Source organism: Zosterops lateralis (genome assembly GCF_965231275.1).
Source record: "Zosterops lateralis genome assembly, chromosome: 9".
Lineage (NCBI taxonomy): Eukaryota > Metazoa > Chordata > Aves > Passeriformes > Zosteropidae > Zosterops > Zosterops lateralis.
In genome coordinates this window covers 24997003-25141181 of record NC_139769.1, presented here as the reverse complement: position 1 = coordinate 25141181, position 144179 = coordinate 24997003, and the positions used below count along the sequence as shown (strand labels likewise).

The 144179-nt window shown below is 44.9% G+C and overlaps 2 protein-coding genes across 5 annotated transcripts; one reads left to right on the top strand and one right to left on the bottom strand.

Moving 5' to 3' along the window:
* Nucleotides 1-23958: 23958 nt before the first annotated feature.
* PLA2G4A (phospholipase A2 group IVA) lies at nt 23959-94039 on the bottom strand. 4 transcript variants are annotated; one of them, XM_083868125.1, is made up of 19 exons: nt 93982-94039; nt 78191-78293; nt 77895-78033; nt 71558-71639; nt 57794-57942; nt 55215-55328; nt 52755-52792; nt 50880-51018; nt 45695-45831; nt 42053-42275; nt 41205-41319; nt 38770-38907; nt 38348-38440; nt 36903-36974; nt 34920-35162; nt 29624-29808; nt 26570-26765; nt 26210-26367; nt 23959-25410 (listed from the first exon to the last, which is right to left on the bottom strand). In XM_083868125.1, exons 3-19 carry the CDS (start codon nt 77925-77927, stop codon nt 25279-25281), a joined length of 2247 nt encoding a protein of 748 aa, XP_083724251.1. In that variant the 5' UTR covers nt 77928-78033; nt 78191-78293; nt 93982-94039; the 3' UTR covers nt 23959-25278. The 4 variants fall into 4 exon arrangements, with proteins under 4 accessions (XP_083724251.1, XP_083724254.1, XP_083724252.1 ...); XM_083868128.1 differs by having other exon boundaries at nt 78195-78293; XM_083868126.1 differs by lacking the exon at nt 93982-94039 and adding an exon at nt 93760-93779.
* A 23528-nt stretch (nt 94040-117567) lies between these two features.
* On the top strand, nt 117568-125069 carry PTGS2 (prostaglandin-endoperoxide synthase 2). The gene is made up of 10 exons (XM_083867745.1): nt 117568-117634; nt 117964-118080; nt 118191-118334; nt 118753-118896; nt 119276-119457; nt 120260-120343; nt 120516-120762; nt 121668-121954; nt 122114-122261; nt 122394-125069. Exons 1-10 carry the CDS (start codon nt 117580-117582, stop codon nt 122798-122800), a joined length of 1815 nt encoding a protein of 604 aa, XP_083723871.1. The 5' UTR covers nt 117568-117579; the 3' UTR covers nt 122801-125069.
* Nucleotides 125070-144179: the final 19110 nt, after the last annotated feature.

Genomic DNA, 144179 nt, shown 5'->3' with positions numbered 1-144179 from the left:
CTGCCACCCCTCTGTTACCTGTCCAACACTTGTGATTTATCAAAGCCCTGGAACAAAACTACTGGGACACCTAAAGCTACAGCAGATTTTGGTTGAGGCGGGTCCTTACCAGGTCTTTCCCTTTGCCATCTGCAACAGCCAGAGTGGGATGGCCCAAAGACTGGATATGGACGAGTCCTTGTCCACAGAGGAAGCCCCTGGCACAGAGCAGGAGGCAGAGTCCCTGTATGGGCAGGCACAGACCCCACACAGTGTTATGGTCTGTGCTGAAAGGCTCCTAAGACACAGACCAAGGAGTGAACACAGAGCAGAGCAAATGGGGAGGGGTTTGGCAAAACATCTTCCTTCCCTGCAGATCATTTGAGGTCAGAGCTTTTCACTGGAGGGGGGATGAGTCTCAAGGAATGGTTTGTCCAGAAGTCTTTTTTCAGGGTGAAATGACTGGCTGGAATGGAGGGCTGATGGAGAAAATGAGGGAGTAAGAAGGGGAGAGCCTCAAGAAGCAGGAGTTGAACTTCCCAACATTATGGGTGGAATATCTGGTTCAACCATGACCCAAAACTGGAAGAAATGTGTAATCTGAAAAGCAGGAGGTGCAGCAAAGGTGCCTTAGAGGCAGCACACAGCCATTCCTCAGGGCCCATGGCAGGGGGACACTGATGGGATGGAGACAAGCCCCAGGAACACTCAGCCTCCCCCCAGGAGTGCAACACCCCCATGCCATTTCCATTGCTCCCCTCCCAGCAAACCCCTCTGCTGCAGCCTGGCGCTGTCCAGGATGGGAGTGGTGCCTGAATCCCAGAAAGGTTTGGGTTGGAAGGGATCTTAAATCTCTTGTTACACCCCTTGCTATGGGCAGGGACACCTTCCACTGTCCCAGGTTGCTCCAAGCCCCATCCAACCTGGCCTTGGACACTTCCAGGGATCCAGGAGCAGCCACAGCTGCTCTGGGCACCCTGTGCCAGTGACCTGCTGGGTGTCCAGGTGGAACCAAATCCTCCAAATTCCTCTGAGAGTCAGTAAAATAGACTCTGACAACTGGAGAGGAAGTGATGAGCAGCCTCAAGCCAAAAGCAAGTTTCTAAAGTTAACACGTTTTCCCTTTTACTGAAGGCTTCATGTTCAGCCAGTGTGTAAACTCCACCAGAAAACAGCACTAATCTTTCTGTGAAAATCCAAGCCCAAATTTGCAAACCAAAGTGAAGACCTGAAAGAGTCTTCTTGTTGTTTGTACAGCACTGTCCTCCAGCTCTTTAGTACCACAATGTAGAGCACTAGTAACTCAACATAAATACATAACTGTACATAAGGAGCGTACACGGAGTCACTCACAAACAGCATCCCCAAAACCCACAGACAAGGAGCTGGGAACCTTTGCTGTTGATCATGACTACTTTCTTTGTGTTAACTTTAAAATAGTAATGATTTTCTTTTATCTTAAATGCACGAACAATGAAGTAAAACAATGTCAAGTCAGATGAGAGAACCCTGAGTCACTTCAAACAATCGAGATCTGACGCTCACTGTAAGTACAGTTCTGCTTTCAACAGATTAAAGTGCTCTCAGATCTATTTTTTGTTCTAGTCAAAGGCAGATGCGCTGCATAAAACATCAGGGGGCTTCCTTTGATCAGATGCATAACTTTACATTTCTTGTTAAACAGTTATAAAAATAAAAAGGCCTTATAAGAGGTAAACTCAGAGGATATTTATACTTTCCCGATGACAGCTCAATCGGGGTCTTGAGTTTAGCACCACTTTCAAGATGTAAAAATAATTATTTGTAGAGTAAGTTTTCAAGTTACATCTCTAGAGGAGATAAAGGAATGATCCACAGCTCTGTGCAAAACAAGTCCCACTTGGAGAGGGTTGTTACCTTCATTGAAATAAACCTCTGCCTAATATCACTGGATTAGAATAGAGAGACTTCCTGAGCATTAATGGGGCCTTTTTGTGCCACTCTGCAAGTTCACAGGAATGATAAAACTGTCTTAATTAAGTCTAAAGATTTTCTCAGCATAAGAGATTATCCCTGGGAGAGGCTGCCAGAGCAGTTCTTTGTCTTCAACAATTAGATCAGATCTGAGGCACAAATGGCAAAGCCCAGAACAGGAGCTTCTAAAAATAAAGCATGGCAAGGACAAGGCTGGTGCTCAGCCTCAACCTGCAGCCTCAGTTACTGAGGGGTTTAAGGCTTTTCCAAAAATAAAAATGAATTGGAGCTATCAAGTTTTTATATTGATTTTCCTCTCTCTCATGGAAAAAAAAAAAAAAAAAAAAAAAAAAAAAAAAAAAAAAAAAAAAAAAAAAAAGTTAATCAACTACTGTGTACTTGGAAGGAGATTAACCATAGGAAAGAACTGTAATACAAAGGAAAATGGGGCTGTTAAGACCCTCATACTTAGGGTGAGATAAAAGCCATGCTGGACTGAAGGTTGATTTCTCCAAGTTTGTTTTTTTTATCTTGCAGCTCTGCAGATTTTAACACCCAGCACAATAAATCCAACCACACAGCAAAGGGCTCTTTTCCTGGGAGCACATTTTTCTGTTGGATCACCAAGTGAGCACCAGGGATGCATGGAACAGTTTTGGTTTCTGTGTTTCCCAGGCAACTTAGTTTTAGCAGTCAAAGCAAAGAGAGAGAAGGGATTCTTCTTAAAACATCAAAAAATCAAATAACCTGCCGGCAGATTAGAGTTATCCTCGTTTATCTAAACTTCTCGTCAACATCCTTAAACTCAAAGGGATGTAGGTCAGCTCTGCTGTCCTTTCTGCAGTCACATCTGAAACAGTGACAGGGTTCAACCACTTTGAACAGCATCAGCTCTGTGTGTGCTGCCAATCCCACCCCTTCCCTCAAGAATGTTAACTTTCATCCTCTGAGACTCTGTGTTTTAAAAGTGCATTTGTTTTCTTGCCATAGTGATACAGTAGAATTTCTAAAGTCTGGGTCTCTCCACAAGAAATGCTTACTGGTTATGTAAATAAAGGCCAGCTCAATGCTTTGGGTTGAGTTAATTGACACAGAGTTAGGAATTCATAGACACAACTTTTCCAGACTGTAGAAAGCAATTTCCCTCTGATTTGCAATACAGCAGCTCAGAATCATCAAAGCTGGAAAAGACCTCCAAGATCACATAACTGCATTCCTTTAGTGGCCCACTCTCTGCACAATTCCCCACCTGTTTCACAGTATGTGCAGAGGTGTGATGGAAAAACAGCACTTAAATTCCAGCTCCACACTCATTAAAATTACATACAGGTACCTGCGTTGTGTATCTGCCAATGTATTATTTATTCTCCTTCCCAAAACTGGGGTAGATTGTGCAGTTTTCCTTGAGGAGTGCACAGGGAGCCAGAGGCACAGCCCAGACAGCTGATCCACCACTCCCCAGGGGGATATTCCATACTATGGAATGCTATTCCCAGTGCATGGACTGGGGGAGCTGACTGGGAGGAAACAATCATTGCTGGGGGATTTAAATATTGACCATCACTCATCTTTCCTGTTGTTTTCCTCTGTCTCCCTTTCACAATTATTATTATTATATTTTATTTTGTTTCAATTATGAAACTGCTTTCTTCCCAGTCCTCCTCCCCACCTTGGGAGGAGAGGTTAAACCTCAACAGACAGAAGGATATTTTTGTCTGCAGCTTTGTAATTCTCAGACAAGTCCCTTGGCCAGTCCCTGTCACCCCTGGCAGGATTTTTCCATGTCAACCAGGAGAGGAACCAAGAAATCCACTGAGGCTTTCAATTCATCTTCCAGCTGTGTATAAAGCATTTAAGGATAAGTATCCACCTGGTGAACAAGGAGCTTTGGTAACACAGCTTGGGAAAAACAGCTCCATTCCAACTTCCAGTATCAGACACTGTCTCCTGTCCACCTTTGTGCAAAATAATTTGGAAAGAGCAGATACCACAAGATGGGGCAAGCGGTGAGGATAACACCTTCCTGCCTTCAAAAGTTTGAGGGTGTTCTTTTCCAGCAGTTCAGCTGGATCTGAGCTAAAATGCTAGTGAATCCATTTGCATAATCCTATCTGAATAATAAATAGCAATAATAATAAAAAACTAGCAAGAATCACAGAGTGAATTCTGTGTCTACACCAACAGGAGCTGGTGTTAACCTTACACTCTCCTTTGCTGTTCTTAGGGCATTCTTGTTTCACTTTCCTGTGAGACCTAAAGCAATATTCTGCTTTTATTTCAAGGTTTACCTTCCTATGATTGATCCTTCTTTGTACTGAGCTCCCCTGTGGGTGCTGCTCCCCTCAGAGCTCAGAAAACATCTCTCCACCCGCCATGATTTGGTTTTCACAGTGGTTTAGACAGTTCCAGCCCAGCCTGGATGGGGCTTGGAGCAACCTGGGGCAGTGGAAGGTTCCCTACTGAGAGGGACCTCTCACCTGCCCATGGCAAGGGTGGAACAAGATAGTTTTGAATGTCCTTCCAACCACAACCAGTCACAGTGATTCTGTGATATCTGCAATAAAATCCCAGCTTCTGAGTCGCAGTTATTATCCAAAGAAAAAATCCATCTGTGTGGCAAGTGATGGCTGGAAAGCAGAGGGAAGAAATTCCCTTTGTCTCACAGGACTGCACCCATGCCCAGGTGACAAATGGGGGGACAGGCAGCTTGGCAAGACAGAGAACAACCAAAATTCATGAGCATATTCCAGGTAAATGTTAGAGGATTATCCCTCAAAGAGACAAGGGTTGGGGTCTGGCCAGGAAGGACCTCCCAGCTGCAGCCAGGCAGCACGAGCCAAAATCAATTAAACTGAACTAATTTCAGCTAAAGAAGCAGTTCAGATGGAAACCCCTCAGACAACTGTGACACACAAACACCCCCCTCCAGGGAAGCTTTGGGACAAGGCTGAAACCTGGCCCTGAAGCCAAAGCACACACATCACACATGAGCCTCCCAGGACCTTGTCCCGAATCCTGGAGTTCTGTATCAAAAGCACCAATATGAGGAATGTGGCACTGGACTATTCAATTTTAGCCAATAAACCTATAGGAAGGTTCCAAGATACAACAGTCATCAAACAAACCAAGGTAGAAGATGAGATTCGTGTATTTTAACAGTTTTGGAGATGGCCTTTTCAAATGATCCTTTGTTTTATACCTATATATGTTTATAAGAATGTTTTGTACCTAAATAGCTTCTAAACCCTTCTAAACCCCCTTTCCCCTTTTTTCTTTTAACATATATGTTCTACTCCTTTTTTTAAGTTAAACTAAATGGTAAGAATATTTCCTCACACACTTTTTATTTTTAAATGGAACGTGTTATGTTATACATCAGGTTAGGAAGAATTGTTGGCATAGAGAGACTTTTTTAAAAAACACAAATTCAGAAACTTTCCATTATTAGCCCATTATGGTCAACTCTGAGTAAATATTTTCTGCCACGGGGTCAAAATTGCTTTAAGAAATTCCATTCTTCCATACCAAAAATGTGGCACAGCTAAAACCTGATGTTGGCAAATGTACAACCAGCACCATCTAAAATAAATTCCAGCAAGGTGCCAAGATTGAGGTTTCCTTTGCTTTGCAATTTTTACCATTGTAAATTGTGCAACACTAGAAAAACACAAGACTAATCATTAGCCTCAAACTTCCCCTTTAATTCTCGAGGAGGAAACACCAAGCTGACCAAGACCATCAAAATACTCCATATTTCTAAATACCAGAGCCAAGGGCTGCTGAAGTTTCCAGGCAAGGCTTTTAAATCAGGGTTATCCTAGGCAGAGGCACCAGGAAAGCTCAGCAGGCTCATTTCAGGTGCAAATTGAGCTGTTCCCAAAGGATGGGCAAAAAAGAAGTTAACAAAGCCTTGGCTGGCACTCAGCTTGAACCCTGGTTGTGTCACATGTACAGACATTGTGTTTCAGGGAAAATAAAAGGTACTGCTGACATCAATGCATCAGAGCCAAAGCTGCACAAGTCCCAGAACTGAAGGGCTGCTTGATATCACCCAAATGGGGAAGCAGGAATTACAAATGGCCAACACCTGCTGCATTACTGATCTGGATTCTCTTCTTTTGAGCCTGTGGGCATAATTTGAAATTTCTGTTCCATTTGTACTAGACCAAAGATTTCTGTCAAGGCACCATCTGTAGCAATGAAATCCCCATCCAATTCCAGTTCCTGACACAAACCAAACCGAACCAAATGGAAATTAAACCTGCAAAACACCTACATGAAAGCACACCCCTCCAAACTATCAAAGCCCTCACCCATCAGATTGTATTTACACCCTGTGTAAAATCCCTTCTGGGACCATTTGGAGCAGCCACTGCCAGGAAAAGCCTCAGTAAAAGCAAAAAGCACAACAATCTGAAAAAGGCTGACAGCCTACATCCCCAAGGCACTCTCCAAAATTGTTCATTTTATTCCTCTGGGAACAATTGGGGTGTTTGGGGCAGCCCAGCAGCTGCAGGTGCTGGTCCCAGGGTATGCAGGGACCACATGCACAGTGCAATCAGCACTTTGGAGCAGAAAAGAGAATTGTTACTGATATAAAGACCATCTCTGAACTGCTCTGTTTTCTTTCATTCATGATCTGCTGAAGGAAGCAAATGACTGGGGATGGGATGAGATCCAGCACTTTTGCACAGTTGGTTTTGTTTTTTTTTTTTTCCCCAGGAGCACTCAGAAGAGCATTGGATTCTCAGCCAGGTAGCAAAAATAGAAACTTCTATCTTACAAGGAGAGAAAAAGGAATGGTTTTCAACACTTTGCACATTTTAAGCTGGGACAGGGCACACAACCAAGTGTTGTGCAAACACAACATGTAAGAAGAGAAATTTGCCACATTCCTGTTTTGCTGAGATGTGAGAGAGGACAGGACTTGGAACACTTCAGGGTGGGACCAGGAGCAGCTCTGTGCAGCAGGGTCATGCTCAGCACCTCCCTCACCTCAGCAAGCATTAATTATCTGGGCAGGTGACCCAGCAGAATTGTTTGGCATGAGAATTTCTCTGTGCTTTTGAAAGGAATTTAAGAAATGGAATGCCTTTGACACCCCTGGGGTGGGGATCATCAGTTGATATCCATCCTGAGGTCACCTCCAAGGGAAGCAAGCTGAGTTTCCAGGCAGAGAGAAGGAACCAACCTGCTGGGGAACCTCCTGTCCTTGGAGAGGTGAGTTAAAACCTTCCAGGGAGAAGACAGCTGTAACGTGGGTCACCACACAAAGCCAGAGTGGTTTGGGTTGGAAGGGACCTTAAAGCTCATCCAGTTCCACCATGGGCAGGGACACCTTCCACTAGACCAGGAAGGTCCAACCCTTGATGTCCATGAGCCCTGGATGACTTTCCTAGGAAAGAGATCCCACATTTTAACATCAGTTCATCATGACCCTGCTGTCCCCTTCTCTGCCAGCCACAGGAACCTCAGGCAGATCCAGCACAACCTGGGCTGGGGCAGGACAAGCACTCCCAGGCTGCTCCCTTTGCTTGTCCTCAGCCAACCACGAATCTGCCAAATCCCACCTGCCTGGGGCTCCCTACAGACATTAAACACTTTCTACAAGAGACACAGTTGGCTGGGTCAAGAAAATTTATTGAGCTGTTTCCACAGACAGTTAAAATTTATGAAGGGCTTCATATTAACTAGATTGTATATAAACATTTTAAAACGCTTCATGCAGAAGTAACTGGAATAACTTGAAGCTGAAGCCAGGGGGATTTGCTTTGGAAAAGTTGTATTTTTCCTCTGAAAACATTTACATGTAGCCAGAGGTTTCACACCACACCTATGTAGCTGTGGCTACCAAGGGAGAATTCTGTGGCTTTTATCCAAACAGCATCTCCTTGGAGAGGATGGATGGAGGGTTTGCTGCTCATGCCTTTTCTGACCTTGGAGAAGAACACCCCAAACCCCACACAAGCAGCTTTTCCACAGCATAAGTGGTCTACTATTAATTAACAGTGGTTCCCACACTCAGCTGAGCCCACGAGCCCTTCTCCCTGCTCCCTGCAGGCACAGACAAGGAAGGGAAGTCAAAGTCAGACTGGAAAGGCAACGAGAGGCTGAGGCCACCCAGCAGAGCCCTGGCACAGGAATGCGACCTGGGATTTAAACATCAGAACCCTGTGAAGGCCAGGATCTCTCTGTAAAGCCCCAGAAGCTGCTGCTGCTCCCTCAGGCCTCAGTTCCAGTTTGTGATTTATGGGTAACCCGTGCAGCACCACCTTGCTGAACCTGCAGGCAGCCTGAGGAGATGCTGGGGCCATTCAGCAGGACACAGGAATGGTTTTACCCTCCCTACACCCCTCAGTGTGATAGTGGATTGCAAATCTCCTCCTGACTTTCTGCACTGGGATGTTTTGCTGGAGGTCTCCCAGTGAAGTGGAAGGAAAAAGAGTAGAAGTCAACCCTGTGAGATAAAACTCCGAATTAATCTGAGTACGAGAACAGCTGGGGCTGTGTCAGAGGAGGGTTAGGCTGGATATCAGAAAAAAGTTCTTCCCCCAGGGAGTGGCCGGGCAAAAACACAACAAGAAGAGACACAAAGACACATAAATTCTCTTTAAAAAGACATTCTCCTAAGTGCCAATACACCAAAACAACAACAGGTGAAAACATGAGAACCTAAAATTTAAATTAACGGCAAACTCCACAATGCATTCCTTTAATCCCTGCACTAATAACAGGGAGCGCAAAGTTCATTAGAAATTCCTCCCAGGACCGAACCCAGACCGGGGGAAGAGTTAAAATGGGCAGCCCATTTGCTGCTTTGCTCTCCAAAGTGCTGCCTCGCACTGGGTGCATTTAATGTGCTGAGGAAAAGGGCGAGAGAGGTCCCTGCAACCAGAAGACTTCGAGGGAAATTGTCGCTTTCTCCTCTTAAGTGGCAATTTTGGAAATCCTCGATGTGACAGGAACAATGGAGAAGGCGAATGCGGGGAGGGGAGGGGAGGGGAGGGGAGGGGAGGGGAGGGGAGGGGAGGGGAGGGGAGGGGAGGGGAGGGGAGGGGAGGGGAGGGGAGGGAGGCTGCTGGCGCTGGGTCTGGCACAGGGGGAGCTCCGCACGCCCAGACCGGGCTGGGCTCAGGAATTCGGCTCCTGCAGAGCACGAGGAGCATCTAGAGGATGTGGGGAGAACTTCCAGAGCAGGGAAAGCTCATCCTCGGCAATGGGAACGGATTAAGGGAGAAAATAAAGGTGTCCCCCTACCCCCTCCCCGTTGTTTCTTAGAGCTGCTTAAACAGCCCCAGTCAAAACCCCCTTTGCCAAATTTAAATGGGATATTATGGCATCTCTGCCGACAAAAGAGGTAAATTAATAACACACACAAATATCCCAGAAATCCCACAGCAGGTGGGGAAAGGTGACAGGCTGCAGGAAGGAAGAGATCCTCCAGTGGAAGGTGTCCCCACAATGGCAGGGGTGGAACAAGGTGAGTTTTAAGATCCATCCCAACCCAAGCCAGTCTGGAACTCTGTGATTAGAGGGTGAATTTTATTTCTCCATGCTGTTGGAATTAACAGCCAGCAGTGGCAGAGATCACCTGGCTCAGCCACCTCATCGCTGCCTCATCGCTGATGAGAAGGGATGCAAAAACATCAGCTCTTGTAACAAAACATCTGAAAACCACAATCCAAACCAGGAGACTAAATTAAGAGCTAGATACTAGGAAATCTTTTTGAAAAAAAAATCTTTTTAAATTTTTTTTTCCCTTCAGAAGTACCTTTTATAACACAGGCAGTTTTCACTAAAACTCACCAATGAGCTTGGCTGTACAGTCCAACCTGTGCTTTTCTGAGCAGGAAAGATAATTTCCTGCTGCCTCAAAGCAAACTGCCTTGGCTGGGTTTGCAGCCTTGTCTGAGTGTCCCTGTGCCAGAAGACATCCAGCACAGGCTTTGGAAGGGCACAGTCTCCTCCTTTCAGGTTTCATTACACATTTACTAAAGTCAGAGCTCATTTCACACACTCACACGCCCCCACAGCTGCAAAAAAAAGCAGCAGCAAAAATCCAGGCAGATTTCACCGATCTCTCTCTCCTGCTTTGCTGGAAGTCCACCTCAAGCTGCAGCTGTCAGCACAACTTCTGCCCAAGGATTCTTCTGTTCATTCTGAAGGGCACCAAAAAAGCCCCTTAGCCATCCTACATTATTGTTGCACCCGTATTTTAGAGGGCAGATGACTTCACCCTACCAACCCACCTGAGCCAAAGGAACAAAAGTTACATGCAAGGCCAAGAATTTATTGACAGGTTAATTAATGAAAGCCTTGACACTCCAGTCCTGGAATTATTATTAGTCCCAATGCAAGGATACAAACATTTGGGGTGAAAAGCATCCAATTGTCTGAGCCCTTTTACAGTGATGGGATGGTTACAACCTGGACATGCAGAACTTTCTCATATCTCCCCCTTTTTCTAGGAGCTCTCCCTTTCTGCTTCTTGACCCACCTGTCCCTGGGTGTCCCTTCATTGTCCTCAATGTCCCACCTTCCTCACCAGAAGGATTCTGGCTTTTTTAATGGAATTTCTTCTTCTCCAGTCTGTGGCTCTCTGAACAGTTTGCTGACTTGCTTTTTCCTCATTAGTGCATAAATCACATGCTGTATCCAGTTTTCCTTCTTTATGGGCAGTCACTGTATGCTGGATTCCTGGTTTTTGTTCCGTTTTGTTATTTCCCAAATCAGCTTTACCAGTGTCTTTGTCACAGCCCTGAAGGCTCCTTAGTGCCCACTCCTTGTAGGTGTTTACAAGCCCCACACCCTCTGGAGCTCCCCGCGGCAGCATTTTGGGGTCCCTCTTCTGTGTTCTCCTATTTTTGAGGGCCAATAAGTCACCAGCACAAGTTATTTCCACAAAGATCCCTTCTCCAGAGTGCTGCTGAATGATCCACTCCAGCAGAGCAGGGATCAGGAGGCAGAGTAATTCACATGGATTCATGTGCAAATAAGACAAAATTACCAGCAGCTCTTGATTTTCCTTCAGGGTTTTTTTAAGAAATTCTTTGTCCTCACTCTCAGTCGCCCTCTGAAACTCCCAACCAACTGGAAATAATGGTTATTTGAAATATTGTTTACAGAGCTGAAGAACTAAATAACTCATCTTGCACTCTCTGGGGTAAATTCTGCAGGGCTGTCAGATTTGGACTCATTTATTCTTCTTCCCAAATGTTTGTTATTGCCCCCTCAGGGTTTGCCCCAGCTCCTGTTGGGAAGTTTCCAGCTGTGACAAAGGAATATCAAGTCCAGGAGGGCTGGAATCTTCTCCACATGTGTTTTTGTAAGATTTACAGCTTCCAGCAGCTTCTCCTGAAAACTGGATCCTACCTGTGGGGTCTTAGCCTAACTCTTAAATACATCAGGAATTGGGAGCTGATTTTGCCACCATCAAACTGATGGTGGGATTTGTTGCTTTTTGATGGTTTCTCATTTTTGGAGAGGCTAAACCAGCATGGTTTAGTTTTCCCACCAGCTCAAAGCACATTGGGTGCCTTTCCCTTGCCTCTACTCTCCTCCTGCCACCCCTGAAAACACATTGGAGTGGCTGTGAATAAGTGATTGCTTTAAAAAATATATAAAATTTTCAGAGGTAAAAAATACCAAAAATCCTCATTAACTTTCCCACTAAAATTTTACTGCAGGGAATGAGCTTGAAGTGGAATTCAGGAATAGCAATCAGGGATAGCAGGGACACTGTGGGGCAGAGAGCTGTCACCTACCTGGGTGTGATGTACAAACGTGGTGGGCCTGGGGAGCTCCTGGGGAGCCCCCCAAAAGGGGTCAGTAACAGCACAGAGGTTAAAAACTACCTGGAGAGAAAGAGGCCCTGGGAAATGGCTGCTCCTGGTTCCCTGGGAAAATATAAATCGTGTGTTACAGTGTGCTAAGCAAGCAAATTGCAAGTAAATCTATTCCTGTGGAGCTCCTCCACCACCCCATCCCCTGGGAAAGCAAGAAACCTTTAAATCATCACCTGGGGAAGCTCATGCAGACTGGGATAATGCAGCCTCGAGAGCAAAGTTCCCCAGCACTTCATTTCAGGCCCTCTGACTTCATTTCCAGGGCTCTCCAGATGAGATGTTTGCAGCCCTGAGGGACAGCAGAGTCACATTTTACTGCTCTACCTTTAGAGACAGATCTGATCTCGAGAAGGGGCTAAATTCTCTTCAGCTACAAGACCAATTCTGCACCATAAATGTGCAATGAGGATTTATCTGACAGCCTCTGTCCCAGATCCAGGGAAGGCTTGCTGGACTCTAAGCGATACATCAGCATCGTTCCCACCTCCATCTCCCTGACTCCCTCCCCTCAAAGGAACAAAACCCTGAACAAGGTATTAGGAGCCAACACTAGGCACAAAAGACAGATTTAAGTCTAATTCTTAATTTGGTTCGTAAGGTTTACTGCTCTCTTGGGCTACTCAGTCTGTTTCAATGCTAATCCATCTTCTCTCATTTCCTGTTTGTATTAAACAATAACCCGAGGTCAAAGCTGGGATTACAAAGGGGAATTCATTGCATTTTCAGAGCGTTTTGGATGTACAAACACACACTGACCTCTTGGGGAACTCCTTCAAACTCCAGCTTTGCAAGGTCCCATGAAAGCACCAGTCACTCCAACTGTCCCTTGAGCCATTTGCAGATTTCCTGACCCCTCACAGGAATAAGAGTAGAAGATTTCAGTCTCTTTTCAGCCCTGAACATGCACCCACCCTTCCCAAAACCCCAACTTTCCAAAATTATTTCTTTAGTCTGTGCCTTGACTCCCATTTACTCAACAGACATCACACAGAATCCCAGAATATTTTGGGTGGAAGGGACCTCAGAGTTCATCCAGTGCCACCCCTGCCATGGGCAGGGACACCTTCCACTAGCCCAGGTTGCTCCAAGCCCCATCCAGCCTGGCCTGGGACACTTCTATATCCCATATTTGTCAAATTGACCTGAAATTTCTATTTCAAATGAAATATTTTTAATTCATTCATTTATCTCCAGATAAAACTGTTATAATTAGAGATTTTACTCCAGCCTGTTTCCAGGGTCCTACTAAACACGAGAGAAAATAGCAACCACTTCTTTTATTTTAAGCAAACTCGGTTTCTACCTGTTTTCCTTTTCTTTCCCTTGCCTTTTGCTCCAGACACAGAAAAACCTAGGCAAAGAAAAATAACAAGGAGATCTGATGGTATAATTCCAATTTTACTGCTTAGCACACAGGAGCCAGAGGGGGATAAACTCAAATACTCAGAAATACAGTGCAGTGTTGGAGCCTTACGAGTATCTGGGTGGCCTGATGGATGTCCCTGAGCCTGCAGCTTTGCCTGGGGCAGCCAGCCAAGGAGAGCCCAGTCCCTGGGATGCCAGAGGGAAAATGGGCAATGACACACACCCCAAGGGTGACCTGTGGGGTAAACAAGGTGAGGAACGATCCCTGTGAGCTCCTTCCTGCTGCTGGAAATGAGTCTGCAATTCCCACCTCACTATTCAACTCCAAGCAAACCCATTCACAACGATTTCAGATCCATGGAACAAAGCTGGGCCCTTGAATTATAGCTGGGACAGCAAAAAGTAATTTAAAAAAATTTTATAGAGCTGATAGTCATCATTATGTACTCAATCATAGAATCATTAAGGTTGGAAAGGACCTGTAAAAGCATTGAGTCCAAATCCTGTGTTTGGCTGGGAAAGAAAGGGGATGGAGGGGGACACAGATCACAACATTTGCATTTAAGAAAAATAAAAAAAATAATAATAAAAAAATAAAATAAAATAATAAAATATTTTTTAAAAAAGCCTCAGCTCGCACCTGTGTCGTTCACAAGGGCAGGTCTGGAATTGGTTTCAGAGATGCAGGCACTGCTCATTCCCTCGGGTGGTGGTGCTAAACCTCCAGCCGCTGCTGCAGGGAGGTTTGAGATGAGCTGCTGCCCTCACATCCCTGGTTTTCCCGGCTGAAGGACAATCCCATCCCTCGGAGGAGCCGTCACAGCACCAAGAGGTGGCGCCCAGAACCAGGAGATGCTGCCCGTGGGATGGTTTGTGCTGGGGCAGTTCCCATCACCAGGATGAGGAGGGAAAACACATCAGGACAGACACAGAAACAGAAAAAGTGTAAAATGAGGATCAGCCCTTCCCAGACTCCAATTCCAGCTCTCAGGGCTCCTCAAGCTCCAAGCACCACACTCAGGATGCTGCAGTTGTGCACACACCACATCAGCAATTGGTTCTTTCTCCACATCTTTGCCATCAATTTATTCCAGGTGGACACTTGGCTCCTTCTCCCAGCCTCAGCTTCAGTTTTAGACACCCTTTACAGGAACTCTGTAACAGAGTAAATTGCAATATTCCATAGTAAAAATCCCTATTGTGTTTCCAGTTTCCTTAAGTTATAATGTCTTGTGTTTGAAGTGAGGAGTGAATATTCAATATCCATATATTCATATATGGATATATTCAATATCCATATATCCGTATATGCAATACACATTTTGAGGACAAACTACCGAATGAAGAAAACCAAACCTTTTACTGTAGAAATTAAACCAACTAGGAAAAAAAACCTCAAAGTGCACATCTATCATATCTTGATCTTTCATGTTACAAACACAAGCTGATGATCAGCAGCACATTGGAAGAGAAAAAAAAGAAAGAGAGGGGGGGAAATCTGGTTAAAGTTTGTCACTTAAATTCACTGCAAAGAGATTTCACTGAGGCAAGACATTACGAGTGTTTAAAAACATTTTTTTTTACCAAGAAAAAAAAAAAAAAGGAAAATAGAAAATATTTACACTTTGAGAAATGGATAAGGCAGTACCTCAGAGTACCCAGTCACTGACTGAGTGCTGTAACTTATGGGCTCAGTTTTCTGTGGCTAATGTATTCAAGCCTTTCTGAACACTGATGAAGGACATAACAATCAGCAACAAGGGAAACATCCTGTAAACCCACCCCCTGTTTTTATCAAGGCAAAGAAACCAAAGTTAAGCAACCATCTAACTACCTTAGTAAAATGTATTTGTCTGGATTTGTCCCCTGAGCAACCTGGTCCAGTGGCAGGTTTCCATTAGGGTCAGGGTTAGCATTAGAGTTATGGTTAGTTTTAGGGTTAGAGGTTTGCGTTGTGGTTAAATTTAGGGTTTGGGTTAGATTTTGGATTAGGTTTAGGGTTAGGATTTGAGTTAGGGTTAGGATTAGGCTTTCCCTGTAGGAAATGGGTTAGGATTAGGTTTAGGGTTATGTTTAGGGATTGTGTTAGGGTTAGATGTTTGGGTGAGGTTTAGGGTTTCCCAGTAGGAAATGCTCCTTTTTGTGTCTTCCACATTTTAAGCCATATCAAAATTTCCTGCCTAAGACCATTCCCTTTCTCCTCCATCAGGTTCTATGGAAAATGAACCTCTTACCCAGCCCAGTGCATGCTCTCTATTTATTTACACCATTTCTTGCTAGTCCCAAGCAGAGCAACAGCAAATTATTTCAAATTACTCCTTTAAAAATGACATGAATTTAACACTTCACCTGCTTGAACAAAAAGTTTGCACAGTGTTTGGAATGACCCATTTCACCCACTGTGCTGCTGGATCTGCCTAATTCATATTGTCATTCTGATTTAGAGACATGGGACAGCTGAACCCTTTTGGGAGAGTGATTCAGATGGAGCTTCAAGTAAATATTTTGTTTAGGAGACAAGGGACAAAATAGGAGCATTGCTGCAAACACAGGATCTAACTGAACCTTTAAGGTGGAAACAGAAAAAATGTTGGACTTCTGGGACGTTCCATTGATTTTTTTTTTTTTTTTTTTGCCTACTGAATCCACCCCATTTCCACAGTGCCACTAACCAGGGTCGGCTTAGTGCTGTCATTGAAAAATTTACATTCATTTCCGTTTCAGAGTAGCAACGAAATATTCTCCAGGATCTTTTTTTTTTTTCTTCTTCTTCTCACATCAAAAAAACATATCCTGTACTAATTTTAACTAAGTGTCAAATTAATTGTTAACATTACTCACTGTTACAAATTAATGACCTTTGGAGCTATTTCTTGTCGTTTTTACACAATTCTGAAATGTCCTTCATTTCCAAAGAGATATTTATAGTAGCTTTTGCACAATTCTGAAAGATTTCTTGAGTTCCTAAAAGCAATTCTCATTGTGGAGTTATTCCAAAACAAATTTAGCCACTAACTCAAGAGAGGTCAAAAAAAAAAAAAAAAAAAAAAAACAGGTCCTGCACAACTTCCTTAATCAGAATCAGATGGATCTGAGCCACAGTTTGATCCAATATTTGAGTGTCTTCCAGCCTCAGGATTCTGTGGTTGGTTGTCAGGAAGACAAAATAAAGCAGGTAACGATTACAAACGAACCTGTGAAATAATCCAGCCTCATTTGTGCAGGTAAATATTAACTGAGAAGGGATGAAAAGTTTGTTTAGTTCAGGGCTGGAGACTTTAAACAATGCTCTGCACGCCTGGGAAAAACCTGATGGCTCATTAGTGCTGCTGTTTGGCTGAAGGGTCGGGGAGCTTGGAAGTGTAGCCAGAGGCTACAGAAAAAAGCTGAATGACTTCCACTGGTGTTTTGATGGATGTCAGCCTGTTAGGGATGGCCATGGCAATGTGGGGAAGAGAGGCTGAAATTTTGGGGGGTTTTTTGGTGTTCCATTCCTCCTGTTCTTCAGAGAAATCCCAGACTGCTTTGGGTTGGAGGGTTAGAAGGGATCCTAGAACTCACCCCATCCCACCCCCTACCATGGGCAGGGACACCTTCCATTAGCCCAGGGTGCTCCAAACCCCATCCAAGCTGGCCTTGGACACTTCCAGGGATCCAGGGGCAGCCACAGCTTCTCTGGGCACCCTGTGCCAGGGCTTTTCCCCCAGCCCTGCCTCTGTGGGAATCCCCTCACTGTGGAATTCTGACACGGAAAATGTTTAATCTGAGATTTCCCCTTGCTGCCTACGAAACACAGAAAGTGCCAGAGGCCAATCTGTGGTAGGATGTGTGACCCTCAGGACCTTCACAGGACCCAAAGCAGGGGAAATAAAGATGGGAGAGAAGAGTAAACAAGTTTAGGAAATAGTGGCAGGAATTTTTGCTCCTGTTTAAAAAAAAAAAAAAAATAAATAAATAAATAAAAATAAAACAAAAAAAAAAAAAGGGTTGAGATCAAACCTCCCATCACACTATCAGCACAGGTAAATGATCTACACCACATCTGAGTCCTCCTCTTCAAACAGCAAACCAGCAGATCTTATCCACTGGAAGGTATCCCTGCCCTTGGCAGAGGGTTGGAACAAGATAAGCCTAAATGTCCGTCCCACCCAAACCAGTCTGAGATTTTTATGGATGGAAATATGGAATGTCAACCACAGCAGCTGAATTACTGCAGCACAGTCAGAAAACATTACCCAAGAAACAACCCAAAACTCACAAAAAGCCAGAGATTCCTCTAAAATTTGCAGTTAAATCTGACACATCTTGAATGTTATGTTGGCTCTGTCGTTTCTAAAGAACTGCTATAAATAAATGTATGTGTTTATTTGCATCTAAAAGTCTCACAGTTTAAAATTAATCCCAAGTAAAGAGTCTCATTTGTCTTTCTTGCCTTCTCAGAGTGATACATAATAATTTATGAGCTACTTATCTGTTAGGTCTTCACAACTAAAAATACCTAAAGGCAAGAAAACCAATAAGGCACAGAGGAAAATATGGGAGACACCTGAGGATCCCACCCTGCAATTCCCAGCCACAGAGCCAGGGTCTCTCCCAGGCTCTCCCTGACTCCTGCAAGTCCTGCTGGATAAGAGAAAGGGCCAGCAGCTCTCCCTTGGTTTGTCAGCACCTCAAAATCATTGGAAATCTCATTTTTCCTGCTTTTAGATGTAGACATTGGTTTTCTTTTTATTTTTACACACATTTGTCCTTGTTCATAATGTGAGTTATGGGCTGGCAAAGGTTTAAATAGCCCCTCCGAAGTGGATGGACTGATATGTAAATCATTTGGTAATTAACAGTGCATTAACTGACTACACTGAGAGTCTTGAACAGCCCTCACAGACAGAGAGGGCTGGGTTAAACTCGGGGGCTCAGTTTACAGACACTGAGAGAGCCTTCTCTGTATTTTCCTTACCTAGAGAATCCCAAAAACATAAAGCTGCTCAGCTATTCAGTCATGAATGTCTTGTGTCCACGTACAGAATTCTGAGGCAAAGAGAGAAGACTTCCAATTATTTTTCCTGCATTACCACTGAGAAGTAGAGAAAGAGAAAATCAAGTTTTGGGGTAAAATCTCTGAGGAAAATCTGATGACAAATGGGCAGCCAAGCCTTCCTGTAAGGGACGACTGAAACCTGTCCTGTTTTCCACTGAAATGATTTCTGTCCCAAGGTTAATCACCTTTTTTGCAGCTTGAAGTACTGACTGTGATGTCCCTGAGCCACTCACTCAGTTGCAGAGGTTCCCTAAAGGACAGCTCAGAGCTGCTCAGAGACACCCGGCGTTAATGTCCTGCAAAAAGCTGTTTGTGCATCCAGGAGGAATGTCAGGAATCATTAAATCCCCATTTACCGGCCTCGTACATGACAGCATTCAGCACCTGCTGCCGGCCTGGCAAAGGGATCTCTCACCTTTCTCATCTCTGAGGGAGGCTGGAAGTGCCTGGGATTTGCAGGGAGCAGCTCCTGGGACTGCCCTGGGACTGTCCTGCCCTCTCTGGGTCACATCCCTCTGCCAAAGACCTCCAGCCCACAGCACCCAGGGAGGCTGGGGACATGGGGACACCAAACCACCTGGGAGCCACCACAGCACTGTGTTCTCCTCCTGCTGGGAAGCAAAGGCTGGCTCTCCCCGTGGATTTTATTTTTCCTAAACAGTCTGTGTTTGTTTTGATGGCCAAGTACCGTTGCTTGGCTGTTACCTGTGGACTCATAATAGTGAGTTCTCTGTTTTGTAAGAGCTTCCCTCACCACACAGGGAACTGGGAAAGTATGAGCAAGGGCTGTTTTCCACTGCAGGAGTTTGCCATCAGAGAACAGTGATTCAGTGACATCCTTCAAGCCAACAAATATTTGTTAAGTGCATCTTACAACACCACAGGCAATTATAAAAAACCATTTCAATGGAGTTGAATTTGTCAAGCTGACATTTATTACATTACACAACAGAGCAGAAGAGTTGGCTCTGGTCACACTGCAGAACACAAATGTTGGGATTTTACATTGGAGTGAAATGTTCAAACTTCACCAAACTGAGCTGTTCAGACATGGGGCAGCTGCAGGGCTCCAGCTCCTCACTCTGCTTTGAAAGGAACCCAAATTTCAAACAGCAAATTCCCTTCAGATCCCTATGCCAGGCTCAAGGGAGCAACTTTCCTGTGCACAGCTCCCAGGGCACGTTTGTCCAGCTTGGCCCCTGCTGTATTTTTACAGGAGGAGCTCTGGCCTCAGCCTTCCAGCCACACACACAGAGAAGGGGCTGCTGAGTTTAGACCTTGCCCTTTTGGGCATCCTGTTAACATCTGTTAAGGAATCAAACAGAGTCTGGTGGGTTTATTTCATTTCAATCAGCTCCACCAACACTAGATTAAATATTGGGAAGGAATTGTTCCCTGTGAGGGTGGGCAGGCCCTGGCACAGGGTGCCCAGAGAAGCTGTGGATGCCCCTGGATCCCTGGAAGTGGATGGGGCTTGGAGCAGCCTGGAATAGTGGAAGGTGTCTATGGAACTGGATGAAATTTAAGGTCCTTTCCGACCCAAACCCATCTGTGATTCTGTAACACTTACTGATCTGTTTTCTATTCTGTGTATCAGCCATGCCATTGGTCCAGTCCAGATATCTCCTGCTAAATTCTTTTAAATCAGTGCACCAAAAACAAGTGCAAAGCAAAACATTAAATGAAAAGGGAAAATTATAAGACACTGATTAAAAACCACTCATGTCCTGGGTTACAAGTGGTCAGAACTGCCTTGGTTGGGCAGAGGAAGAACTCACAGCAGAAGGATGGTTGGGTTTAGTGCAAAACTCAGTGTTAGACTAAACTCTGTGCCTTCATGGGGAATTTGGCTGATATTGTGGGCAGTTATCACTGCCTGGAAGAAAAACATCCACATTAAAGTGTGTGCTGTACAAAACACCAGAGGCTGCAGCCTCCAAGACAGAGAGAGGGTTTCTGACTCTGGGAGTGTGTAAAGCCCACAGCAGGTAGCTCATTGTCCCTCAGTGTTCACCTGCTTTTCACATCCTCATCCTTTTCAGCCATTTTAATAAATCTAGGTCACTCTCATCATATTTTATTGCTTGCACAACTCACCCTGCTCACCACTGGTACTAAATCATTTTACAGGCACAAAGACCAACCCCAACCCTGATGCCCTTTCCTGACACAGGGACCAAACAGCAGGACAACGATCTTTGAGACTTTAAAAGTTTCCTTTAGCTGGAAACATGCACTGGCTGCTAGGGGTGAGAAGAAAAGTGGAGTGGGTTTGGTCTTCAGCAATGACAGTTCGTAAGTGGAACATAAATGTTAAATACATATATTTAACTATATAAATACCCGTGTTCTTCATCTAGAAGACTGTATTTCCAGTATTTCAAATAATTTACACTGAAACTCTGCTCCCTCACACCAGCCCACACCTGCTGCTGGATCTTCCAGTCATCCCAGCTCACAGCCACATCATGGAGCGTGGTGGATTCCCCAGCCCTGGAGGTGTCCAAAAACCATATGGATGTGGCACCTGGGGACAAGGTTTAGTACTCAACCTGATGGTGGTGCTGGACTGATGGTTGGACTTGATGATCTGTTAGGTCTTTCCCAACCTTAATGATTCCATGATCCCATGATTCCAAAATAAAAGAAAAGGAAGTGAGCAATAAAGACACAGTGGATTTCAGATGTCGTGTTATTCTCTAATTTATTTCGTGGCAGCCCTTGGAAAAAGAGACAGAGGCAACACCAGAAGAAGGCCTGTGGTCTGGGGGTGTATTGAAATCTGCTCTGTGTCACTTTAGAATAAATTTCTTTATCTAAAAAATGGGTTTAAAACATGGTTGTAAACAACGTGTTAAAAGAGGCTTGAAACTGAGGGAGGAACAGCAAATGAGAGTTAAAGAGCATCAGTAACTTCTGGACTTCCGCAAGGTCAAAAAAGCAGCAGTTCAGAACAGCTTCCTCCCAGCCTTATAAAGGGAAATCCTAAACAAACCCTGGGGCCGCCCACAGCACACGTTTGGATGCAAATCTCCCTCCTTCCAGCCTCTGCTCCCATCCCTCTTCCCAGCCCACAATCCACAGCCAACAGCCAGAGCCCCACGGAGGAGCAGAGGGACCTTCCCATCACTCCAGCCCTCCAGGCTGGCTCTCCCTGTGCTGGTAGCATCCAGGGATTCATTAGTGCCCGCAGCAGGGGCTGACCGGGACACAAAAATGCCCCCAGATAAACCCCTGGGGTTTGGTAAAGCCGGACGGGAAGGATTTGCAGTGAATCCACAGCTGCAAAGCTTTAGTCTCTGCTTCCCAAACACGCTGGTGAAACACTTCCCTCAATCTCTTTTAAAGCCATGGCGTTAATTCTGGTTTGTGTTTTCCAGCACACGCCCGGAACGAGCTGTGAGAAAACGTCTGGAAGGAGTTAAGCAGCAGCGGGAGGTGGAGGGTGTCTCTTGAGTTCTCCTCCTCATCCCAGAATTTACAGCCTGCCTGGCACAAGTCCCTGTCCCCTGCTGTCACTGCTGGCCCAGCCATCCATCCCTCAATCCATCCAAAATTTGTGTGAGGGGCAGAAATGCAACTAAAATACAAAATGGTTCCAAACAAATGATATAACTTTAGAATCATAAAATCATGGAACAGTTTGGATTGGGAGAAACCTTAAAGCCCATCCAGAGCCACCTCCTGCCATGGGCAGGGACACCTCCTACTAGCCCAGGTTGCTCCAAGCCCCATCCAGCCTGGCCTTGGACATTTCCAGGGATGGGAGGTGTAGCTTTACCAGTGTAGTTTATTCTTCAATGGCAGAAATTACAGTTTCACACCCAAATAAGCCCAGAGCTGCCTGTTTTATCCTGCTCAGTTTTGACTTACCTAAAACAATGTACCTGGGTGAGAATTTGAGAGAGACACAAAGGCCAAAACTACCTCAAGGTTCACAGGTTTTTCTGGCCAGTTTGGTCACAGTCTTTGAGGAGGACACACTGGCAGAGCACTGTACTGATTAAAGACAAAATATTTCAGTATAAAGTTGCTTTGATGTTAAATTCCCTGGTGTTTTTCTGACAGGTCTCGGGACAGCCTCACGAGTGGGCTGCTGGCTGCAGGTGAAGCTGGAGTGGCAGGGAAGCCCCAGGTGCTGCAGAACAGTTCCCTCTGCAGACATCAGACCCAGCTCCCAGCCCAGCACCAGGGACCCCATCACAGCTGGGGTTCCCCTTTCTGTGCCCCATTTCCCCATCTTCCTCAGACCTGGCTGTGTTCCTGGCAGCCCTGAGATCCAGATGGGTCTCTCCAAGCTCATGGCTGCCTGCTTTAGGAGTTCTGTTCCCAAACATCTCCTGACAAAACCTAACGAAACCATGAGTCTCTTGGCTTGGCTTTTGTTCTCTAATTTCAGGTCTGTGGGGCTTGGCACTCAAGGGTTACATCAGAATTCCTGTTCCTGTTGGACCCAGTCCCATGAGGTTTGGTTTGTCTAAAGGTTAGGGAGTTGTGGTGTCCTGGCTTAGCCCCAGCCCCTGCATGCACAGCAGTGCTGTGTTTGTGTTGCCATGGGAATTCCTGGGAACCCTCACAGCCCCTGCCTTCCACCCCTGGAGAGAAGGGCCCTACGTAACCTCCTGGGTGAGTCACCCTACACAAACCTGTCCATCCCAGGTGCCAGCAGCCAGTGAAGGGTGAATTTACAGCTCCAGGAAACGTCTGCTCAGTCAGCTTTGCTCCCAGTGCACACCAGAGCAAAACCTGTTATGTCAATATGAGTAGTTGCACAACAGGCTCACACATCCACTCCTGTGCACAAGCAGCTCTCCTGGAAAGCCAGCTCTTTGTGCTCTGTAGAAACAGCTCTGCAGGTGATCACTCACTCTCAGTGCTCAGGTTTCACGCTACAGACAAAACATGCCCAGGGGGATGGGAAAAGGGCATTGGCTGCAGCCTCATTCCTTCCAAAATGGATTTTCTTCTCACCAACACAAACATGCCGAGGAGCTTCAATGCTCCCCAGGTCAGTGGGATTTATTCTGAGCATTCTCTTCTGCTGGCAAAGCGAAAGGCAGGCAGAGATTTCCAATGCCCATCCCAGCACTGCAGCTTGCCCCAAGGTCCCAAGGAAGAGAAGCTTGAGGCCACACTCAAGGTGTCCCAGAGCACACCAGAGCTGTTCTCCAGGGCCCACCAGAACTGTTTTCGAGTCCACATTTTCCAGGGCCCACCAGAGCTGGTTTCCAGACCACACCAGAGCTGTTTTCCAGGAATTGAAATCACCCCTAAGGTTTCACCACCTTCACCAGTGCAGGGTGGCACTTCCATGTCCTTCGGGCATGAAGGATCTTCCATGTGCTGCCCCTACAGTAATGTTTGGAGCCCCGAATAATTCATTCTCTAAATCCAACTTTTTCTGCCTCCTAGGGATCACATGCTGGGTTGGAAAAAAAAAAAATACTGTACAAAAAAAACTGGATTAAAGGGAGGGAGAATGAGAAACAAAGGATCACATTTCTAGGTATGGGAAAACTCTGTGGTTGGTGTCACATTATGTGTCAAAAGAGGGCTTTTTCTGCATTATTATTATCCTTTATCCTTCCACAGTATTTTTAATAATATCTAAGGAACATCCCTGCTTTATAACAAATCCAAGATTAAGACTCATCTCATGCACTGTCAGTCTTGTGAGCTGCCCCACACCATTGAGCTGCTCCACATCTCTTCACAGAAAAATTGAAAATAGCCCACAAATTATCAAAATAAAACTGTCTGAAAACAGTAGGTGACAAATATAGTTTTATTTTTTATCATCTGATAACACTGTGATAATATAAACTTTATAAAGACTCATCCATGAAACAGAGTAGGTACATGTTATAAAATAAAAAATACAAATATGACATTACCAAAAGGAAAGACAACATTTAGAAGAAAATATTACAATAATATAATGGTACCAGTTCCTTTCCATATTCCAGAATTTATGGAAAATGTTTAAATTATGCAGCACTAAGATAAGTTACTTTTATTTTCCCTCTTGATTTTAAGCATGCACTAACTCAAACAGAAATAAAACCTATTGATCAATACAGGAAATGTTATTTAACCACAGATCTTTGCATGTACACTTGGACCAGCCTAGGCTAGTGGGAGGCATCCCTGCCCACGGCAGGGGGTGGAATGAAATCAACTTTAAGGTCCCTTCCACCTCCAAGCATTCCATGATTCTTTGGTGCAGTGGCTGTTAAAAGAAATGCATTGTAATTATTTCCCTTCCCAGGGATTTACTGATTTTAGCAATTAAAGTTTTCAGAGATGCAGCTGCATTTTCTATGTATATTGCAGAGTTACAGCAATACTGGTTGAGATGGTACTAAAATAATCTCTGTCTATGCACAGTCTTTTGTTATTCAAAGCACTAAGAATTTAATTTTAAAATAGCCAGTAAGGCTTCACATTCTTACCTGGGCACATTTTACTAATCCCCCAGTAAACATTGCCACTGTCCTTTTGCAGAAATGTGTTGCTTTAATCAAATCCAAAATCACTGTCAATTTATGAAGAAACATTCAGGTCAGAAGTACACAAACTGACAATAATTTAACACACGGTCGCCAGTAGCTCAACAGTTCAAGCAATGTAATTTTGAGGATTAAATAAGAAAATATCAGAGGTTTAGTTTTCTGCTGAGTGGTACAGACATTCTCATATAGCAGTAAAGTGGATGTCAAATTTATATTTTTTTTTCCAATTCCATCTTACTCTTCAAGCTATGCCCAGTTTACATCAATTAAGAATCAATTACCACCCCCCAAAAGAAACCAGTGTTTACAATTTTATAAGAAAACAAAAAAGACACTGAAAACAAGAGACACCAATGATCTCCAGCTAAGTCCACAGTTTTAAAAACGAGGACCTCAGCCTACTGAAATGTTTTTATCCTTAAAAAAGCAGTACAAAATGCTATTGGAACATGAACATTCACAAGAAGACGTGCTCAGGAGTGTTGCACAGCCCTGTGAGGAGCAGGGACGCTCCACTCAAGTCCTTTTGACTCCAGTTCCAAAGGCAAGAGCAGCTTCTGGGGCGGGGCAAGGCCAGGCAGAGACTCTACGTGTGGTTGTTGTTGAGGCTGCTCTTGTTGAAGAACCTCCTGGCCTCCACACTACTGAGGGACACAGAGCAGCGAGAGGGGTTCTGCTTCCTGTACTCGATGCTCTCCATCATTGCCTCCTTGATCACCTGCAGAGAACAGGAAAACTCACATGTGAACCACTCTGGGATGGACAGAAACAGCCCCTGCTCCTGTTAGCAGCTGCTGCTCCCTCTTTTAGCTCTGCTCCATCACTGACCAAAGGGATCAATGAGTTTGAGTACAAATAGTATTTCCTGAGTGTACAGAACACTGATATTTTAATGTGGTTACTAAAAATATGAGGGAGGCCACTAGCACAAAAGAAGTCACACAAAAATGCACAGAATTTAAAAAGCCCCAGTGAAACTCAGAAGGGTAAATTCAAACATTGAGAAAATCCGTATTTTAAGGATGTAGAAAGTAATTACTATGTTGAGAAAGATTAGATCTTCACTCTTTTTTGTGTGCGTGCTGATGTAACAAGTTTTCTTCACTATACTGATTAAAACCCCCATATCTTTATCTGGGATGACCATTACACTTCTCACTCCACAGACATTGGGATCATGTTTTGCCAACTATCAATTACAAATAATTATTACTGAGTTAGCTAAAAAAGAAATTTCCTTCAGAGAAAACTTCCAGTGTCCTCTTTGTCCAATTAGACAAAAAAACCTGAGAATAAAATCCTGCATATCATGTTTACATCTTTAAGAGTCTCCTTTGCTCAGTTATGCTGAATGGCTTAGGATGGTAAAATGGCAAAAACAAGGCAAGAACCAAATGAGAAAATCATGCAAACACTGAGGCAAAACACTGTACCTTCTGTAGGCCAGATTTAGGGCTTTATTCACATCACCCACCTCCCCCTGTAACAATCCAGCCCCTTTAACCCCCCATACTTACATTCATGTTATTGAGGGTGTTGAACTCCATGAGGTCATGGAGCCTCTTGAAAGCCTCGTTGGGATACTGGAAGTTGAAGGTAGAGAAAGGTGTATCTGGATCATCAAAAATATCGAAGTCTGCAAAATCCTTCTCTTCCTGTGTTTCTCTGGGAACTCCTGCACAGGACAAATACAAAAATTCCATCCAAATCTTAGGGCTGAGGATTTATTACCTTATTTTTAATGACACCTTTGAATTAATTCCCTAAGGACTGCAGACAAAGCTTGAGTTGTTTCAGAGGCAAAACATTCCTACTACATAACCCTGAAGTGATTCCAGAAAAACAGGTGGATTCATCATCAGGAATTGTGAGCTCACCTGGAGCTTTGTACTTCCTAAAGTCAATGTTGGCCAGCACAAAGTGGATGATGGTTGGACAGTCCTTCTCCGAGGAGGTGTCCTTTGGTTTGAAAACATAGCACTCTTTCAGGCCCTCCCGGTCAAACACGTTGGGGTCTATCTTCGGGAAGGGAAGCTTGTTCATTTTGGCCCATTTTTCAGCCAGCAGGATTTCCTAGAAAGAAGAGAAAGACTCAGGTGCATAAAAGCTTTCACTGCAAAGTCAGGAGGTCTGCAGAGACAGGGATGATGTGGGGTGCTTAATGTAAGTTATGAAGTCTCCAACATGGAGAAGGACATGGAGAAGCACATGGAGGGAGTCCAGAGGAGGCATCAGGATGAGCAGAGCGATGGAGCAGCTCTGCTGGGAGGAAAGGCTGGGAGAGTTGGGAATGTTCAGCCTGGAGAGAAGCTTTGGGGTGACCTCACTGTGGCCTTCCAGTGCCTGAAGGAGCCAGTAGGAAAAATGGAGAGAGACAATTTACAAGGGATGGCGTGACAGGACAAGGAGGAATGGCTTCCCACTGGCAGAGAGTAGGTTTAGTGGGATATTGGGAAGAAATCCTTTCCTGTGAGGGTGGGGAGGCCCTGGCACAGGGTGCCCAGAGAAGCTGTGGCTGCCCCTGGATCCCTGGAAGTGTCCAAGGCCAGGTTGGATGGGGCTGGGAGCATCCTGGGATAATGGAAGGTTTCCCTGCCCATGGCAGGGGTGGGATGAGGTTAATGTCCCTTCCAGCCCAAACCACCCTTTGGTTGTCAGGACTAATCAAGTCCATCTCAGCAGAGATGACCCAGCAGGACCAACTGAGCACCTCACCCACCCTGCCCAGACTCCACCACCTGCCATAATGAGTCACAGGAAGGAATGTGGTCTGTTCCAGAAACCTGGGGGAGTGAATTTACAGAGTTGACAGTGAGGGAAAAGCCATCCATAATTTTATTTTGCAAAGCAGTACCAGTGCTGTGGCAACCACTGAGAGCTCCTAAACACCAGGCCACACATTGTTGTGCTGAGAGCCAATCCCTGCACACAGCAGCCTCTCAAGGCACACCGAGTGAAGAGCTCTGGAAAACAGCCCTCTTTTTCCTCATGACAATTCAGTAAACAAGATAATTTGTAAATAATGACTCAAAAGCATGTAATGAAGGTGTGTGAGAAGGAGGAGAGGGAAGGTCAAACATCTTTAATCTTGGTTTTCAATGAAATAGGACCCTTCTCTGTTTTGGATACGCAAGAGATGAGGAGATAGTGGGTGTAAAATGGTAAACCAAGGCTCGAGTCATTGAGTTCAGCTGGCTGATTTTCCCACTGGAGTGAAATATTAGAGTGCTCCCATAGGTACAGGCCCACTTCTGAAGTGGCATTTGCTCTTTGCAAGGCACCAATGGGACAGAACTGGTTCCTGTTCCTGTCCTCTGCCTCAGGAGTCACCTGTGTCTGCCTCAGCACACACCTACCTGTGCTTCAGAAACAATGGACCAGTCCCTTGAACAGAGGCTCCTGGAAAACCTAAGGCACCACTTACTTGTCCCACCATTTTTTATTGTTTTAAGACATTTCTTGCCTTTTGAAAATGACAGTTTAGAGAAAAACCTTCAGGGTGCCACCTGAGTGCTAATTAATCTCTCCATGCTCCCCAAAACAACCCAGAAAATTGCAGCTGACAAAGATGGAATGCTAAGGTAGCAGGGGTAACCATATACAGCCTTTTGCAAGGACTTTACCTGTGGAATGTTAAAAAAGGGAGGAAAAAGATGTTTCAGAGGCAATAGCAGTGCTGTGTCAGCAAATTTAGCTGCTGGAGCAAACACTCTTGACAAAAAAAGGAGATACATTCTAATGCAAATAGAATATTAAAGAAGAAAACAAACTCTGGGATTCAGTCATTTAAGAAAAAACAAAGCACTAGGAAGTCTTCTCAGTGCTCTATTCTCCCCAGCAGCCCCAAGAGACCTAAAGATTAAAAGAATTTCTACTGTTTATTTTCCTGTAATTTGGCTTTGCAGTTGGCAGCACTGATCCCAATCTCATTTTGCTACTGCTGTTATTTTCTAATGTTGTTTTGGGGGTTTTGTCACTCCATAGCAGCTGAAGGAAAAGAATTCTCTGTTTGTTCTAACTGAAATTTGTCTGTAAAGCTACAAGGAATGCCAGCTGTTTCTCAAACAGAAATGTTTTCTGAGTTCCCTTAAAAAATATTTTAAAAATCCATTTGGGTTTGAAATAACTAATGCCTCTTTTTTGAGGAGGGAAAAGGTTGGAAAAGACCTCCAAGATCACAGAGATGAAACAAATCCTGCCATGCCCACTAAAGCACAGCACAAAGTGAGAACCCCACAGCAGTCTGTGAAGTGCTGGCTTTTCTGTAGCAGTTACCAAAATGATCTCTTCAAAGGCTTTGGGATCAGCTGGAGCTGTGTTGATGTGCAGGTTGTACAGACTGACAGCTGTGCTTTCCACACCTGCTGCAAAAAACAGCCATGACACTTCCTGCCTGTTTTCCTGTTGCTCTTTTGCTCTGGTCTGGATGGATTTAAGAGTCCCACTTAAACCAGCGCTGGGATTATCCTGGTGAGATGTAAATGAACAGTTAGCCCTGATTCCAAAAGGTTATTTATTTAGCAATCCTGAGATGATGCATTTCTGCAAGATGATGACATGAAACCATCCATTTACATCACAGCACACAGAGGAGAGCAGCTGGGCAGAGGGGAGAGTATGGCAGGGAAAATGACTTAATTGTTTAATTCTGACAGAAAATAAAACTCTGAAATCGGTGCCAAAGCAAAACTTCCATAAAAACAACTGAGCTCCTGCTTCAAAGGATTTCATTATCCATCTTTGTGCCAGTTGCTTCATGGAAGGCATGTAAACAGGAACTGAGGCACAGGGCAATATTCTGCCTTGACGTGGAAAGAAATATTCCAAAGCTGTAGATACAACAGCACCAAGGCTTTTCTGGGACCATATGGAATAGAACTGAGTCACCTTAAACTCCTGAACCCAGGAAAGGGAAGGCCTGTGTCACTTACTTTGAAAGGAGGGCTGGAATCACTTGGCCTGGCTGAGAAGTCAAAGGAGATGATGAGATCCACACCTCTTTGGGGCCTCAGGATGAGTGGGTAGGGCAGGTTAAAGGTCAGACCACTGTCCACAATGTGGATCTTCTTGCTCTTCACATCCAGGGGCTCATAGATTCTCTCAAATTCATCAGGATCTGCGTGGAACATGGGAAAACCAAACCAAGCAGGGACACCTGAGTTAAGAACTGAGGTTCTGATGAGCTTTCCAGTGTGTCACTTAGCTCTAGAGAGAGCATGGAATTTGAACTGCACAGTGGATCTCAGGTAAACACAGCATGAATTCAGGTGTAACCAAAACTCTTAAAAACTGGAGAATGAGGTGAAAAGGCAGAACTGGAAGGGCCCTCAGCAGGCCAAGTGCAAGAGGCAGACCCAGGGGTGGCTTGAGGTGAACCAAAAGGGACAAACACCCAGGCTTGATCCCAGCCCTCCCACCTTCACTTCGTCATCCCAAACAATCCATACACAATGCAAAATGTTTATGGGATGTTAAGGGACATGTAGAGCTGTCACAGGATGGTCCCAGACTCTGTTCAGTGGTGCCAGTGACAGGACAAGGAGCAATGGCCATGAAGTAAAACACAAGTTCCACCTCAACACAAGAAAGATCTTCTTTCCCAGGAGGGCAAGGAAGGAAGGGCTCTTTTCCTTGCACAGCCCTGGAACAGATGCCCAGGGAGGGTGTGGAGTTTCCCTCTCTGGAGACACCCCAAACCCCCTGGACATGCCCCTGTGTCACCTGCTCTGGGCAGCGGCTGAACTCAGTGATCTCCAGAGATCTTCCAATCCCAATATTCTGTGATCCCCTCAGTGTCCTACAAGCCCTGCCCAAACCTATTCCCCTAGATTCCCTCCCAACCCCACATCCTTCCCAACTCTCCCAAATTTGTCCAAAATCCTGAATGTGACTCTGCCCTCCTGTGACCCTTGTCTGTGTCTGCTTCTGTTCATTAAATTGGGACTATCAGGTCTTGTTTTCAAACCTGCACCTAATGCACACTCACCACTCCACCAGGAACATAAAGGAATTATGACCCATATCAATAATAAGGCCCTGGACAGAATTCCCTGTTAGCCACTTGCTGCTGGTGCTGTCCCAGTGTGGTATCCACCACTCTTCTCTCTAAGCCCAACCTGATGATGTTTCCCTCTATCCCCAACATTCCCTCACCTGCAGCTCAGGTTAAACCAATCTATTGTCCCTGGGCGTCTTCACACTTATCCAGGCCTTTGGATACCAGAAAACAAAAGACTGAACACTCTGGACACTACTAAACTACCCTTGCTGTACTTAAAACTTTCCCCCTGACAGTCTGTTCTTGTTCCAGACCTTACAAATATTTCCAGCACATGGTTTTGCTTTTTAACAGAAATCTAATGCTCATATCTGTAGAGGGCAGTGTAATGTAAGGAATGCTGGATAGAAAAATATCATTATTTTTCCTAGCACCTGGCAAATCACCTGGCATCACCTGGCAAATGAATTTCCTGGCACCTACTTATTGATAATGATAGTAATCTGAAAAGGAAAAAAAAGGGTATTTTTGAAGGAAACAAAATCCATCAAAAATAATTCTAACTCTTGTCCTCATTTCAGGAGCAGCATGTTGTGAGCACCAAACAAAATCTTAAAACAGATTATTTCTCTTTCTGATTTCTTATGTTATTTATAAGAGGAGCCTTTTCTAAGTAATGAGGCACCATTTTCCCACTATTTGCCTTGATTTCTAAAGGAGAGAACACACTTAAATCATTGCCTATTGCTAAAGGGCTATGTGTGTTTATAAACATATTTTAGAAGCAGATATATTTCATAATCATGAATGAGCATAAATGAATGAAAATATATCAGTATTTATCAAATTCATCAAAATTTTAAAAAAACTGTAAAAAACCCATACTGACTACAGCTCCCTTTAACACAAGTAGACCAATTTTGTTTTCCTCTTCTTGTTTAAAGACAACATGCCAAATATAATTTAACCTTCTTCTCGGTAGAACTTCTAAGGAATTGCAAAAATATTTTTGTTCAAATTTGTCTTTTCTTATGCTGCAAAAATTGAATTTGAAAGGTCCGTTAATCAAGAGCAGCATCAGCTGTAATGGTGTTTGTGATGGGAATGTTTTTTACTGCCACACAAACTTCCTCCCAACACTGAAGAATGAGTTAGTTACAGCCTTCATGACCCTAAAATCAAATTTATTAAAATAATCTTACTATATTTTAAAGGAGAAAATGTCTAAATGTTGCCAATAAATTTATAACAGCCATATAAATGGGTTTCACTAATCACAGTCTTCATAGAATCCCAGAATCCCAGAGCCTGGGACATGAATTTTCAGCCTTTTAGGACAGATGCATTCCTATTGCCAGCACCTTGAAGTCCATCAAACAGCAAACTGGGAGAAAATGGGAGGATGTGGCACTTGGGGACAGCTGCTGGCTTGATGGTTGGACTTGATGATTAAAGGTCTTGTCCAGCCTTAACAACTCTGTGGCTCCTTGTTTACCAGCCCAGCTCCATGTTTAGCCAGCTCAGTCCTGTTAATTTCCCAGCAATGGGATACACAGACAGATATTTGTTAGGAAATCACGAAGAGGGCACATCCTAGAGACCAAATCTGCCACAGATGGCAGCTCCAGTGGAAGGAGGGGAGATGAGAAGGGCATTTGCTATTGACGTCCATCTACTACAGCTGTTTCCATAAATACTGAAATAAGGAAGCAGACATTAGGGGCTATTTTCCCACATTGTTATGCACTTGGCATTTTCTCAAACTGTTATGGTGTGTTGTAACATCAAGAAAAGAAACAGAACAACTCTTGAGTTTACAATGAAATCATTCCTGATGTAATAAGAAAATGCTTAACACTATCTCCACAAATAGAATCTGTGGAAAAGCAAAGCCAAGGGTTTTACTTCCAGACCCAGCAGCTGGGATCTCTGCTGCAGGCACTGCAGACCCTAAATTCAATCCTCAGTAATGACTGTAAGATTGCCTTAGGTCAGCCACAGTTCATCCTCTGCAGAGGGTTTGGGACAACTGGAGATGGAAAGTATTATTGATATCCTTTTTTATTCACTTAGTTCTCCTTTGGAGTGTCTGGCAATAAAGGAGACTAAGTCTTAAAGCAATACAGACTTCTCTCTGTACTCAAGCTGACAGGTAAACTGCCAGTGCTAGGAATAAATATGCACAGCTTAAATGCATGCAGTGCCATGGTAATATAAGGATTTAAATTTTACACCACAGTCTCCTTTCTATCCGTGCCTCTGGGCTCCCCAGCTATGCCATATATTAGGAAAATCCACAGCATTAAAATGTGGATACACTCATCACACTGCTGAATGATTACATTTTATATTAACTACTGACATTTCAAGGGGTTTTTAACTATTCTTGACTATAATATTGCACCCACTCACAGCTGTCAGATCTGAGTTGTTACTGCAGGTTTATGAATGTGGGCTTTGGCTAACAGCAAAAAACTGCAGTCATGTCAAACTTTTCCCATTTTAACCCACAGAAGTTTCAGGCACACCAAAGTAGTTGTATCAAGGGTGCAGAGTTCTGTCAAAGCAGCATTTTATTTCTATTGAAATCAAATCCCAGGAAGCTGATAGTTGATTCTGAAGAATATCCACGTGTCTTATGCCAAATTCTCATCAACTGTCATTTTTTCCAACCATAAATTTCCTACCCACTTTCCTGCCTCTTTTCCAAGTACTATAAATATTAAGACTACCCAGTTGTAAACACCTCTGAGATGACAGAAATATTTAGAAAGTGGAGTCCAGATGGAAATTACTCTTCAAGCCCTGCAAGGGATTTGTTACATCAACAAATACACATTAGAGCAGGGCTGCTACTTAAGCTTTTAAATGACATCTGGTATTTACTGTTGCTTAATGAGTGATTGGGACAATTTCCTTCCTCTGAATAGGAAATGAGGGCTGAGGAGAATGTTGCTGTCACCAGGGATGGTTGGTAGGGAGGAACAGCCTGAAAGGAACACCCCCTTCAGAGAGGTGTAGCTGTTCTTTGCTTGATGGATCACAGAATCATGGGATGGGCTGGGCTGGAAGGGACCTTGAAGATCACTCAGTGTCACCCCCTGCCATGGGCAGGGACCTCTTCCACTAGCCCAGGTTGCTCCAAGCCCTGTCCAGCCTGGCCTTGGACACTTCCAGTGCCAGAAGAACACCAAGAAATTAATTGCCTTTCACTGAGTAGATTGCAGTGAACACTAAGGCAAAGGCTCCAAAATCCTAACCAAACACAATTATTCTTCTCAGCTACTGTCCCACACACCACAACCCTCATGGAGTGAGGGAAGACTTTGAACTTCTTTTACAAATTCATATTTTTCTGGAATTCTTATCCTCTATCCACATTCCTGCTTAAGCCAACACATAATGTGGATGTACCTGCACATCAGAGACCTGGAATGGGAGTGGTTTGTGAGGTGGATTCACATTGGGAAGAACAGGGTGTCAGCAATGTAAGAATCTATCAATTGTGGCATCTATCAGGGCAGGGTGAGGCTGGAGATCAGGGAAAGGTTCTTCCCCAGAGGGTGCTGGGCACTGCCCAGGCTCCCCAGGGAATGGGCACAGCCCCAAGGCTGCCAGAGCTCCAGGAGGGTTTGGACAATGCTCCCAGAGATGCACAGGGTGGGATTGTTGGGGTGTCTGAGCAGGGTCAGGAGTTGGACTCCATGCTGGGTCCCTTCCAAAATTCACTGATTCTGTGATCCTACAAGAGAAGAAGTGTGTTGCCTGCACAGATTTTTCAAAAGACAAGGACAGCAGATGAGCTACAAACATTTTGCAACAGGGAAGCTCTGCAGGAGAATAAGGAAAAGTTTCATTTCCACCAGCAGGCTTAGCATCTGTAAGAGTCAAGGAACAACCTGGACACCCTTTGGGAAAGCCAAGACAGTGAGAAAGTGGATGCAACAAAGGGCACCATACACAAAAGCAGTTTGGTCCCCTTCTGCCAAACAAAGAGCCCCTGTCCCTCCAGTGGCTGTTCCACACGCTGGGCCAAGGGACAGGGCAGGGAGCAGACAGAGGTCAGTGTGTGGTGCCCTTTGAACCTCCCAGTCTCCTCAGAAGCTCTACTGCTGGTCAATCCCCACCGTGCTGTTGTGACCTTCCCGATGTGATGTTACCGCGCTGGGAACTCGCTGCCCCTGGCTTCATCAATAACCACCCCCAGCCCCAGTACTCTGGGAACTGACCTGCCACTGCTGCTGGCTCCTCCTCTTCCAGGGACTCCTGTGTGAGCAGCTCAGCCAGAGGGGACAGGGGGTAGCAGCTGTTGAGGTTCAGCCCCAGCATGAAGTTGTGCACCTTGCCGGCGCGGCCCTCGCGCGTGTTGAACAGGGCGCTGTCCCCCACCAGGGCCATCAGCATGCGCTGCACCCAGCTCTCCTGCCTGCTCTCCTGCAGCCTCTCCCGCTTGGCCTCGGCGCCCTCCGTGCCTGCACACAGCAATGCAAATACCCAGCAGGGGGATTGAAACACAGCAAGTGCAACACCAGCATTCCAGGGCTATAAAATATAGAATCTAGGAAAATAAAAGAATTCTTTCAACAAGCTGGGGGCTGGATGATGGAGCTTTGCCGCAGTGATGCCAGAGGAGTGCACGGAATTCATCCTTGCAACTTCACAGCCCAGTGAAACCTTTCATCTGCACCAGAGTAGTGTGGGTGTCTCCATCAGGAAAACAGACTGGGAATGTGAGATGACCTGAGCAAGACTTAATTAGTCTGAGGGCTTTCTCTGGAAGCTCTGCTGGGCTCAGGGATAGACCTGAGCTGATAAGATCCATATCTGATGTGACATAAATTCATCTGGATGTGCATTGACAGCCTTCTTCACCTTTCCTGCCTATTAGCTTTTCTCAGGAAAATCCAGCTTTTCTCAGGAAAGCAGAGTTAGTCTGCATAAAGGATAATGCTATAGCATAAGAATTCTAAAATACCTGAAATCATCATTTCAGTAAACTACAATTAATATCTGGCTTTAATTAACTAAAGAGTACAATGAAAGATCCAGACTTAGATGTCTGCAGTTGGAGCTCACGCTAAAAATAACCTGGACTGGCACCACCCTGCATTCATTCACCTGTCAAAACTTGACTTTTTGGGCTTTTTTGGATAAGATGATAATTCAGGCTCAAGCTTGATACTTTAAATCCAAGCTTTTAAACTTGTCTCTTCAACCCAGGTTTTAAAGGAGCTGAGTTTTACATAGGTAGAGAGAAAACAAGATCAGAAAAAGTCCAATTACTGTCCAATAACATTCTATGGAAGTGAGAACGATTTCCAAGTGTTTACAATCCCAGATTTGTTGGTTATTCACTATGGATACAAACTAGGAGAGAAACATGTTTGATGCTGGCTGTAGTGTTTAAACAGGAAATCCACAAATAAACACAAAATCTGGTACCACCTACAGTTTTACACATAAAGGGAATTGAAGAAGCAATCACTGAGCTGAGCTAATGACATAATTCCCTGTCTCACAGTATAAGATTTTCTTTTTTTTCTGTAGATCCTGAAATCACAAACAGCTGCATTCCCATCTTTGCTCCACTTGTTAAAAATAAAACCAAATTTTTGCAGGTGAAAATGACCCCAAAAATATCATCAAATACAGAAAGCTAAGACACCAGAAATCTTCAGGTGCTTTAGATACTCTCAGAGATAATTGTCAATAGAATGGTTTCTTCCCACTGCCCAACATTCCCTTTGTGGTTATGCCTCTTCTGGGCACCTGGATTTGGGCATTGTTACGAACACTGTGCCATGCAGGAGGAATTTCCTTTATCAGATGTCATTTGTAAAGGTGCTAAAAGACACCTGTGAATGCTGGAAACACACATTAAACCATTCTCTGGTAGATATTTGATCAAGAAACCCTTGAAAACAATGGAGAGTGTTGGTTTAGGGGGCTGGCAGCAATTTCAAGGTGCCTCTGAGCTCAGCAGCTTGCTGGAAACAGACTTCTGGAGAGCTCTGGCTCAGCAAACCACATTTTTGGGTGTATGTGGAATTCCAGACTTCCAGACATAAGAGAATCACCTGATGATCAGCTTGAGCAGGAGACACGAAGTGAAGCCCAGAATGTTCCAGGGTCTCTTGTTACCTATTTTGCTGAGCCACACAAAAGCTGATGGAAAAAGGAAATGATGAAATGGCATCTGAGCATTTCCTTACCTTTTGGATGCTGTGATTCATCTTCACTGTCTGAGCTGTCATTGCTCACAAGGTGCTTTAGCCTAATATTTTCTGTTGAAAGAAATAGAAATTCCTTTAAACAGCTGTGTTTAACTGGCAGAAAAGTTAAGAATTTCAAAACGATCCTGAGTCATAAAATTCTCATCAAAGTTATTGTAATAGAAAATACAGCTGAAGAGACTGGGTCTGCTGTGGACATTAGAACATGAGCAGCAGGTACTGGATTTAGTCTGCAATTTTTGGGCTGGAAAAGAAAATGTAACCCTCAAGCAGTACCTCCCACTCCCCTCTGCACCACATACCTGACACACTTTATTCACCTTCATTAAAATGTAGATGTTTAGCTCCTGTCCTCTCAGTAGCTCCCACTGAACTAGGAAAATGTTACTGTGGTGCCAAGGTGCAGCTGGGACATCTCCAGCTCTGGTCCAGACTGTGGTTCAAGTCACACGTGTATTTTTACCTCTGATCTCATTTCAAAGAATATTTTTTAAATGATATGTGAAATGAGTCACAGATGATGACAGATAACATTCTATGTCTCACTATCTTTCAAAAGCAGAATTTTCCATGATCACATTTATTGACAGGGAACCTCCATGAGGAGTTAACACTCATGAGTTGTATCAGAAATAGGAACCTGGAGATCTCATTCTCATCCATAAAGAAGAGATTTTCAAACAGCTGAATTCCATCCATTAGGAGGCAGACAGAGGTTATTATTTAAAAACTATCCCAATCTACATTTTCTCTTCTTGCTCTTCAGAAAGATCTGGCTGTCTAGGACAATGTATTTAGTGGTCAGATCTTCCCCTGTAATGCTGCCTTCTCAATAGGAAACAAAAGTGTAAAAAAAGTTTCATCATTAACTACATTCTCAGATAAAACTTGATAAAGTCCATCCAAACCAAGCCACAACTCTTTGTTTACAGTCATCTTGCCATTTGTGTGCCAGAAGTGAAACCAAAACCATTCAATTAGCAAGCAAAGGACCAGATACCAACAGGCTGTGGTTAGAATGGAGCAATTTAACATCCCAGAGATAAGGAAGTTTAGGTGTATTTTGCTAATCCCTTTAATAAAACAGCCCAGTGTCAAGAGACTACGCAAGTAGCTATCAAATACTTGTCACTTTCTGCTCTCCAAAAATCACACAACAACATAAAGAGAGAACTCTATTAACTACCAGAAGAGAGCTGGATAGATGCATTTGACCTTCAGCAGCTCTGACTGACCAGAAACAAAAGCAAAAGAAAGGAAAGAACATTCCCAACGCTCCTTCCCCACCTCAGCAGCATCTAGCAGTGCCAGCAACTAAAGGTAATTAATTTCACATTCTTAAATGACTACCAGCAGTGCCATCCCTGAGAGGGAGAATCTTGCTAGTAATTGTTCTGCATAGTGGAATTATTTACTAATAATACCTAATTCTTCTTCCATGGTGGGTCCTTCATTCTGAGAATTGGAGACACCAAGGACTCTGTTAAATAATATTGAAAATGCACTGCCCCAGACACCTGAAAGAGAAAAAATAAATAATGAATGGTGCTTGGCAGAAAGAAAATAAACTCCACATATCTTAATAAGCACTTGGCTGCTCTCTGAACACACCTCTGAGTTTGGAGCAGGCCAAGTCATAAGCTCAGATGTCCAACTCAGAACCAACCAATGGAAACAAGAAACAAATAAACAATGCCAATCCATACCTGTGAAATCTTTCAAATGAGTGTCTTCCAACAAACTGAGAGCTCCACTTCCTGTCTCACACTTTGTGTGACTGCATTTAAAAGTCCATGAACTACTGAAATTGCTTTTATTTTTAAACTTCTTTCTGTCACACACTCACCCATGAGGAAATGCAAGGGATTTTCGGCATATTTCTTCACCACTGTCCCCATAAAAAACTTGCTTCCAAACAAATCAGGAGACATGAAAGTGCCATACTTGGCCATTCCAATTTCATATGGACTGAATTCCACCCAGTCTGCAAAATCAGAAACAAAACTGCTCAGTCAGAAATCTCAGCCTGAATAGAAACAGAGAAGGAAAACACAGAAATGAACCAAGCGTGGAAATCTTAGTGAAATGGGAAGCCAAATAACCATTAGGAATATCAAATCAAGGTCAGTGATGTCTCAGCAGGGAAAGAATCCTCTCATTCTCTCTTACCACAATAAATGTCGGTGAAAAGAATGAGATTGGAAAGTCAGAGGTATAAAAGGGAAGATCACAAATGAGGAACACACAGTCACATCTGGTTTGCATTCCCTGCCACGTGTGGGTCCCAGCTCCAAGCTCCTTTTCCTTCATTGCAATTCCACCCTAAATATGGAGAGCAGTGAGAGAGATGGCACAAAACCAATCACTGACTATCCCAAGGGTTGTGAAATATTCTAGGAGAGGCATTTGGATTTTACCCAAACCTAAAGTTTTGCAGGAAATCCAGTATCAAAAGGCAAAGCTGAGAGGCAGCTGATAAACTTATCAATTCAACCATTGCCAAAGATACCTTTAAAAGTCCATTTTATTGAGCAGAGAGCTCAAAAAAAAAAAAAAAAAAAGGAATAAAATGTTCAAATGCATTTTCTGATCTTAGCAGAAAATATCAGAAGTGATTTGCATTCTATTGATGCAATAGAAGGCCTTTGACAATGGGTCTTAGCTGACTTGGAAACACTTTTTTTGATACCAGTGGAGCTGCTTCCATCAGAAAATTCAGTTCCAAAAGGGAGCAAATAACAATCAAAACATATCTTCACTTTTCAGCATTTCACTCATTCATCTATTTCACCCTCCTTGTTTTTAGCAGGGATTGATTGGACTGGAAATAAACCAGAAGTTATTCTGAAAAAGAAAGGCAAAAGAGACAGCTTTGAAATATCCCCACATGTCATGCAATGCCATCCAGCCTCAGGATATTCCTGCTGACGTGTGGAGCAGAAGGTGAACACCTGTCCTGAAAAGGAAAGGTTTAATCATGACTGCTGGAGTTTCATTGCACAGGGTAATGCTTATCTGAGCTAAGTCAAATACAACATCCTATTTTCCAAATAAATCACCCACAAATCTTCATGTTCAGGGAAGTGGAAGGAAATTCCTTACAAGACCAAATCCAGGATTTTCATATTTCCTTTTAGCTGTATAAACATGAACTGGCAGATATGTACTCAGAACCAGAGTGACAGCAAAGCTGAACTGAGAATTAGAATTAATTTGTGTTAGTCCACCTCCAGCTTGCATTTACACTGAAGGAGATTTCTCAAATCACAAAGCCTGCTCAGGGAAATAAAATTTCTGCCTTAAAATCAATGTAAATTAGGAAATGTAAATATTTCTGTTCAGAATTTACTATAGCTCTCACATCAGGAACAGCTAAAAGGAGGAATAGAGCTTAAATTAAGAAGCAATCAAGATCTAGCACTCTCTATAATGACAGAGATGTCAGCCTCCAAAGGCAAATCCAAGATCCAGTGCACAGGGAATAGCTTTTTTTAGAACGAAGTAAAGCCTCCAGGTGTTTCTGATCTTGCTTAGAGAAAGAGATTATTAACAGAAGGTAAGTTTGGGTTTAAAACGGTAACCCAAATAAAATTTACTGAAAAAGAGAAGTTCATCTAAATGCCAAAATACTCCTATTTTCAAACAAAAAGGTATCAGTTTCCTAAGTGAAAAGACACATTTTTCCATTAAATATTTAGCCTAATTGACGATTCCTTATTTTCATTTCCAGCCAAAGCTTTGACAGCACCTTCTCCAAATAACTATTTTAGGAAATACAATGATGTATAAACCTGAGGCAAACCACCTGGCACTTCCCTTTATCTATGGAATAGATTTTAAGTAAAAGGGGTTTTTTTGTGCTACCAACAGCATGTCACACTGGGCAAGAAGTGAAAATGAGGCATTACATCTAATTTGTTTGTCCAATTTTAATCATGGAATCATTAAAGTTGATAAAGACTATTGAGATCATTGAGTTTAACTGTTGATTTCACCCTTCTCTGAAAGAGAAGGTGACTGAGGAGATTTTCCTTTCCCTGTTTGATACACTAATTTAAACATCTTTTCCCTGTTGCAGTCACCAGGTTTCTCCTTGGCTTGGCATTTCTACCTGAATATGTGATCATCCATCCCTGAGTAACCTCTTAACACTCTCTCAGATTCCCAGAAGTCAGATGCAAGTAGTCTCAGGTGTAAAAAAAAAAAAAAAAAAAAAGTTTTTTAAGCAGCCACACACCTCTCTCCCTGCCACAAGTGACTCAACACAGATTAGGAACACACCTGCAAACATCAGCTCTGAGACATCTGGTTTGACGTGCAGACAGGTGAAGAGGGGCAAAGCACACTGGGCATTATTGACCTTCTCCTTCATATTGCTCAGAGTGGTGTCCATCCTCTGCAGGGAAAGAAAGACATCCTGTAAAGGCCTGCTGATATATATACACACACACACATATATACATATATATAAATATCACATATTTTTTTTAAATATTAAGATCTAGGAGACTCCTCCTGTTGATGGCATTTGAGAAGGAAAGTTTTTCACTGATGTGTCAGGTTCTGATTTAAATTAAACATCTGTGCATTTTTTTCCTCCCTTGGTCAACAGGGACTTCTAACCAACCTCACACAACCATTAACAGCCTATCAGCATCAGGATTCTATACATCTGCCACTACAAGCTGTGTTTCCTCCTTTTCAGTGTTTTAAATTGTTTAAAACCCACTATCAGTGTACACTCATGAGGGATAGAAGTGTATAAAACACATCTGCAAATCTATTGACATTTCAATCTTGCCACAAGGATCAAATCCATCTGCTGTTCACCTGACTCATTTGAACTGGAAGTCTTTGTCCCTGATTCAGCCAATTAGGAATTTTCAATTACAGAATACAACAGTATGAAGCTGTCCTGTTGTCTTCTTTATTAAAAAAAAAAAAAAAAAAAAAAAAAAAAAGGGGATCTTCCATGTTGAAATTAGTACATTTTAAAGCAAATTCTGTTTTTTACAGCAAAATGTGCACCCTTTATTAAATGTCACTATGGTAATTTCAAAAAAATAGTAACAGTGGGAATTATCTGAAAGAGTTTGACAGCTTTAACAGCATCAGAGGCGAGCACTCACATCATGGATCAGGGTTTCCCCTATGAGCATCCCAAAGATGTCAGTGAAGGTGACAGGCTGTCCTGAGCTCTTCTTGTTCCACAGAGCATCAATGTAGCGTTTGACCTTCTGTGGGGTGAGCAGCAGCAGGGGGTTGTGGCTCACAGAGTGCATCAGCTCCTCATTGATCTCCTTGGGGCCCTTGGCTGGGAAATCCGGGTGGGAATACAGAGTTGACATGTACCTGCAATTGGCAAACAGGCTCTGTGAGCATCAAACCCGCTGCAGAGGCAGCTGCCTGAAAGCTACAAAAAGCTCAGCAATGAGTTGATGCAGTTACTGATTAAATCAGGTTAATTAACTCTCCATTTATACAGCAAATTGTCATTTCCTTTTTCTGGAAGCACAGAAAGCTGAGCAATTTGTTCTAAATATAAGCAGAGGATCAAGCACTCAATATGCATTTTCCATAATGTGTATGAAGTGATTAAAGAGTTGGTTTTTTTTTGTTTTGTTTTTGTTTTTTGTTTTTTGTTTTTTTTTTTTTTGTTTAAGGGATAACAGACAGAACACCCTAAGCTGAAAGGAGCTCCTCCAGTTAGCAGAACTCTTTGGCCGACTGGAGGTCCTAGAAGGACACAATGCAGTTCTCCCCTTGTAAGAGGCACCTCTCTGCTCTCCAGTTCATTATCACTACTGAAAAATTCCTAAAATAACTCAGTGTATCATGGAATCCCAGAATAATTTGGGTTGGAAAGGACCTTAAAGCCTCTCTAGAGCCACCCCCTGCCATGGGCAGGGAAACCTTCCACTAGCCCAGGTTGCTCCAAGCCCTGTCCAACCTGGCCTTGGACACTTCCAGGGATCCAGGGGCAGCCACAGCCTCTCTGGGCACCCTGTGCCAGGGCCTTCCCACCCTCACAGGAAAGGATTTCTTCCCAATGTCCCTCTAAACCCACTCTCTGCCAGTGGGAAGCCATTCCCCCTTGTCCTGTCACACCATCCCTTGGAAATTGTCTCTCTCCATGTTTCCTGTTGGCTCCTTCAGGCACTGGAAGGTCACACTGAGGTCACCCCAAAGCTTCTCCTCTCCAGGTGAACAATCCCATCTCTCCCAGCCTTTCCTCCCAGCAGAGCTGCTCCATCCCTCTGCTCATCCTGGTGCCTCCCCTGGACTCTCTCCAGCAGCTCCAGGTCCCCCCTGTGCTGGGCCCCAGGGCTGGGGCAGCTCTGCAGGTGGGGTCTCACCTGGGCACAGGGGCACAGGGGCAGAATCCCAATCCCTTACCTGCTGCCCACGCTGGGGCTCAGCCCTGGGCCTGGGGGGTTCTGGCCTGGATATGGCTCCACTTTCCAGAATATTTATAATTCCATAATAAATTGAAGCACAGTAACTACAACCTGTGCAGAGAGTTAGTTGACTGTGAGGATGTGGAAGAGGCAAATCATGCTACTGAGAAACAAGTTTAGTTTTACTGCAAACAAAGCTCAGACACACGTGCAGGCAGCCCTGGCTTCCACTTGGTTGGGTTAGGCCACACCAAGACTCCAGACAGGCCTTTCTAATCTATGAGAGGCTCATTTACTATTATTTACCCAGTGACCTGGCTCAGGTACACATCCCTTACTCCAGGCACAGCTCTGAGACACACGTGGGGTCAGCCTGGCCCTGAGGTCATGCCCAGCCATTGCTGGGACAGCACAACCAACCCTGTCCCACGTGGGCTGCCAGGACTCCATCCACGGGCTCCACATCAGCTCCTGGGTGCAGGAAAAGGGGAATGCAGCTGGAGAAGTCAGCACAGGGTTGAAGCAAGATGGCAGAAAAGCATTGCTCCAAGGTTAGGCATGCAGCTGAGGGAACAAGCAAAAACCTGCCTCTCCTGCCAGGAAAGGAATTCTCCACCCTTCAGGAAAAAAAGAAAAGAGAATTATTCCCAAGTGACAGATTGCATGGAAAAGGAAGAAAAGAAAGGGAGTGCCCAAGTGTCAATTTATTTATTCATCAAGCAAGGAAAGACTGAAGGGTGACATCAGAGAGCAAAAGTAAATTTGTTCAAACACAACTGTCTCCAATCTGTTTCCGACTTGAGCAGTTCAGATAATCTTGCTATTTTAACTCAGATTTTATAGGTTTACATTAGATCAACTATGTATTCACCTCTGTGTTTTCCCCAAAACAGACCTCATAGCCAGCAGAGTGACGTCTGTCCTGAGCAAGGATTGCAAACCCTTCCCTAGAAACACAGGGAATGTTTTAACACCACATTGCACCATTCCACTGCTCTTCATCCACCTTCTTCTGCTTTTCATAGCTGTGACAGGAGTCCATCCATCTCTCTCAATGGACAGTGATGAACCTGTCCCCACCACCAGTGACAGGAAACACCTATTCCAACCTTTCATAGTCCAATCTAAAGGAGAAATTTACTCTAGTTCACAGACACTTCTGGCATTTCAAAACCTCCTGGCATTCTGAAAGCTTCCCCCTAGTCTGGAAGGGGGGAAGCAAGTTTCACACAATACAAAATAATTGACAAAAAAAACCATACAAGGAATAGAACTGATCATTATCTCCTTCAAGAGTCAACTTTGGGGTTAGAGTGTGGAATTAAAATTCATGTGTTTCCTTAGAGCTAAACCAGATGATAAAACTCATCCCAGGCAGATTCCCTGCCTTGTTTATATTACAAGTATTTTTATCTCAAAGAATTGAGGCATTTCTGTAATCTCATCCCTGAGTCTGAAAGGACCCTCGAGGTCTCTGCTCCAGCCTGCTGCTCAATGCAGATCCAGCCTAAGTCAGATGAGGCTGCTCAGGGCTGTGCTCGGCCAAGTTCAGCTTTCACATGAGCCCTGCCTGAGTCAGACTGAGAGGATGACACCTTCCCCAGTCTGCTCAGGTGAGGATGCCTCAACACATTCCAGTGCTTGGCCACTCTCACTGCAACATATTTTCTCTTAGAGTTAATCCAATTACTCCTTGTCCTTTCTCTGGGCATCTCCAAAAAGAATCTGTTTTCTTTACACCTACTTACCAGGAACTGAAGATAACAACAAGATCTACCCCATCAATACCTGTGCCTGCTCCTCAGGGCTGAATGAACTATTTTAAAACCTGATGTATTGTCTAAATTAAACAGTGCCAGTGGGACTGAGGCAGTGGGTAACCCACAGTGGGATCCCTGCAGGGTGGCAATCAGCCCCAGACATACCCAGTAAATCGATCAGGATTTTACACGGGGTATAAAATGGAACAAAAGATCTTTCAGTGATTTTGAAGAGCTCTAAAAGCTCTCCCAAAGCATACAACACATTTTGGGCTGATTGAGTCATCAGCTTCAAATCACAAGGGATTTTTCTTTTGGTTTTTCACATTCCATGCAGAAAATAAAACAACACACATTAGGTGTTGATACAGAAATATGGGTGCACATGTTGGCACCTCTTTCCATCCATCCATTCCTGCAATCAAGGCTCCTGGAAGCGCACCTGGAGCCTGAGCTGTCCTTGCCCTTCGGGGCATCCAGAACTCCTCCCCCAGCAGACTTGGACACATAAAATGTGGTGTGAATTATAACCATAGAAATAAGTCAGCTCCTGTGACAATTCCTACAGAACTTTCTGCAGGGAAGCTGAGGATGACCAAGAGGAAGGCCTTACCAGGTGGATCCCGAGAGCCCAGCAATGTAGGTGGCACAGTCCAGGACTCCTGACTCATAAAGTGCTTTCATGACTCCAGCAAAGCCCACCATGGCCCGGAAACCCCCTCCTGAGCCCAGCACGGCGATCACCGGCACCTGCAGGGGGGACAGCAACACAACCACACATCAGTGACAAGGGACACACCCTGGGAGCACCCCAACAAGAATTAGAATTTATTTGAAGAAGTCACCACTCGTAGCAAGATTTCTAAACAAAAATACACTCAGAATTTCTTTAGAATGTCTGTCCTTTTTATCCATGATCCAAAATAGAAGAGATATTAAATTTGGTTAATAAATTAACTGTTCAGTTGCAAGAACACAGAGATTTTTAAAACAACCTAAACACCAGCTTTAAGCCCACTGTGACAGAGCCAAAGGCAGTAGAATTTACTAATGAGAAACAGAACAGAGACAAATAATATTTTGACTGGGAGTTTAAAAACAAGTTTTATAAAAAAAACAACAAGTATTACTACACAACATGAATGAATTACTACATAGCATAGTTTCAATTTTACCAGCACTTTGCAAAAAATACCAGAGAGGAAATGGGAATTCATGGGGATCTGGACAACTACTCAGCCACCAAGAGAGGAGTGAGCCAAACTAGACACATTTATTGTGGCACCAGGTTAAAATTGTGTCCACAGGGGACACAATTTTACACTTTTATTTTACACTTTTACTTTATTTTACACTTTTCTCCTTCTTACTGCCCAGCTCTGACATCCAGGCTGTTCCCCCCAACTGCACAGCTTCCCCAGGTATCTGAAAAGAAGACAAAATAAAATAAAAATTCATCTGTTCCCACCATCATATGTTTTGGCCTAAGTAGAGGGCTCATCTGGTTCCCAGTTTCCAAAACCCAGAGGATTTTCCACTGTTCACTGGGGACAAAAGAACCACCTCTTGGTTGTTACTGAGCACAAAAAGAATTGCACAGCTGTGCAGAAAGCCCTATCTGATCAATCTGCTAATCTGTCAAAAATCTCCCTGAAAGGCAATTTCAGCTGCCAGTAGATGGGATTAGTGACAAGAAAAGGATCCATGTGACGACAGAGCTCTGTTCTTTCTGCAGACTCCATGCTCCAAGCCATGAAACTCCCCTGGGGACTGACTGTCACAAGGAAATGCCCATGAACAATGACCAAGGCACTCAAGATGTTTCTTGAGGCTTCCACTCCCCAAAACTGCTTATTCTTGACACAGTGAGATTATTTTGTTACCTCCATCATAAGTGTTCAGCTTTAGTAATAGAAACCACAGGTATTCCCTGGCCCTGCATTCATTGTGCAGCTCCAGAGATAGGGATCTATCCCAAAAATGACACAGCCCAGGGAAGGATTTGGGATATGTTTTGTTAAGCCAACACCCCAATAATGGAGCAGCTGCTTTGAAGGAAGAGCCATGTCAATAATTACTCCTTTAATAATGTGGGGAGGCTTTGAAAGCTCCTCAGGAGCACTGCCCACTCAGCCTGAGCAGACACATCCCAACAGGATGGAGATGTCACCTGCAGATACAAGCCTGGAGAAGGTATGTGAGAACACTTCCAGAGCACCACTGCTCCAGTCATCAGTGCACTGGCACCAGGAAAATGGGAGTGTCCCTCAGGAGGCAGAGGAATCCACTATGGAGACGGGCGGGGAATGTCCAGGAGAGTCACCAATATCCTGACTGGAAATGCTTCCTGCATTCACAGGCACTCTGGGCTTGCCAGATTCCTGCACTGGGAAGAGTGGATACAGTGAGGGGAAGGTGGATTGTGGAATCACGAAATGGTTCAGGTCGAAAAAGACCTCCAATATCATTGAGTCTGACCATCAGCCCAGCACCACCCACCGTGTTCACCACTAAACCTTGTCCCCAGGTGCCACATGCACACATTTGTTTAACATCTCCAGGGATGATTCCACCACTGCCTTGGGCAGCCCCTTCCAATGCTTTACAGAGCATTCCATGAAGAAATTTTCTCCAATATCCAGTCTAAACCTCCTCTGGCCCAGCCTGGGGCTGTTCCCTCTCCTCCTGTCCCTGTTCCCTGAGAGCAGAGCCCGACTCCCCTGGCTGTCCCCTCCTGTCAGGGAGTTGTGCAGAGCCACAAGGTCCCCCCTCAGCCTCCCCAGCACCTCGTGGGCATTGCAGAGTAAATAAAGCTCTAAAATGATGACAAAAAAATAAACTGAAGAGAAGCACCTACTGCACATTTCTGCTCATTTATTTCAATAGAAGTTGAGCTGCAGCATAAATCAAGTGAGGCACACTCAGAGTCTTCTCCTGCTCTACAGAGGAAGCAGGCAGGTTTGTTAAAACAGCTTTTTAGCTCCAATTCAGTTTCTGACATGTTTAAAGGCACAAACCAGTAAACTTTGAAATTAAATACACCCATCCTGCAAGTGGCCCAATGGGATAAAGAGGGCAGAGGCAGGGGCTGCAGCAAGAACCAAGAACCAAGAAACCATGTCCTGATGAAGAACAGAGAAAAGAGGATACCAAGGGCTGCACACTCTTCTACTGAACCTCAAACCCTTTGTACAGAACCACCAGCACATGAGTTCACTCAAACCAAAAGGTTTCTAGTCATATCTTCCAGTAATCAGGCAAGAAAAAGCTAAACCATACTAAATCTTGTTTTGGGAATGAGTAGTGCAGATGTCCTCATCCAAATGCCCTGGAAACACAGTGTGCAAAATCTGAATACCTGTGGTGGAAAAAGAATGCCACAGGGCACACAAATGATTATTAAAAATTGTTCTGCTAATCCAGTTATAGAGAACTGTATGCTTTCTTTAGAAGATTATGGTATTTTTAGAAAATTGCTTGAAGCAGCAAAAATTAAAAAAATAAACAGAGCAAGAACAGAAGTATGAGAAATCTCTACCTCTGTGTTTCCAGAATGTGCCTCAGGATTAAGTTATGAAATTTGGAACTACTCACTTCCCTATCCGACATGTATAATGAATTCAGGTATTAAAGTCTCTTAGCCTCCTGCAAAGCACAAGCTACTCACAGATGAAGCAACTTGGGTGAACTTTGAGTATGTGATTTGTCCAAGATTAAACAAGGCCCACAGACAGCTAAGACTACTCGAAGTCTCCCAACTTCATGTTAGGCCTTCAAACATTCCATAAACCCTCCTGCTATCTTCCATCTGAAGCAATAAAAGTACAGTTTAATTTGAACAAAAAGGGTTTTTTTCATTGCTAAAAACAGATAAAAATTCTGACAAGTCAGCTTAGAAATACGCATTTGGCATATGAAAAATGGGAGGATACCTACAGTTACTGTCTGGAAAGATGCAATTTAAATGATAAAATTTCAGTATTGGAGTCAGTGAGGGATACCAAGGGAGGATGATGACATAAAGAGATCTTAGCTATCCTTTGTAATAATTCATGCACAGATACCACCTGCACGGAACTGAGACCTGAGGCACTGAGTATCACTCCAGTTCCAACTGGAGCTTGGCAGAACATCCCCATCCTTTCTGAGGAAGATGCTACTCTTCTCTAGGTCACACCAATGCCACACTGACACATTCCTACTCTGATAAGATCTGCAAGTGTTAAGATTAAAATAACTGAACTGAAAATTAAGAAACCTTGAAAATGCTCCTTCTGAATACACACAATTTATCTCAATCCAGTTAATATATGTACAATACTTGTAAAATTCTTTCATGTTCCTCAGAAAGTTCACAGAAGAACATTCACAAAGCAAGACAGAGTTCAAAAGTACACAACAATGAAACATTTACCACCTGCTCAAAACTTCATGGAAACGTGAAAAATATTCTTCAGTGCTGGTTGCAAAAGACTGTCACATTCTCCTTATATTAAAAATGCTCAAAGGGAGTTCAATGCCAATGAAGGAATCAGCCCAGATTAATTCATGGACTTTGTTCATTGCTTGACACCCCCACAGCACAAAGTTCTTCTGTCACAATTTTGGAAGCAGCACAGGAGAGGGAATGGGCAAGGAAGAAGAGATTGGAGAAGCTGCAACAAATTAAGTAGATCTGTACCAAGTGGATTTTTAATTAACTCTAAATAATGCAGTGTTTTATGAAATCACTGTAGAGCTCAGTAGGATCTGGGCCCCTTCCTCACTGCCTCCTTCCTCCAGCCAAGGCCAGGCTGGACAGGCTGGAGCAACCTGGGACGGTGGAAAGTGTCTCTGCCCATGGCAGGGGGTGGCACTGGATGATCCTTACAGTCCCTTCCCACCCAAATCATTCCCTGATTCTGTGATATGACCCAAGCCTCTACCAGCCCATTGAGGTCTGCTGGCTTCCCTTCCTCTTGGCTTGGTTCAAAGCACCAGCAAGTCAAGGAAAGCTGCAGTTCCTCATGTTTCAAAGAAATAAAATTTCATAACCCTAATCCAGTAAAACTGGCTCAAGGAAAAGAAGGAAGGAAAGAAATAAACTAATTTCCAAGCTGACTCTAAATTTAAACCAGCTCACTTCCTGCCTAGTCTTTCAGAGATGAAGGTCACAGAGCACGGGATGGGTACTGGGCATGCAGGGGCACATTCTGTGCTGGGTGAGTGCCCAGAGCCACTGCAGGATTCAGCAGGTATTTCACACACCCTGAGGCACTTTTCAGATGGCAATCTCCCCTCAGAGCCAACACCTTAACAAAGCCTGGGATTAAAACTGGAAAAATTGGAGCAGTTTGTTTAAGGGGCCAATGAACTACAGAACCCCAGAATGATTTGCTTGGAAAGGACATTAAAGCCCATCCATTGCCACCCCAGGGATACCTTCCACTAGCCCAGGTGCTCCAAGCCCCATCCAACCTGGCCTTGGACACTTCCAGGGGTGGGGCAGCCACAGCTTCTCTGGGCACCCTGTGCCAGGGCCTCCCCACCCTCACAGGGAAGAATTTCTTCCTAATATCTAATCTAAATCTCTCCTTTTATAGCTTCCTCCGGTCATAAACTTTAATTTATAAATTTAGAGCCAAGAAAAATTACTCTCCGGGCTAAATATTGTACATTCATAGAGTAAAAGTATTTTTATATTCTATAATCTTTCTACATCAAGCTCTTCCACCTCACACGCCTCATTCTTTCCTCTCACAGGCAAAGGAAGGATTCCAAAGGGGATGCTAATCCTGATGGGAACTCTCCAGACTTACATCACGGGAAGTGGTCAGGTTCTGGCTGCTCTCCCCTAGAAATGATTTGATGCTGTGCATGATGTTGTCCCTGCGCTGCTGCCGGAACCTCTTCTCCTCATCACACAGGGCCATGCTGAACCGCAGGTCAGTGGAGGAGCTGGTGGGGAAAGGGACACAGGAGGGTCACAGGAGGGTCACAGGGGGCTCAGTTCCCGACAGGAGCACAAACATCACCATGGGAAAAATCCTACCCACCCAGAAAATCCTCACCCACTCACATAAGACAAAATGAAATTTATTTTTCATGTGACGCCATCCATCAGCTCTGGAGCGATGCACAACATGTACAATAAAGTACAACATACCTTTAGGACATGCATTTTATATAGAAGTCAGTAAAAACAAAAAATTAAATACAGCAAACAAGTTCTCCACTCACATACAATTATAAATCTACAGCACAGATGATACTGGCACACAACAGGAAAAACTAAGCTCCCTTCTCTGTATTTTTCTCCATATTGTGGGTTAAAAAATGTACAGAAGGTTGTGTAAGGATCTCAGTGCTCTACTTAAATAAAGGTACAACTTCAGCTGCCACTTCCCATGGACAGCAGAGAGGAGGAATGGACAAATCCACCCTGGTTCCCACTGAAAGGCACACAATGGTGAAATGGATCCACTTAAGCTAAGATAATAATTCCTCAGATTTTTAAAATAATCTATTATGTAATAAAATAATAGGATTAAGAAAAGAGGGGAAAAGACTCCCTAGAAGCAACATTCCATGAAGATATCCACAATCTGCAAGGATATCAGGGAAGAGCAGCAGAACTTGATAAGATCCTTTCTATTCCAGAGCCTAAGAAGACACAGCCAAGCATCTTCTGTTTATTTAATGTCAGAGATATGAAATGCTTGTAATGTACAAAGCGTGGCTGGTTCAGGGTGGTCCCAAGGACCACCCACAAATGTATTTTCCTAGTACAGCATGATAGCAGAAATTATCCCTGGGGGATGTTTGTCAGTCTCTGGAGTAATCAGGAAATAATTATGACTTTTACAGTGCTCCTATTTATAGTCACAGACAAAAAATGACTCCTTAAATGCCTTGCTCTCAGAAAATCATTTTTAGACATGAAATGTATTGTTCTCATTATGCTTCAATGTGATTTTTGGTCTTTTGCCAGGATCGGTGAAGAATGAGGGAGGAAGACAGCTAGAGGGGGGAAAAAAAGTGACAAATAAAGGTAGGCATCTATTTAGCTTTTACATGGAGAACTCCTGGCCCTAAATCTTCACCTAAATCTTCACTGTGTGATATTTACATTTAAATAAATTTTAGGGACAGCACTGTAACAGCAGCTGAAAGTTCACATGAGGGGCCAAGCTCCCCGAGAAGGTAAAATAGGATAAAGATGAAGCTGCACCTGAGTGAGGTCTGTGGGTTTTTTAGAAACAAAGCCCTTGAGAAGGAAAAGCCTTCATGTTAACCAGGATGAGAGACCTTTATGGGATAGCCTCACTCCTGCAAACATTTGGAAGGGTTATACCTCTTAGTCCCAGTAAAAGTGCTTAGTCAATAATGAATTACAACATGAAAATAAACCAAAATTGTAGAATTTCCTCACTTCTACAGTATCTGGTATTTCTATGCTACAACAAGGAATTTTTGCACTCTACCTCACATGTTTTTAAGAAAATCCCAACAGAGTGGGACTCTTGGGGTGTCCTGTGCAGGGCCAGGAGTTGGACTTTGATGATCCTTGTTGATCCCTTCCAATTCAGGATATTCTGTGATTCCATGAAAATTTTAATGAACAGTTTAAAATAAAAAAAAAATCCTTTGCGGCCATATTTTCACTCTCTTTTTTTAAAATATGAGATACTCACCATACTTCCAGAGACAATTCCAAAGTCATTTCTGTGACCTAAACAAGAAATATTTAAATATGGTTACAGCACTTAGAGAGGCAAAACCCACAAACACACCTGGAATAACAACTACTGTCAGAACTAACTTTCTTTCTTTCTTTCTTTCTTTTTCTTTCTTTCTTTCTTTCTTTCTTGTCTCTCTCTCTCTCTCTCTTTCCTCTTCACTTCTTTTCTAAAAAAGGATGATATTTCTGACACATATGAATGAGATTCTTTTCTATGGATTTTTTTTTTTTAAAGCACACAGTGTGATTCCAAAATACACGACTAGCACTGAATACCGTGGAAAATGTTGGTAAGTGCTGACTTTCATTCCTCAGATCCCACTGTCTTGCCTTTCTTGCACTGCTAATCCCTTTCTGACAGTGTAACTCATCTCTGTGCTGAGGGAATCTGATTCTCTTCACCCACTAATGGCTGGCAGGAAAACCAGGAGATCACATCTCAGTGGCACCTGTGTGAGGAAATCACTGTTCTTTGTTCCACAGGCGCCACCAAATGTCTCTGCACAGCTCAACATGCCGTAACTAGCAATCAGGAAGGGTGACTGCTTACAGCTTGCTGGAAAAATGCAATAAATGTCGCTGCACGATGGCTTCACTTGCCAACCACACTGAACTCCCTGGCCAAGAGCTATGGGTTGGCCTCCTCTACCTTTCACAGAGTACTGAAAGGGATGTCTGCAGGCAAGAAGTTAAAAAAAAAAAAAGGATTAACGCACCAGTTCCCCGTCAGGCACAATCCAGGAGTACTGGCTGTGGAACTAAGACAGAATGGAGAAGTATTTTCCCCCTCTCCCTTTGCAATGGCCTCATTGGTGCAGCCCTGGAGGAGTGACAGACTCACATTGTCCTCTACATAAAACCAGATTCTGCTCCTCACTTGGGGCATGTGAGCACCAGGGATGGAGCCACAACACCCCAGAGTGAACATCTGCTTGACCCTCAGACAGCACTGAAGGGTCTGGGATGCAAAGCTGCCTCTGCCTCCCACATGCAGACCCAATTCCTGGAACAGGAATTGTAAATGAGGCAAGGCATGAGCAAGGCTGGGGAGGGGGAGAAAGAACAGACAGAGAAACAACAAAGGGAGGACATGAACAAACAAAGTGAAGAGTCACTGAGGAAACACTTCAAAGGCAGGGAAGCAATTACATTATTCCCCACCTGGTATTACTAATTTAGAAATAGATCCTGAAATCATGCAGTGATCCAATGCTTATAAAAATGTATGCACATTAAATAAAACCCTTGGAGGGAAGCATTCCAACACGGAGACATCATGGCATTTTCTATACCTTATACAGACTGCCACAGACATTTCAGGAATACATGCTATGTCTGCATTGGGCTCAACCTGACTTCATCTCCCCTTAACTATTTGCTTATAAATTTCAGAGTGTAGTTGCCTTTTTTGCATTTTTATTTTCTTACTATGACTCCCTACCAAGCTTTGCTAAACACTGACGAGAAGTTCAAGCAAGGCAAGGCCTTGTATTAATGGAATGAGCTTTGTGAACTGTGTTTGAAAACTGTATTCATCAGTTCTTTCTCACTGCCCCACCTCAGGCCTGGCAGAACCAGGATCTGCTTTCAGCCCCTGCTCTGGAAGGCCAAGATTTACTGAAACACTTAGTGAAATAAATATGCACAGATTTCAAAAAAAATTGCTGTTATTTTTAAAAGGAAAAATAATGGAGGGTATTAAAATTCCAACTGCCCTAAGGCTATGCCAAATTAAATGCTAAACTTCACATCTGAAACTCTCTGGTTTCCAACAAATAGGTCTTTAACCAGTTACTTGCTGTAATGACCCTTTTAAAGTTGTATCACATGGAAACAGCAGAGTGATGACAAATCAAGATCTCTGACTATACAATAAACTACATCCCAAATCAGAAATGCAGATGGTATTTATAAATTTTAGTATGTGCAGAACAAGCTCAATTCCACCGAGATTTAACAACAGTTTCCAGGAGTTACAATGCAGGCAGACAAGCCCTGTTCAAGTGACTCCATCTGATTTGCAGACCTGTTTAAAGGGAATAATCCAATTACTGCATCATTGCATGTTAACCAGGGTTGTGTTACAACAAGCCACTTACAGAAAGTGAAACATGTAATAATAAAAGAATTCCTTCAGCTTTCTGGAAGCCACAGGCAGCAGCAGGAGGGGCAATGCACTGAGAGTGGAAGAAACTGCTTTAGGCAGAGAAAGTTCCAAACTAGATTCTTAAAGAGGATTCTTCCAGCAGGGACATCAAGGTATTCAGTGGCACTGTTTTGCTTAATTCTCCTCTCAGCAGGAAGATAAATAATTAAGGCCAAAAAGTGTCTTTAGGCTCTGTGTTTATCCATGGGCAAGAGTGAATGCTCAGAAAACTTCTGACCAGGGCAGAGTCATGAATGTCCAACTTACATCATTGAAAGTTAACTGGACCTCCTTCTTCTCTCCCAGTTTCAGAGAAGAGATGGGAAATGTGGATGTGCCAAGAGTCTCATCCATAACATAGTTGGCATCCATGAGAGTAACCTGCAAGAGATATCTGGATATTCAATTCTACTGCAAGAAATCCCTCTTTAATTCCACCAAGCCTATGCCTGAAATTAAAAAAAAAAAAATTATATGGAAAAAGAATGGGCCTGACCCAACCCAGTCAATGCCCAGTGCAAACTGACATTTATTTTAAATCAGGATAAGCACATGGACAGTGGAGGTGGCACTTCAAGGAACTGAACTGCAGGAACACACCAGGACTATTCACGATGGGATTTCCATCCCAGCACCTCTCTGGCAGCAAATCTCACCAACTTTCTAATACCTTCAAATTCTACATATAAGGCATAGTACCTTCAAATTTCCAGTCAGAAAAACTTCCCTATGGAGAAACTTGTATAGTTCTAACTGTGGTAGGCCAAAAAACATCCAGCAACTTTTCAGAGAAGATGGAATACCCCAGCCTTGACTCTACAGATCAAGACTGTTACAGCAGTGATTTGGCAAAGTGTGCAACATTCCAATTCACACAAAGCTGCTCTCTGTATCCAGCCAGACCTTCAAGTCTCTTCTCATACCCTCCATGTCGGAGCAGAGACCTTTCCAAAATGTGATAATATCCAAAGATGGATGTGGATATGGCAGAACACCATTCCACATTTTTGCTCTAATCCATGTGGATCTACGTTTAGCAGACGTTTTTTCCCCAGTGGCTGCTTTCCAAGTCCTCAAGTAAGATATTCAGAAAGAATTTAAAATTATCATTTACACGATTTTTATTAAATGAGATCTCCAAACTCATTTGACTTACGGGGGTTTTTTCCACTTTGTGGCATTGTATCTTCTAAAATATCACATGTTCGTGGCTTGGACTGTATCTTTTGCAGAAAACAAAAGGAATCAAGATACAATCACTTGAATGATTAGTTGCTACATCTGGGATCAGCCTCTTCTCAGCTATAAAGAATCTTCTTCATCCTGTGCCACAAGCAACCCTTTGAAATTATGAATTCTCTTTATTTTAGGACAAAGCGCATTATTTTAATGGTATTTACTTTGCTCTGTTTCCTTGCAGGACTTTATGCTCATTCCTGCAATCTCTGAGCGCCGCCTCTTAAAACTAAAACCAAAATCTTCTTAGTGGGATTTTGAAATCTGCTTACACTTCAGAGGGAAAACTGCACTTGGGATAGAGTTAAAGATGCAGATTAAAACAATCCAAGGAGTCACAAGGATTGTGGAGTCTGAGCTTCGGAATTCACAGAGGGTTTGGGTGAGGAGGTGACTACATACTTCTGACACTGCACTCCATTGCAGAATCCAAAGGCTCTTGCCTACACTACCAAGTCCACAATTAACCATTATTAAATGTTATCATCTACCCTTTGCAGGCAATTTTCAGGGAATTTTATAGCACTATCTCAGAAACAGCAACAGCCTTTAGTTATCGTGAAGACACATTTCTACCTATAATCCATCTTGCTGTGTTGGCAACTGCAGTAATTTTTTCCTTTTCAAAACCCTTGAACCAAACTTTGTCCTCAACAAATTCAAACATTCCTAGGAAAGCTGCCGAAGTGTAAGAGAGCTCAGAGCAGAGCCCAGGCTCTGCTCCAGGAGACCCAGCAGTGGCACCAGAGGAACAGGCAGGAACTGATGCCCAGGAAATCATTGTAAATTCCTTTCTTTTGTCACTAGTGCAGGATGCATGGGATAGTTCTTCATGATCCGTGGGTGTAATGTTCAAACTGAAGAACCTTCCCCGGGAACGAAGGGAACTTGTAGGAAGCACAATTCCCTTTCAGACCCAAGGTCTGATGGTCACAAGCTCAAGAAAAACCTTCACAGGCTGCAGCCTCTGTCCCAGTTGGCCAATTTAGACTGAACTCTGCAAGCTTGGGTTAGAAGAGAGCAGGTGGCGGGGCCATCTCTATGAAGAACAGAACTTACAAAGGACCAGAGCTAACCTTAAATCCTTGCCATGCCCACTCAGAAAACACACCCAACATTCAGCTTTTGTGTGCAGCCTGGAGAAATTTAACTCACTGAGACTGAACAGAGACTTGGAAAACAAGGCTGCACATGGAGTGAGCCCCAGAAGAGCCCTGGGTGGGCTCCAGGCAAGGAGAACACAGCAGAATCAGTCTTTTGCTTTGTCTGCTTCCTCCAGGGCAGACACTTGACTTAAGCCCCACCTATTCCCTGTCTGCAAGAGTTGAATCAGGGTAGGAAGCAGAGAGTACTCCATAGCTGATGTGAGGAGTAACAAGCTACTACCCTTCAGGAGCTGTCCAAGAGATGACTCACAGGCATATCCTGTAATGACTCTTCAGGCTACTCCTTGAATAATACAATTTATCCAACACCTCTTGCTTAGCACCACAGCTAAACCCAGGTTTAACATTTTAAACAAAGGGGTGATCTTGAGACATCATATGCCACACACGTGTAAGCCACTGTTACTTTACCCTCCATCTCCCCAGCCCAGCCCCGGGATTTACCTCCAGAACATTCTCCAGATTGGGGTCCAGGATGAACTCGAAGGTCTCGTCCCACACGGGGTTGATGTCGTTGTTGAAATGTTTGGTTCTCTTCCTGCAGTCGGGGGCGGTGGGGATGAACAGCTCCACGTAGGGATCCGGAGTGTCAACTGTGGAGCAGAACACAGGTCAGCCAGGGGGAAACTCCACCTTGGGCTGGAATAATTGATACAATTGTGCAAAACCACAGACCCCCTCATGGTCAAGGGCAGAAAGATACGCAACTCTGTAAGTTACATAAATGTAATGAGAGGAATGATACAATGATACCAACAATCTCCCCCCAAAAAACATTAGGCTTTTAGGAGGGGAGGGGAAAAGCCTTGAGCAAACAGAATGACACAGGGATTGAGTCAAGTTTATCGGGAATATGCAAACACCTGCCAGGCACTGGTGTTTTTAAAAGCTTTTACTTATTCCTCTCTTTCTAGCCTTTAATAGCTTTGGCTCGTGTCACAGAGGCAAGTATCCCACAGAACAATGAAAACAAGCAGTTTGCTGTGGGTTTTGGATCCTCTTTCACTTTTGCTGGTTTGGGAGTAATGGAGGAAATCAGTCACAGCACTGCAGTGCTGCACACAGCATAAGGGGCACTCAGCTCTGAAACACTGCCACCACCACAGCTCTGGGGAGTCACCACAAGATCAGCACCTTATTTAAACAGCAGAACCCTGACTGGAAACAGAGATATGGCAACTGCAGCTGATAGGAAGTACCAGGGGGAGAAAAGGAAACATTGGCAGATACCATCAGATGAGTCTAAAAACAGCCACTCCTGAGAGCACAGAATGCAGCCCTAAAAACGCACTTTCTAACAAGACAAAGCATGTAAGGGTTTTCTGTACAATGAGGGGGGTGGTTTTTGTGTCAAATGAGGCCAGGGCTCAGAGGCTTCCCAGGAGAGCAGGGGAAGTTATTTCTGTGGTTGTGGTGGATCATGAAAAGCCTCCTGCTCTGCTGTGGTAAAACACTCATGTCTTTCCAATACTCAAACACAGAATCAGAATATCCTGAAGTGGAAGGGACCCACAAGGATCATCAGTCCAGACACCCTGCCAGATACCCCAACAATCCCACCCTGTGCATCCCTGGGAGCATTGTCCAAACACTCCTGGAGCTCTGGCAGCCTTGGGGCCGTGCCCATGCCCTGGGGAGCCTGGGCAGTGCCCAGCATCCTCTGGGGAAGAACCTTTCCTGAGCTCCAGCCTGACCCTGCCCTGACACAGCTGCAGCCATTCTCTGGGTCCTGGCCCTGGCCAGAGGCAGCAGAGACCACAGATGTGCCTCAGGAGGAAACTGAATCCTCTCCTCCAAGTTTTTTTAGTGAAACGTTATTAAGCAAACCAATACCCACTACAAACAATTCCTTAAAGGCCTATTTTGGTAAGAGATTAAATCCTACCAGGAGGAAAAACAAGTCCAAATATTCCTTCCCGTACACATTTTAAGTCTAAAAACACCTTTTTTTCAATAAAGGCTAATTTTGGAAACTCTGGGAGTTCAACAAGACTTTATCCATGAGATTCCTGAGGCCCAGAACCACTTCTCCCTCCTGCTGGGAGGGGGAGGAAAAGAGGAAAACAAAGAAGTTGGATAATTTCAAATCAAACCAAATGTCTTTTGGGGAAAAAAAACTGACCAAACAACCCAAAAAAAAAAGGGTTCTTGGAAACCAGTCTGGAGGTTCTGAATGTGTCCCCAGGCAAATTCTATTCAGTGTTATCCTAATCCAACTTCTCAAGGAGTTTTCCACTGTGCTCCATACCTGTGGGGCTCAGTCAATTTCTACACTGAGGTGGTCTCAGTGCTCCTTGAGTAATGAACAAGCAGCTATTTAAAGCTGGGGATCAGGGTGGAAAGCCTTTAAATAGCAACCTTTATTAGCTCCTGATGAATAACTATGTCTGATCTTGTCTCTTGGTTATGGGCAGGGGAATTGGGGGATCAAGCCCCAAGTCTTTCCTCACCAGCAGATGTTTCGACTTGCCAACTTTTCCATTAGTTTCTTTCAACTACTACACAAAGCTCTGCCACAAAGAAAAGAATCAAGAGAAACAAGGCTCTTTGAAAGTAAAAATCCATGAAGTAACAAGGTCTCATTTGCTAAGTCTTGATATCCAGCACGACTTTGGCAATAAGCACCCAGGACTGCTCTGCCAAGAGCCTGAAGTTGCCTACAAAGACCTGGATTTTAGACAAAATCCTGATGGCTGGGTAGAGTTCTGGGCAAAACATCAATGCCTCCCTCTCCATTCAGATCATGCTGTGATCAGTCCCAACTCTGTTAAAAAAATCTGCTTTTTCTTATCAACACAAACAGCAAATGGTTTCCTACTTAAAGCATGTAGAAAGCCAGACTTCTGACATGCAGATCCATCACTAACTTCCTATCAGGCAAACCCTGGTAAGTGTTGAAACAGAAACTAAACCCAAGGCATGGATCAACTAAACTTGGAAAAATCAGTCTCGGTAGATCAGTATTGCCAAGCCACCTCACTCCATCTCTTTATTAGCTTTTCAACCTAAGGCAAAGATTTAATCACCTGCCCTTTCATGTTTGAAAGTTTATTAGGAGCTATTTTCAGTTAAGAAAATGAAAATCTATTATTAACTTCCTTTTGTAGATGAAGACAAAATATATGGGAAGACTGCTCGCTCTGATGAAGATATTGCTATAAGGAATACTAAATACTTCTTTAAGATATATTAATCAAAATATCACTCCTTGGATGGGGACCAAAAACTACCAGCAACCTGGCAAATAACACAGAAGGATTCACTTAATGTATTTCAAAACATTGAAGCTATCAAATGTACATTAAACAGTCAGCGTGCACTCTCAGCATGGGTGTTTTTATTCCTGCCTGGGCGTCTGCTAATTGATTTGCCAGGTAATGTTAAAAAAAACTAAGCTGAAAACATAACTAAAAATAGCTTGATCACCACTGTTATCACAAAATCCCAGAATGGTTTGGGTTGGGAGAGACCTTAAAGTCCATACAGAGCCACCCCCTGCCATGGGCAGGGACACCTTCCACTATGCCAGGTTGCTCCAAGCCCCGTCCAGCCTGGCCTTGGACACTTCCAGGGATCCAGGGGCAGCCACAGCTTCTCTGGGCACCCTGTGCCAGGGCCTCCCCACCCTCACAGGAAAGGATTTCTGCCCAGTATCCCATCTATCCTTGCCCCCTGGCAGTGGGAAGCCATTCCCATGTCCTGTCCCTCCAGGCCCTTGTCACAAGTCCCTCTCCTGGAGCCCCTTTAGGCACTGGAAGGCTGCCATCTATATTTTGATTTTAAAAAGAAGAATTGCTATGGTGCATGGGTCAAAAGCTGATGTTCAATCACAACAAGAGAATTATCTATGTCTGAAAATTATCTCTATCTGGACCTGATGACCCTAAAGGTCTTTTCCAGCCTTAAGGATTTTGTGTAGGGGCAGCACTGTTGGGGAACTGGTCTCTTGTTGCAGCAGGTGCCTGAGCTACCAAGCAGAGCGTCCTCAGCATCAGCCCCCTGGGGGAATTTGCCCTTGTTCCCAGGACATTTCTGAGGAAAGCAGAGTTTCTGTGCAGCTCAGCCCTCCTCAGGCTGTTCCTTACGCAAGTGCTCCATCACCATTTCTCAGAAACAAGGCAGGCTGAACCAACCAATCAAAAACAAGTATCTCAAACCCCATCTGCACACTAAAACACACAGTAAAGGCTTTCAGCACCGAGGGTCCTGCAATTAGCAGCTTGGAGGCAGATGAAGTCTCAGGTAATTAACAAAATGTTGGTGATAATTCAGCCCCGCACCCAAAGCTCCAGGGGTTGAAGACACACATCCAAAAACAAGAGCAGAGTCAGCATCCCATTGCTGTTTTTAAACTACTGCCTTAGGAATGGCTGAGAGGTAGAAAGTAAGAATTCACTGACTTTTCCTCATGGGATTTATCTCCTGGTTAAGTCATGGCTATAGGATTCTCCCTTTAAATTACATTATGAATCACTAAGTGAAACACACAGTGGACAGTAATTAGGGTCAAACATTTTCACAGTGAAAAATGAGTAACACTTTAAGCAACCTGGCTGCTAGAAAAACATGTAAAATTTTCTGCAATGACTAGAAACCATTTGCTCTTATGTTATTAAGAGATGGGTGAGATGGCTGTCATCAGGCTTCTATGTTAGTATGATTAATATTTCAGATACATGATTTATATTTCAGTCATTCCAATTTCAATTACTTCAACAGCATAATTACCATAAAGAAACTATAGAAAGCCTGTTCAAATATAATACTGAGATACATGCATATCTACCGCAAAATAAAAAGTGGTAATAACACTTAATTTATCCACCATTAAGTGCAATCCCATTGATAAACACTTACTAGGTCCCAAATGACCATCTTTGTGTATTTCCCACCATTTTTTTTGGCTTGCTGCATCACAGAACATTGTTTAGCACATGCAGCTGAGCAGCCTGGCTGAGGTCAAGGCAATAATGGGAATTGCTGGATGACCCCTCTTTCCCTGGAGGGGAAGGAAGCTAAATGACAACAGAATCTCTATTCAAATTGTGAATTTTATGAGGCCTCACAGTGGCACGGAAATAAGAGTTGGTGTCTCTGCCATGGTCAGGAGAAAAAGTAATGGATTCTAAATTCATGGGTTTTCCCAATTTTGTGTGATTTTTCAGTTTTTAAAGAGAGAGTTCTTAAAAACTGTACTTATCAATAACTGTCCCTCCAACCATGGAGCAGAGATCCCCCAGACAAATCCATAGTCTAGCAGTAATGCAGATGCCAGGAGACCTGCCAGAAGGTCACAGCAACCTAAAAACCCCAGGAGTACTCACTGCTGCTTGTGTTTAGGGCACCACAGGGAATACCAGGGCTGCTGGCTTTGAGGATTTTGCAAAGGGGTGATGCAGTGCCAGATTTCGTGAGCGGAAGGTGACTCCAAGGGAAGTAAGGCAGCTCTGAAGCAGGAGCTGGGCTTTGAGAAATCCTGGGATTAGGTAACACCTTCATTAAAAATTATTTGTGCCTTTTATGACAGTGCTTTTCATCTCTGGCATTACTTCAGTGGAGGGAAGAACCAGCTCCCAGCACAGGAACTGCACTATCACCCAGTTCACTGCTGCAGGACACCATTGCTTCCACTGATCCAGCTTTGAAAGGGCAAAAAAACCCCAAACAAGTCAGCTTTTGGTCACATTTGTAGAAGTGCCAAGAGCAAAGGAACACTGCCTTCTCTAGGTTATCTGTACAGGCCTCTTTGCAGACACACACTGAAAAGCGATGGAAGCATTAAGCAAAATAACATTTTTCTAGTAGTGTGCCAGAGTCTAAGGGGTTTAGGGTTTTTTAATGAATTTAAATGCCTAGTTCTCCCTGATAAACCAGTGAGGTATCTCACTCCATGTGTTGGTTTTGCACAGCCTGGTATTTGGTGGGGAGGGGGCCACAGGGGTGGCTGCTGTGAGAAGCTGCTGGAAGCTTCCACCATGTCCAGCAGAGCCAATCCCTGGTGGCTCTGAAGATGGACCTGCTGCTGGCCAGGGCTGGGCCCATTAGAGATGATGGTAATGCCTCTGGGATAACAAATTTAGGAAGAAAATCAAAACACTGTAGAAACAGTTTTTGCTCTTAGCCAGAGAAGAGGTGAGAACATGTGAGGGAAACAACATGGAGACATCGAGGTCTGTGGAGAAGGAGAGGCAGGAGCTGCTCCAGGTGCTGGAGCCAAGATTCCTCTGCAGGCCTTGGTGAGACCATGGTGGAGCTGCTGTGCCCCTAAAGCCCCTGGGGATCCACAGGGATGCAGAGATCCACCCACAGCCCCTGGGGATCCACAGGGATGCAGAGATCCACTCACAGCCCATGGGGATCCACAGGGATGCAGAGATCCACTCACAGCCCCCGGGGATCCACAGGGATGCAGAGATCCACCCACAGCCCCTGGGGATCCACAGGGATGCAGAGATCCACCCACAGCCCATGGGGATCCACAGGGATGCAGAGATCCACCCACAGCCCCTGGGGAGGTGCCCAGGCTGGAGCAGGTGATCCCTGGAGGGGGCTGTGATCCCTGGAGGGGGCTGTGATCCAGTGGGATACCAGTGGACAGAGGGGCCCTGCTCCCAGGCTGGAGCAGCCTGTGCCTGAGGACTGCACCCCGTGGGAAGAGAGACCCAGGCTGCAGCAGGTTTGGGAGGGCTGTGCCCGTGTGAGGGACTCACATTGCAGCAGGTTTGGTAGGGAGGTGAGAGTGGATCCATGCTGGAGAAGTTCACAGGGAACTGTCTCCTGGGGAGGGACCCCACGGGCTCACAGGGGAAGGACTCCTCTCCCTGAGCAGCAGCAGGAAACCTCAGGGGATGAACTGACCCAAACCCCCAGGCCCTGTGTCCCTGTGCCGTCAGTGGGAAGGAGGGAGGGGATGGGGGAAGAAAAGGTATTTTAAGGTCTTATTTTACTTCTCATTATCCTCCTCTAACTCTGTTAGTAATAAATTCACTTTGTACTTCTAAGCCAAGCCTGTTTTGGCCTTGGAGGGTTTTCCCCCGGTCCTTATGTCAACTCATGAACCCTTCATTACATTTTTCTTTTCTCTGCCCACCTGTGGCAGGTGAGGGTGAGTGAGTGACTTTGGTGGGTGCCTTGGCCAGTGTCAAACCATGACACTCCACCACCAAAGACAGGAGCAGGACAGAAGGTGGCCTGGCTCAGCTCTGACTGAAATGGGTCCATGGAAATGCCAGACCTGGACAGGGTAATTTAGTATTCAGCAAGTACAGGTATATCATCACATTCCTGCTGAATTACTCCAAACCCACAGTATGATTTTTAGTCCACATTTATGCTATCTGATGGAGTACAGATTCCTCCCAGTCTGGCATGAACTCTGCTAATACAGATTTACACTGGCAGCGTGTTCTGAATCAGCAGAACAAGTTTACACTGGGTCTGTGTTTGGTACCAGGAGGCTTTTAGAGGTTTTGGGACTCCCCCAGCAGTCCTAGAGCTTGATTTCCCATATTGCTGAAGTGCAGTCTCAGGGCCTGGGAGGGAGAAGAGTCTCTTCCCTTGACTTTTTAATTCAGACAACTGTCAGGAATGCTTTAAAAACCCAGCAGTGAGCACACAGTTCCTGGATTTCAACTGGCCTGTAACACTCTTGGCTGGATGCCTTGATAAAGCCTGTCACTAAAAACCATCCTTTACAAAGGTGTTCCTTCCTGTGGTGGTGAATGTGAGGAAGGCTGATCACTTTCTCCCTTTCTTAAGAACACGTGCAGTCAAAAATATATAAATGAACATTCTTGAGGTGTAAGAGCTTTTCTTTGGTACAGATGGATCTGTGGACAGTTGGAATCCTACAAAATACAAGGCAGTACCCAGATGATGAATCACAGAATGGGTGAGGTTGGAAAAGATCTCCCAAGACCATTGAGCTCAACAATCAGCCCAGCACCACCACGGTGTTCACCACTAAACCTTGTCCCCAGGTGCCACATGCACATGGCTTTTGAACACCTCCGGGCATGGAGGACTCCAACACCTCCCTGGACAGTCCCTGACAATGCCTGACCACCCTTTCCAGGAGAAATTCCTCCTGATGTTTAACCTGAGCCTCCCCTGGCCCAGCCTGAGGCCGTTCCCTCTCCTCCTGTCCCTGTTCCCTGGAGCAGAGCCCGACCCCCCTGGCTGTCCCCTCCTGTCAGGGAGTTGTGCAGAGCCACAAGGTCCCCCCCTCAGCCTCCTTTTCTCCAGGCTGAGCCCCTTTCCCAGCTCCCTCAGCCTCTCCTGGTGCTCCAGACCCTTCCCCAGCTCCACTCCCTTCCTTGGCTCCAGCCTCTCAGTATCTCTCTTGTCACGAAGGGCCCCAAACTGACCCCAGTTCAGATTCTTCAGCTCGTGCTTTTAAAATAACATTTTCAAAACTGATTAAAAGTCTCCTTCAGGCAGAAGACACCTGCAGAACTCCTTTCCCAAGGAGCTGTGGATGAGAAGACTTATGTGGATTGAAGGAAAAACACTGCATTTTCTGCAAGAGAAACTCAGTGACAGCTGATTACCCTAAAGGCACATCCAGCTCAGGGAGTTGAGAGAGGAGAGAGGTTTCCAACATGACTTCCACCTTCCAGCACTGCATATCCCTACAAAAGGCAAAGGATACTGGGTGTGCCAAGGAAACTGAAATCTAGCATTTGGTTGCCTCAGAGTTAGACTGAGATCTGCAGTAGACATCTTGAGCAGTTGTTAGCAGCACAGTTCATTTAAGATTTTTTTTTTCTTTTATCCATTTTATGGATCCACATTTCAGCCACATGAAGACTTGCACATGCAGCTTGTAGGATGTGGAGGATTGGTCAACTCTGACCTACTTTTCCCAGGCTGTTAGGCTGGAAAAGGGGAGCAGTTTAACTTGTTTTCTCCTTGCAAAAATCAGGACCTGCTCCAGGGCTTTGCAGGAAGAGCCTTATCTGATGGCAGTCTGACAGGGAAGTGCACTGTAGCTAATTCAGGGTGCAGGACTGGCCAGCTGTAGTCCAGAGAACAGCTGGATGAGTCCTGAATGAGCCGCTGTAACACAAACCATAATACAAGCAGGCAAATCTCCAGTTCCTTTCTTTCAGCTAGGCCAGGTTTAAAACCCTGCTCACACCTGCCTGGACTGCCCTGACTTGGATTTAACCAAGCCAGCTTCAACCCCAGGAGCTCTGGCTTACAGGGAACAGCCTCAGGGCACAGGGGTGTGAGGGACAGACAGCGCATGCTGAACATCCTTTCCTCATTCCCAGGTCCCAGAGCCAGGGCCAGACAGGCAAAGGTGTGCTCCCATCTCAGTTTCCTTTGGAGATGCAGGAAGCAAAGAGGAAGGGCATCTCCTGAGCTTGGGGGGATGTCCACAGCTGGCTGCAGTGACATGGGCTGACCATGCCAAGAGCCACCCAGGAGCTGCTTCCCAGCTCTGTTTGGGCAAGTTTTGCAACCAGAGTTGAGCTCTGGTGACTGCACTGCTCCCAGAGCTTGTTTATCTGAGCAGCTTAACTGCAATGGAAATGCATCCTTGATTCCAACGGGGTGGAGAGGAACTGAGAGAGAAGCTGAGTACCAGTGCTGTGAGCGATCAAACTTTAAACATGTTTAAGAAGGGAATTTTTTCCTAAAAATACCCAGAATGACACTGGTCCTTACCACAGCATCTAAAGAAGATGAAGCAAGGAAAAGCTGCAAATCCCAAATAGGATTAAGCAAGATGAGTGATCGTTAAGAGCAGAGTCACACAACTGGTTTCGTCTGTAGATGCCACAATTTGTTGTGAAAGCCAGGACACTTAAACACACGTTTAAAGATAGAAGAAAATTTTACAATGTTTCTTCTGACCTAGTTTTCCACCAACATCTCTGAAAGTCCAGAAGGAGAGGGATGCTCTGGAAAGGAGACCCAGTTTGCAAGCATTTCTCCTCCATGATGCTGCAGTTTGGGACTCTGGTCTTTTTTCCTACAAGTTCTTGTACTGTCATGGAAGTAAGGAAAGGCTCTACAGTTTGGGTGGCATCTGAGTAGACTCAAAACTACACATCTACTGTATAAGAACTCACTGGGCCAGAGGCAAGGTCTTTTTCAAGAGGTTCAGTCAGAGAGCTGATTTTACAAGGTCTGCAATCAGCAGCAAGCTAAGCAATTAAGATAATGAAATCCTTACCAAAGCCATGCAGGTTTTCTGATTTTTCACCTTATAATAGCTTTATGTAACAGGTTTTGGGCAGCAGGGGCATAGAATGATAGAATGGTTTGAGTTAAAAGGGACTGTAAATCTCTCCCTGCCATGGCAGGGACACCTTCCACTATCCCAGGTTGCTCCAAGCTCTGTCCAGCCTGGCCTTGGACACTTCCAGAGATCCAGGGGCAGCCACAGCTTCTCTGGGCACCCTGTGCAGGGCCTCCCCACCCTCACAGGCAACAATTTCTTCCTAATAAGTTATTTTGCCTTCTTTTTCATTGAACTGTGTTTCTGCCAATTCAGCAGGGTCTATTGGCTGACTCCAATCCCATTGATAGCTGGTAGAGGGATGCAGCAGGAAAGACGGAAACATGTACAGCAGGAGGTGGGTTTAGCCTTATTTCTGACTATCCTACTCTGCTGCAATTAACTGGCAATAAATAACAGTCATTTCCTCAAACTGAGCCCATTTGCCTGTGTGGGTAAGAGGTGAGAGCTGTCCCTGTCCTCATGCTGACCCTTTCGTCATGTTCTCTCCCCGTCCTGTTGACAGAGGGAGTGACAGAGCCAGCCAAGGTCACCCAGCAGCCACCTGCTGCACTTACTCAGCTCACAAACCTTCCAGCCTGGAAAGGAGCTGAGCACACCTACCAGAGCAGCAGCCTCTAAACCTGGATTTAAACCTTTGTAAAGCTACAGCTGCATCACCTGGATGTTTACAGGATGGTATCCAGGGCATGGGAGTCACCCAGAAAGGGACACTAAAACTGAAACAAGTGACATCAGTAAAGGAAGGACTTCTACAGAGGCAAACACCTGAAATAAGAAGGGACTTGAATGAACAGAGAAAGAAAGGGTCTGCCCTCAAACTTCTTTTGCCCCCTCCCCACCATTCTGGGTGGTGAGTTCTTACAGGAAATTTCATTTATCACCCCCACACGGATTCACAGAATGACGAAATGGCCTGAGGATGACACAACCATGTACACTGCCCATTCATGAAGAGCTCCAGAAATCTTGGAAAACTTTCTAGAAATACTGGTTATCTGCCCAGCCTGGGCTTGAGGAGACAGAGATGTGAATGGCGGTGCCAGAGGAGTCAGTGCCTCCATGCCACCCATTCTGTGGGGCACCACACACACCAGACCTGCCAGCTAAAACTCCTTGAGCACAGGAAGGGTTCAGAGCCTCCAGATGAAAAGTATCACACAAAGCACTTCAGCATATCTCATAAACTTAGATTTGTTCAGATCTCTCAAAGGTGTTCCAGAAAGTCTTGGAAAGGCTGATATGGAAGAACAACAGCAAAACAAACAAAATCCCTCATGTTTCCCCAGGCCTCCATCACCCTGAAATGTAGAATTAATTCTCTTGTTCCCAGAGCACCTCTGTTTCATAACCTGGAGCAACATCAATAGAAAAAATTAAGGGCAATCCCCCAGAAGAGTCAACAGCTTGGGAGTTGAGGGAGTTCCCTCCTTTCCATGAGGGAAGTGAAATTCAGGCACCCACCCCAAACAGGGCTCACACATGGCCTGTCACAGGCATTCTCCTCTTCTTGAGACAAAAACCCAATGGGAAAGTTCAGCAACTCCCTCACCGTGTTTCATTTTTGGCAAATCAAATAAAACAAATAGATAGATAGATAGATAGATAGATATGTATATATATACACACACAGGTTGGCATAATCAACTGTAAAGGCCCTTCCCTACTCACAGCTTCAAGCATCTCCCCACAGAAATATTATAGACAGGTAATGTGATGGTTGGCTCTTGCAATTAAGAGGTGACTATAATGTATAGTTTTATTGCTGTATAGTTGTGTTATTGTGATTTGGACATCCTCTGCTCTCCCCACATCCCCCTTTCCCCCCGTACAGTTCCCTGGGACAGCCTTGGCACTCAGGACATGAGGGGATAGGGCTGTGCCCGTGTGTGGGGGCAGCCGGGAATGGGGACGGCCTGGTGCCAGGGGGCGGGGCCTGGTGCCAGGGGACGGGGCCTGGTGCCAGGGGGCGGGGCATGGCAACCCCTGACCTCCAATCAAGCTGCAAAGAAAGCCGCCTCCACCAATGGATGGTGAAGAAGAGTTGACCGACAGACTGTGGGAGGGGCCAGGGTTGCCTGATGTACCCCCAGGGGTATAAAAGGCGGAGCAGCCATTTTGTAGGCGAGCTCGTGGCAGTTTAGTTCTGTGCTTCCTGCGCTGCCCTTTCTCCTTACCCAGTCCTTTTGTTGTATTTTGTCAAGGCTTAATAAACCTTTAAAATCTTTAAAAGTGAGCGTTGTTTCTCACAGTAATTAACACAATCATTTATTTGATGAAATAGCTGCTAGGCTCCCAGGACAGGGAATAAAAACACTTTTAATTTTCTCAAAATTAAAAAAAAAGAGGCAACGATCTGTTTTTCTCACTTTGGGGAATTTGCCAGGACCCCAAGGACCAGCCCTGGGTCCTTGGAAGCTCAGCCAGAGATGCCCCAGACTGCGGGTGCCTCAGGCTACTGAGCTCTGGCAGTTGCCTCAGACAAGAAGCCAAGCAGGTTTCAGTGGCCCTACAGCATCACTCTGGCAGGTTTTATCAAAATAAAACGTTCTTCCTGAGCAGCTTCTTGATTTTGATGACTTGCTAAGATAAGAGGACCTTTTTTAGAAAAAAAGGTACAATTATATTGATGTATACTATTGGGCCCTATTTGCTCTGGTGCACAAAGTTGCCATGATCTTCTTCTGGCTTTTGTCACCCTTTCCATACTCCCTTTAATATCATATCACGGGGTCCCCATTTCAACCTTCCATTTTTCCCTGCTCATGTTGCCCACACTGTCTCATAACAGACACCTGTATCCAAGACCCTGTGTAGAATCTGTATTTTTCCATTTAACTTATCTTCTTACACACATTAACTCATGGGCTCCTTGTTCCACTCTTCTAGCACTTTTCCTGAGGTCTTCTTATTTAAAGCCTACATAGATACGAATTTATATATATCTGTATACATGCACACACCCACCACCATCTTCTCTGTATGCTCCTTACCCCACAGGGGATACAGACTCTCAATTTCCTCCTTTCCCCTTTGCCAGGGCTTCCCCCTCTCTTCCCTTATACTTGTGTCTGTTGAATATTCCCCTCTCACGTAACCCTCCTGCAATTTTAGCATCAACACTGGACTTCAGTTATGAAAACCACCCGAAGCAAAGCTGTGGGTCAGAGCAGCTGCTGTAGTTTGACCCAAAAGTAGTTTCCAGGAGTTGGGAAACACTTATATGTCCAATCAGCTTCATGAGAGAGCAGGAGCCAAGGGTCACAGTCATCCCCCCTTGCCCCAGCCTGCAGGCCTTGGGCAGCACTGGGAAAAGGGAGAAATGGCCTGGCAGCAAAGCAGACAGACCCAAGGAAGCAAGAATATTCTTTTTGCAGATTCAGCCAATACTCCCTCTTCCCTCCTTAAAAGCAGAGCAGAGTTCTTCCTAGTGGTTTCCTATTCAGCTGTGAAGTCCAGAGGCTCAGCAGCCTCCCAGAAAGAGGAAGAAGTGCTGGTGTCATCCATCTCCCCACCACAAGATCTGCTGACCCATTTGGGTGTTTTTTTTTTTTAATGGCCTTACATTTTTTCTGCTTTCTGCACTGACTCAGCAGAGCTCTGGGCTCTTTCTTTCCTCCACCAAACCACAGCCCTGTGAGGTGGCAGCAACTTCCAGTTTCACTGTACTCACATAGCACTTCTGACTGAGCCAAAAAGCTAATTGTAGGTGTTGCTGGCTTGTAGGCAAATCGTTTACAACTCACTCAGCCCTTGTGGATCAATGGAAAGAAGGAGCGGCAGGTCTGCCCTCTGAGCGAGAGTGAGCAGTGACACGGGGACGCTGCCCAGGCTTTAACAAGACAGACAGGAACCCACCACCAGCCCACTAACCCCCATTTAATGCACAAAGAGTCACCAGCTCCCCCTGCCCACGGCAACAAGCTCATAGGAGAAAGGCAAAATAGAGAGATACTCACGCATGTCACCAATGGCTCCTTTGGTGACATTGGTGGCTTTCCTTACTGTCACAGTGAATATGTGTGAGTATTGGTGTTCCACCTGAAAGTCAGAGAGTGAGAGGTGATTAAACTCCAGAACAAAAAAACACTCTATCGAAATAAGGTTTCATTTTGTCCAAAAACAGAGAGAGAGAAATCACCAAGTCAAAACATAAGGGAAACTCATACTGGGTAGAGCATCCTAAAGCTGAACTGCACCCTGGAGCTTTACCAAGAGGTACCTGCACTGGGGCTGCTGGATTTTCCTGCAGCCACACCTACTAATCTCAACCAACAACACTCCCCCTCACCACAGAACCTGCTCCAAGGCATTTAGTCAGGCAGGAACCACTGAGTACGGCAAGAGAAAAATAAAAATGGGCTATTTTACAGCTTGTCTTGGTAATTGCCTTCCCTTGCTAAAAAGAATGGCAGGAATTACTTCAAAGTCTGTGTTCTGGAGCAGATAAATGCACACTGCACACAGAAGGGGTGGATTTAGTGCTGTACCTTCTAGTACACATCAATATTCAGTGTGAAAGCAGCCTCAAGACAATCTAAGGAAGGTGCAAAACAAGCTGTTAAAACAGTCAGCAGCACATTTCATGCACTTTCTGGAGGTTCCTGTTTCCTGCAAAGCCCAAACACACAGCAGGAGCTGCCTGCCTAGGAGCAGGTGTGTCCTCAACAAACCAGGGAAGTAGGAAAAGATGTGAATTTAAGAAACAAAAAGTAAAAGCCTTAATAAAAAGAGGTCACCAAGTCAGCTTTATCTACATAGCCCTGAGTTTGACCAACCTGCTGGATACCACTGAGAATCACCAGTGCAGACAGCAGCGCAGCCAATACTGACTTTACAGAGACACAGAGATTGGGAGGAAATGTGAGGTATTAAAGCCAGGATCAGGTCTCACAATTGTATATTTTCTATCTTTTCCTAACCACCCACCAACCTTGTGAAGGACATTAAAATAAACACAGCCTATCAGTCACTGGGACCAAAACAACCAGGGAGAAGGCCACTGCCAGGAAATTCAGTGAAATTAATTTAAAATCATAGACAATACCTTTGCTATGGGACATGCTTATTCAGGCTCTGCCTGGTACTTTCCTGCTATTTTTTTATCTGGATACTTTCTATTTTTTCTTTTTTTTTCAGAATTGGTTGTTTCAGCCAATCCTCCTTATTTTGTGTCTACAGCTCAGACCCAGAGACCTGAGCCAAACTGGACCCCTCTCATACGAATAAAGAAAAAAGTCAATATCTTAAAGGTTACATGCCATTTTCTCAAAAAAAAAAGGAAAGCCAAAACTAATCTTCTAAAGACAGCAAAAGTGACTTGTGAGTGCTTAAGTGACATTTGAGTCAGGACTCATTAAAAAGCACCTCCAGCGGTACCAGCTCAACTCCTGCAGAAGTCTGAGGTGTGTGAAGACACAGCCACGTCCCCATGGCAAAGGCTCCAGGAGAAAATGCCCACAGCAATACAAGGGGTGACTTCACTGCAGCCACTGCCTGACCCAGACACTGAGTTTATCAGCTTTATCTGGCTGTAACCACCCCCATGCTCTGCCAGCTGCTGGAGGCTCCGGCCAGGACTGTCTGCCTGCCTCTGGAATTTTCCCCTGGCAGCCACAGGAGTTATCTGCATCCAAGACCAAGTGAGCAGGCAGGGGGAAACTGTGGTGCACTGAAACCGTCATGGCACAGCAAGTGGTTCAGCAACCCAGGAAACGGGGAATTCAGACTCTTCCCAATACTCCCAGCGGGATGTTGCTCACCTCGAAACCCAGCAGAGAGGGTTCAGCTGTGGGAATCCAGAGTTCCTAAGAAGCAACACCTATTTAACAGCCTTCCATGGGCTGACATGAAGCTATATGACTGAATGACATCCATCACTTTCTGCACTGCAGCTAAGATGGATGAACAGGAAGGAGGATGTGACTTCTCCCTGAACAAATTTCTGCCTCTGCCACAGGGCAGAAAGACCTCCAGAGTTTTCCCTCACAGTGGGGTAAATGGGGATTTTCGTGGGTAACTGGGAAGTGCTGGGAACACGACTATGTGAAGTCACTCCAGCTCTGTCACTTACCCTGCCCCAAGAACTTTCACGAGCTCTTACTCTCCAGAAACCCCCAGCTCTCACTGCCCCCTATTTTCAGTTTGCAGTCTGAAAATGCTCAAATGTCTGCTTTATTATCTCCCTATTGTATTATCTCCCAAGTATGTCAGATTGATGAAGTTGGTTTCACAACTGGCCTGTTTCTTCATACAGACTGAAGCATTTCCTTTGTCATATCCAACCTTGCAATTAAAAGAAACAGCCCAAAGTACAAACACACCACCCTCCTCCTTTTTCTCAGCTGTCAAGAAAGAGCTTGTTCTCACTGGAGGCCACAAATCAAAGATCTCTGAGCATTGAACAGTGAAGAGGAGTTATTAAGTGACAAGGATGGCACATGGGCATGCTGGGTTTAGTTCTCAGCTGATAGGTGAAATTCATGTGCAGTTCTGATGTCCCACAGCTCTGGCTGGAAAAGGGGGATACCACACGATGCTCCCTGACAACAAGCACTCTGTGAAGTATTTTGCTTGAATCTCCCATATGCCTAAACTCATATGCCTAAATTCATATGCCTACCATCAAAGCAAGGCCAAGCCACCACTTACCAGTTTGCTCTCTTCCCAACAGCACAGAGATCACCACTATTTCTATTACAAGTTTTACTAATGCCATCACAAAAATTGCTTTTTATTGACTTAAGCAGCAACCCCCATCATTCCAGCTGTTGTAATGCCAAGAAAATTAAGTCTGGTTTAAGACTGGGATCCTCTGAAAGGCATGTGAGAACACAGAGGCCTGGCAAAACAGAAAAGCAGTATCTTCTTTCCCTGTGCCTCATCCAAAACAACACACTGAGGATTACAGTTATACACAGTTATTAATATTTGGCCATAATCATAAACTTGGAGGAAATTTGCCACTACTGAAATAAACAATCTCCCTCTTATTAAAAAAAAAAAAAATAAATAAATACATGGATACATACAGGAAGCTCAAAAGTCTAGATCTCTTCTTACACCAAAATAAATGTTTTTTCATGTAAATTAAGTGCAAGCGGAAATTAGGGCAATTTTCCACTTAGGGTCCAGTTTTTAAGGAGATCAAAAGGCCAAAATGTCCATATTTCAGAAGCAATGCTTTTTATTCGTTTTTCAGAAGGAGTTCTGAAGAAGGCCCCTGAAAACACCATGAGAAATGTATTGACTCTGAATGTCTTTACAAATCCAGCCCTTGCTAGTTTAGATGACTAAGCTGCATTTTCTCAAGTGACTTATGTTCACCTTAAGTCTTGATAAAAATCAGTACAAATCCCTCAAGTACTTCTGAAAAACACATGATTGTAAATAAATCACTTAAATGTTGCAACACTGAGAGGAGCAACATCTACATTCCTTTAAAAATCTAGGACAGGTTAAAATTTCAAAAGCTCACTATTACATCCAGTGCAAGGTGTCCCTGCCCATGGTAGTGAGGTGGGATGGGCTTTAAGGCCCCGTCCAACTCAATCTGTTTTGGGATTCTATGGATTTAAAAAACTAAAATACACCTCCCAAAGTGACCTCGCTTTACACATGTGCTTCATTTCACTTCCTCTTTCTCCACAGATTTAGAGAGGAAAGGAGAAAAAACCAAAAAGTTTTCACCATGCCATGTCTGAATTTGGGTTTTCTGAGTTATGGAAACTGAGGTGGACAGTGTTCACTGTTCAATCCACAAGGTTTTCCATGGCTGCACAGCCACGGTTCAGCATCTCCTGTTTCCACACCTCATCTGAGCTCTCCCCGCCTCCTTCGTTCCTCTCTCACCTTTGAATGCTTTTCTTCCCCTCAGTAAAATTTCCCTAATTATCTGCTTTGCTCTCTTTTGGATGCCCCTGCATTTGTGGGCACACAAACACCACCCCCTCCCACCAGGGGCTGGGCCAGAGCCCCAGATCTCCCGTAAGGCAGGCGGGTTTTGCCTGCCGCCCTTCCGGACGTGCCCAGAAAAGCAGGGATTTGCATGTGCCCAACATCACATTTGTCATATTCCAGAATGCTGAGTCACAGCTCCACCAGGACATGGCCATTCCGTGTGCCAGGCAAGCAGGAAGCTCTGGCACAGGCAAACTGCACAAGTATTAAAAATAGGTTTACTTCCTTCATGTTAAGGACACTTGAGCTAACAATGGGGCTGGACAAATGAAATTATTTGCCTGCTTACTTAAGTAATTGATTTTCATGGAGTTCATGCTCTTCTTTCACAGGGTATTACATATGTTTATGTGCCTACACATAAATTTTATCTTGAAGTGCTTTTTTCCATTGTTGTAATATTTATCCCCTGTATCAAAGTAAATGAAGATCTATTATACACTTTAATTCTTTGCATTTTTGGAATAGTCAGTTCTGTCTGCACCTGCAGCAGCTTTCCAAACATCTTAATTTATACCTCAGAGTCTTTCATAAAATGAGAAAAAAAGAAAAAAAAAAAAAAAAAAAAAAAAAAAAAAAAAAAAAAAAAAACCAGCACAACTGGCAGCACAAGGACTTCTGGAAAATGCAGAATCCTTTTGAGTAATTTAATGCCATATATCATTTAAATCCAAGATTTTTGCATTGACGTGAGCCTGCTGGCCATGACAGTTCAAAATTTCAATGGGATTCCAGTTTTCAAATTAAAAACTTCAAAGATTTGCATTCACTTTCCAAGCATTTAAAGGATCAGCTCTTGCACGAACAGTGTTGATTCTGGAATTAGCAACATTCCCACAGCAACAGTTCAGCATTCCCAGGGAGCTGTAACTACATTTACTATACACACTTTTTATTCAATGTACTATATATGTAGGACAGCTCCATTTTGTTGATTTTTGGTATCAAAAAGTCCTTTTATGTAACTGATTTAATGTCATATAACCGAGTGCCTCAGAGACCTCTCCCATAAAGGTACAGATCATTCCAAGCAATCCATCCAGGAGAGGGCACTGATGCTGAAAGGATTTAAGTCGGTATTGTTTTAACACAGACATCACCCTGAGCTTTGTCCTCCCTCCCAGCAGTTCACAGGACTCTGGAGGAGTAAAAGCCCGTTAGACATCTGCTGGCTGCACACTGGCATGGAAGGATGTGAGTGCATGGGGCACAAACCACAGGGTTGATAAGAGATCGCTTCTAGGAAGCACAGGGAGTATTTTTAGCCATGTCAAAGTAAAACACTGTGACAAGTATGGGGCAGCTATCGCTGGGACACCTCACTGCTGCTGCTGCCAGCCTGGCGCTGTTACGAGAACCCCTGATAAGAACACACCCACTGTGGCTCCAGATTTTGGCTCGGGCAGGAATTGCTATTACAGTGTTTGCTTTGGAAACTCACTTCCAGCACAGCTGCATTCAGAGGCTGCTGAGCCACAGGCTCACTCCACAAAGGGCAGTTCTGCTCCCATTTCCCTCCTCCTTCCCTTGTTCCTGCTTCTACACTTCCACGGGCTAAACCCTCCCCCCCTTGGGCCAGCTCCAACAGCACAGAACAGGTTTTCTAATCCTTCCATGGAATCCCAGAATGGTTTGTGTTGGGAGGGACCTTGACACCCATCCAGTGCCACCCTCTGCCACGGGCAGGGACACCTTCCATAATCCCATGTTGCTCCAAGCCCTGTCCAGCCTGGCCTTGGACACTTCCAGGGATCCAGGAGCAGCCACAGCTTCTCTGGGCACCCTGTGCCAGGGCCTCCCCACTCTCACAAGGAAGGATTTCTCCCTTAGAAATTTTTGTCTTTTTTTATATTAAACCAATTTTTTGCTCATTCAGCAGGATCCACTGGATCACTGCCATCCCAAATGAGTGACACCTGGGACAAGGATGCAGCAGGAACACTGGAATAAAGCAGGAGGAGAGGAGCAGGGGAACAGAGTGCTGCTGAGTGGCACAGATCATCTCATTCACAGTTTGCACGATGTATTTTGAGGATTCTCTTTGAACCAACATTAGTGATATACACCAGTTTAAGACCTAAATATCCCAAATTGTCAACTTCTCCCTCCATTCATACTAATGAAAAGGAGAAGAGTACAAACCCCACCCCCTACCCCAAACTGCACTATAAGTAAGAAAGCTAGACACACCTATCATTTCTTGTAGGAAATAGTAACAACTCGAATGTTATGTGCTTATCTAGAGTAACTTCCAGCAGGGAAGTCATTATATGAGACAGTGTATATCAGAGAAGATGGTGTATATATAAGATATACATAAAATTCAGTGCTACTTACCACAATGTGTTGATAAGGATCTATGATAGACATTTTTGCCTTAATTTATTCAAAGCAACTGCCAAGTATCTATTTCAATCCCACACAGGAGAGGCTTCCCCTTTTTTCAGAGCAGAGTTCAGTATGAAAGGTCCTTTAACTAATAAATAAAAAAGAAGATATAATTAAAATTCATCTCTAACTTTTAAAATATATTTTACAGAGCAAATCAGTTCCTACTCTTTAGGAAGGTTCCCACAATTCATTTGTTTAGAAGAATTTATTTTCCCTTAAGCTATGGAGATACAGATATTTACCTGCCTGAGCTGGAGAAATGTCTCGTACTTATTTCCTCTACTTCAGGGTAAGAGCGGGAATCAAGTGTCTTAAATTCCAGTCATCCCAGTGTTTCTTGCAGCTCTGCAGATAAACAAAAGAAGAGAGGAATTATATTTATCCCCTAAATATATTGCAGTATTTATGCTTCCACACATTACACTCCTAGTTAGGACTGTGGGCTCTGCTGGAGCAGCAATACTGCCCTCTGTAACTCCAGGAAGGGAATTCCAGCTGGAGCTGTATGCAACTTCCCAGCCAACCCCAGATGCCTGGGGATATTCCAGAGGTTTGGAAGGGCAAATTGCAAACCAGGACTTCATGGCTCTTCAACAGGCTCTCCATAGGCCACTGCTTTCTGAGCACTCTGGACGATCAGGGGCCACCAGAGGCCCTCAAAGTCAGAACTGTTTTCAACCATCAAAGTAACAGAGGTTATTCCTTTCTGCATCTCTAAAAAACCCTGGGAACTCCTGGACAGGATCAGTTCTCACATCCAGCTGGACCATGGTCAGACCTGAACCATCAGCAGAAATTTCAAAGTGAAAAGAAGTGAAGCACCATGTGGGGTTTGGTCTCAAGGGAATGCTTCCTAATGCTCAATCTTGAAATGGCAGGATAAGCCCTAAACGATGATTTATGTCACTCCCAAACCTTTGCTCCTGAGCAACCACATGAAGGCACGACAATAAAAAAAATAGTTTCATTACAATCACTAGAACATTATAATGTCCTTTCTTTAATCACTGAATCATTAAGGCTGGATAAGCCCTCCAAGATCATCAAGTCCAACCATTAATCCAGCACTGCCCGGTCCATCACTAAACCATGTCCCAATATCCCACACATTTTCTGAATGCTTCCAGAGACAGCGATTCCATCACTTCCCTGTTCATGCCTGATCACCCTTTCCTGTCAGCCCTAACAATAGTTTGAGGCTGGGAATCACCCTGGGTTTATTTAATCATTTTTATCTGAGGAAATGTGAATAAGAAAGACTTCAACATCGGAGAAGCATGGTAAACGTGCCCAGCTGTATCATTTCCGGAGGAACTGCTGCCATGTTGGAAGGCAATCCAGGAAAGGGAACAGCAGGAGCTACCCAATCACCATAATGGAGAGAAAATTTGTAAAACCAGAAAATACTCATTTCTCCCAAGTGCACAGCCAACTACCATGCTCACTTTGAGAGGATCCATAAAACCAAGCCAAGGATACTGCTCTGTCTGGGGAAATAAGAGAACAGGTTAGACCCAGGGCGAAAAGCCTGGTTCGAGTTAATGTCCTGCATCCTAAAGGCAGAGTTCCAGTTCCCCAGATGATCCCTTAATGGTTCAGACATGAGATCATGCTCTCTCCCCCTACAACCCCCCGCCTCATTTGTTTCAACATCTGCAGGAAGCGCGTCCCTGGTGCTGCAGACAACAGCCTCTTTGGCTGCAGGGCCAGGACGAGTCCCCAAGCGCCATCTGCCCCCATGCTGGATGAGGCAAGGATCATGCAGATAGACAAAAATGCAACCACGTCATCAACAACTTCATCCCAACACCCGCGCAGAGCGCAGGCCACGGGCAGGGCCCTCAGCAGGGACAGCAGGGCCAGGAGCAGGAGACCTCACACACAAACCCCGGGATCCCACGCGGCTCCAGCCACCAGCACTGCACACCTCAGCTCTGCCCGTGCCATGTTACTCCAAATGGGAGCTCCTGGCTTGCTGTGCTAATCAGAGTCTCTCAGGATGTGATAAACACAGGCAGTTACCCAAGAACAGGCTCCAGTGCCATTTCAGGGGCCCAGGGCTGGCAGAGGGGCAGATGTCCATGCTCTTCCCAGAGCCAGCAGGACACCTCAAGAGAAAGCAGATGTTTAAGTGACTTGAATACTTAATCCCTTACAGTGGATTTAATTCAAATCAATTAATTACACCACACCCTCTGGAAGCTCGCACTACATTACCCATGGAGTTTGGGTAAAGCACACAAAGAGATTTCTAGAGCTAAAAATCGTAGTGTGGCAGAGGAGCCAAATACAGCACTAGCAGGAAATCCTGATTGCACTCATCAAGAGCCATGAAGAAAGTCTTCAAGAATGTTTACTGCAAACATCTGCAGCAAATAAAGCTGTGATCCCAAAATTATCTTGCTTAACACTTCCCCTACACACGGGCCATCCCACAGAGCCTAATGGAAAAGTTTTCATGGAATCACAGAATATCCTGAGTGGGAAGGGACCCCCAAGGATCATCCAGTCTGATCCCTGGCCTTTCCCAGACACCCCAACAATCCCACCCTGGGAGCATTGTCCAAACACTCCTGGAGCTTTGGCAGCCTTGGGGCTGTACCCTTGCCCTGGGCAGTGCCAGCACCCTCTGGAGAAGAACCTTTTCCTGGTATCCAGGAAAACCCTCCTCTGCCCAGCTCCAGCCATTCCCTGGGTGCTGTCCCTGGTCACAGGGAACAGAGACTGGAGCTGCCCTCAGGAGGAGCTGCAGCTCCCAGTGAGCTCTGCCCTCAGCCTCCTCTTCCCCAGGCTGATCCTAACTAATTCAGGGCTGTGTCACAAGCACACACAAAGTCCTGCACTTGAGCTGGAGCTGGTGAGCCCCACCCCTGGCAGATGCAGGGGAAGCAGCGCCTCTGAACACATCTTCAAGGACACTGATATTACCAACACAGATTGTTTTGTTTCCCTGATATCTGCTGGTATCACACCATCTGTGACTGTGCTGTTTGCTGGGGCTGACAGCATTCCTTCCTAAAGGAAAAGCACCTCACAGGCAGCACCACCAACATTAACTAAGCTGGCCAGACCGTGTAACTGTATATTATAGGTAATCAGAGAAGAAATTAAGTTAACTGAAGAACAGAGGATTGTGTGGAGACCTTCCAGCAGCCTTTCAGGATATGAAAGGGCCAAGGAAGCCAGAGGGGGACTCTGCATCAGAAACTGTAGTGACAGGACAAGGGGGAATGGCTTTGAGCTGACTGAGGGGAAATTTCAGTTCGACATACAGGAGATATTCTTTCATCTGAGGGTGGTAGGGCCATGGAACAGAGTGCCCAGAGAAGCTGCAGCTGCCCCTGGATTCCTGGAAATGTCCAAGGCCAGGCTGGACAGGGCTTGGAGCAACCTGGGAAAGTATCCCTCCCCAGGGCAGGGAAGGGCATTAAGGTCCCTTCCAACCCAAATCATTCCATGACCCTCTGAGTCTCATTGTTTCATTGCTCACTGTCCAAGTTTACAAATTACACAGCAAACGAGCCACAGTTTAGCCTGACTGTGTCATGGAGAGCCAGCCTTTCCCTAAGTGCATAAATCTCACTTTCACCCAAAAGTGAACTCTACTTCTGTTATGGCATCTTTCAGAAACATCTGAAAGAATGTTTAATTGCTAGGCACACTTTCAGACACCATCAGTACCAAGCTCTCAGTGGATAGCTCAATCACTCCTTGAGTCAAGAGTCTTCTGTGATCTCAGCTCATACTTGATGTGACAGACTGAAGTGGAGAAGGGATTATTGTCTTGGAAGACCAACAATAACAGAGTAATTCATAAAAAGAAGCTACACACACACACACATACATGAACAGAGATTATTACGGGAACACTTTCATTCTCAGTACATTCCTGTAGATAATTTAGTTGTACAGGATATGTCAAAAAATAAGAAGAATAATGAGATTTTTCCCATGCTGAGCACAAGCTTACTCTGGAGTTAGTCTCACCATGTGGAAAAGCTCGAAAATGAGTAAACACAACACAATATAAATATCATCACCAGAATACATCCTCTCAAATGTGAGAAAAATCATTAGAGGGAGGTTGTTTATATCAAGCTGTCCAATTCTTCTTAAAAAATCAAAGACACAAATGATTTTTAAGATAATAAGCATGACTCACCAGCACAGTCATTAACTTCCAATCTATCAGGAGAAGAATAAGGGGTAGAGAATAACCAAGTAATGACTCAGGCTTTTTGTATGAATGTCACCCTCCATTTCTATCAAATCAGGTTACAGCATATTATTTGGTTAGATTGATCCTGTGATTGTATAACAGAAATAACAAATACTCTGTTTCTACATGACTTTGCCTAGCATCCTGGAAAATCACTGTAATGTTATTTCTTAATTTAGGGCTTCCCACACAAGGAAGGATTACCTCTGACTCCATGTAGAGCACCCATCACTCCACTTCCACCACAAATGGAAAAGTAGATGGTCTGCTGATGTGCCAAATAGACCCATGGGCCAAGGCCAAAGGGATGAGGGTCAACAAGGACAAGTGCTGGGTCCTGGCCGTGGGTCACCCCAACCCCCTGAAGCTCCAGGCTGAGGGGAAGAGTGGCTGGAAAGCTGGAAGAGGCCCTGGAGGTGTTGGGGACAGAACTTAAAAATGAGCCCAGGTGTGCCCAGGTGGACCAGGGGGCTCCTGGGATGTCCCAGCCCTGGTGTGGCCACAGGCCCAGGGCAGTGGCTGTGTCCTGTGCTGGCCCTGCTGAGGGACTTCAGGTGCTGTGTCCAGTTCTGGGCCCTCATGGCCAGACAGACCTCGAGGGGCTGGAGCAGGTCTGGGGAAGGGAACAGAGCTGGGGAAGGGTCTGGAGCACCAGGAGAGGCTGAGGGAGCTGGGAAAGGGGCCCAGCCTGGAGAAAAGGAGGCTCAGGGGGGACCTTGTGGCTCTGCACAACTCCCTGACAGGAGGGGACAGCCAGGGGGGTCGGGCTCTGCTCCAGGGAACAGGGACAGGAGGAGAGGGAACGGCCTCAGGCTGTGAGGTTGGACATCAGGAGCCAAGATGTCAGACATCGGGACAGACTGCCCATAGTGGAGGCCCCATCCCTGGAGATGTCCAAGGATCAGTCACAGGCCTTTTCCAATCCCAATGATTCTGTAGTTCTATGACTGCTCTCCCCATGCCTTGCTAAGGAAGCATGGGTGGGAGGAAGAATTCCGAGCAGAAGGGCAAAAAAGTTCAACCTTTGTGCTGCATTTTTGGAGGACACTGTGGGGTGAAGCTTATCAAGGAAGTTGACACAGTGTAGCTATACAGGAGATTTTAAGATTTGACTTCCTGCTATAGCGGAGGTAATAGATGAAAAGATAGTGAATCTTTTTTTAAAGATGACCTGTCGGCCTATAAGCAATTACTGAAAGTCTAGGTGACACAGCAACCATGGAAGCAGGGCTGACAACACTCTAGCAGGGCTGAAACTCTGGAAAAGTCCCAACAGTCAGCACCAGTGTAAAGTTTCACCTTTTCTAGTGCTGAAGACTACTTTAGAGGCCAAAAGTGAGGAAGAAATTGCAAAATTATGAGGCCACACTCCATGTTACAGGAGGCAAGGCTCGGTGAGTCAGAGGCATCAGACACGTTCCTTTACTAAACTTGAATTAGGCTGGATTCCAAACATCCTTCCTATCTTACATTCTGCAAGGAATGGCTTCCCCAACAGGAATATTCAAGAAGGAATATTCAATATTCATGCCAGGAGCACCTCTGCCTGAATACCCGTACCTGTGTCACACTGGCCATGGAAGTTCCCTGGACTGAAAACGCAGCCACGTGCTGTAGTTTCCCCGCAGAGAGCATCTGCAGGTCTGAGGAAGAGGCAACTGATTCAGGGCACGATGGTTTATGTTACAATTATCCTGCTTACGCAAAGGAGACTTAACAAGAACCACTCGCTGCAACAGCCCGTGAGGTTATGAGAAAACCCCAGGTCACCATATGTGAACTCACTGTATGGCGAATTCACGAGGGATTTCAAAGTGGAACTAAGTAAATTCAAAGTAAGGAGTTCATTTATTCAAGGAACAAAAGAGCCCTTGAGTTAATACCTTTAAATAACTGTTCCTCAACATCATGTTTTACTTCAACTGAAATTGCACTGGAAATAAAAAACAGTCTTGAGAGGGAACAACAAACTCAGCTGAGAGATGCCAAGAATACACTTTAAAAATGGCAACAATCACTATCCTTTGGTACAGAAATCAAAGCCACAAGGCAGTGAGTTTAGATGTCAGAGTCTCAAAACTGGTCAGAAAACCTCAGGCAGCTGACCAGTAATTCCCACTGTGTGGGTCAGGCTTATGTGGGAAGCAGCTCACTTGTTTTCCAGCAAGAAAGCCAAGAAACAAAGAGGAATGTGAAAAATCTGATGGAAGTTCCATGAAAAAGAATTAGGATCTAGACCTAAAACTATCAGAAGTCACTGATACATGCATTACACAAGTCCACCTATTATTTGTGTCATTTCACGATCATCTCCGCAGGTAGTTTACTATGAGCACAGTAAAATTAGGAAAAACAGATGGGAAAATGCCCAACATTTCTATACAGTAGGAATCTGGAACCTAGTTATTCCACAAATAAACTTTCCATCGTATCATCCTGGGATGATGTGGGTTGCAAGGGACCTTGAAGCTCATCCAGTGCCACCTCCTGCTATGGGCAGGAACACCTTCCACTAGCCCAGATTGCTCCAAGCCCCATCCAATCTGGCCTTGGACACTTCCAGGGATGTTTGACATTATTTGTTTAAGGGTATTGACATTATTTGTTTAAGGGTATTGGAGCCAGCTTAAGGCTCACTTTTGAATTTCGAGATATTGGGTGTCCCAAGTACCCAGAGCCAGGCTTTCTGAAATGGAAAAACTCACTGCCAGTGGCAGCTTCCAAAGTCTTGCCAGGAATGCAAACACTTATGCAAGAGCTCCTAAAATTAAGTGATAGACATCTCAACTGCAACACCTGACTGAGCAGAGCTTTTTATTGACTATATTCCTTTAAAGCTCATGTGAAGGGGGCAAAGGAAGGAAAAAAACCTCCCCTGCATTTCCTTCTTACCTGGAACATTGGCAAAACTTTCCACTTGCTCTTCTGTGGTCGAGAGGTGCTGCCTGCCAAAACCTCAGGATCGCCCTTCCAGATGCCTCACTGGTACCGTGGAAAGAACTGTTGCTGCATGATTTAGAACTCAAGAACCAGCCTCCAAAAAATCTCATTCCAAATCCATCCCTGTCCCCTGGGGACAGCACTGAGCTCAGCCAACTCTAAGTATTTCTGGGCCAACGCCTTTTAAAGATTCTATTAAAATCATGAGGGTTTGTTTTCTACCTATCTTTAACTTATCCATGCCTTCATTCCCCTTCTTTTGCTTTCCTGTGGTAAAGTAGGAATGGTTGAAAAACAAAAACTCTAGGGAAAACATTAGAATAAGCTTGCATTTAAGTATTTATGGGGTTTTAGGGGAAGAATCCAACATGCAAAGGTGCCTGATGCACTCAGGCTTCAACTGCTGCTGGCAGTCCTTCTGCACTGCAGTTATACAGTGGTTTCACACAAAAACTCAACAAAAACAGCTAAAAATGGAATGAGCTGGTAAAATTTAACAGCTAGCTTCTGGTCAGGTAATGCATGTAAAACAAATTTAGCTGAACATAAGGTCAGTATTTGCTTTCAATATATTCTTCATTCTTTTTCAGTTCAATTGGTGTCAATTTTGGGGATTTTCTGGCATTTTGGCACAGGCTGTAGCCCCAGGCAGGCTGCTGGCACTGCCAGGCTGGAGGAAGGACTGCACACACAAGGTGTGTTTTGTCATCTCCCGCTCGTCATGTCTGCACAATGTGACTCAACTTTCTGGTTTGGGGCTCCTCACTCCAAACACGAGCTCTGGTCACTGTCTGCAGCCAAGGGGACAATTGTGCAGCACTTCCTTTGGTCTCTGGTCACAGCGCTTAAAGCATGACAAAGTTGGAGTGACTCAAGGAAATCTGTCTGGACTTTCTAGTAAAAGTAGTCATGAACAAACTTCTGACGCTAACATTTTTCAGCCTCTTTAAATGCTGAGAGGAAAATTTATATGGAAATATTTCATGGCTATTGACAAGTTGGAGTCTGAGTAAGTAACATAAATATATGTTTTACACACAGACACAGACATAGACATGCCCGACACATACATTATATTTTTGAGAGGAGAAATTAAGTACTTCCATAGCAGTGAACTTTGTCTCGTATCCAAGCCTTGGCTGCTGAACAAAGCCAGACCTGGAGCAAGCCCCACCTGGCTCCACACAGCCAGGCCTGGCCAAGCAGACCTTCAGCCCTGGATCTGAGCTGTTACACAGAATCCCAGACTGGTCAGGGTTGGAATGGGCCTTAAAGACCATCTCATTCCACCCACAGGAATGCCACTCACTATCCCAGGCTGCTCCAAGCCCCACTGGTCTTGGATGTTTCCAGGGATGGGGCAGCCACAACCTCTCAGGAGCAAGAGGCTCCTGAGCTGCCAGCTTGTGTTTGAAGGCAAACTCATCCTGGCAAAGCATTTACACAGCAGGTTTGATTTTCAAGAAGACTTGGCTGGGCTCTCCTCCACCCTCCTGTCCTACTGGAAAGGGTGAGCAGTGGCACCTTCCTGCTCAAAGACCACACTGGGACAGGCATCTCACTGCCCCTGCCTGAGCTCCTTCCTCTTTCTGTGCCGTGGCACTCACAACTTCCCCAAGTTCTCTGTTCCCTGGGCAGCTCTGCCAGCCCTGCCCTGCCAACAAGGCCCTGCTCCTGCTTTTTTCCAAAAGCTTCCGTTTTCTGCCCCACCATTTCAGACAGATTCAGAGTGCCAACAGTGAAAACACCGAGCTGTGGCATGAGCTGCAGTGCCACCCCTGCTGATTTAGGAAGAAAGCTTTGAATCAGGTGCCACTTCATTTTTAGATAACAGTTATCCACACAGACACACAGCCAAGCCCTAAGAGGATGAAGGGAAGGACTGAAGCCACTATAAACAAATGTCCAACATTGCCAACTAAGGCTTTGGAGATGGATTAAAACTGAAAGTAACATCTTTATACAGTTCTTGGAAAGTTTTCTCCATCATAAGCAAAAAAAAAAAAAATTCTCTTTACTGTGATGTGATTCTACCAGTATCAGGAGGTTTATTCCATCAGTGGTTACACAAAGCAGAAAAACCCCACACAAGTAACAAAACCCATAAAAACACAGCAACTTAAACATGGCCTTCAGGAATGGGATACAATAACTCTCAGTCACTAAGGAACCACAAACAATGACTTCAAAAGTAAAAGGACAGCAGTCAAAAAGAGGGAGAAACCCCAAATTTACATATCCCCTTGTTAAAAGAGCTTTGCAAAATCTGGGACACAAGGGGGACTTTCATGCTCCTCTCTGAGGCACAGAGGATTGGTTCAGGAAACTTAAATGAACTATGACTAGTCTCTTACCAAACTACCTAAGCTTCTAATTTAACTATTTCTTAAGACACCAAGGGCTTACTACCTCCTCTGCCAACTCAAACTCTCTCTCAGCATGGATGAGTTGGCTCTGTGGTGAAAGGGAAATGACTGACACGTTACAGGGCAGAGATTACATAGTGCAGGTGCCTGAGCACTTTTCAAGAAGGCTTTTCATGAAGAAAATGTCAATTTCTCAAAGCACAAAGTTGTTATAAGAGAACTAGATCAGTTTAAATAAAACTCTTTGGGGGAGAGTTTAACTCCACTTATACTCTAAACTTAAATGAAAACAGCCACTAAGTGGCCAGGAAAGGTCACTCAGCTGGGGAAGAACCTTGCCCTGCCCACACCATTCCTTTCAGATGGTGATTGTGACTCAGATCTGACTTAATGCCTAGAAGAAGCTATTTAATTTCACAGAATCATAGAAGGTTTGAAGTGACCTTAAAGCTCATCCAGTGCCATCCTGTGCCATGGGCAGGGACACCTTCCACTACTCCAGGTGGCTCTAAGCCCTGTTCAACCCAGCCTTGGACACTTCCAGGGATGGGGCAGCCACAGCTTCCCAGGACACCCTGTGCCAGGGCCTTCCCACCCTCACAGGGAAGGATTTCTTCCTAATATCCAATATAATTTTCTCTATATCAAAAACACCCTTATAAAAATGCAACCTTCATTCTACAGGCCACAAGGGAGTTGAAGAGCTCACTGAATAGCACACTGAGTTAATGAATTTGGGATTCTTGGAAAAAGGAATTTAAGTATAAAAAGCAAATAACACTTGGAAGCTGACTGTAATCACTCACTAAGAAAGCCTGTGTGGACATGTGGAAAATGCCAGAGAAATGCAAGATGTTGGCAGGCTTTGCCATTAGCAAAGAGGTGGTTCTCATTACCATCAGCACAGGCTTCACAGCAGCTCCCTACGGGAACTTTACAGTGCCTGGGAACAGCAGAGAGTCTGAGAGTATCATCAGTGAAACAAACACACACACTCATAAAGATACTCTGGATTTAAGGAGAGCCAGGACCTGCTTCCCAGCACCCTCCTCTTAGATGCTGTACAGGCTCCTGTTCCCATTTGTGTCAGGTTTTTCACCAACACTGTCCTCAGGTCACAACTGTAGGGCTTTGGTTACATGGGGAAAACCCCTTTTTCTTCACAATACAACAGTCCAAAACCACCAGGTTTGTGAAAATTACAGAGTCATGCCTTTATCAGGAGATAAAGGGGCGTTACAGCCAGTGCTATGGTTAGAAATTCATTATCCACTCTGCTTGGATTAAGGAGGAAAAGGATTCAAACAGAACAGCAGCACATGAATAGTTAGTTCTGTATTTTATAGAAATGGTCTAGGACGAGAGATGGTCACCATTGCAACGTTCACTTAAACACACACTGATACTGATCAAAATAAAGAACAGATGTGCCTCAAAAGTCTTTTAAAATTCTCCATTATAGACTAGTTTTGAAAAACAGAACACAGGAGTATCAACCAGAAAGTTTCTATTTAGTCACATTCCACAGTCTACAACCACCTCCTCCCTAAAATGTAGTTTTATGTTGTTTCTTCCAGAACTGCCAGATCAGGCAGCAGCTGCTGGCTTTGCATAGAGCTCCAGTTTTGCATGTGAGGTCCAAAGGCACAGTTTTTGGGATGGCGCATGCAAAGTGATGGTGTGTGCCACAGCCAGGACTGCTCCCTGTTCAGCACAATCATCCACAGGTGCTGTTTGCTTTCCCTGAGATGGGACAGAATGAAACCTCTGCATGGGACATTTATTTTTACCATCCACTTGACAGTGCAGTAAGTTAAATGCATGAGAAACACAGTTTTAGTAATTAAACCCTATTTATAACCTCTTGAGAAATAGACATGGTAATGGTGGGGAGGAAGCACCATCAAATCAAAAGTAACTTCCCACCAAACCTGTAAGGCCAAATCTTTCTATTTACTGGTCTGGCCAAGGCCATGGAGCAGCTGGGATGAGACAGCCTGGACACGTGCATCCAGTTCTTACTCCATCAGCTCCATCTATCCCAAAATTCCACTTATCAGTCCTGCCCTTCATGCATGTTTAATAAAATGCAATCCCTTGGGGGCTGGGACTGCCACTTACTGCAAGAAATACACATTTGTACAGATCTTATTATAAGATAAGTATGCATAAATAAGGATCTTTATAATCCCAGTAAATATGAAAGGATAATTTATTACAGAAGTGCACATTCCTTGGCAAAGGATATAAGCACTGACAATACTAGTAGGAAAAGAAATTAGAGTCTTACTGATTTATGCTGAAATTATTCTAAGGAAAATACCAGATGAATATCAAAGATGAGTCAGTTCAACAGCTTTACTATCAGATAACCACAAAAAAACACAGATGTGACTGATACATCTCAAATGGTTCAGAACTTGTGTATGTGGAAGCTTCTGACCCTGTATTTTGTGTTTCCTTCCTGAACTTGCATATTTAGGGAAGCTGGAAAGATAGCAAGACAGATTTTTGTTTGCAGGCTTAGCTGTATTTTTAAAAATACACTTTCAGCATCCTAAGGTGAACTAATGATGTCATCAGGAGAAAAGGCAGCTCTGTGTCCTCTCCAAATTACCAGTGCTACCATTCATCTGGGAGGAGATTAAACATCAGAATTAAAGAGGGCTTGCCAGCAGAGCTGTGCAGCCTGGACAGCAGCCCAGGGCTCAAAGACACCACAGGCACCACTCACTCCAGCCCTGACACCAACCCCAGAGACTCTGCCCCTTGCACAGAGCAAAGGGCACTCCCAGAGCATCATCTCTGTGCTCTGAGGGCTATCTGTTTGGAACCACATGGGCTTTATCATGGAAGCACCTGTTCTTCCTCCAGGGATCACTTAAAGAGTCTAGGACACTCCCACACTGACTCCTACTCTGGCTGTCAGTCCAGATGCCAAAAACATCCTTCCCTACGTGTACTGAGAGTTTTGGAATTACCAGCACGCAGCAAAAGTATGACCTGAGATGGAAGTGTCATCCCCACAACCCACTCTCTGTGAAAGGAAAACATTCTGGGAGAAAAGCTGCAGTGTCTGTGTCCCCTGGCACAGCTGCCAGCTCAGGCAGCACCAGCACAGCCTGAGGAAACACCACTGCTGACAGCCCATAATAAACCCATGAGAAAATGAATCAAATCTGTACATCCATGGCTGGTATTTTCCCCTCAACAACACTGTGGGCTTATTTTTTACAGGAACTGTGTCATTCTATATAGTACCACAGATGCCCAGAGTGATTTGGGTTGGAAGGGACCTTAAATCCCATCCAGTTCCACCCCTGCTATAGGCAGGGACTTCCACTATCCCAGGTTGCTCCTGGAAGCCCCATCCAGCCTGGTCCTGGACACCTCCACAATGTATTCAAGCTGGAAAACTAATCAATATTTTTTTAAAAAAGTCCATGCATTCTCACTTGCAGTATCACCACAGTATTTTTCATTTTAAAAAAATTAGAGTAAAGTTCAAATGTTCACTGATTCCTTTTGCTTTCCCCATAATCTGTTTAAAAAATAAAAGAAAATATTGGAAGCTTTTGGTGCTCAGTTTGGTCCTGCTTTGGGGACCACTTTCCCCTGTCCTGGAGCCCACCTCCCATCCCTGCCTCACGGGCTGAGTAACTCTGCTCCAGACGTTGACACACAGGCTACTGGAAATTGGTACAGTCAGGAAATTTGGGTCATCTCTCTGAGGTAAACAGCAAATGAAAACCCTCAGGAAAGTCTGAATACCAAGGTGGTGAGGGGCTGCTTTTTTTCTTCTTTTTAAAAAAGGAAGAATTCTTTTGAAAGTATTCTGTTACTACATCACGTTATTTTAACCTAGGGCAGCGATGAAGTAATTTCCATTACGAAGGCAGGTTCTGGGATTTGTTTTTCGGACTACTGAGAAAGACACAGTTATATCACAGTGCCACAGGAAACCCAGACAAGAGTTCATCACCTCGCAGCAAGATCCTGCTGCTCCTGCCCATCACATCAAAGACAAATTCTTCCACAAATTATGTGGAGCTTCTGTTTAGAAGGAGACAAATGAAATAAAACCAGACCAGTTGCAAACTCAGTTTAAAAGCGTGTCTAGTGAGTGACCCCCAGGCTCTAACTGGAAGGTGAATCCCTAGCTGAACCAGAGCTGTAGGGAAAGATCTGCTTTTATTGCTTCAATCATGTCCAGATTGTAAGGCACCAATATTTTTGATATGTACTTGCCTATCAATGCCAACTAAACAATTAGTTAGGAATTCAGTTTTGCTCCCTCAAGGCCACTCCCCTTCCTCAGAAACAGAAGATGTGTGCCCTGAAGGATAGGGAGACTCTGCTCCACAGCAGTGTTATGTGTCAGGTAAAAAGTAAACTGGAATTTAGTCTCAACTCCACATTCACCACAGGCCATACCATACCATGAGCTTTTACCTCCTGAGCTAGAAATTTACCATGAAAAGCTAAGTATTTTCTCATATTTTGTAGTCAGTTTTTATATACTTGAACTTCTGGGTACAAGGGGGAGACACCTCCTTCTCTGGATGCTGCTTGCTGCTATGATGTATTAATGTATTTTCCATCCAAAGCCATTCAATTGACTTCATGTGATCTGAGTTCACAATTCCCAAGTCTCCAGTTCCACTGCCAACACTGACCTGTTCCAACCTACGTGGAAGTCACCGAGGTTGCCACATCCCTGAGTATTTATTGCACATCATTTCAAACACTCCAACAAAGCCATTCCCATTATTCCTGCAGCAACCTGCACCCAGAAGGGCATTTCTGCACTGCACTTGGTTCTGCCCCTGGCACAGTCAAGGAGAGCTGAGGTTATCCAAAGTGTCACTCAAGTTTGCTCAATGGCTTTGCAGGAATACCTCTAAGGGAAATACTCAGTGCTCACCCCATGCTCATGATTTTTTCCCTTTGTAGGATGAAAATTCACAAACTATGGCAACACCTGAAATATTTCCCATTCTAGCTGGTTTAGGCCAACTGGCAAAAGTAACCTATTCAAAGTGCCATGAAAATTATACTCATGATACCAATGTTCAATGGAACGTATTCAAGTTAAGATGAAATCAAGTATGCAACCCTAGTGACGCAGCAGCATTGGATAACTTTTCTCCTTTTTTCTTTCTTTTTTTTTTCTTTTTTTTTTCTTTTTTTCTATTTTTTTTAAGAAAAACAAGTCATAAACAGCACTTGGTGCCAAGAATCAAACTGGTGTTTTTCCAGTGCAGACTGACTGGCCACGCAGGAAGAAATTAATTTATGTGATTCAAGCATAAATCAATATTTGCATTTCTCTTTTGTTATGGATGCCTGCCACAGGGGAACAATAGAGTGCAGAAAGGTGGACAGGGCCAACATGAAGATCTGGAGAGACAACAGTGCTAGAAGAGCATTTATCTCTACACTGTATTTGAAAACCTCTCACTAACAAAAAGAAAATAAAATAAGCACATCAGTTTTAGATTCCTGCTTTCTGTCTGGGATCCTTAGCAGGCTGAACAACTCTCGGTAACCACAAAGCAGCTGATCCCATGCATCAACAGCTTCACGTGCATCACGCCCTGCTGAGGCGCAGAACAGCCTCTTGTGCCAGGAACATCCACGGCAGTCACAGGTCCTACGCACAGCACTGCTCCTCCCTGGGGGCTGGAGCTCTAACCGGGACTCAGCATCCTCATCATCCACAAGGGAAATTCCACACTCAGCAGTTCAGGCGGCCCGAAGGGATTTTCCCAAAGGGAAGGCACAAGGTGGACAGGGGTCACACAGCCCCAACAAAACCAAGGTGTTCCAGGCCAGGTTTGGACGGGGCTTGGAGCAACCTGGGATAGTAGAAGGTGTCCCTAGGCATGGCAGTGGGTGGGACTGGATGGGGTTTAGGCTCTTTTCCAGCCCAAACCATTCCGTTATTTTGGTCCGTGATCACACCAATGTAAGTGAACAAAAACCTGCTAAAGGCCGTGGCCAGGAACTCTTACAGGCATTTCTCTCACATCACACCCAAGGGAAAAGCTGCTCTCGCAGGCACTTTGCGAAATGTTCCCTCTGCAGCCGCCCTGCCGCACTTCCCCACAGCTCGCACGGCCGAGTGCCTCATCGCCGGTGCCGGGGCCGGTGCCGGTGCCGGTGCCAGTGCCAGTGCCAGGGGCCGGGCACGCACCCCCGCCCCGGCTGCGGATGGAGCTGCGGGACCAGTGCGGGGACCCCGCGGCCCCGCTCCCGCCCCGCTCCCCCGCCGGCCTCCCCGTACCTCTCGGAGCCCTCGCCGGGAGCGAGCGGGGCGGGCGCGGCCGGGGGTGTCGGCGCAGGGGCTGCTCCCCGCGGGGGCTCCTCCGGCCCCGGGCCGGACCGGACCGTCCCGTCCCGCCGCGGGGGCGGCTCCGCACCGGCCCCGGCGCCACTCCTCGCCCGCCCCGCGGCCGCTGCAGGCGCGCCCGGCCCCGCTGACCCCCCGCTCCCTCCCCGCGCTTACGGCTGCCGAGCTCCGCTGGGCGCGTCGCGCTCCCGCTGCCTCGGCGGGCGACTCCGGCTCCGGGCGGGGAGGGGCCCGCGCCGCCACCGCCTCTTAAGGAGGATCCAGGCGCCGGCCGCGGCTGTGGGGGACAGCGGCTGTGACACGGGGACAGGGGGTGTGCGGGGGACAGGGGGTGAGAGGAGGACAGGGGAATGAGGGGGACAGCGGCTGTGAGGGAGACAGGGGAATGAGGAGGACAGCGGCTCTGTGTGAGGGGACAGCGGCTCTGTGAGGGGGGACAGCGGCTCTTTGAGGGGACAGCGGCTCTGTGTGAGGGGACAGCGGCTCTGTGTGAGGGGGGACAGCGGCTCTGTGTGAGGGGACAGCGGCTCTGTGTGAGGGGGGACAGCGGCTCTGTGTGAGGGGACAGCGGCTCTGTGTGAGGGGACAGCGGCTCTGTGAGGGGGGACAGCGGCTCTTTGAGGGGACAGCGGCTCTGTGTGAGGGGACAGCGGCTCTGTGTGAGGGGGGACAGCGGCTCTGTGTGAGGGGACAGCGGCTCTGTGTGAGGGGGGACAGCGGCTCTGTGTGAGGGGACAGCGGCTCTGTGTGAGGGGACAGCGGCTCTGTGTGAGGGGACAGCGGCGGGGCTGCGGCGGCTCCGTCCCTCGGGGGGTGACCGGGCCGAGGGGCCGGAGGAGAGGGGCGGGCGGACAGCGCTTGGCCGGAGCCGGAGCGAGCGACTGATGTGGCAGAAAACAGTAATCAAATAAACGGAATTTGCATTAAAATATCCCTTGCTTTAAAACCCCCTTGCCGTCGCGGCGGCGGTGGGTGTTATTGTGGGAGTATGCCTTCCTCAAGGTGTCTGATTCAGCAGGTGTGACCACAAAACACTTTCATTCTCTGCAAGTACCACGAGAACATTTGCACGTGTAACACTTTCACTTAACAGACTCTTGGTTTTGAAAGGATGGGTGTGGAAACAGCGGTGACTGTGCCCTGTGAACCTCGGCCAGGTCCACCAAGGTGTTGCTTGATCACTCAGTCCCCTTTGGTCCACTTTACACTTCCATCTAAAACCAGGAATTTTAAGTCATTATTCGTTCTATCACTTTTTCCCTTTGTCATAATTAAAGAAGACCTTACAATTCCCTTCATTCATTCACATTTTTTTCTGTTTTGCTTCAATAGATTTAAAATTGCGGTGTTTTGAAATATACTGAAATTGGAAAATTTATTTCTAAATGGTATTGCATTATTTGCTGCATTGCTTCCTGCTAAACGGAGAGTGGCCTTTAAGCTGAAGGAGGGCAGATTTAGATTAAAAAAGAATTGTTCCTTGTGAGGATGGGCAGGCCCTGGCACAGGGTGCCCAGAGAAGCTGTGGCTGCCCCTGGATCCCTGGAAGTGTCCCAGGTCAGGTTGGGTGGGGCTTGGAACAACCTGGGACAGTAGAAGGTGTCCCTGCCCATGGCAAGGGGTGACACTGGATGGACTTTAAGGTCCCTTCCAACCCAAACTATTCCATGAGTCTATGATCCTTTGATAAACACCCTAAAAAGTATTTCCCACCTGGGCTTTTGGAGTTTGCAATGAGTCAGTGGGAGAAACTGACAGGCTCAAACCTCAGCTGCTGCTTGCCCATAACCTGCACTCCTAACATGACACCTCCCAAAGATGCCAGTTCTTCTCCAGACACACCAAAAGATGAGACTGAGTTTCACTTCCACATTGACGTCAAGCTCTTTCCAAAGACCCATTTTTACGCTGGGGCTTTGCACAAGCTCAGTGCCTAAACTGGAACTCACTTCTTTGAAAAATGCGGTTATAAAAAAGCAAAGATAAAAGAGGGAAGAAAAGGCTTAAATGACTCAACCGAGACCTCTTTAAAGTGCAGCAAACCAAAGGATACTGTTCTACAAGTGAGGGGCACGTAGGTGGCATTCACATTGTATTAACAAAGTTAACTGTCTGGCAAAGCAGTAGCCACAATTAGAGGACAGCAAGCCATTCCTGGGCACAAAGCAAGCCAGAATCCTCATTTTCTCCATTCTCTTACTGGTCCCCTACTGTGATGCAATGAGGGGCTGAGCCACTCTGGCCACTACAGACTGACCTAGTGGTCTGTCTCATTTGTGAGGGAAAAAAGCAGGGCAGGGAAGAACTGCCTGTAAGTGCTGTCACAAAGAAGGGCAAGTGTATGTTTAGAAAGCCAGCCTAGGACTGCCAGCTCAGAAAGCACCCGTTTGATGTGGCAGCCTCCTCCTTCTCCTCCACATCCTCAGTGTGCCATTTGAGGGAACATTAACCAGAAAAATGCAATGAATCCATGATGGTCCCATTATTTGGGTCCTTTTGTCTTACACATCAACCACTGTCTGAAGACCACCTTGTCTCTTGGTAGGAAAGAACTCTGAAATGTGTCAGAGGAGCTCAGTATTGGTCTGGAGAGACATGTAGAGATAATAAAAGCATGAATAAAATTGTTCTCATTGGGTTAGTTACCCTTTCCCCTTTGACTGGGGATTGACCAGCAAGGCTGAGGGCCTAACCTCCTTGTCTGTGCTCTAAATCCTCCAAATGTACTTATTTGAAGTGCCCAAGAGATGCCCTTCTGAGCACAAGAGAAGCAGAGTTCGCAGTACTCAGAGGTGACAGAGGGAGGTGTGAGCCACATTCCTGGGGGTCCTCCTGCTCCACCTTCTCCCTGGCACAGCCCTGCTCCAGCCACAGACTTGTGTGGAGCAGGGCTGCTCACAGGCCTGATCAGCTGCCCCTGAACTCTGTCAAGGACGGGGCATCTGCAAACCCAGGGTTTATCTCTGACTCTCTTTCTCGGCATTTTAAATGTCTCCAAAGCGCAATTCCCAGGGAATGGCTCTGGTTATAGTTTTTGTGGTTTTACTCCAGATAGCAAATGCTGGAATAAACACCACCCCCAGCAAACAGGGGAACTCCAATATTTCCAGTAGAACTCCCAGAGTTAGTTCTGATTATCAAAACTCTCAAGGAAACAACTCAGACTCCTGATAAGGAGCTGAGTAACTAAAAGTCAAAAATTCCTCTTCCCTTCTTGTTGACACAAGGAGAAAGAAAAAGCTTTTTTTATACATTGTGACTGTTCTTGTTATTTCATATAATTATTTTTGGTCTTAATCCTCTTTCTTCAAGAAAATTATGGGTAGGGTTTCATGATTATTTTTTCCCCCTATGACAAAGGAAGTATAGCAGCTGCCCTCCCTCATCCCTCATTCTTCCCCACACACTGCAGCTCCTGTGTTGTGGGGTGCCTCACCAACTAACCTTGGAATGTGTAAAGAAACCTCTTTCCCTTGTCTTTCATGTGAAGTTTGTTTTTCTAATTTCAGGCTATTTCAGCCCACTGAGAGCTGCCTGCTGCAGTGTCCCTGACCCCTCGTGCTGTGTGTGTGTGTGTCCAGAGCTGCTGGAGCCCCCAGACCTTGCACTGCCTCCTGGGCTTCCCCCACTTCCTGCGGCTGCTCCGCAGTGGAAATGAGCCCTGGACTGTGGTGAGGCAATGACAGGGTGTGGAAAAGGGCCTTGAGACGCACCAAGCACACAGAGGTCTCTCCTGAAGCAGAACTTTAAGGGAAGCTGTGCCAAATTACAGGGGCCCTCTTAGTGTGTCCTCAAGGGCACAGCTTCAGGCAAACCATGGAAAAGGGAGAGTGGGAATAGCAGGGCAAACACACAATTAAGTGAACTAAAAGGGGTATTTTGTCAGATGCTGCACACAAACCCACTATTTTCTTCCAGACATTTCGCCATGTATCAGAGAAAAATCACTCTTTGATCAGGCTCACAAACCTGAGGTGTTCCATGGAAGGCTGACATTTGCTCTTGTCAAGATAAAATATCTCTCCTCCCATGGTGAAAATCATTATTTATAGCACCATGAGGTGAGGGGAAGTCTATAAACTTGCTATTAAGATTTCTCCTAGTGAAAAATAGACAATTGCTTATCAATTGCATATCCTGACATGGTTTAGCTGGGTCTCTGCCTAAAGCAGGATTTTCAAGCTGGTGCCTCCTATCATTGACATCTGGCAGAGTAAATGCATTCCTTTTTCCCACTTTACTTTAAGATCATTTATCAGAAATATCAGGGCTGCAGAAAAATGGCTTTTCCTCCAAGCCAATTTGCCTCTGCCCTTACTTCCCCACTCCCACATGGAAATATTTCCCCTATGACATAAAAAATAAGTAATAAGTCTGGAGGACTTTCCTCTGTGAATGAGAAAACTTTGCACTAGAAGGGACTTTTGAAGGGAGTTCTCAGTCAGCTGTCTGATTCCTTGATACTCCTCTCCTTCTTTCCCTCCCTGCTTCCACCTACAAGGTGGTTTTCTGGGGCTGTGGCCAAGTCACCCATGGCACTTATGGAAACAAACACAAAGAGCTAAAATAACAGCAGGTTTCAGTCACAATCTTCTGATCCTGGAATATCCCCTGAGTGCTTGAAGTTCATCATGTTGGGGGAAACCTTCATATTAAGGGAGAGGTCAGTCCCTATAATTGCCTGCTATTGTATCCATGGTGTCTGGCCTCATAGAATGATAGGCTCATAGGAGAACTGGCTGGAAGGGACCTCAGGAGGCTCCTATCTAACCTCCAGCACAAAGCAGAGGGAGCTCTGGGGTCAGACCAGGTTGCCTAGGGCTTGATATTCCCAGCTTTCCTCGACAGGAAGCTGGCTTTTCATGTTACTTTGACTTGGGACTTTTCAACGAATTACAATAATTTTATATCAAGACTGATCCTATTTATACTAGGACATTTTAAATGAGATTAGTACAGGATCAAATATTTTATTAAATTATATCCAAGAGTACCACTTACATTGTGGATGTAAATAAAGTTGCCTCAGTCTAAACAAAAATCAGTCACTAAAAGAGGCAATAGACAAAAAAACCCAAACATTTTAAGAACATGAAGCTCATTATTCTGAAGATCTGTTGTCTTCACTGTCATTTCCAACCTCCTTCTTGCCCAGTACTTTAAAACAACTGTGCCCAGAAATTTCCCCTTGATTTCCCCTTGAAAAAATCATGTGGTTATCATATATTTATAGATAATTTAATGTTCCTTGGGAAGAAGTGAGGACTCACAGACGCAGAAGCTTCAGCTCTGTCCTATAACCATTATTAGAGAAAAAGTCAGTGCAAACAAAAAGCTTCAAAAAATAGAATTTAGTTTGAAATTCAAACTAAAAATCAGTAACTAATGAAGTAACATAAATCAAAAGAAATTGGGTCAAACCCCATTTCTAAGAAGTGCAAAGAACCCCTCCCAAGTATCACAAGAAAACTGAGAGGAACCCAGAGACTATATTGGAGATATACTTTTGGGGAAATATATTTTCATTAAATAGCTGAAGGTGTTTGGACAACCTTGTTTGCCCTTTTGAGAGTAATGGCACCATCAACATTCACTTCACACTCTATTATTAACACCATGGGTTTTATGGTCATTCAGGCTCTTCAAAGGCAACACTTCACCTAAAGGGTAACTTGAACATTTCCTCTCCCAAATGAGGCCATTTCTGTTCAAATGCCTTCCTTTTCTTTCCATGCAGCCATTACTCTTTGGCTTCTCTCTTGACTAAAATCAATCTGAGCTCTGCTGTGGCCACGACATCAGAAATTATAATGGAAATCCAGGAGCAGTGCAAAACTCCAGGTGTGACAGACCAATGAGAAGCTCTGGAGAAATGTGTTTGCTGAGTTTTGCACCTTCTGCTGACAAACCCTGCCTTCATCTCTTTGAGTTATTTTGTCCTCATTCTCCTGACTGTTACTTTGTCTAACACCCATAAATAAAGTTAGACCTGGAAACCCCATATCAAAGACTGATATGAGACACTACACCAGGCAGAGGGTTGGGTTTATTTTAAATATGTCCTAATATTCAGGAAAGTTCCTAGATGTCATCAAAATTTTTGACTATCATGAAACCTTACTCCCTAATGCCCTAAACCTATTATATTGTTATGACAAAGGCAAAGCACATAAAAGCATTCCCTAACCACAAAGTTTCACTCTGTAAAACAAGTTAAACTCAAATAGGACAATTTTTTAACCAGCAGAAGTTACAGACCCTCAATCTTTTTCCATCACAGGAAAAAAAAAAAAGATATTTTTTGTGTGCTGAGGCTGAATTTGAATTTTCAAAGTACTTCTAGAGCAGCAGAACCTCAATGTACTGACTGAGTCTGGTACCAAGCATCAAATAATCAAAAATAAGTCTTATATGGAACAATCTCCCAGCCTGCTGTTTCAGAAAGAATTGAGTCCAAATTTGCAGAATACATAGAAAAGTGAACAATTTTTTACATCTGCAGAATGAGGAAATTGGTTTTTTTTCTAGCTTGGTTTTTGTTTAACGCTGAGGAATAGATCAGCTAGAAGATAAACATGTTTGCCTTAATATAGAAATAAAAACAAAGAAATCAGGAGCCAGCTGTTTCTCAGGTATTGTACAGACTTGCACATCTCTCCCTGAGAAACTACAAAATCTTTTCTCTATTTTATAAACAGTCAAAGGCACTCAGGAGTAAGAGCAAACCTGAAGATTTCTCACTAACAGCTGAATTTGTGAGTTGCTGCTCCTTATCAGATTGATCCTTGGCAGTCAATTCTACACAGTGATGAATATTTCCATTAGTTATTTCTGTAGTGGAGGATCCTTGTGATTAAAGATATCCGCTCCCAGAAATAGCTGGAAAACATTAGGATGGAGTAAACATCACCCACACCACCCTGCCCGGCAGCAAGCCATCACTCTCCCCAGAATAACAAACTGACAGATCGTTTTGCAAGTAGAAGTTAAGAAACAGAAGTAAAACCTGGAAATATCCAAAGCCACAGAGATCAACTCAGAACAGCTGATAAATACATGGGGCATGCAGAAGGATTTTTTTACAACTCTGCAGACAAACCTGGGCATTCCAATACAGCAAGGAAAAAAGTGCATTTCGTGTCTCAGGACCTGACTATCCCAATTAGTCTTTTTGCACAATGTTGAGTTACAGAAATAGCTTGGCATCCCTGGTGCTGCTGCTCAAGGCAGTATAAGGCAAGGAAAGGCTTCCCTGTGATCCCTGTTCTGCAACTCTATGGACTCATGCTCTGCACTGGGACAGAGGGGTCTGGGGGGTAGGGGGTGGTCCTAAGGCAGCTAAATTCCTAAGGAATTAAAATCTCTGTGGTGAATGATTCCTAAACATGAACTGTGCCTTGGTATTTTTACTCATTACCTCTCACAGTAATTAACCAATCCCTCCCAGGATAAGGTATTTTTTTGTTACGTAAGAAAATTGAGGAGATCCCTTGTGATTCAGTGAAAAAGGGAGCTTCTTCCCCACAAGCAGTGTCTCTTCTGGAGGGCCTCTCTCCACAATCCTGCCATGAAACTCCATCTCTGTCTCACTTACCCACTGCCTTGGGGGAGAACCAAAGGTCAGAGTGCAGAACATCAGAACAGGAGGGTCAGGCTGGAGCTCAGGGAAAGGTTCTTCCCCAGAGGGTGCTGGGCACTGCCCAGGCTCCCCAGGGAATGGGCACGGCCCCAAGGCTGCCAGAGCTCCAGGAGTGTTTGGACAGCACTCCCAGGGATGCACAGGGTGGGATTGTTGGGGTGTCTGGGCAGGGACAGGGGTTGGACTCCATGATTGCTGGGGGCCCACTCAGGATATTCTCTGACCCAATGATTCATGCCTCATCTACTCACCCCTTACAAGTATCGCTATCTACTGGAAAAGAATACACAGCAATTTGCCAAAGAAAACAAACCTTATACAGGAATTAGTAGAGGATGTTATTATTTGATAGAGCATAATCATTTTTATTAATGACTAAATGGGTGCAACAGCTTAGTCCTCAATGATTATGCTTCTTTACATTCCTGGATATTCTCAAAATAAATTCTGTGAAGAGACATAACTCTGTATTTACCATGAGTCCAACAGGGCTTACTCCTGTGGAGGTGCCAAGTAGAACAGCTGAAGAAAAAATACCCACGGATTGAAGCATAAAGTATATTTTTGTCAGTATGTGACATGGGAATGTTTCAGTATGACAAACCAGCCTGCTAGTGGCAGAAGGACACAATTCTGTGTCACTTGCAGGAGCAGGCAAGTGAATGAAACACATGAGAAAAACAGCTCACAGATAATACTGGTAATTTCATAAAGACCCTGGTAAAGAGTCATCATGGTAACAAGGTACTCAGGTATGCAAATTATTAGAAATAGCCAGGATGCTGAAAATAAGGAGAACAAACCAGATCTTATGCTTGAGAATTTTTCAGAATTTCTCTTTTCTTTGTTCCACCTTTTATTTGGGGGAATTCCACCGAGCTGCCCTGGTGGAACAGTGCTGACTGCAGGGCCCTCACCTGCAGCTGCACCCTCCACTCCTGGGCCTGCACATCCCAACCTTTCTCCTTTTGCTCCACTTGCCTTTTTTGTCTAAACACAGAAGTGGCATAAACCATTACCAGTGTTCACCAATCGTTGTCAATACCCAGAGCTCAGCAAGCAGGCACAGCAAACCAGCCCTGAGAGCAGGTTCAGCACAGTTTACATCAGCATCCCTTCTCATTTGATGCCAAGCACACACAGCTTATTCTAGCACTTTGCTTATCAGAACAAACCTTTGTTTCCTTGCTGGCCACCTCTTCCCTTTCCACATGGCATTTCATTCAAGGAACATAAAAATATCCCCTGCTGCCTTTCCCCTAATGAGACCTCTCCCTGCACACCCCCAAACAAAGCTTCCTGTGGAGACAAATTGTGATAAAGCTGTAGGAAATCTTGCCATCAATCCTGCAATCCTGCAGAGCCAGCTCTGTTTCTGAATACAGCTTGGGACAACATTTTTATTCTATTGTGCACACATTTGCCAGTGGGATTGAACATCACATAAAGATGCATGGAGGCTTTAAGGATATCTGTTTCAGTCCAGGTTTACATCAGCAGAACTATGAGGTGATGGAAGCTTCTCTAGTCAGGACATTCACCCTGTTGAAGTCCCACTGACGTCAAAGAAATATAAACATATGCTTAATTTTGATTGTGTGCTTAAAGGGTGGTCTGAAATGGGTCACAAATGGCCACCTTCTCTATTTGTTTTGAATCCTATGAGAGCATTTCCATCAGGGGAATTAATTCTCATTAACACACTCATTTTTTCCAAGACCAAATCCTTTCTGCATTCTCTATGCATAAACCATCCTAAGCCTAACAGCAAAAAAATCATAAAGCATGAGCCCCTGACAATAAAAAACTACATTTCTTATAATAAACTGTTGAAAACAAACCATTACTGTGCTTAATGATTAATTTGCTACGTCTTTGGTTTTCAGCTTTGCCTAAGGCTCTGCTGTTCTTCCAGGCCATTACTTGCTACAAACATCCAATTTCCTTTTTGTCTCCTTAGGATTTATTGTAACACTGCTGAGGGGTAAAGGTCACCAAACAATCCTTCTGCCAGAAGCCTTTTCCACCCATACTCCACCTCTCCAGTGTGGTTCTCGAGGCCTCTGATTTCTGTTGTCCCTTTGGAAATATCACCCATTGTCTTGGTTTGAAAGACAAGTGTCTGCTGAGGAAGGCAGGAGCCTCCCTTGGAATGGAAAAATATAACCACCACCACCTCTCCTCCAAATTTTGCACTTTTGAAATTAAAGGGCCCTCAGGCAAAGGTATGGGAATAGGAATCACAGTTCTTTACTAGTGTGTATAACAAAGCAAACAAACACCACCAGCTCTGGCACTACAACAACTGGAACACAAACCCAGCCCCGGCCTCTCCAGGCTGCGGGTGCTCTCCCCTCGGTGCAGTTCCTGTCACGGCCACCGGGGGCGCTGCTGGCTCCCGGCCGGGCGGGGCGGGTGCGGTGATTCCCCCGCGGCTGCAGGGGGCGCTGTGGGGCGGCGAGCGGGACGGGCAGGGATGGGGGAGAGGCTTTGCCTCACAACCCCTGGGGCAGCCGATCCTGGGGCCCCTGCAGGATTCTTGGAAACAGCTGTAGCTGGAACAGCAGGATGTCTCAGCAGGCAGGGGGTGCGGGGCTACAGTGCAGGGAAGGCTCAGAGCAGTGCCAAAAAGCAGCGGGGGCGGGACAGTGGTGACCCGGCTCTGAGCAGGGCAGGGAGAGGCCAGCTCAGGATCCCAGGCACCCGAGCAGATGGTGATGGGTCCCTTTATTTTAGTGAGGTGGGAGTTAATAGGGTCCCAGTTCAGTGGCTGCTCTCACAAGCAGAGCTCACCTCATGGAAGAAGAAGAAGCTCTGGGCAGGGCTCCAGCAGCAGCAGCTCTGACCATCCTCTGAAGCCAAGAGAGAGAGGCTACCCCAGCCCCATCTTTTACCCGCCCAACCTCAGCCAAGACAAGTGCAACCAGATGCCCTCCACCCCTGAGCTTGGCCACTTCTTTTGTCTTTCTTAAGTACCCAGTCGTTGCTGTTTCCTATATTTACAGACAAAATTCCCTAAGTAAAAAGAAACAAAAGGAAAGATGCTAACCCCCAACACCCATCAGTAAAGAATAGACATGGAACATTATAATTTATGGAATATACAGAATCATGGAATGGTTTGGGTTGGAAGGGATCTATAAGTTCATGCTATTACCATGCCATGGGCAGGGACACCTTCCACTAGCCCAGGCTGCTCCAAGCCCTGTCCAACCTGGTCTTGGGCATTGCCAGGGATCCAGGGGCAGCCACAGCTTCTCTGGGCACCCTGTGCCAGGGCCTGCCCACCCTCACAGGGAAGGATTTCTCTCCAATATTCCATCTAACCCTGTCCTCTGACGGCAGGAAGCCTCTTGTCCTGTCCCTCCATCCCTTATCCCAAGTCCCTCTCCAGCTCTCCCAGGGCTCCTTTTGGGGCTGGAAGAGGCTCTGAGGTCTCCCCAGAGCCTTCTCTTCTCCAGGTGAGCACCCCCAGCTCTCCCAGGCTGGTTCCTGCCAGGGCATGGCTCGCCATTAGCTGCTGTCACTGAGGGCAATGGGCATTCCTTGCTCTGGCTCCTCTGGATGGACATGTCCCCCTCTGCTCCCAGGCCAGCCCTGAACTCAGCTCTCATATCACAGCTCTCTGCTACCAACCACGTGAGAAAAGACAATTAAAGTGTGTCCTGCTATCTAAAATCCCACTGTCATTGGGATGGAATGTGCGTTCCAGGCAGGGCTGGAGGGATTCTCAGGCGCTGAGATAAAACCCTCAGAGCAGCTGTGCTTGGAGAGGCTCTGGCACACAAACAACCCTGGCTACTCAGCAGGATCAGGATGCTGTCCTCCAGCAGCCACTCCCAGCACAGCACTGGGGGGACTGGCCCAGCATGGCTGGGAGGAGGAGACAACAGGACCAGGTTTTTAGCCCTCTCTCCTGCCTCTCACAAAGCAGTTTGCGCCTGCTTTGCTTCTCGCTACCAGGCCACCCTTTCTCCATTCCTCATATGCTGCTCAGCACCCTCCAATGTTTCCATCACTTCTTAGAGAGAGAATGGGATGATCTGCAAGACATTATTTTCTAAGGATTCCCCCTCTGTATCCAGATCAATGTTTCCTCCATTACTTCATCTGCTATTTTTAAAGACACCTGAAACTCTTCTTTCCCCAACCAGTATGTCCATAGAAGGTGAACTGTCATGGAGCCAAGTTGTGCTGTATATTTACCTACTTTATTACCCTCTCAGAACTCCAGCCTTCCAGGCACTCACCTGGTTTATTTCTGGGTCTGAACTTTTTCCAGCTCTTCTCTACTCAGAAGGGAATGACAGTATCTAGGTGGAATTGTTCTAAAAACCATTACATCCCACTCTGGTACGGGATGGGACCAACCTCAAAATCATACTGGGTTAACTTCCTAATAACTGGGAAGTTATTTCTGTAAGGAAACCATAATTATTGAGCCTCTTTGATTTACTGCTGATCAACCCATTATTGACCTGCTGGAAATTTCAAGGAGTTTTGCACTTGAGATAGCAGAATTTCATTTTTCTCCCTTTTGACAATGCTTCACTCAAACTGTGTTTCATACTAAGTTGTCTTTAGCCAGTAGTTTTGTACAACTCTCCCAGGAACAGATGTTGGAATTTTGAAGGGGCACATTACTATTCCTGTGTATAAAGAGTAATTTTTAGCCCAACCTTCAACAAAAAAGAAGTTTTGAAAGTTTTATTCACTTTTGAAATGCCAAAAAACATATCTAGGATCCAGACTTTTTCTTTTAGAATTTTTTATCCTTCAGCATTTATCCAAATGCTTTATTGTTTCTAAAAACTGAGCAGTAATTCTAACATTCTTGAAGGTCCCAGTGCTTGCAGTTCTAACTGAGCTCAGGTCATAAATCCAGTTAATAGTGCTCAGAAAATCCCAAGTAGTACAGCAAACACAGAGGGCCATTAGCAAGGAAAGATTAGGTAGAAAAAAGCTAAATGCTCCTTCTCTGATGAAAACTATTTCCATTTTAAACTCAGCACAGAGGTAAAAGCTCCACAAAACTGAAAGGATCCCAAGGAGGAGATCCCTGCACTGAGGCTGACTTGGGAACTGTTTGTTCCAGCAAAGGACTCTGCTCCTCCTCTATGCCAACTCTGACAGTGCCAGAACAGCTCTGTTTTTACTGCAGTTATGCAATCCCTAGGATTGTGCCTGGTACACAAATAGTCTTCAACTCTCTTCCCAAATTAGAGAAATATATTTGTTTTTTCCCTATCCATAGTCTCAAGTGATTGGATGAGAATGCAGGAGCAAAGAGTGAAAAGGAAGACCAGAAATTCCATCTCCCATTGTTAATTTTACCTTCTTTGAGTGCAACAGGCCCCTGGTGCAAACAGGGTGCACAGAGCAATGGTGAAATTCTGAACTCATCAGCACCACACAAAGCCTCTGCATCCATGTCATCCACTTGGGTTAGGGGCTTGAAATAATCTACATCTAAATTAAGTTGACTGCAAGTTCCTGTAGTGGTTAAGTAAGATTTTGTCTACATTTTATCTAAAATTTTATCTACAGCCAGACCTCTCTAAATGCACAGGCTATAGATTTCTTTGCCAGATTGGAATTAAGTCTTGAGCTTCAAACATGCCAAATAAATTGCTCTCAGTGGGCACTCAGAAAACCCTGTAAATAAGGGTTTATGTGGTTGGATGTGCCACATATGCAAACATACCTCCACACCCTCTGTATCTATATAAAATATATCTGTCCAGGATGGCAGGAGCCACAAAGAGGCACAAAGAGCAAGGGAAACACAACCTGCATCACACTGGAGTAATATCCATTACTGCCAGCCAAGAAAGGCAAAAGAAACCACAGGAGAAATACTAACCAGCTGAGGTTTCCTCTCTACAACTGGAAATGCTCAGGTTTAACAAATTCACAGAATCCTAGAACGGTTTGGGTTGGAAGGGACCTCAAAGCCCATCCAATGCCACCCTCTGCCATGGGCAGGAACACCTTCCACTAGCCCAAGTTGCTCCAAGCCCTGTCCAGCCTGGCCTTGGACACTTCCAGGGATCCAGGGGCGGCCACAGCTTCTCTGAGCACCCTGTGCAAGGGTCTCTCTACTCTTAAGGTAAAAATTGCTGCCAAGAAAGCTGGAAGATTAGGAATTAAGCTTCCCACCAGGATGCTCATCACTCTGGCAGCCACATGCTCTTCTGTACAGCAAAGATGTCCCTGCACCATTGTTGAGTCCAGATTTAATTTCACCTTGCTAATGTTAACCAAAAGCTGCAATTCTTGGATATTTTCACAGGTATTTTCACAGTTGCCCAACTCTTCCCTCTGTGAAAAAACAACTTGACTGAATTCTCAGCTCTAATTCTCTGCTCTTCTCACATGATTTCTCTGCTGGTTTATCTCAGATAAAATGTTCTCTCCCCAAAATGTTGATCAGTTTAATATTATTTAATTTTGATTCTTTTTCCTATTTACAACTTCCCATTTAAATGAATTTTATTATGCCTTACACATATTTCATAAAACATAAATACTGGAAACCTGGCCAAGAGAGTGCTGAGGTCAGAGTCAGGACGAGGAGACAGAACATAATGTACATCCTTATTCATGGCTTGCACACTCTCACCAACATCAGGAAAAGGTTGTGGACTCCCCACCCCTGGAAGTGTCCAAGGCCAGGCTGAATGGGGCTTAGAGCACCTGGGATAGTGGAAGGGGCAGGAGGTGGAACTGGATGGGCTTTAAGGTCCTTCCCAACCTAAACCATTCTGGGACTCTGGCGTTCTAAAAATGGACTGATTTGTATGTGTGTCCGCATGCAGCTGAGAACAACTTGCTGGGCATTTTCAGTTGGTAAATATTTTGAAAATCAACATTTTTCCTTTTTGATAACAGAGTGGGAAGACAGTGGGAAGGGGGAGCCTAAAGACAGATGATTATTTTTCGTCTTGCTACGTTTTCACCTTTATTTTCTGGTCAAACAAAAGAACAACATGAAGCCAAAAATGATCACCTAGCCATGCCCACTATTCCTTAAATCCTGTGTCTGAGCTGAAGACATGATCCCAGTGACACAGGGATAGCCTGGTGTTCCAGAGCTTGCAGCTCTTCATAATCCCCTGTAAACTTTTCAGGAGGTTTCAGGGGTTTCTTACAAGCTCAGGGAGCTGAACAGCTCCTGTAACAGGAAAGCAAACAAGGCTCACACAGCTCCCAGCCCACATTACATCATGTGGATAAGAGGAGGAGGTGTGACCTCAAAGAACGACAGCAGTGGCTATCGCTCCTGCGAAATTTGTATGGATTATTTTAGGATGCACGTCAATTCAAATTTGTCATCTCATTTGCCTAATGGCACTTTACTCAGTAACTAAGCAAACTATTTATTTCTGTTAGCGTTCGTTACCTTCATGTTAATTTTACCTTTCAGTTGTGAGGGTAGCAAAATACAGGTTGCTTTTTTTTTTTTTTTTTTTTTTTTTTTTTTTTTTTTTCCCAGGGGTTTTTATATGCATCTCCCCCTAGCCACAGTACCCAGCAGGTTTACTAACTCAAAATTCTGTGTGGGCAGACACTGGAAGGGGCTGCCCTGTCCCCATCCCTGGAGGTGTTCAAGGAATGATTGGATGTGGCACTCAGGGCTCTGGTCTGGCTGACAGGGGCTCATTGGTGTGAGTGCTCTGGTCTAGCTCTGGTGATCAGTCACAGGTTGGAATGGATGATCCTGGAGGTCTTTTCCAACCTGAATGATTCTAAAACCTCTCTAGGAAGCCACACTTCTAATCCACCCCAGGTGCATGGATTGGGCAGAGGGGTGAGTCCCTTTACCAGGCTGGACTAAAATAATTTCAGCCCTTGTCAAAACAAACCACTTTGCACATCCTCAGGAAAAAACATTGTATTTTAAACAAAAATTCTGCAAATGTGGAATACATTGTCTGCCACAAGCTTCAACTATACTACTCCACACCTGGAGTGGATATGGATATGGATATGGATATGGATATGGATATGGATATGGATATGGATATGGATATGGATATGCCTGGGGTGACTGTATTTAAAGACATGTTCTCTAGCAGTGCTCCTGTTCATGAATTCCTGATCCCAGGCACAACAGGCATTAGAGCTCAGGGATGAGCACTCCATCCCAAAATCAGGACTGATTCCAGATACTGGTTATTTAAAAAGAAGGTTAAAAATGGCTATATCAAATGTGAAATGCACAGTGAGGGAAAAAAATTCACCTTAAGATAAGGACAGAGCTATATCAGGTGGAAAAGCCAGTTTTTAACGCACAGGAGGTAAAGACTTTGTTAATATTTCAGTTACGCATCCGAGCAAATGGAACAGCTGAGAAAGAGTAAAATTAAAATCACGCTCCTAATGAAGTTGGAACCAGAACACCTGGCAAGGGGATGTTTTGAAATGTTCACCTGGATGAAATCCAAACAGCCTTAGGGTATGGAATGAAACACCTTACCTCAATCAACAGAATTTTGGATGACTGCAAGCCTGAAGTTGTGTTGGGCTTTTTGTGTAGGAAGTGGTTCTAAGTTAGATAAGTGTTATCCAGTGGTGTATGAAACCATTGGATCTGAGGAGTTCTGCAGACAGGCTTGTCTCATTCCTGTCCACCATGAATATTTTAACTGTCCAGATTCTGATGCTGTGCATAAGTTCTTTATTTAACACTGATCTTGCACTGCCTTGTGCTGAGGAGGACTTCTAGGTAATTGGCAATCACTAAAATATGCCGGCCCAAGGATAAGTAGAGCATCCAAATCATTGCAGTGTAAATCTCCATGGTGCTGCAGAGACTTGTTTTGGAGCAGGTAACAAATCACCGGATATGAAAATATTGCATGTCCAGTGGGTGCAGCATACAGAAAGGGATGTAACGTGGTTACCTTGTCATTCCTGCTGCGCTTTGCATTTGTTGGGGGCTTTTTCCCCACTCAGCATTGCTCACAGGTCTGCCTTTACTCATTTACATTCATTAGTGCTGCAGAGCAGGGAGCAAGGAGCCTTGGGCAAGGGGCCCAGCACTCCTATTGCTGAAGTATAACAGAAATTATCTACATGTAAATATTTCCCCTCTTTCCTACCCTCTGGGAAGTCTATAAACATTTAAAATCCCCAGGAGCATAGTTGCAACACTTCAGAATTATTCTGTGTGGAACAATCCATACTTGATGGATCTGGAAAGGAGCTCCAGCCTTTCACATGAGTTCAGCCACTGGAAGTTCACGAGGTCTCTCTTGCCACATCCACACTTCCATTCCCAGCCACCCCACACAGGACCGACCCTGGATGATCCCAGTTCATGGGGTCCAGGAGAGAGGGTGGAGGAGTGTATCTGTGGTGAGAGGAGCCATGGGGAGTGGTTTGCATGGCAGCTCTGGCCCTTCCCACGGAAATCGAGTTCAGAGGAAACACAGGCATTACACACAGTCAGGTGTTCTTTCCCCAGGAAGAGCTGGATCACTTACGGAGCTGCAGGCACAGAAAAGCTCCCTGGAGCAGCAGGGAATTGTGATTCCCACCAGCCCTGCCACCAGCTGCTGGCCTGAGCACCACTGATGGCCTGTTCCAAGGCTGTGACAGCCTTTGTGATGGCTGGAACCAGCCACACGCAACAACTGCCGATGCCTCAAAGAAACACCAGACCAAATTTAGCTGCCCAGACAGAGCAGGTGACACAAACCCTGCTATTTCCACCTAAACCTGGCCTCCAGCCCACTGGCCCCAGGTTGCTGGCAACTCTCTCCAAAACAATCCCTGGAAGAATGCCATCCGAAACGAAACCCCAAAATAACCCACACAGCCAGAACACTGCAAAGCCCTCATTTACTTAATGAACTCCCTCCAAGCAGCACAGAGAGGCACCCAACACAGAGTTTCCAGAGCTGCTGGAAACCACAGAACCAGACGAGCTGATTGTTTTCTGTTGGGCTTGTATGATTTATCTTCTCTACACTGGGGGTCAGGATGAGAAATAAATCCCAAAGTATAGTCAGGGCTGCCTCTGAATAAACAGAAAAGTAGTGGAAGAGAGACATGTCAATATTAAACCAAATTTACAACTGCTCCGCAAAGAAACACCATCAAAATTCATGATACAGGATAAGTTGTGTGAAGGACAATAATAGAAATCATAAATTCACACACTTTACTTGTAAAAACAGTCACTCATCTAAACTTGAGTTAGTCCCTAACCTGGACACTTCAGTTCCTGGAACAAACACTTAGTGTGAGAACACATCCCCTTGGATGGTTGAAGCTGATGGTCTCCAAGGTCTTTTCCAGCCTTAAGGATCCTGTGATCCCCAATTCTGCTCTTTGCAAAGGGCTGTTTCTGCAGGCACACTATGCACCTGACTGTCTTCAGGTTCCCCAAGACATCCAAACGGCCATGATAAACAGAGGTGCTCCTGAAGAGGTATGACTGACACAGCTCCAGCACCAAAAAAAAAAAAAAATGGGATGTTTTTCCTGGCAGATATAAACTCTCTGGGCTGTGGGGCTGAGCTCTTACCGGCACTGCAGGGCTTGTAGATCCTTAATTATTTTCTATTTCTGTAATTTTGATCATTATACGTTTTCCCTAACTGCATATTCTAGGGAGAGGAGTCAAAGCCAGTGAGGCTTTATCTCCTGATGAGCATCTTCAAGGCACAGTTTCCACTGGAGGCTGGGTTTTAAGCCCAGTGAGCTGGCCAGGTTTTTATGCAATTTCCAGATTATTTGCTTTTGCTTAGAGTCATATGTCTTGGCAAGACACAATATGATGCTATGTCTCCTTCCCAATCATCTAATTTCACTTTGAATAAAGCAGGAATTCTCTAGTTTGTCTCTCCTGAGATGTACGTTGTCTTGATCTTGTTCTGACCTGAGAAGTTTAACTCACAGTATTTCTTCAAGTGCTTCCAATTCCTACTGGTAACAAATAATCTGAGTTTCTGGAGGCCTGTTATAGAAAAGGATCATGGGCCACAGTTTTAATCTGGTTGCTGAATTCTTTTCCCTCACCAGTAACCAGCTCATTCAATATCATTTATTTAATTTTTTTTTAATTGTAGTGATATGTTGGAAGTGTGGCAAAGTGACAAACCATTGGAAAACAGTCCTGATTTAATTCTGGAAGTGAAGATGAGTAGAGAGGAGCCTTGGGAGTCTGGGTGTGCTGCAGTGGGCAGAGCCTGTGCTCCAGGAGCCTCCCCACCCTGGTGCAAGCCACAGCCATAATTTGTGTGGGCACTGTCCACCCCAAGGGCTGCCACAGCAGCTATGTCATGGAACATTCTTCTCTGGCTGACAGCAGATGACTCCTCCAGCCTCCAGCTGGGAACAGCTAGAGTCAGTTTTAAGGAACTCAGTGTCTCAGTATCAATATTTTAATCCCTTCTAGGCCCCAAGGAAGAGCCCGGGGATACCTTGGTGGCACATTCCCTGTGGGCACTGAGGGAAGGGTCACAACAAGGAGCTGCAGAGTGGAGCTTCCCCTTTCTCAAAGCACTGGATGTTATTGCTCTGGGGAGACCTTGGTGCCCCTTACAATGCCTACAGGGAAGGGGCTCAGGAGAGCTGGAGGGGGACTTGTGACAAGGGATGGAGGGACAGGACACAGGGAATGGCTTCCCACTGCCAGAGGGCAAGGCTGGATGGGATATTGGGAGGGAATTGTTCCCTGTGAGGGTGGGGAGGCCCTGGCACAGGGTGCCCAGAGAAGCTGTGGCTGCCCCTGGATCCCTGGAAGTGTCCAAGGCCAGGCTGGATGGGGCTGGGAGCAACCTGGGCCAGTGGGAAAAAAAATCCCATAGATGAGTGTATCCAAACAAAGTCTCTGAAAAATTATTTGAAATTTTTTAAAAAAAAAAGTTTAAAATAATCCACAAATCTAATCCAGAGTGTGGCTGCCAAAATCTTATGTTTATCTAATAGCTCATGTTTATGACCTTCCCCTTTAAATTCACCAAAAAAAAGGAATTTAAAGTCTTGTTACCTAAAAAATAAAAATAAAATGAGACAGATCCTAGCTAGAATGAAAATTTCAGTCAGCCTCTGCCTCAAACTACCATATAGGATAAAAATGTTGTGCTTCATCCTCCATTCATCTACACTCCTTGGAAAAAGGTTGTCCTAGAGAGCTCCGAGCTGAGTTTAAGTCATTTAGGGCTTGTTTGTCAGGAACTAGTCAGGCAGGACTGAAGTTGTGACTACCAAGAGTGCCAGTGAGGAAAGGAATTGGCTAATCCACTTCATCTGAACAAACAAAACACAGTTCTGAAAGCCATTTCTGCAGGGGCTTCATTCATTCCCTTTCATTTAAAATCATGGGGATGCATGTCTGGGCACTTCCTAAAGAAAGAGCCCAGCCTGGCTTTGGATGGGGTGGAGATCCACATTTAAGCTGAGCAAAAGGGAGCAATTCTTGTGCTCCTTCCCTCTCTGGTTTGGTAACAAACTGATGTGTATCACGTCCCAAGCAGTGTGCAGATGCCCTGTAGTCATGATATCACACAGGTACCTGGCAAAGAATTTGCAAAGCAAACAGGCCTGGGAGAAACCTGGGCACCACACAGCACTGTACAGGTGTCTCATTTCATATCTCATCTCTGAAGGTAAATCTGATGTAAAGTCAATCTTCTCACCTGTTTCATTATAGCCTTTACTTGTAACTGAGTCTGTCAAGAATGCCAGGGAATTAAATCAAAAACTCAGAGACATTATTAAAAACAGGCATGGAGAGGGTTTGTCGAGCAGGGTTTACTCTATGCAGATGTTAATGATAAAATAAAATCGCATATTGGAAAGCATTCCTCAAAACTCTTACTGGCTTGCAAATAACACACAAGATGTGGATTTTGTTTTCCAGCAAACGAAGTCCAAAGGGAAGCTGCTCTAAAAAGAAAAAAAAAAAAGGGGAGGGCTCAAACTTGCTCAGGTCTTGCCTAAGTCAGAGGTAGATTTTTGTGCCACCCACCTATTTTTTTTTTTTTTGCACATTTTTTTCAATATAATTCCAGGAGTAAAAACAACCCTAACTGAAGCTGATTTGGATAACAAGATATGCTCTATTTCCCTACACAAAGACTGATGTCCACAGGTACCCTCTGAGGTGAGCTCCCAGCTCACCCTCCTGCTCCTGGGCCCCCCGAAACAGATGTGTGCCAGCAGCCCCAGCCCATGCACAAACATTCCTTGCCAATCACTGTCCATGGGATTTCTCCTGAGGGCAAGGTAGTCCAGCTCCCAGCTCTCACACCCTCTATATTCATACGTAGTTTTGTCTGGAATTGATTTGTGTTCCAAATAATTCCAAAATTGCGGTAGCCTGGAAACTCCGTAAACAAGGCACCTTTTTACTGCAATTTTCCTGGGGAAAATAAGCAAACCTCCCTTGTCTCCAAACCAGGTAATGAGTACGTTTGTTTTCCAGCACAACCCAGGGTGCCAATGAATCTGGACCCAAGTGATCAGAGTGCTCCATGAGAACACAGCAGGAAGAGACAGGGAAGTAGAGCCCAGTTGCCTGGCCAGGGTGATCTCATGAAAGCACAAAGCAATTTCATAATCAAACCCCTTCTGTTGTGAGAGTTCTAATACAGCAAAAGGCACAAAACAGGAGCTTAAAGATACCGACTTCCCCCGGAAGTTCTCAAGAACACTTTCAGAACATCCAGGATTGTTATTGTATCCGTATCTGATCAGCCTTGGAGTGTGCTTGCTTTGGGAGCAACGTATCCAAACTGACAGCAAACTTCAGATTGAGCTCCTTCTGCCATAAAAGAGCAAGAAAAAGGCACAGAGCAAATGACAGAGATTCACATCCTAGAAGACTACTGTGCTATGAAACATGAGATTGCCACAGTCACAAAGGGAGAAAAAATATTTCACACACATTAAAAAGGCTCAAGGATAAATTCAGTGCTAATTCAGCTGGGTTCAACTGACCCATTGCAAAATGGAGCAGCACCAGTGCCAAGAGACAATGTTTTCCCTGTTGCCATTCAATCTCCCCCTCTTTTGATGGCATTACTGAAGCATGTCAATGCTTACAGGTCACTGCATCCTCTGTCTTGAACCCTTGCCTTGGAAAGGTGTGAATTTATGCAGTTAAACCTAAAATAGAAACAGGAATAGCTTCAGGGAATTGCCTCCTCCAGCGAATGCAAAAAGGCTGAGGTTGACGAAGGTTCTCTGTTCCACAGGCTGCTCCCACCTGGAATAAAAGGTACTTCAAGTAACAGAAAGAAAAATAACATCATCTTAGCAAAGATGGTTTATGTGCTAAAACGAAAAGAGCACTTGGTGCATAAAATCTCCACCTGGTGGTGAATCCTGCCACAGCAAACTTTCATTTCTAAGAAAAATTCCCTTTCCAACATATAACCAGTTATTTGCCTGAAATAATCCCAAAACAGCAAGTGGGGAAAGGCATCCTTCAGAGAAGCAGCACTATTGTATCTCCCTGATTTTTCATTATTTTTGGAAAGCTGAAGAATTCCTTCAATTCTATTGCAGCTGGCAGTCACACAAGTGACCTTCCCCAGCTGAAATCAGACTCAAGAGAGCTCATGTCACACTGAATGCAGCACAGGGGGGCACTGACTGGTCTTCCACCTGCAGAAGTAGTGCTTCCCAAGGGGAAACATCCTCTCCAAAGCCTGGAGTTCTGCCCTGTTTCTTGGTTTACATATTGATTGATTAATTATAATAATTGAAAACTTTAAGCATCATCAGTTATCTATATCTCCAGGGTCCTCTAAATCATAGCACAGTTACCTTTGTATTATCATTTTAGGGGTGATTGTCTGGCTGCACACAATTACTTCAGTTTTCCCCTTAAAGTTGGTGGTTCTACATTCTAGAAACATTTTCCTGTGCACATTATTTAAACACGATGTCTCACTTGCCTGCTGTTTGCAGTGAAGTCTTATCACATTACAGCATCCACAAAAGCTTTGTGAGATGGCACAAAACCAGTGTAAGATGGACATATGAAATGTGTGAAAATGTGTGTAGACCCTTGATCTATGGTGCTGTGCATGCCACAGCCTGGTCCACTGGATAACCAGCATTCCATAATTAATAGATTTAGATATAGATAAAGAACAAAATATCACCTTTTGATAAGACTGAGCAAGACATAGCTGTGGCCCCAGGCTCCAGTGGCCCCCAGTTGAGCTGGACTGAGAAATCTCCTGCTTAAGTGTATGACCCAGGTTTGTGTTTTCTGCATGCAAATGGATAAAGAAATATTATCTGCCTTCTCTTGATTGTGTAGCTTTTTGTGTACCAGTCCTAAAACATCTAGCAAGACCCCCTACTGATGTACACAAATTACCCATTGACCACAATGCATTTGGGGCCAAAAATAAGATTTTTAAATTGGCCCGATTACATTTTCTGTCGAGTCAGATTTGCAACTCAAACCCCACCAGCCTCACAAGCTACCTGTGCTGAAGCCACGATGCTTTTTAGGTGTTTAATGCTGATCTCGAGGGCGAAAGTGCAGCTCCACACTTACACAACCTCATGACATCCTCCTCCTTTCACTGTGATTCCGCACCCAACAGGGACTAGAACCAGTAGCAATGCGTTCTGATTAGTAAAACATAATCTGTGACCAAAAGATACGGTATTCTCAAAGAAATGAGAGAAAGGAAAAGTGCTGGGGAAAAGCCAAAAATGCTCAATAACAGGATTTGGTCTTGTCGGACACACTAAATTCCCTAAAACTAAACTAAACCTGAATTCCCTCCAGTATTCCTTCCTTCCTTCCCTCCTCCCCGCTCCGCAGCGCGATGGCCCCGCGGCCGGTGCGCGCTCCCGGCTCTGCGCGCTCCCCCTGCTGATGGATACACACACAGGGAGCGGTCAGTCCGCGGGTCCCCGGCTGGCACAGCCCCGGGCCGGCCCCTCGCCCCTGCCGGGCGGGCCCTTCACACCTGAGCGGAGCCCAGCGGAGCCGGGCCGGGGCGGGCCGGGGCGGGAAGAGAAAATTTCCCCCGCCGATGCTTCCGGTCGGTGACTCAGCCCGGGTCCCTCGGAGTTCTATAAATAAGGAGTGTGCGGCCAGGGCCGGCACTCCGAGCCGCCGAGCCCGCCCCGCCATGCAGCTGCTCCCTGTGGCCCTGCTGGCCGCGCTCCTGGCCGCCGGCCGCGCCGGTGAGTGCGCCCCGCGCTTTGCCCTGCTGCTTTCCCCGCTGCTCGCTCGCTTTGCCACTGCTCTGCTGGGTGTGGGGCCAGACCCCGCTGGCCTGCCAGGGGTGATCTTGCCTTCTGAGGGGGGGTATTGCTGGCAGCAGACAAGAGGCGAATTCCTGCGCTTTTAAAAGCTGCTGCCTGGTAGCGCAGAGGTTACCGCGGGCGGATGGTGGCTGGGATGCTTTCCTGCTCAGCGCTAAACTCCGGGGCGTTCTCGTTCGCTGTGTAAAGTGCTGGGGAGGTGGGAGTGTGTGGCAGAGGTGCTGACCCGAGCTCTGGTTCCCCCGCAGCCAACCCCTGCTGCTCGAACCCCTGCCAGAACAGAGGCGTGTGCATGACCGCTGGGCCGGATCGCTACGAGTGCGACTGCACCCGGACAGGCTTCTACGGGCAGAACTGCACCACACGTGAGTATCCCACACCCCTCTCCCTGGAAATGAAATGCAGGATCCGGTCCCAGCATTGCACGTTATCCTCCGTGGCTAATCAATAATTACCTTCCCATTGTCGTTGGCAGCGGAATTCTTCACGTGGCTGAGGCTAGCACTGAAACCATCCCCAAACACTGTCCACTACATCCTCACCCACTTCCAAGGAGCCTGGAATATCATCAACAACATTCCCTTCCTACGGGATGCTATTATGAGATATGTACTAACGTGTAAGTGTGAATTGTCTCTTCCAGTCCTCTTAAAGCTTACTCCAGAATATTGCACTGCATTGATCTGTCTACAAACCAAGCAGCCTAAATTGCACTGAAGTTGAAACGCCAAAATTTAAGACTTCTGCATGATTCAGGCTTGTATGAGACATGCTGAACTGCACCTTGATTCTGCTTTCTGCAGGATTTTGCTGACATGAACTTATCAAGCCATTGCTCGTGTTAATAGTGAGATCTAGCTGATCAGCCAGGATCTAGTCCTGTTATTCAGTAACTATAATCATATTCAACATCAGGAACTGATACGTGTGGAATTCGCAACTGCTGCCAAATATATGCGAAAGATCTGGCTTTGTGATTTACTTTTTGAGACTAAAATGTACAGTTAAAAATAACCAAATACTTATTTGTCTTTCAGCAAGATCACACTTGATTGACAGCCCACCAACTTACAATAGTGACTACAGTTACAAAAGCTGGGAAGCTTATTCCAATCTTTCCTACTACACGAGAAGCCTTCCACCAGTAGGACTTGACTGCCCAACGCCAATGGGTGTTAAAGGTGAGGAATAAACCAGACACGTAATGATTGCTTGGTCTTTTCTAAGAGGAAAAAATCAGTAGTGGTTCCTATGAGACCTGCTTGTCTGTAGCCTTTTTTCAGTGTAGTTGACTTTAGGAATAACTATATTTTGGATATATTGTTTAAAGATCTGAAAGATATTATTCTGGCTCTTGGTATTGAGTTATATGCTAAAAGCGGGTATTTATAAATTTCTAATAAAATCAAGAAAGTGAGCATAGAAAAATAGCTAATCCCCCTTGCTTGTATGTTGCTGTCATTATATTCCACTGAAAGTCTTAAGCCATTTTGTTAGGAATAAACTTCAGTATTGCATGAAGGGTTGTCTTGAGTATCTCACTGTCTGTTTCTCCCACAGGAAAGAAAGAGCTCCCGGATTCAAAGCTGATCGTGGAGAAGTTTTTGCTGAGGAGAAAGTTTATTCCCGACCCACAAGGCACAAACGTGATGTTCACATTCTTTGCCCAGCACTTCACCCACCAGTTCTTCAAGACAGACCACAAGCGGGGCCCTGCCTTCACCAGAGCGCTCGGCCACGGGGTACGGTCACGGCCGGGGACACGGCCCGTGCTCTTGGGGAGCTGCTGAGAGGCTGGAATGGCTGGAATGGCATCCTGCGTGTTGCCAGGGGACACAAACACCTGTGCACACACTGTGCCACAGTCCTGTGGGATTACCCCTTCTGTAACTACTCCTCAGGCCAAATTCCAGTGTTCGGCAGCATCTTTTCCTGGGTCAGAACTGTGTGCTCTGCACAAGTGGTTTTGTTTAAAATACCTGCCCATTGATCTTGTTGTTCCCCAAAAATCTGTATTCACCTAAATCATGTTAGGTGTAGTGGGCATCCAAAACTTCTCTGGACTCTGTCAGCTCCTAAGAGCTGTATCCAGCACTTAAATATTGCTTATGTACTGCTAATAGCCTTAGTTTAAAAAGAACTTCAGAAGCAGACTTGGATTTAAGATCTTTGCCTACAAGACTTACTTTGGATAAAGAGTTCTTCACCATAAGTGTCACTCTTATGTCCAGACTATAGCTATAAATTGTGTGTGTATATATAGAAAGCTATCTGCATAATAAAAAGTTGCTGACACTTTAAACAGTGTCCTTTTAAATTGCCAATGTAACAGCCTCCTCTTACGCAGAGATGGCTCCAGTTGCCAGGAAATAATTTGGCTTCATCTTAAATATCGGTGCATGATACTTATAAGGTAGCGGTAATATAATTAAAAGGTAAACATCTAGGGGGTGAACTCCTGTTGGTATCCATAGAATGGGGACTTATCCTAAAATAGCAAAAAATGCAGGATGGCTTCATGTCCCAAATGCTTTTGTTTTATAGGTTGACTTGAACCACATTTATGGAGAGACTCTGGAGAGACAGCTTAAACTGAGGCTTCGAAAGGATGGAAAGCTAAAATACCAGGTATGTCTTAGCTCAGAATTCCTCCCTCCTTACTGGATGGCACAGATTACCTAAATTAGTGCTGTGTGAATGGTGTAGGTGATCTAAAGTGCGTGAGTCAGAGCTGAGAGAGTCGACAGAGCTTAACCCAAGTGTCGCAGCTCACGACTCCTGTTGTTTCCCCCTGGCACAGATGATCAATGGAGAGATGTACCCTCCGACGGTGCGGGACACACAGGCAGAGATGCTGTACCCACCCCACGTGCCCGAGCACCTGCAGTTCTCCGTGGGGCAGGAGGTGTTTGGGCTGGTGCCGGGGCTGATGATGTACGCCACGATCTGGCTGCGCGAGCACAACCGCGTCTGCGACATACTCAAGCGCCAGCACCCCGAGTGGGACGACGAGCAGCTCTTCCAGACCACCCGGCTCATTCTGATAGGTGAGGGCCCCTGCTGCTGCGTGCAGCTCCAGCTCCAGCCTGCATGGCTGCAGTGAGGGGGAAGCTGTCCTGTAAAACTGGACTGTGAGTGGCTCCTTCATGGCCTGTCGTGGGGATTGTGTTGAGATGCAGCTCCCTCCCTCCTCTTTCTGCTAAAGATGGAACTGAAGAAGACTCAGGGACACTCAGTTCCCTTTTCTGAGGGAAGCAGAACTGAAAGTAGTGAAAAGACAGGAAGCTCAGGTTCCTTTCTCAGAGAAAGCCTGTAAGGCTGGATGACCTCAGGCTCCCTGATCTGGGGTTTTGGGTTTTTTTTTCCCTAGGGTTGGGTCAGCTCAGGTATGCTTTCAAAGAATGGCTGTGATTAAGTCTAAAGTTCAGACGGTTATGTAAAATGTAACTCTGCATAGTTCTCCTGCCTAATTGTGTGCTCAGTGGTATTTCATCTTATGTAAATGGTAATGTGCTCTAAGCTGGAAAAAGCCTTGCCCAAACTGAAACCGTAAACCAAAACAATTGTATTATGTAGTTCAGAAGCTGAAATTTGCTTTCAGATGTCAGCTTTCTTCATTATCCCCTCCCTCTATCCTAGAGATATTGTATAACTGAACACAGTGTAAATACTGGTGTGTGCTGTTCTGTGGAGGGTGCAAGGAATTGTGTCTTGGGAGGTGGAAAACAGGCTGTAGAAAACATGTCACTACCCACAGCCCAGAACTCTTGGGATCTAAAGTACTGTTCTGCGTCTTAGTTACATAAAATACACAAATTCCTTTCTAGGAGAGATGACAGAAAAGCGTTTGTTGTCCTGATCACTCTAGTATATTTTAGAACAGTTCAGAAATGGTATTTTCCCTGCCACAGAGAAGCAGTGCCAACATTCTCTCCTGTTCTTTGTCCAACAGGAGAGACAATCAAGATCGTTATAGAAGACTATGTGCAGCACCTGAGTGGGTACCACTTCAAGCTGAAGTTTGACCCCGAGCTGCTGTTCAACCAGAAGTTTCAGTACCAGAACCGCATCGCAGCTGAGTTCAACACTCTCTACCACTGGCACCCACTGCTGCCTGACACCTTCCAGATCCATGACCAGGAGTACACCTTCCAGCAGTTCCTCTACAACAACTCCATCATGCTGGAGCACGGGCTTTCCCATATGATCAAATCTTTCTCCAAGCAAAGTGCTGGCAGGGTAGGTCCTTCCTCAAGTTGATGGTGAACTGACAGAGGCATGAGGTGGGGATGGGACAAGGGAATGGGATAAAGCTATTTAAAACTAATTACTGGAAAGGCACAACTTCCTCGTGACTTGTATCAGGAGATCTTACAGCTTTTCCTCTTTCATGAACAGGTTGCTGGTGGGAAGAACGTTCCTGTTGCAGTACAGAAAGTGGCAAAGGCCTCCATTGACCAGAGCAGGCAGATGAGGTACCAGTCCTTGAACGAGTACAGGAAACGCTTCATGCTGAAACCATTCCGATCCTTCGAAGAGCTTACAGGTAACAGTCCTCATCCTTCCCACCAAATGAGAGACATTGCCTTAAAATGCCCACAGAGTCCTGCAGTGTCATTACTGGACAGACTCGCACAGAAAATGGGATTTTTCCACTCAGAGTTTTCCCTCATTGCAGGAGAAAAGGAGATGGCGGCAGAGCTGGAGGAGCTGTACGGGGACATCGACGCCATGGAGCTGTACCCAGGGCTGCTGGTGGAGAAGCCCCGGCCTGGGGCCATCTTTGGCGAGACCATGGTGGAGATGGGGGCGCCCTTCTCCCTGAAGGGGCTGATGGGCAACGCCATCTGCTCCCCCGAGTACTGGAAGCCCAGCACCTTCGGGGGCAAGGTGGGCTTCGACATCGTCAACACAGCCTCCCTGCAGAAGCTCGTTTGCAACAACGTCAAGGGCTGTCCCTTCACTGCCTTCCACATCCTGCCTCCCGAGCCCACTGAGGCCACCATTAACGTTAGTACCTCAAAAACTGCCATGGAGGATATCAACCCCACGCTCCTGCTGAAAGAGCGCTCTGCTGAGCTCTAGAAATCCAGCTATCTGTCTATTTATTTATTTAACTGTGCTATTTATTCTATTTATGGCTTAGTATTTAAAAAAAAAAAAAAACAACTTGAGCATCTTCATTGTGGGGGTTGCCTTAAAATTCCTTACTGAGGTAAGGCTTCCGTTTACAAAAGGGATTTTCTGTGTTTCAGCTTTAACAGTGGTGAATCCCTTGTTTAAAATCTTCTGTAACAGAATGATGTATTCCAAAGTGGATAGAAGGTCCACCTTCTTTTTACTATTGTTTTAATACTTGATGAAAGGGAGTGGTGGTGATTCTGTCTGGCAGTTCTCATAGGTCACATAACACTACAAAAGCAACTTCTTTTCTCAGCAGCTTGAAAAAGCAGCTATTGACCTAAAAGTACAAAAAAAAAAAAATCTGACTTAATGAAAACTGCCAGAAGAGATTATGGTTTTCATATGAGCACTCAAAAATTAACAAAAAAATATATATACTTGATACCCACTTCTTTATGTAAGGTCAGAAAATGCATTGCATTTGTTTTTGATACTACCTCTCCTTTACTGCAGATAGGGCACTTTGTATCATAACTTCATGTCTCTTATGTACAAATCCACATCTCAATTTAGATGTAAGTCAATTTTTTTACAACTTTTTAAAGATATGTTTTTAATGTTTTAAGTATTTAAGGTAATTTTTTAACAACTTCTAAAAAATGTTTTTAGTGTTTTAACTATTTAAAGAAAATAGTACTTTTCCTGGGTTCTACTTCTTTTTGAAGGAAGTGTGACAGATGTATTAGTTTTATAAGGGGTGAGAATGAGATACTGAGCTTAGCAGTAACTGACTCTCAGGCTGCAATTCAAGGCTGTTTGCATTTGGATAGGGATGTTTTTATTATGTAACTCTGGGGAGGTCTTAAACTTAGCCTAAGGCACAGGGATTCTTTTCATAGCTGTAGTTCTCTGGTCTACTTGATAATATAGTTTTAATGTCTGTTACTCTAAGGACAGAAGGACAGTATAGCTGGAGTTAGGGTGTGCTGTGGCTTTGTGCTCCCAAAAACAGGGGGGCTGTAAACTGAGCAGCTCTGTAAATACACAGAGAACTGAACACAAGAGACTCAGCAGCACTTCCAGACACAGGAGGTAGCTCTGCCTCTGTGCACAAGCTGTACATGCAGTTTGTACTTTTATTTATTGGGGGTAGGGGAGGAGGGATAATATTTTATTTATAATTTATAAACTGAGGTATTTTAAGTAAGTGGCTTAAGCTTTAAAACTGGCCAGCACAAAATCTCCTAGTCATGTTGGTCCTAATCCAGCAGTAAAATATCTAGTCTCATCTGGGCACACAGGTAACACAGGATCTTGTATAGGACTTCAGACTTTGCATGTAAGGGTATCTTTTTTTAATTTCTAGAGAGGAAATGTAGAAGATGATCTTCCCATAAAAGCAGCTGGGGAACTATAGGGAAAAAGAAAATGTCACTTCAGACTGGAATAGAGCAGCAACCGGGTATTCTGTGCCCCTGCCCAAAATTCCTTGACTACTTGTGAAAAAGGACTTAAGTTTTCTATTTCATCTGAACTCTCAAGCACTTGTAGAGGCTTGTGCATTGTACCAGCTCTGGCAGCAGTGTAGTTTGTCTGTGGCTTCTGTTTCCATGGATTTGTGTAGAGCCAACCATGCCTCGTGCTGGGTGGGTCTGTAATTGTGGCCATGAACAGCAGAACCAAGCTCTCCTGCAGCCATCAATACCAGTGACTGATCTGGACTGGTCCTTGGTATGGATGCTGTGGGATCAAGAAGGGCATTTGTTTTCCTTTCTGTGTTTGAAGCACGAAGAAGGGAAAACCTTCTCTCCCCTTGTGTCCAGAGGTGGTCAGTACTGTATGTGCTAACGAGTGAACACTGCTCGGACACTTGTTCCTCGTGCAAACTGTCCATCAGATCCAGCTCTGGGCACCCTTCAGAGCACCCTTCTGCCATCAGCCCAGGAACAGCATTTGGCAGAGGGTCAAAGGGAGGCAAGTCTGGACAGATTGAGTTATTTTGGGGTAGGTACAGAGGAATTCCTCAGACCATCTCATTTGAGTTAAGTTCCAGACTGCTTCAGCAAGGATTCCTGTGCACTCTGCGTTTTGTACTCTGTGACCATTAAGTGTGGATGTTTGAGATTATTTATTTAAAAATCTGTGAATTGTTTTTCACATTATTTTTGTAGGACAACAATGCTTTTAAAATGAAATTGTTTATATAAATAAATTGAAAACGTTACCTTTATGGACTCCTTTGTTTGTGTTTTCCTTCAACAGTATTTAGAATGGAACAATTTGTTAATTGATCACATGGAGAATTACAGAGCATTACCAGCAGCACTAAATTTTCCAATGTGTCAAACACAAGATGTCTGTAGCTTAAGTTGCCCAGATGGAATATTTTTTCCCCTTTGGCCTCAAGTGAAAAAGGATTTCACTGTTCCATCCCTGGAGGAGCCAGCTCCTCTTATCTACAGCAGAGTGCCAGCACCGCCTTGGCAGTTTCAAAGGGAAAGTACAATACTGGAGTTGCACAACACCACCTTGGTGTAACTGACTTCCCTTCCTCTCTTCCCTTTTCCCAGGCTAGAACAGCCCAGAGCTGTTCCCTTTCATGCTTGGCATTCTCCAGAAGGGGAAACTGCTTTGGGATGCAAGTGACCAGTAGACTAGAGCAGGGCTGTGCTTCCTGAAAGCTGGAGCCAGGAGCTTGAACAATGTGTCCTTCTCTTGCAGTGAGCATCTTTGAGGCCGCCCAGCCTCTTCCCTACATTTCCACCTCTGGTGAGAAACGAGGGGAAGATGGGAAGGAGACATCCCAGGAGATCACTGTACTCCCTGTCACTCATCACCTGCACCAACCTCTGTCACCTCAGGCCCTCTCAACCATCCCACTGCTGACTGTCCTCAGTACTTCCCCCATCCCAATATTGGTGCCCTGTCCTCTCACAGCCTCTGCCTAGAGACCAACCCCAGAGACACAGTACTTCATCCAGAGTCACCTTCCTTCCAGCCACCCAAAGTCCTCTTTGGTCCAATCTCATCCCAGTGTCCCACAGGTCAATATTCCCAACATCTCTCCAGCCCTGCAAGTGTGACAGTTCTGCCTCTGCTTTGGGGCTCATTTCCATCTCCACAGACATGCAGTTCCTTTGCATTCCTCCTGTACCCAGGCACCTAGAATTCCAGCAATTCTCCCCACCATTCATTCCTCATCAATTCAGTGACCATCCTCAATCTCAATGCAATGTCCTGAGAACCCTTGCTAAAGCATCACTTCAGTGCCTCCCCAGGCTGTGGGTGAATGGGGGCAGGTACAGACCACATGTGGGGCTTTTTTCCTTTGACACCCAGTCAGCTCATTGTCCCCACAATTGAATTGCCACTTCCGTGTTTGAGGAGGAAACTGAGCAAAGGAGGAGTGAAGACAAGGCCGGTGGTTTCAGTGGGAGATGACGGGCAGCAATCAGGCGGCTGCAGGATCATCCATGGAGAAGGTGTTTTGGGTGACTGCTGCCCTAATTAGGGAAGGGCCAGCCCAAATGGATTGGAGCATGATGGCTGAGATAGTTTGATCGAGGAGGAGCTCCTCCTTCCCTCTGAGCAGGGGCACGTCCTGATGACACAAAAGACAAGAATGTTCCCTAGAGGAAACCTGCCCTACCAAATTCTTGCTCCCCAGCCTGGGTGGAGGGAACTGTTTCACCCCAGGGAGTGTGAAAAAAGAGGGGGGCTCAGCAGGAAGTCCATCCAGGCTGATGGGAACTCCATGCTTTGGGAGCAGGTCACCTCCCATCCCTGCCAAAGGCTTTCCCCAGCATCACTCACTCTCTGCCCACTGCGTAGGAATTCCTCACACGCACTGAGTCGGAGCCCTGCAGGCATCTGACCAGATTGGTTCTGCACCTGAGCTGAGCTGAGCTTTATACTGAGCTCCCAAGGCAGCTGCTTTTCCAGTTTCCAGGAGACCTTCGAGTAACAGGTGGCCGCAAGAAAATAATCCTTTGGTTTTCAGCATCAATCCAGAAAAGTCAACAGGTGGCTCAGCTGGAGAGAGGGAATGGATCTGGCATGTGTTCCCTGCCTGTCCACAGCCAGTGAAATAGGTGAACAACTCTGGAAAGCTTATTGCAAATCTGTGCTGTTCCCTTTGGAAGACCAGGAAAATACCTTAATGTTGTAGGAATGTAGATATAGAACAGAAAAGAGCAGGCTGTAGCTCTATGCTCTAAATATGGAAAAGGCAGTGATTTGAGACATCCTACCCCCTTTGCATGAAACACATGAAAAGAGCCACACAAGGCAGAAATGTGGCAATATCCCAAAGGAATATCATACGGCAAATACTCTCCTTGGGAAGAGCTGAGTGCTCCTCTTTCTTTAATCTGGCATTTCAGTTTGCAAGTAACATACTGAGGAGCAACAGATTGGATTCAATTTGTAATTCTTTCTTCTGATCCTCTTTTTTTCCCTATTAGCATAAAATCTGGGACTTCTTATACTTATCTTATACTTACTTATAGAGTAAGTCCAGATATTTTCATTAATATTGGCAAGACACTGATCACAACCAAAATCAAACCCAACCAGATTTTTTATTCTGTGATTTTCTTGTCTGAAAATCCTGAGTCCGCACTGAAAATCTCAGTATTCACATCCAGCCAAAGCTCAAGAAAGCAGAGCCAGAGGTGGCCTGGGCAAGTTGGGAGCTGAGGACCTTTGGGAGAGGGAACCTGTTAAAGCTGGTAAGATCTCTCTGGTTTGCCATTGGGAGAGGGCAGGGTACAGAGCATGATGAATTTGACTCATGCTGGTTACTTTTCCTCCAACAGGCGTTCCCCATCAGAGAGAAAGCAAGGCAAGGAAAGCCTAAACCTTGGGGGACAAGGAAAATAATGTTCAAACCATCTGCTTTCAAACCAACCCACCGCATGCCCACTGAGGATCTCTGGATCAATGCCCCATCCCTGGAAGTGTCCAAGGCCAGGCTGGCTGGGGCTTGGAGCAACCTGGACACGTGGAAGTGGCAGGGGGGTAGAGATGGTCTTTAATGTCCCTTCCAACCCCAGCCAGTCTGGGTTTCTATGATTCTGTCTAACCCATAGCAGGGCACATCTACAAAAACTTGAAAATACTTTGCATCTTCTAACCAACTGCAACCCTAATATATACATATATATATATATATATATAATTTTTTATGTTAAATTCCTTAACACTTACCAGAATGGCACTGGTAAAACACAGTGTCACTCAACCAGGAGCATCCTGCTTGCCAAGTGCCTCAGATCTTTACTTAATAGAATCACAAAATCAGTAAGGTTGGAAAAGACCTCGAAGATCAAAGTAGCAGCTCATGCTCCTGTCTCAGGAAAAAACCCAACATCTTTCCAAGGCACTGTGGGAACCGCATTCCTCTCTGTGTATTTTATTTTCTGGCAGTAACCAGGTGTAGCCCGGGCTCACTCCATGGTGGATGTAGGTGTGTGTGAGCATCCCTGTCCAAACCTGCCCTGCTGACAGGGAACTTCAACACCCCAAAAGTGCCGTGTTTGTGGTTGACTTTCCTCTGGGAGCACCTGGAACCATTGAAACACACACACACCCCAAAATTGCTAAAAGAGTGAAAGCAATCCCCAGCCCACTGAGCAGTAGTGAAGGTGGGAAGGCCTTTTCCTCAAATGGTCTCATTTTCCTTTCCCCTTTAGAAGATCTACCCAAAGAAATTATTCCATAGGCATTCATCAAGGGAACACCAAGCAAGCCACACAGGCTCCAGCTAACAGGGATATCTCCAAATTTATGCTGCTGCGTCCTTAGAGGTGGGAAGTGAAACCAAGACCATGAGAAATACCAGGACTTTGGGGTAAAAACCCAGCAAAAGCATCTTTTAATATGATTTTAAACACTGAAACTCTCCAGTGAGCCATGATAGAGCAACAAAACACGGCTGTTCTCCAGCAGCTCCAAAACCCTGTCCTGAGAACTGACACAGCTCAGTGTCCTCGCAGTTGTGGCTTTCCAGCCTGTTGCCTAGACAAGATTAATTCATCCTGCTTGACAAATAATAGAGTTCCTAAGTCGCAGTGGTAGGTACTCATTAAAGCAAATCCTGGCTGAGCTGGCACAGAGGTGAAATAGCAGCTCTTACACAAGACAGGGATGTTCCATCTGCTGATGCCATCACATCCAGAGCTATTACGTCTAGAGAGGCAGGGAGGGAGAGACCATTCCAACTAAATCAGGGCTGGGGTTTTTATAGCATGGAGAATTTCATTGAAGGCAGGAACAAATAAAACATTTTAAAATTAGAAATGGACTGAATTTTCTGAGTGTCCAATGAATTGGTAGAATTTCAGGTGAACTCAGGATGTTCGAGTAACAGGTCTAGCAGTGCGACAGTGCGACAGTGAACCATCTTTTCACTGCTGGCTAGGTCAAGTGTTTCAGTATTTGTTATTATAACTGACCCAGGCGGACAGGGAGAAAAGATTTCCCAATCTGACCATGAAGAGGAAGACCTTTTCATAAATCAGGAAAAGGATTTAGCATCACTCCAAAGAGAAGATGTCATTATTGTATAGTGAGAAACCTTGGATGTTCTACATACACTCTGTATCAGGAATGGTTTTCATTCTATTATAAATTGAGTCTCCAGCTCAGGAGATGGACATGGATAAAACACTGATGTTTCCATGTATTTTTCCTCAGTCTGAAGAAATAAATAGGATGCTTATCTTATTTTGAGGAAAATTTGAAGGGCATATGAACACTGTCCATGAAGTTAAAGTCTCCCATAACTGCAGGACAAATATCAGAACATTCAAGGAGAGATGAGACTTTGAAAATTGACTCTATTTCAGCAGAGCCCAGGGGTTTGGTTTCTGCAACTCCTGGGCACTCCTGAAAGCACTTCTGGAAATTTTCTATCTGACAGCGAAGTCCACACTGTTCCCACAGTGCAAGCAGGCTTTCTGGATCACTTAGGAAGGAGGTGTCAAATGTGAAAGGCTTTTCAGTTAAAATATCCCTTTAAATAGAAGAAAAATTAGGGTAGGCAATGGTTCACAGCAAGCAAAGATCAGTAGGGTTTCGCAGCCATGTTTTTAAAAGCAGCAGCAAAAGTAATACCATTTCTCATGTGAATTGAGAATCAAAATCCCCGGGGTTCCTGATTTTTTAGGAAGTTGATTTCCTTTTTGAGGTCACTTCCTCATTCACCCTTTGTTGCAGCTATTTCTCATAAATCCCTTTAAACCTTCTTTGCAAATAAGTAAACATTTAAACTATTTTCCTTAATATTTGTTTATTCAACAGCCAGGCCTCCAGTGCCTTCAGCTGGCACTGTTTGAGGTAGCATCGGTGACATTGCACATGATTTGCATGACACTGGGCTGTTGTAAACATCATTTGCACTTCCCACCCTCGTTCTTCGGCGAATGCAATGGCAAGAGAGATGCAAAGCCCCTTCCCTATGGAATTTGTTATACACTGAAAATATGCCGGTGTGATTCAACACAAACCAGCACCTCGGGATGCTCCTGAACCAATCTGAAAAGCTCTTCTTTCAGCTGGGAATCAGATTTAGATTTGACTTCTGAAAAACTCAAGTTCTTGTCTGAATCTCCTGACATTGCAAAAAAATGCAGAGGGAAGCTCCCTAGGAAAGGTTCCCACGAGATTTCTGTCACTTTTGGTTTCAGATAGGTACTACAAGACCAAACTCCAAAATAGAATTTTAATTATTTTTTCAATTTTTTTGTCCTCTTCACTTAGAGATCAGGAACCAGAAGATAGACTGAGGAATGATTTCATAATAGTTTGTCAGAGAAAAAAAAATACATTGAGAGAAGGATGTGCTGCTCCCCATCACATTAATTCTGTTTGCTCATTCTCAGTAAGTACAAAATTTACTGGGGAAACTGGAAGTCAAGTAAATCATCTTGAGTGACTAACAAAATTTTTATTTATTTGCCTCTAGCTCCATTTTCGCTTTAGCTCTAGCTTCCATTTCCATCTTTAAAGGAAGATCCTTCCTTTTAAAAAGAAGCTACATTACTCATGAATCAGTACCTGAATGGGTAGGCAGCATGGGAGGTTATGATTAAGATTCTTTATTATTAAAGGGCCATAAATGCACACACACTTTGACAGAGCAATCCATCATTGCCTGACTTGCACAAAGCCAGCCCCACCTTCCAGTTCACAGCCAGGTTTCAAGTCTCCTCAAATCAGGTTCTTCTTACTCCACTGGTGATGTTGAATCCAAAATAACTTAATGATTGCACACTTTGAGTCCCCTAACAAGCCCCCTCCTTATTTCCCCTCCCTGCTTCTCATAACCCTGACAGGGCACAGACTCCAAAGTGATAAGAAGTCAAGTGCATTTACTTGTAAAACAAGTTCATACAAGTCAATTTTTCTGCAAATTTTACTTTGTAATTTTAGTGAGCTAGTTTTCACAATCTTAAATCTTGAAAATGTGAACATTTGGACCTCTTTTTTTTCCAGACACTTTTCCAGTTCTATCCTCAGACCTATTTTTAAAGAAGGAATATGAGGACTGTTTCCAGGGGAAAGGGAGAGGTGCTTTGTGTTTGTTGCTTTTTAGGTAAGAGCTGGAGCGTGTCTCCAAATCCAGTGTTAAAAGTTATAATAAACATCTTCTAAGTTTTGATCTTCATAATGCAACTATGATAAAACCTCTTTTAGCCTTCTTGTTTAGTAGTTAAACAAGAATATATGTTTAAATAATAGAGAATTTAATAATAAGAATTTAATAATATATTCATTTAAGAAGATATAATTAAGAAAATAAGAAAAAGAACATTTTTATTTAGAATAGAATATAATGTAAAGATGTTGCAATGAATAAAAGTAAAGTTTGAAGGAAATACAGACCTACTGAGATAAAGAACTGCATGTCAGGCAATAAACAGCTTCAGCCCTACTTCACAATGATATCAGAAATCGGAAGAGCTGCAGTGAAACCAATTTTAAAATAAATAAATACATAAATGATAACAGGGAAACACAATAGGAAAAATCCATGGGAGGGCAGTGCTAAGGTTCCTCTGGTTGAGTGCAGCATTGAGAAAAGCAATGTGGGATTTTACTCCCAAATTATTTTTTTCATTTTTGTAAAAAAATAATTACCATGTCCTAACAATGTCCCTGCATGGCCACTAGCCAAATTCTTAACCTTCCCATCCCTAAACACAAAGTCACAGGATCATGGAATTAGTTGGATCTTCTTGTTCCACCCCCCTGCACTGTTTGCAGGCACAAGGATGGAATTGCTCTGTTCAGATGTTGTGGGCCAGTGCTGAGAAAACTCCTTTGGACTCAAGCTGGGCCCTGGACTTTTCCTGACCTCCAAGAAAAGCATCTTTAGGGGAAGTTTATTTTGCTCCATGACATTACGCACCTCGAGTGGACTCAGGGTGAGTAAGGAGCGGACGTGTGGAGCCGCATCCACCAGAGCTGGAATCCCCTTTTGGCCCCACCATGGCAAACAGGAGTTCATTTCCATCTCCTTTGTGTCCTGGGAAGTAAGGAAACCTCTCAGCTTGAGCCCATGGAAATTTTCAGACAAATCAGTCTTTTGTTCAAATGTAATACTTTGTAGACAAGCCAAGTTCAACTGAAGCGTCCTTGGGAGGTGTTTCTCAAGTCTAGCAAGGAGTGTGTTGATCAAAACACAGCTGAGGCCTTCCCCCTCCCTTCCATCTCCCAGAGAGAGCAGAGGTTTAACCTCTCTTGGAGGCTCTTGGGCCAGTGCTTGGGATGAGCTTTTGTGATGCCTCAATCCTCCAGGTAAGTACATTAACCCCCAATAAAATCACTGCTGCAGAGTCACTCTTTCCCCATCAATTCCTTTCTTTCATTTAAAAACCACACAACTTTAGGTTTCCATTTCTCTTCCACCATAAAATAGGAACGTTTTTGTAAGATGACAGATCTTCTCCTGCCTACCACTAGTCCTGGAGTAGAGTTCCTTGGCTCAGTTGGCAGAGAGAGACAGTGTATTCCCAGGGCCACAATGCTCTAATATGAGACAAAAGACCAAAATATGGTTGCACCACTTGGATCATATTTCTTCAATCATCAAGGAAAAAAAAGATGCTTAACATGGTATGTATAAGCTGTTTGGGGTTTGAAAGCCTAAGGAAAATTAAGATATTTAATGCTGCCCTCAAATGAACTGGGACAAGGAGAAAGGTTTTAAAATTCCCCTTACATGCAAAATGGAGCTATTGTCAAGCACAAAAAGTCATGCTAGAGCACAGCAAAACTGCTTCTGGGAAGCAACCCAAATTTATTTAAATTGGGTAGGGAAAACCCTAGCTATTTGTTTGTTCTGACTGTTTGATGTCAGCCTGTGAAGGCGTGTGAAGATAGAGACACCAATCTGTTCATACTTTTGAGCCCTACGTGGCGCATCTGACGCACTCCAGGAGGGCAGGACGTGAGGGGTGCAGGCTCTCCTATGGCACCACGGCTCCCTCCTGCCCTCCTTCCCAGAGCCTGGTGCAGAACAGAGCCCTGGAATGCTGGGGAGACGCATCCCATCATGGACCCAACCCTGGAGTCACTGGTCACAGAGTGGTCCCCGCCCAGGGAACAGGGCAGTCTGATAGGAAAGGGAGACTCGGGCTGCCTGTGGGCTCAGAAAAGATCTCAGAGTCATGAGGCACTGATTAACAAAGCCCAGCCCTTTGTGTGATGCCATGGTCCTTGGGGTTCCCACCACAGGGCTGTGGGTGCTGGGAACAGCACCGTGGGAGGGTCACCCCAGCACATCCCAAGCCTGAGGAAACCCCTGGCACCTTCTGTGCACCTCTCAAAGGACACCCTGACAGGACACCAAGCTGAGCACATCTCCCAGGGATTCATGGACACCAGGGAAGTGGGGGAGAAGCACAGATAAGAGCCCTGCAGCTGCCTAAAGTCAGTAGTGCTTACCTCGGGTGTCCTGGCAGCAAAACTGGCAGTCCAACTGCTGTGGAGCTTTAAATTGAATTACTTGGGGTTCGACTACTGCTCCAAGAGCCTGGACAAAGGAGGAACCTCCTAGGTGAGGGCATAAGAGCTCCCTGCTCTCTCCTCCTGCCATTTCCAGTGTTTACTCACTCCCCTCTCCTCCAGCAGAGCTCTCTGCAGGCACAAAGACTTGGAGAAGTTTCCTGGGAAGGCTATGCAGAGCAGACACATATTTTAATGGGCAGCATTCACTGCTTGGCTCAGTGCCTTTGGAAGAGCTACACGAGCTCCCTTGGTTGAGCTCAAGACCCATCACCACAGTGTGGGGATGAACCCCAGAACTTCTGGTGAGAGGATGTTCTAGAAGAAGGATAAGGGAAAGGGCATTGCATTGGGAACTGCTCCACAACTGCAGGAGGAACATCTCAGCAGCCTTTCTGTAAGGGTCTCAAATGTCAGCCCTGTGTCATCAGTTTTCCACCTCTTCCATGCATGCAGTGCTCCATTATCATTATTCATATTCTCATGGTGCCCACAGGCCTCCAGGGACAGCAGCTCTTGTGGTCCCGAAACAAAAAGTAGCAACACAGACCTTCCTGTGAAGGGCTTCCTTTTCAGAAAGATACAACTCAGCAGAGAAACAAAGCATCTCAAGTGTGGTGGCTTTACTTGTGTAGGGAAAAAAAAGGAGACAGAATCAAAGATGGAGCAAAGGAGGAAGAGGAACAGGAGTGATGAAGAGAAAGTATAGGAAGAAGAGAAAAAGGGAGATGCTGAGAGCAGAGGAAGGAGGGCAATGGAGGAAGGGGAAGTCAGCAGTGGACATTGCACTATGTCCACACTCCTAGCTGGGCAAGGTCATCAGGGATGGGAGCAAAAAGGGCTGGTAGACATAACGTGACATTCAACTGTCCCCCAGAAGCTCCAGCTGCCCACACAGAGCTCCAGTTGTTTCCAAGAACAGCCCCCTTGGGCCGGCTCACCCAGCACATCTGCAGGGCCACCATGGAACTTCCCACCCTCCCTTCACCGCCTCTGCTTTCCAGCTCTTCCCTGCTCTTTATTCTCTTTTCCTTTCCCTTTTACAGAGCAGCCCATGGTTCTGGTGGCTCGCCCAAAGAGATTTGTCTGTCAGGGCCAGCACAGCTCCTTTTGACAAATCCCAGGAATTTTTTCCCCCTGAGGAAGGAGGCAAATCCATGGCCCACCTCCTGTCTGATCCTTCTCCGGTTGCTTTGCGAACACAACTGGGCTGTGACTCAGAAGAAAGAGCTTTTTCTCCCCAGTGTAGTCAGTGGACAGAGATCTGCACCTACAGAGGATGATTCAACTTGGACGTGTAAAACATTTCAATTTTTGGAAAATATTCCAAAATCATCTGAAATTGTAAAGCTCCCTATGGCTTCCTAAATCATCTGTGACTTACACTAAAGCAGAGGAGGGACAAATATGGACTGAGGCACTTGGTAGTGACAGAATACAATGAAAATTTCATAGTTCTCCTTACATTACATCGAATTACATCAAAGCTGGACTTCTATGAGCCTTTTGAGTCCCTTCCAACTCAGGATATTCTGTGATTCGATGATTCTGTATAATGTGGAATTGTAACTCTCCTGGCTTTTAGAAAAATTTGAATGTACAGAATAACAAAAAAAAAGATAAAAGTTATGGAGAAATCATTTATGTCCTCTCATACTGTCACTCATGCAGGAAGAAAGGACCCAGAGTGAAGTATTTTTTGGGTAGAATAAAGAAGAAGAAGCATAATCAACTCATTGCAAGGCAGAAGTACTGAGAGAATCCCAATAAAGTGAAACTGCTCGGGTTTGCAGCCAAAACGCTACGAGATTGAGATTAGGAAGACCTTATGAAAGGCTCAGAGAGCCAGGAGTTGTATCAGAGTGCTTGGAAAGCTTCTCACAGCCTCATCTCTCTTTGTCCAGCATCCCAAGGAGTGGCGTAACACCACTCTTGTTCCAGCACTTTGCAACAGCACCAGTGATTGCTTTTGTTGCTTTTTTTATTTTTAATTCCTGGACTGTGACATCTCCCATGCTGGCTGGTGAAGAAAGTGTGAGTTCCTGGGAAAGGCAGGGGTGCAGGCGGATGGATTTTCCATGTGCTGCTCTGCTCGTGGTGACGTGGTGCTGGCACAGCACACCCAGACCCAGCTCAGGCTCCACACAAGGCTTGTTCCTTCCACCCGAGAAAAACAAAAGTTAGGGACCTTTAGTGACCCTAACTTGTCATAGCTGCCTGGCAAAATGTGATTTATCTGCCTTACTTGTACCCATTACCACCCCACCTGAAGTACTCTAAGTGAGGAGTACAGTAACATTGTATATCATGGAAAGTATGGATATGTTATAAACTCCATTTAAATCCAAACAAAGGACTTCTAACAATGCCACCTGAAAGGTTTCTGAGAGCAGTGGATTAGTGTATAATGCAATTACACATGTAAATGTAATCCATTGCTCCTGACCTGTTTTGATTCAATGGATTGCATACATCAGTTGCCTGAATTAAGAGAAGCTTCACCTCCACAACTGATTTCTCTGCCTGCTGTGAGTGCTGTGAGTCATCAACCCCAAATCTTTCTTTGACCAGACAGCAGGGCTGTCCAGCAGACAGCTTAGGTGTGTGTAAGCACGTTTAGCACAATGAGGCAAGTCTGGATCCAAATATTTGAAACCTTCCCAAATACTGCTGCTCTCATTTCTGATGGAAAACCTTATTTCACTGGTATTAGTGCAGCATCTGTGTGTTCATCCCACAGAGTGAAATGAAATAATCTATAACTGCTTCTCCATGAGCTTAAATCCCTAAAGGAAATACCAAGGACTGGCTAACTTTTGAAACTGATGATAGAGGAGAAAAATGCTTTTCAGACTCATCAGGAGAAGCCATTAGACAGTTGAGGTAATTTACTCCCAGGCACCAGGACACATGTGCAGTTCTCCAGGTTCCTTGTCTTCATGAGCACTGTCTATGTGAAGAAACGCTCTCAGGACAGAAAAGTCCTTCAGGGCAAAGTTTTGGCAACAGAATTAATTTTCCTAATCATTTTTGCCTTGCATGCCTGGCAGAAACATGACAAAAAACTGAGGTTGTCACCTGAAGAGATCCCATATCACTGTTGGCTGCTGGCCAGCCTGCAGAGGTAGACAAAGATCTGTGTGGAATACAAGTGCCATGGACAAAGTCATGCCAGGACCTGAGACACTGGGATATATAGGTTAGATTAGATTAGATTAGATTAGATTAGATTAGATTAGCTCAGATGGTCAGAGTGTGGTGCTGATAACACCAAGGTTTTGAGGTAGATCTGTGTAGGGCCATTCACTGAAGAGTTGGACTTGATGATCCTTGTAGGTCCCTTCCAACTCAGAATATTTGTGATAATAAAGTTAGTGGGAAATGTGTCATTTTGTGATTATATTATATATTACATAGTACATTTTTTGGAAGAGAGCTGGGGGAGAAACTGGCTTCTAGGAAAACTCAATCTGGAAGGGACCTCAGGAAGTCCCTGGTCCAACCTGCAGCTCAAAGCAGGTCAGCTCTGGGGTCAGCCCAGAGCTTTACCCATGACACAGCCATGAGCAGGTGACACTTGGAAGGTGACTGGCACTGGAGTAGTCACTGCTTCTCCTGACCCATCCTGAGGCCTATTCAGCTCACCTGATGCAATTCTAAAACAAAAGGCTGACATTTTCCACATAACTTGTAAAGCTGCACGACATTTTGGTGTAATGGCAAAGCCCAAAGTATAAACAGACGTAATAACTAGTTGGATTAATGGAAGAAGGGCCATTCATTGATTAGTAACAATAAATAAATGTAAGTCAGTATGGTCACCCTTACACTATGGGCCTGGGCTGGGGGCACAAGCAAAATCCTGCAAATAAGAAATGCTGCCATAAGTAGAGGACCAACAAATTTGTCTGCAGCCTCAGCTACTCTGGTCTCCTAAAAGCTTTTTTCAAGGCGGGGATGTGAGCGCTGACACTGTCACCACACCAGCACCATGCAGGGCTTTCCTTCTGCATGGACATTTATCTGCTTCTGTCCAAACAGCCCCTCCTTGGATGAGAGCAGGCCCAAGACTATATTCCAAGGAAATTCCATTTATGCACCACGTTATTACAGAACCCACATTAGCTCACACAAAACTTTCACAAACCCGTATTTTTAAAGGCTTAACGTGTTCACGAAAGTATTGTTCGTGCTGGCTATAAAATCATGCAATAACCTGCCAAGGGAAATTTCAGAAAATTTCTCATCTGAATCATCTCCATCATGGCATGAAATAGAAAAAAACCTTTGAAACAAATTACTGGTTTCTGGGTTGGAAAAATTACCAACACCCCACCACATACACACACACACACCAGTGAAGTAAGGTCTTTCACATCACTTGCTTTTGTTTCTCTGTTGCTGTCCACACTACTGACTCATTCCTGTTGCGCGGCCGAGAAAAAACCTGTCACACATGGCACGTCAACAACAGCTCTTCCAATTTCCAGGGAATTCCAACATTTTCAGCTTGTGTTTGTTGCAATTCGAAGAAAAATAGGCTTTTAAGAGTTGTCACAGAGTAGAAATTCTCTAAACAGAGCTTTCATAAATGCCAACATCAGGAATAATGAAGTAAGGGTGGCTGGGATGGATTTCAGCAGCTCTTGATGGATTTCATCATCTTCTTGCTTTGATCATGTCCCAGTGATGCAGCTCTACACTCTCTCATACCAAGACTTGTTACAAAAAAAGTGACTTAATTTAAATTCCTACTCGCATTCATGTGCTCACTCACAAATCACAGAATCCCAGACTGGTTTGAGTTGGAATCACCTTAAATCTCTTCTAGTTCCACCCTCTGCCATGGGGACGGATACCAGGTTGCTCCAAGCCTTGTCCAACCTAGCTTTGAACACTTCCAGGGATGGAGCAGCCACAGCTTCTTAATTAATTAATTAACCTGTTCAATTCTCTATAGCTGAGGAGCTAATAAATATGTGCCTAGAAGTATATGAAAATATATGAATCATCTTTCCAAGTGCCACATACTGAAAAACTGTAGGAACTAGAACCAAATATTTATAGGAAGTGCCTCCCTCTAGAGAGAGAAGGCAACAAAGCACCAAAAATTCTTTAATCCTCTAATCTGCTCGGTGCTTGAGCACATCCTTCTTAGCCAGGTTTCATTTCCACACAATGGAAAGCAAACTGTGGGGCATCCAACAGCAACACAGGCCTGTTTACTTTGAGAAGGGACTCTGCAAAGCCATGGACCAATATCTTGTGCTCTCCTCAGGTTTCGGTGTTTACCCCGTGGCTCACACAGTAGATATGTAAACATGGATTAATCCATTAGACGAGAATGTATACAAATAAATGAGTCTATGTTACTAATTTCCCCTTAAACCTGACATGCAAATGTCACCACAGTCACAGCAAAAATGTACAGGGATTTGCCTAGGCCTGCAAATATCAACAGTTCATATAATCAGAGTTAAACTCTGCCTTCTAGAATAAACACTTTTAATTTTTTTTTATGTGTAAGCAAAGTTTCTTAGGCTTCTTCACGTCTATAAACATTCATGGCAGCTCTAAATACTCTCACCTGGCAATTTCTGATTCAGTAGCACCACTTACAAGAGAACATTCTTTCAAATACCATCTGAATTATTTGACAGGGTTAACAGCCGGGTGAGAAGCTGAAGACATGGTGCTCCCCCCATACAATGAGAAAGCAGAAATTCAAGTGTCACATTCTACTTTTAGGTCTAAACAGAGAAGGAAATCTCTGCCTTGAGACATTTTCTCTGTTCAAAACTGAAAGCAAGTTCTCACAAAAATAGGAAGTCTGGTCTGGGGATGTGGGAGTTCATGGCAACCTGGTCTACACTGAGGCCCAGACTGAGGAGGGAGCACATGGAGCTGGGAGCAGGGACAGTCTGCAGAGGAAGGGACTGGGATACATGGCCCAGGCATGCAGGAATGCCATCAGGAAGGCTACAGCTCAAGGGACTGGGTCAAGGACAGCAAGAAGAGTTTCTAAAGCTACATGGGTGATACAGCTGGACAAGGAAAATGTGTCTGAGTGGGGCAGTGGATTTAGTGACTGTTGATGCAGGTGGGAATGAGGGACTTTGTCTACTTTGCATCACTGTTCACCAGGAAGGTCTCCAGGCTCCAGAGCTTAGAGATGGGGCTCAAGGAGGAGAGGATCCACCAGTGCTGGAAGGGAATTGACTCAGGGTGTCTCAAGAAACCTCCTCCCTTAAAGTCCATGATCTGATGGGTGACATCCACTGGTGCCCAGAGTGCTGGCTGGTGTCCTTGCAAGGCCTATCCATCATCTCTGAAAGGTCATGGAGATCAGGGAAGGGCCCAGGGGATGGACAAGCCAAATGTCCCTCCCGGAGTCCTCTCCCTGCAAAAAGATTAAGGAGGGTGGGGAAAGTAAATCATATCATGGAGTCCCAGAATGGTTTGGGTTGGAAGGGACCTTAAAAAACTCATGCATTTCCACCCCTGCCATGGGGAGGGACACCTTCCACTAGCCCAGGTTGCTCCAAGTCCCACCCAGGCTGGCCTTGGACACTTCCAGGGATCCAGGGGCAGCCACAGCTTCTCTGGGCACCCTGTGCCAGGGCCTCCCCACCCTCACAGGGAACAATTCCTTCCAGGTATTCAACCTAAATTTCCCCTCAGTTGGTTTAAGCACATTCAAGGGATTCAAACAGACCTGAAACTTCTCCCAGTATTTCACAATTTCTTAAGCAATGACAGCACTATAAAAAGTTGCAATGAGAAGAATGAATTTTACTTTAATTTTGTTGCCTTCAGCTATTGCGTGTTATGTTGCAATTCATTTCACTCTGTAATACTTCCTGTTACAGTAGCTGGTGTATATCACCCCTATTTTGTTTACAATGTGCATAAAAATATTCTTCATACATAATAATTCCACAAACAGCATTGAAAACAGGTGAATTTCATTTAATCCCTTGACCAGTCACTGACGACAATTAAACCGGCCATAAAGTAAATAAAACTACCTTGGCCATCCATGGTTTAAGGAATCTGTTTTCTTTTACATCCTGCCTGGGGCAGGGGGAAAAAATATTTAATTCAAGTGATTTTTATTTTTTTTTAAGGCTTTAGCAAGGACAATAGGAATTATGCAATGCAGCCTCTGAATGTGCAGCCTCCTTAAAACAAACTGTGCAGAGTCTTAAAAAGAAATGCAGGGAGAAAAAGGAGCATTGTCTCAAGAAGGAAAAGTTCCTATTGTCTGGCACAGAAAGGGAAGCCACATCCACAAAGTAGATCCTGGCACTCTTCTCACCTCAACTCCCAACCATCTGTGAGCTCACTGGGGCCTGGCTTGAATTATCTTGCGGGTGGTTCTTGCTATTACTGTTCAAACACAGAACATTTCAGTGTAGTTTTAGTTTTGTGGGAATCTATTCACTCTGCCTGAGAGACAAGCAGATTACCAACAGTTCATTTGAGGCCCAGATCTCAGATTGGTTCAAGGCTCCCCAGGGTGAGCAGGATTATCAGCTCAGGAATTCATTAGGATTGGGCATTACAGTGGCCATTTGGACATGGGGGCTGACCCTCACTGCTCATTCAGGCAGGTACAATGTGCTCCCAGGGCAAATTCCATCCATGGAGGCTCTCAAGACCCAGCTGCTGGCAGCCCTGAGTGACCTGGTCTGACCCAGAGCTGACCTGCTTTGGGGGAGGATGGACCTCCTGAGGTCACCTCCAGACCAAGTGATCCTGCGACCCCATGGCAGGGACAGGGTGCCCCATGCATCCATCACTCAGCCCTCTCAGTGTGTCACCAATCTTTGACACAGCTGACTTCCTGCACTTGTGCAAAGCCATTTCCCTGCAGGATATATGATCCAGGAGCAGGATCCTCGGGCTGACCACGCCAGCAGCTTCCTCACACTTACACAACCGGTGACTTACAAGGAGTTACGCACTGTCCATCCTTTCAGGTTCCATGAATGAAATACCACTTTTCATGGATTTACAGCCCTTTCCCATGACCAAATGTAGTCACTGGTTGGATGTGTTAACCTGTGCTGCAATACCCAGTGCTGGTCACACAGTTATTAGTGGTCTGTTAATTGCGCATCCATTTTCTGTGTAATTTAAGGGAAAAAATAGCTGTATAAAGGTCAGATCCTGCTTTTCAGCTCTGTTCCAAACAGTGACACACATTTCCATTGCTACAACTAGCTTTGTACATGAACAGGATCTGGGAAACCCTTAAAGCCCATGGAGAAAGAGAAATGCTGAAATTGCAATCCAAAAAATTCCTCTGGTCTCTAAGAGCAGAAGGAGCAGCCCCATGTTGACCATTTCCAAAGGTCCCTTGGCAGGACCATTACTGGTCTCACCACGTCCAGTGATAACTTCCAGGGTGCTCTGCTCCTTTAGCTCTCCTGATTTTCTGATAGACATTAGTTTTGCAGTAGCTAAATCCATGGAGAGAAAAGTAAACATGTAAATATTTATTTCAAAAAGTAAATACAAATATTTTGGTTACGCTTGAGGAATCCAGATTTTCTGCACACTATGCTAAACTCTGGCACCTGTATGTAAATCACTGACAGCAGCATGAGAGGGAAGGAATTGCTGTCACTGGATTCCTGAAGCAATACCTGTGTGGAAAGTTCCTGTGAACCACCTCAGCAGCCAACAACAGAGTCATTTTTAGTCATTTTTGACCAACAGAAGCAAAAGCCTGGAGAAATCTGTCCCAAAGAGTGACATGGGTGTCTGAGACATCAGGTTGGCTCCAGCAGGCGTTGGAAAAGTGTGCTCACTCAGCTCCATCACTCACAGCAGACACATTCTGTGAGGAGCTCCCCATGCTACACCCACAAGTATCATGGGGGCCCAGAAACTCTTGTATCCTTTTTCTTTGCCAGGAAAAGCTCCCTTGACTGAGGTTGTAGGCTCAGAACAGACAGACCAGAAGAACTTGATGAAACTTGATTCCAGCCCCACCACGGCTCACAAGCCCTCATATCAAGCCCACATGGGGTTTTTATCAAGCTCAAGTTACTCAGGAGAACAAGCTATTCACTGACTTGGTTTGTATCACACCCCTCACTCTGCCTTTCCTCTCAGAGTGCTGGAAGTGTTTCCTTGTTGATGAACTTCTTGTTCTGAACCGGGTGATTACACTTATTTGGCTTTTCTGAGACTTTGATAAGATACATGGAAGGGTTTCATAAACCCCAAATCTCTCCCTTCATATGACTCAGTGAGGCTGAGTGGATAAGGTTGTTCCTAGTGGCATTAAAGGTTCTCCTTCCTTAATATCTACATTTCCATCAAGCTATTCATATCATCAAGTGTTGAACTTGTACAGCGAGTTCTACACACCAGTAAAAGTGCAGTAAACCATGTCCTTAACCAGAGCAGTCAGTGTGGGGAAATTAAAGTGATTTAGACCTTTTGAGCAGGTTTTGTACCTATCTGTTTGCTGGTGCATGACAAATATATTAATGTTTGACCAAGGCTGTGTCACTTCAATTTTTCCAATGCTTTATTTAGAAAGAATCAGAGTAGGCTGGTTTTATTATGAAAATCTTCCCTGTTTCTTAATGCAAGTCAGAACCAGTTTTTAAATATCCCCCACTGTGAATCTGGATATAAAGGAGCCAATCAGCCCTCTGAAAGGAAATTGCTGGATGACCAACAGGGTTTAAATTTCCCCTAGTCCTCCCACTGTGTTACATATCATGGTTTGCCATCGCACAGAGTTAACATATTCTCTTCATCCAGTAGATTATGGGAAGCAACAGCAAATACCTGCCCATTTCCTGTGTCTGGGACCGTGGGAAAGGCAAGGGAAAGCTTCCCATAATCACCCAGCTGATGGAGATTTTAGTGGGATTTTAGAAGAAGAGCGGAAGCTCCATTCATCATCCCTGCTCTCTTCAAATGGGAGTTAAAGGTGGCGTTTTTATTCTTCGGGGAAATTATACAGAGTTCCTGAATGGACTGGCTGCGTGACAGCAGTGACTAGGAAAAGGGGAACCCCTGAATTTCCTGGAGAGGGTTTTTTAACCAGCCAAGGGGCTGATGCAAGATGCCTGAACCTTGCACACACTGCCAGTGCATTATCACTGCTATGCCAATCACTGCTCTGTGTCTGCACACCCACAGGGGCACCTCCTGGGCTGCCTGGGTGTTCCAAGCCTTCCTGACTCCCAGTGAGGAGAGAAAACAGCTGTTTTCATTCACCCTTTAATCTGCTGTGTGGGGAGAGGGGTCAGGAGTGCGGGGGCTGTCAGGCTTAGCTGGGCAGGGAGCACCATGGTGAGATAGA

What these genes read in the sequence shown, in the direction of transcription:
- PTGS2 (XM_083867745.1), top strand. Translation starts at nt 117,580, where the DNA reads ATGCAGCTGCTCCCTGTGGCCCTGCTGGCCGCGCTCCTGGCCGCCGGC. An exon ending in CCTGGCCGCCGGCCGCGCCG is followed by an intron (nt 117,635 to 117,963) that starts GTGAGTGCGCCC and finishes GTTCCCCCGCAG; the next exon opens with CCAACCCCTGCTGCTCGAAC. An exon ending in ATCCTTCGAAGAGCTTACAG is followed by an intron (nt 122,262 to 122,393) that starts GTAACAGTCCTC and finishes CCCTCATTGCAG; the next exon opens with GAGAAAAGGAGATGGCGGCA.
- PLA2G4A (XM_083868125.1), bottom strand. Translation starts at nt 77,927, where the DNA reads ATGTCTATCATAGATCCTTATCAACACATTGTG. An exon ending in GGGAAACCCTGATCCATGAT is followed by an intron (nt 41,320 to 42,052) that starts GTGAGTGCTCGC and finishes CTTTCCCTGCAG; the next exon opens with AGGATGGACACCACTCTGAG. An exon ending in TAGGAAGTACAAAGCTCCAG is followed by an intron (nt 26,368 to 26,569) that starts GTGAGCTCACAA and finishes TGTCCTGTGCAG; the next exon opens with GAGTTCCCAGAGAAACACAG.